Source organism: Bombina bombina, chromosome 12 (genome assembly GCF_027579735.1).
Source record: "Bombina bombina isolate aBomBom1 chromosome 12, aBomBom1.pri, whole genome shotgun sequence".
Classification (NCBI taxonomy): Eukaryota; Metazoa; Chordata; class Amphibia; order Anura; family Bombinatoridae; genus Bombina; species Bombina bombina.
In genome coordinates this window covers 109,213,681-109,357,859 of record NC_069510.1, presented here as the reverse complement: position 1 = coordinate 109,357,859, position 144,179 = coordinate 109,213,681, and the positions used below count along the sequence as shown (strand labels likewise).

Here is a 144,179-nt window from a genome sequence, read left to right as displayed (position 1 = left end):
TATGTATGATTACATGTTATATAACTATTTTCTGTATGTGGGTTACATACTATATAACTGCCCTCTGTATGTATGATTACATGTTATATAACTATTCTCTGTATGTGGGTTACATACTATATAACTGCCCTATGTATGTATGATTACATGTTATATAACAATTCTCTGTATGTGGGTTACATACTATATAACTGCCCTCTGTATGTATGATTACATGTTATATAACTATTCTCTGTATGTAGGTTACATACTATATAACTGTCCTCTGTATGTATGATTACATGTTATATAACTATTATCTGTATGTAGGTTACATACTATATAACTGTCCTCTGTATGTATGATTACATGTTATATAACTTTTCTCTGTATGTAGGTTACATACTATATAACTGCCCTATGTATGTATGATTACATGTTATATAACTATTCTCTGTATGTAGGTTACATACTATATAACTGCCCTATGTATGTATGATTACATGTTATATAACTATTCTCTGTATGTGGGTTACATACTATATAACTGCCCTATGTATGTATGATTACATGTTATATAACTATTCTCTGTATGTGGGTTACATACTATATAACTGCCCTATGTATGTATGATTACATGTTATATAACTATTTTCTGTATGTGGGTTACATACTATATAACTGCCCTCTGTATGTATGATTACATGTTATATAACTATTCTCTGTATGTGGGTTACATACTATATAACTGCCCTCTGTATGTATGATTACATGTTATATAACTATTCTCTGTATGTGGGTTACATACTATATAACTGCCCTCTGTATGTATGATTACATGTTATATAACTATTTTCTGTATGTGGGTTACATACTATATAACTGCCCTATGTATGTATGATTACATGTTATATAACTATTTTCTGTATGTGGGTTACATACTATATAACTGCCCTCTGTATGTATGATTACATGTTATATAACTATTTTCTGTATGTGGGTTACATACTATATAACTGCCCTATGTATGTATGATTACATGTTATATAACAATTCTCTGTATGTGGGTTACATACTATATAACTGCCCTCTGAATGTATGATACATGTTATATAACTATTCTCTGTATGTGGGTTACATACTATATAACTGTCCTCTGTATGTATGATTACATGTTATATAACTATTTTCTGTATGTGGGTTACATACTATATAACTGCCCTCTGTATGTATGATTACATGATATATAACTATTCTCTGTATGTGGGTTACATACTATATAACTGCCCTCTGTATGTATGATTACATGTTATATAACTATTCTCTGTATGTGGGTTACATACTATATAACTGCCCTCTGAATGTATGATACATGTTATATAACAATTCTCTGTATGTGGGTTACATACTATATAACTGCCCTCTGTATGTATGATTATATGTTATATAACTATTCTCTGTATGTGGGTTACATACTATATAACTGCCCTATGTATGTATGATTACATGTTATGTAACTATTCTCTGTATGTGGGTTACATACTATATAACTGCCCTATGTATGTATGATTACATGTTATATAACTGCCCTCTATGGGCTGGATTACAAGTGAAGTGCAATTTTAACATGCACCTGTAAATTTGCCCGTTTACGGGCGCACGTTAAATAACCATCCATTACAAGTGGCTGGTTAATGCTACCGCGAGTCGTGGTAGTACTTTGCTCTAGAATTCATTAACCAGAGATCAGATCTCTGGTTAATGGAAAAAATGTCCCCCAATTTCCCCCCAAATGAAGTGGACAGTTCATTTATGAGTATAAAACATATCAGCATCTTTATTTTTAACAATATAACTGCACAAATCAGTTTTAAAGGGGTTAAAGTGAGAGGATGTGGGGTGTTAGAAAAAAACGGCACTGAAAAGTGCCTTTACATTGAGGTCTATGGGGAATGTGTTTTTACTTTAAATATATAGGTATATGCTTATAAACATATATACAGTATCCCACAAAAGTGAGTACACCCCTCACATTTTTGTAAATATTTTATTATATCTTTTCATGTGACAACACTGAAGAAATGACACTTTGCTACAATGTAAAGTAGTGAGTGTACGGCCTGTATAACAGTGTAAATTTGCTGTCCCCTCAAAATAACTCAACACACAGCCATTAATGTCTAAACCATAGGCAACAAAAGTGAGTACACCCCTAAGTGGAAATGTCCAAATTTGGCAAAAAGTGTCAATATTTTGTGCGGCCACCATTATTTTCCAGCACTGCCTTAATTCACTTGGGTATGGAGTTCACCAGAGCTTCACAGGTTGCCACTGGAGTTCTCTTCCACTCTTTCATGACGACATCACAGAGCTGATGGATGTTAGAGACCTTGCGCTCCCCCACCTTCCGTTTGAGGATGCCCCACAGATACTCAAAAGGGTTTAGGTCTGGAGACATGATTGGCCAGTTCATCACCTTTACCCTCAGCTTCTTTAGCAGGGCAGTGGTCGTCTTGGAGGTGTGTTTGGGGTCATTATCATGTTGGAATACTGCCCTGCGGCCCAGTCTCCAAAGGGAGGAGATCATGCTCTGCTTCAGTATGTCACAGTACACGTTGGCATTAATGGTTCTTTAAATGAACTGTAGCTCCCCAGTGCCGGCAGCACTTATGCAGGCCCAGACCATGACACTCCCACCACCATGCTTGACTGTAGACAAGACACACTTGTCTTTGTACTCCTCACCTGGTTGCCGCCATACACGCTTGACCCCATCTGAACCAAATAAGTTTATCTTGGTCTCATCAGACCACAGGACATGGTTCCAGTAATTCATGTCTTTAGTCTGCTTGTCTTCAGCAAACTGCAGGCTTTCTTGTGCATCATCTTTAGAAGTGGCTTCCTTCTGGGATGACAGCCATGAAGACCAATTTGATGCAGTGTGCGGCGTATGGTCTGAGCACTAACAGGCTGACCCCCCACCCCTTCAACTCTGCAGCAATGCTGGCAGCACTCATACGTCTATTTCCCAAAGGCAACCTCTGGATATGACGCTGAGCATGTGCAATCAACTTCTTTGGTCGACCATGGTGAGGCCTGTTCTGAGTGGAACCTCTCCTGTGAAACTGCTGTATGGTCTTGCCCACCGTGCTGCAGCTCAGTTTCAGGGTTTTGGCAATCTTCTTATAGCCTAGGCCATCTTTATGTAGAGCAACAATTCTTTTTTGCCCTCTATATGTAGGATTACTTGCTATATAACTGCCCTCTATATATGGGATTACTTGCTATATAACTGCCCTATATTTGGGATTACTTGCTATATAACATGCCTTCTATATGTGGGATTACTTGCTATGTAATTGCCCTCTATATGTGGGATTACTTGCTATATAACTGCCCTATATGTGGGATGTCTTGATATATAACTGCCCTCTATATGTGGGATTACTTGCTATATAACTGCCCTCTTTATGTAGCATTACTTGCTATATAACTACCCTCTATATGTGGGATTACTTGCTATATAACTGCCCTCTATATGTGGGATTACTTGCTATGTAATTGTCCTCTTTATGTAGGATTACTTGCTATTTAACTGCCCTCTATATGTAGCATTACTTGCTTTATAACTGCCCTCTATATGTAGGATTACTTGCTATATAACTGCCCTCTATATGTAGGATTACTTGCTATATAACTGCCCTATATTTGGGATTGCTTGCTATATAACTGCCTTCTATATGTGGGATTACTTGCTATGTAATTGCCCTCTATATGTAGGATTACTTGCTATATAACTGCCCTCTATATGTGGGATCAATTGCTATATAACTGCCCGCTATATGTAGGATTACTTGTTATATAACTGCCCTCTATATGTAGCATTACTTGCTATATAACTACCCTCTATATGTGGGATTACTTGCTATATAACTGCCCTCTATATGTGGGATTACTTGCTATATAACTACCCTCTATATGTGGGATTACATGCTATATAACTGCCCTCTATATGTCAGATTATTTGCTATATAACTGCCCTCTATATGTGGGATTACTTGCTATATAACATGCCCTCTATATGTGGGATTACTTGCTATATAACATGCCCTCTATATGTGGGATTACTTGCTATATAACATGCCCTCTATATGTGAGATAACTTGCTATATAACTGCCCTCTATATGTGGGATTACTTGCTATATAACTGCCCTCTATATGTGGGATTATTTGCTATATAACATGCCCTCTATATGTGGGATTACTTGCTATATAACTGCCTCTATATGTGGGATTACTTGCTATATAACTGCCCGCTATAGGTAGGATTACTTGCTATATAACTGCCCTCTATATGTAGCATTACTTGCTATATAACTGCCCGCTATATGTAGGATTACTTGCTATATAACTGCCCTCTATATGTAGCATTACTTGCTATATAACTACCCTCTATATGTGGGATTACTTGCTATATAACTGCCCTCTATATGTGGGATTACTTGCTATATAACTACCCTCTATATGTGGGATTACTTGCTATATAACTACCCTCTATATGTGGGATTATTTGCTATATAACTGCCCTCTATATGTTGGATTATTTGCTATATAACTGCCCTCTATATGTAGCATTACTTGCTATATAACTACCCTCTATATGTGGGATTACTTGCTATATAACTGCCCTCTATATGTGGGATTACTTGCTATATAACATGCCCTCTATATGTCGGATTATTTGCTATATAACTGCCCTCTATATGTGGGATTACTTGCTATATAACATGCCCTCTATATGTGGGATTACTTGCTATATAACATGCCCTCTATATGTGGGATTACTTGCTATATAACTGCCCTATATATGGGATTACTTGCTATATAACTATCCTCTATATGTGAGATAATTTGCTATATAACTGCCCTATATGTGGGATTACTTGCTATATAACATGCCCTCTATATGTGGGATTACTTGCTATATAACTGCCCTCTATATGTGGGATTACTTGCTATATAACATGCCCTCTATATGTCGGATTATTTGCTAAATAACTGCCCTCTATATGTCGGATTATTTGCTATATAACATGCCCTCTATATGTGGGATTATTTGCTATATAACATGCCCTCTATATGTGAGATAACTTGCTATATAACTGCCCTCTATATGTGGGATGACTTGCATTATAACTGCAATCTATATGTGGGATGATTTGCTATATAACTGCCCTCTATATATGGGATTACTTGCTATATAACATGCCCTCTATATGTGGGATTACTTGCTATATAACTGCCCTCTATATGTGGGATTACTTGCTATATAACTGCCCTCTATATGTGGGATTACTTGCTATATAACTACCCTCTATATGTGGGATTACTTGCTATATAACTGCCCTCTATATGTCGGATTATTTGCTATATAACTGCCCTCTATATATGGGATTACTTGCTATATAACATGCCCTCTATATGTGGGATTACTTGCTATATAACTGCCCTCTATATGTGGGATTACTTGCTATATAACTACCCTCTATATGTGGGATTACTTGCTATATAACTACCCTCTATATGTGGGATTACTTGCTATATAACTACCCTCTATATGTGGTATTACTTGCTATATAACTACCCTCTATATGTGGGATTACATGCTATATAACTACCCTCTATATATGGGATTACTTGCTATATAACTACCCTCTATATATGGGATTACTTGCTATATAACTGCCCTCTATATATGGGATTACTTGCTATATAACTGCCCTCTATATGTGGGATGACTTGCTATATAACATGCCCTCTATATGTGAGATAACTTGCTAAATAACTGCCCTCTATATGTGGGATGACTTGCATTATAACGGCATTCTATATGTGGGATGATTTGCTATATAATTGCCCTCTATATATGGGATTACTTGTTATATAACTGCCTTCTATATATGGGATTACTTGATATATAACTGCCCTCTATATATGGGATTACTTGCTATATAACTGCCCTCTATATATGGGATTACTTGCTATATAACTGCCCTATATGTGGGATTACTTGCTATATAACTACCCTCTATATGTCGGATTACATACAATACAACTGCCCCCTGGTCACTATACTGTTATCTTTTATTATTTACCCTGTAATTTGCTAAAGAACATCCTGGCATATTGCAAAAATAGGGGAAAAGCATGTACAGTACATGTATCTTGTGTATGTACAGAGCCGTCAGAACTTGCCCTCTGATTGTATAGTCAGACGAGACGGGACTGAGAACAATCTGTTACTGATTTAAATCAACATTTTAATGCAAATTCCATGCTTTAATTGGTTTTATCCAACTGGCAGAAATGCCCACGTTCTTATAATTAAACACTTTTTTTGCTGTCATTGTAATATGCCATCAGCTGTACATTTGGCCTGGGTAAACCACAGCATCTGATCGATGGCAGGCATAGCTCATATGTCAGGCTCCAGGCTTTGGTGTATTTTTGTGCTGTTTCGAGAGGTTTGGGAGACATTAGTAGTTTGTGACTGCTCCATGCAGGAAACAGAGAGACAGATATTTTTGGGATTTGATTGTACAACCGTTTCACAATAGGAATAAATTGCAGGAGCACTTCCTGTCTATCCCCCAGTATATGGCTGGCGACAGTTAAAGGCCAGGAAGTGCCCTGTCTGCGTCCCTTATTATTTATGTGACGTGTAAACGAAGGTCCAGTGTTACTATGTCATTCAGACGGAGCATCAGAGAGTCAAAAAAGGAGACGTAGAAAATAAGAAAATAGAAAGGAAAACAAAACAGGAGATTGAAATATAACTCAGAAAGAAAAAAAACTCAGACAGGGTACAGAGCAGACATGCTGTAAAAACACTGGCCCCAGATTAGTGCTTTTATCCTAGTGGCACACACTATACATGCAATAAAGGCAGTGAATATTTACTTAAAGGGACAGGTTTGTCATTTTAAAAGCTTTTCGTAAAGAAAGTACTTTAATAAATAGTTTCTAATATATTAGCCCATAACATATAGTTTCAGGTCAGTTCCAGAGCAACAATGAACTACTGAGAGCTAGCTGGGCACATACGGTGAGACAATGACAAGAGGCATTTTTGTGCAGCCACCAATCAGCAGCTGACTCCCAGTAGTGCATTACTGCTCCTGAGCCTACCTAAGTATGCTTTTCAGCAAAGGATACCAAGAGAACATAGTAAGTTTGATGATAAAAGTACATTGAAACGTCTCTTGAAACTTCGTGCTCTGTCTGATCCTCGAAAGTTCATTTTTGTAGGTTTCCACAGAATTTATCGAAGACTGAAACTAGCGCAACTTCCGCAGTATTGGTGAAGTTAGATCGTCCACTAGGATTGTATAAGTTAGATACTGTTCTTTTAAATAGCAGCATCAGTACTCAGATCAGTGCAGGCGCTAGGGTAATTAAAATACAGGTAATATGGTGGTTCCATCACTGGTCACAAATCTACCTGTTGTAGATTAAACTTTTCCCAAAATAAAATCAGTTCCAAGCTTACCATGTGGTCCACAAGTTTGGGTGAAAAAAAGAGAGCAATGGGAAGCGGATATGCCTTTTTTGATAATCGCAGGGCAAAACAGGCTCCTCCTAAACTGTCACCCTAGGCACTGGCCTAGTTGACTAAGACCAAATGCACCATTAGCTGTAAGTATTATTGATGGAGATACCAAATAATGACCCAACTGCTGGTATCAAAAACATCTCCCAAGTCATTAAAAGAGTAAAAAGGGACTCACAGACTGCCTTATCCGCTGCCTTTGAGTCGGTGACGCAGCAATCAGCTTGTAAGCTGTTGGAGGCGGGAACGAGTGACTGTTGTGAATAAGATTATGAATTTTGATTGACTTCCGGTGTGCGGATCTAGAAGATGGCAGCAGGCTCTTGTTGCTCCGAAAAAACCCTCTTCTGATATACTTTATATCACCATCTTCTATGCCATCTGCATCTCCCTTGACAGATAAGCTGTCTGGGAAACACTAGCAGATAGAAGAAATTTATTCTCTTCTTCCACGGAGGTCATTTTACTGAACTGTAATCCACGTCGGATTTTGTATATATTGTTTCCCTTTTTTGCCTACTACATAGCAATGGAGTCGGAAAATAGCCTTACTGTGCAACTGCTTGAGGTCTTTTTGCCTGCATTTGAACGCTTATTCTCGAGCTATGAGAGCCTGCACGAAACGGTTCAGGCTGTTGGGAGATCCTATTCTACAGACACTGTTCCTGTACCCGCGCAATCCTGCTCCTCAACCCTGGGCCCGCACAACTCACCTCCAGCGCAGCTGCAGGAGTTCAACATATTAATAGATCCAGCAGCGTTCTTCTCGGATCCAGCTGAAGGACTCCTGGTAGGTAGCATGAGAGGGGTTTGGATGTCTCTGCATTCTTATACTGCGATAATTTCCGGACCTGCAGAGCTCACTGCGGACTCTCTCTTACACATCTCTTTGGTGGACGCAACTCCTACCCAGTATATGGACCCAATACAGGAGCTAGCTTCGAAGTTCAGCAGCTGCCCCTATGATGATTTGAGCCATATAATAGCCTCCTTAAAACGGATGCACTTACCTGCACGGGGGAGCGGCATATCTCCGAGCTCCCTTCAGCACTCGCAGTTTTCTCTGCTTGGTGAACTGATCTCCCCGTGGGGCCCTGTGTATCGGATGGAGGGGATGTCAGACCTGTACTGCTGACTATTAGCTCCAGATCAGGAAGGTGTTGGCTGAACCGGGAAGACTGTAAGTTGGTTTTTTAGGGCACCTGGACTACCACGCTTGTCTGGCCCTAATCTGCTCTGTTGGGCATAACGCTAAGTCTTTTAAATTAAACACATGGCCTCCACCTGTTACTTTGCTAAATAAATGAGGTGGTGTTATTGGTCTCCCGCACAGACTAACATCAGTTCTGAAACACGGAACTCTGCTTTCTTCTAGTGGGCATCAGGAGTTGTCGTGGCTACAAGGCTGGGTTAACATTTCAAACTTGAGCTCAGATCCCTCGACTGGCCTTTCTGGGACTTTAACATATTGTCAACATACAACCATCTATCATTTGGATCACTGATCTACTGTGTATCTACACCTACAGTGTGCTGTCAGGACACTCTCTATTTGTTCATGGCCATTTACACCTTTTAAAAATAATCAATGCTTATCTCTCTTGCTAGGGTCTAATGCTTATTACTACCCCACTAATGCCTTAATAATGATGTTCTTTGCTTGACAATGGCTTCTTTTTAGCTCTGATTGTCATTATATTGCGATTCCTCTACCCTGCAGCTATCCTTACTTTTCATATGTCCCCTGGAGTGAAATCAATATTATTTCCACACTCTCAGCTAGGAGACAGTTACTTAATTATTTGCCATCCCCACAAAACAATTGCTGAACCCTGTATTTTAATTGTTATACCCTAGAGTTGGGTAGCTGAGGAATATGACTGTAATAGCCTGAACCCACATATAGCTTTAACTGTAAAATGGCTAGCATATTTGGATGAACACATATATCTGTTCAGCCCTATCACGTATGTAATCATGACTTTTTACTTTTATGAAGCAACTAGGATTGTTGTCCTGTTAGGCTTTAATATCTATTACTGATCCACTGATTATTTTTATTTGAAAATTAAGTTGATGTTCTTTGTTGGCTCATGACTCCTCCTATGTTCCCACTACTAGTTGTTCATTATAATGTATATCACACAACCTTATTACATGGACGACACTGACTATCAGCACGTGGAGGTCACTCTATTCTGTGGATATCTGAATACATCCAGATGCCATATGTATTACCTTGTTTTCTTTAGTTAAGGTTTTGTTTTTGTTTTCTGTGTTTGTTAAGGTGGTTTGTTCCTCCCAGTTAATGCTAAGGCCCGTTGTAACCCTGGTATGCAAGTTTAGTGCCTCATATACACATATATAGTGGACTCACTGCCCTTTAAATCAACCCGCTTAATGTTATATCTTATCAAATGCCAGTTTGATCTTATTATTATTCTCATTGGACAGGTTATTTGGGCATCATCCTTTTATAATATTATCTTTCAACTTGTCGGCCGACTAGAAAACCATTGTTCAGTATCTCTTCCTTGTGATATATAATTTATATATTTTAAGGCATTATGAATTAATTTTTAGTTTTTTTTATTTATTACCTTTATTTTTATCGTTATATTTTTTAGGTTTTATCACTATTAATAGCAGAATATATTAACTATTTTAACTAATAATACTGTACGAATGCAATATTGTTTTATTGTTGTATTTTGACTATTTTAGGCTATTGCACTAGGTATTCTATGTACTAGGTACAACACTTAGATTAGTCCTTCAAAATCCAATCACTGTCCTATTACAAAAAAAAATTATTTCATGTAATTAGCAAGAGTCCATGAGCTAGTGACGTATGGGATATACATTCCTACCAGGAGGGGCAAAGTTTCCCAAACCTCAAAATGCCTATAAATACACCCCTCTCCACACCCACAATTCAGTTTTACAAACTTTGCCTCCTATGGAGGTGGTGAAGTAAGTTTGTGCTAGATTCTACGTTGATATGCGCTCCGCAGCAAGTTGGAGCCCGGTTTTCCTCTCAGCGTGCAGTGAATGTCAGAGGGATGTGAGGAGAGTATTGCCTATTTTGAATACAGTGATCTCCTTCTACGGGGTCTATTTCATAGGTTCTCTGTTATCGGTCGTAGAGATTCATCTCTTACCTCCCTTTTCAGATCGACGATATACTCTTATTTATATACCATTACCTCTGCTGATTTTCGTTTCAGTACTGGTTTGGCTTTCTACAAACATGTAGATGAGTGTCCTGGGGTAAGTAAATCTTATTTTCTGTGACACTCTAAGCTATGGTTGGGCACTTTTATATAAAGTTCTAAATATATGTATTCAAACATTTATTTGCCTTGACTCAGGATGTTCAACATTCCTTATTTTCACAGTTTTTTCCCTGTGGGCTGTTAGGCTCGCGGGGGCTGAAAATGCTTCATTTTATTGCGTCATTCTTGGCGCGGACTTTTTTGGCGCAAAAAATCTTTTCTGTTTCCGGCGTCATACGTGTCGCCGGAAGTTGCATCATTTTTGACGTCCTTTTGCGCCAAAAATGTCGGCGTTCCGGATGTGGCGTCATTTTTGGCGCCAAAAAGCATTTAGGCGCCAAATAATGTGGGCGTCTTATTTGGCGCAAAAAAATATGGGCGTCGCTTTTGTCTCCACATTATTTCAGTCTCATTTTTTCTTTGCTTCTGGTTACTAGAAGCTTGTTTATTGGCATTTTTTCCCATTCCTGAAACTGTCATTTAAGGAATTTGATCAATTTTGCTTTATATGTTGTTTTTTTCGCTTACATATTGCAAGATGTCTCACGTTGCATCCGAGTCAGAAGATACTTCAGGAAAATCGCTGTCTAGTGCTGGAACTACCAAAGCTAAGTGTATCTGCTGTAAACTTTTGGTAGCTATTCCTCCGGCTGTTGTTTGTATTAATTGTCATGACAAACTTGTTAATGCAGATAATATTTCCTTTAGTAATGTACCATTGCCTGTTGCAGTTCCTTCAACATCTAAGGTGCAGAATGTTCCTGATAACATAAGAGATTTTGTTTCTGAATCCATCAAGAAGGCTATGTCTGTTATTTCTCCTTCTAGTAAACATAAAAAATCTTTTAAAACTTCTCTCTCTACAGATGAATTTTTAAATGAACATCATCATTCTGATTCTGATGACTCTTCTGGTTCAGAGGATTCTGTCTCAGAGATTGATGCTGATAAATCTTCATATTTATTTTGGAATTTATTCGTTCTTTACTTAAAAAAGTACTAATTGCTTTAGAAATCGAGGATTCTGGTCCTCTTGATACTAATTCTAAACGTTTAGATAAGGTCTTTAAATCTCCTGTGGTTATTCCAGAAGTTTTTCCTGTTCCTAATGCTATTTCTGAAGTAATTTCCAGAGAATGGGATAAATTGGGTAATTCATTTACTCCTTCTAAACGTTTTAAGCAATTATATCCTGTGCCGTCTGACAGATTAGAATTTTGGGACAAGATCCCTAAGGTTGATGGGGCTATTTCTACCCTTGCTAAACCTACTACTATTCCTACGTCAGATGGTACTTCGTTTAAGGATCCTTTAGATAGGAAAATTGAATCCTTTCTAAGAAAAGCGTATCTGTGTTCAGGTAATCTTCTTAGACCTGCTATATCATTGGCTGATGTTGCTGCAGCTTCAACTTTTTGGTTGGAAACTTTAGCGCAACAAGTAACAGATCATGATTCTCATAATATTATTATTCTTCCTCAACATGCTAATAATTTTATCTGTGATGCCATTTTTGATATTATCAGAGTTGATGTCAGGTTTATGTCTCTAGCTATTTTAGCTAGAAGAGCTTTATGGCTTAAAACTTGGAATGCTGATATGGCTTCTAAATCAACTCTAATTTCCATTTCTTTCCAGGGTAACAAATTATTTGGTTCTCAGTTGGATTCTATTATCTCAACTGTTACTGGTGGGAAAGGAACTTTTTTACCACAAGATAGAAAATCTAAGGGTAAAAACAGGGCTAATAATCGTTTTCGTTCCTTTTGTTTCAACAAAGAACAAAAGCCTGATCCTTCATCCTCAGGAGCAGTTTCAGTTTGGAAACCATTTCCAGTCTGGAATAAATCCAAGCCTTCTAGAAAGGCAAAGCCAGCTTCTAAGTCCACATGAAGGTGCGGCCCTCATTCCAGCTCAGCTGGTAGGGGGCAGGTTACGTTTTTTCAAAGAAATTTGGATCAATTCTGTTCACAATCTTTGGATTCAGAACATTGTTTCAGAAGGGTACAGAATTGGTTTCAAGATGAGACCTCCTGCAAAGATATTTTTTCTTTCCCGTGTCCCAGTAAATCCAGTGAAAGCTCAAGCATTTCTGAATTGTGTTTCAGATCTAGAGTTGGCTGGAGTAATTATGCCAGTTCCAGTTCTGGAAAAGGGGATGGGGTTTTATTCAAATCTCTTCATTGTACCAAAGAAGGAGAATTCCTTCAGACCAGTTCTGGATCTAAAAATATTGAATCGTTATGTAAGGATACCAACGTTCAAAATGGTAACTATAAGGACTATCTTGCCTTTTGTTCAGCAAGGGCATTATATGTCCACAATAGATTTACAGGATGCTTATCTGCATATTCCGATTCATCCAGATCATTATCAGTTCCTGAGATTCTCTTTTCTGGACAAACATTACCAGTTTGTGGCTCTGCCGTTTGGCCTAGCTACAGCTCCAAGAATTTTTACAAAGGTTCTCGGTGCCCTTCTGTCTGTAATCAGAGAACAGGGTATTGTGGTATTTCCTTATTTGGACGATATCTTGGTACTTGCTCAGTCTTTACATTTAGCAGAATCTCATACGAACCGACTTGTGTTGTTTCTTCAAGATCATGGTTGGAGGATCAATTCACCAAAAAGTTCATTGATTCCTCAGACAAGGGTAACCTTTCTGGGTTTCCAGATAGATTCAGTGTCCATGACTCTGTCTTTAACAGACAAGAGACGTCTAAAATTGATTTCAGCTTGTCGAAACCTTCAGTCACAATCATTCCCTTCGGTAGCCTTATGCATGGAAATTCTAGGTCTTATGACTGCTGCATCGGACGCGATCCCCTTTGCACGTTTTCGCATGCGACCTCTTCAGCTCTGTATGCTGAATCAATGGTGCAAGGATTACACAAAGATATCTCAATTAATATCTTTAAAACTGATTGTACGACACTCTCTAACGTGGTGGACAGATCACCATTGTTTAATTCAGGGGGCTTCTTTTGTGCTTCCGACCTGGACTGTAATTTCAACAGATGCAAGTCTCACAGGTTGGGGAGCTGTGTGGGGATCTCTGACGGCACAAGGAGTTTGGGAATCTCAGGAGGTGAGATTACCGATCAATATTTTGGAACTCCGTGCAATTTTCAGAGCTCTTCAGTCTTGGCCTCTTCTAAAGAGAGAATCGTTCATTTGTTTTCAGACAGACAATGTCACAACTGTGGCATACATCAATCATCAAGGAGGGACTCATAGTCCTCTGGCTATGAAAGAAGTATCTCGAATTTTGGTTTGGGCGGAATCCAGCTCCTGTCTAATCTCTGCGGTTCATATCCCAGGTATAGACAATTGGGAAGCGGATTATCTCAGTCGCCAAACGTTGCATCCGGGCGAATGGTCTCTTCACCCAGAGGTATTTCTTCAGATTGTTCAAATGTGGGAGCTTCCAGAAATAGATCTGATGGCCTCTCATCTAAACAAGAAACTTCCCAGGTATCTGTCCAGATCCCGGGATCCTCAGGCGGAAGCAGTGGATGCATTATCACTTCCTTGGAAGTATCATCCTGCCTACATCTTTCCTCCTCTAGTTCTTCTTCCAAGAGTAATCTCCAAGATTCTGAAGGAATGCTCGTTTGTTCTGCTGGTAGCTCCGGCATGGCCTCACAGGTTTTGGTATGCGGATCTTGTCCGGATGGCCTCTTGCCATCCGTCGACTCTTCCGCTACGACCAGACCTTCTGTCGCAAGGTCCTTTTTTCCATCAGGATCTCAAATCCTTAAATTTAAAGGTATGGAGATTGAACGCTTGATTCTTGGTCAAAGAGGTTTCTCTAACTCTGTGATTAATACTATGTTACAGGCTCGTAAATCTGTATCCAGAGAGATATATTATAGAGTCTGGAAGACTTATATTTCTTGGTGTCTTTCTCATCATTTTTCTTGGCATTCTTTTAGAATTCCGAGAATTTTACAGTTTCTTCAGGATGGTTTAGATAAAGGTTTATCCGCAAGTTCTTTGAAAGGACAAATCTCTGCTCTTTCTGTTCTTTTTCACAGAAAGATTGCTAATCTTTCTGATATTCATTGTTTTGTACAAGCTTTGGTTCGTATAAAACCTGTCATTAAGTCAGTTTCTCCTCCTTGGAGTTTGAATTTGGTTCTGGGGGCTCTTCAAGCTCCTCCGTTTGAACCTATGCATTCTTTGGACATTAAATTACTTTCTTGGAAAGTTTTTTGTTCCTTTTGGCGATCTCTTCTGCCAGAAGAGTCTCTGAATTATCTGCTCTTTCTTGTGAGTCTCCTTTTCTGGACTTGGTCCTCTTTGCATACTTTTACTAAATTCTACCATTTTGATGTATTTTCTTCTTCTGAAGCAGTTTTTGGTAGAAAAGTACTTCAGGCAGCGGTTTCAGTTTGAATCTTCTGCTTATGTTTTTCATTAAACTTTATTTTGGGTGTGGATTATTTTCAGCAGGAATTGGCTGTCTTTATTTTATCCCTCCCTCTCTAGTGACTCTTGCGTGGAAAGATCCACATCTTGGGTAATCATTATCCCATACGTCACTAGCTCATGGACTCTTGCTAATTACATGAAAGAAAACATAATTTATGTAAGAACTTACCTGATAAATTCATTTCTTTCATATTAGCAAGAGACCATGAGGCCCGCCCTTTTTTGTGGTGGTTATGATTTTTTTTTTTTTTGTATAAAGCACAATTATTCCAATTCCTTATTTTATATGCTTTCGCACTTTTTTCTTATCACCCCACTTCTTGGCTATTCGTTAAACTGAATTGTGGGTGTGGTGAGGGGTGTATTTATAGGCATTTTGAGGTTTGGGAAACTTTGCCCCTCCTGGTAGGAATGTATATCCCATACGTCACTAGCTCATGGACTCTTGCTAATATGAAAGAAATGAATTTATCAGGTAAGTTCTTACATAAATTATGTTTTCCTACCACAAATCAAATATCTGACAAAACCTATCAAATATCTGACAGAACCTATATAGGTTCTTCCACATGCCCACCGTTTAAGGGTACAGACACATATATGTTTTAATGTATATCTATATCTGATTCTCCTTGTAACTAATAAAATATTATTTAAAAACAAAACACGTTATAAGACTGGCATTATATTTTAATCATTTTTCTAACACATTTGACAACAGACTATCAAAATTCTATAAAACTACTCTCACACAAGGGTATAAGCATTCAGTTGTGCCCCATACTCCTAAACCCACACTCTTCTATTAGAGAAAGAACAACACTTCAGCGAGTTGCTGTTAGGTATACTCACATCGCATACTCAATTCAGCAGGAGTGTGCCTCAAGTCCTAAAGTTAAAGCCCTGCATACACATAGGTTTTGAACCTTGTATCTACTAAAATAGTGACTATATTGTTCATTGGACACACATTGCTGTCTAGCGTACTCCAACTATTGGCACTCATACTGTCGCTTATTGGGGGTAACTTGTTTGATGATCTACTCTCACTGCTATTCAGGTAAACACTCCTAATATTGTCCCTGTTGGATGTATTTCATGGCTCCAACAAATAATTGTTAAGATTCTGTCAAGTGCTTGCAAGCATATATGCCTCATAATGATACGCAATAAATGTACTCACACACATTATCTATTTACCTAGATACTGGCCAATTCGGGATTCTTCCCCAAGAAGAAGATAATGGTTCACTTACTTTTGGGCCTACCCTATTCTGTTTAGTGTAGTTCTTATATGTTATGTTATGTTTTGTTTAGTATAGTTAATAAAAAATAAAAAATCTGAGAGAGTTTTAGGGCACGGAAGAGGAGAAAACTGTAAAGCCCACACATCATGCTTGTTTTATGGTTAATAACATGTAAAGTTACTTCATAATCCTATCTCTCGTCTGTCTTAGAGAATTGCTTATTGTTGGTAGCGATATTGCAATGCCCTGTGCTCTCAATAATGGGGCTTTGGAATTAATACCTATCATCTCTATACTTTGTGTAACTTGTGCTTTTTGTCAAAATATTCTCTGATTGTAACATGAACAGTACTGAATTCTCTGTATGTTCTGAATTGCTTATTGTTGCCCTGAGCTCTTTCTAATAAAAATAATTAAAAAAAAAAAAAAGAGTAAAAAGGGGGGGGGGGGGGGGCTTGCCTCAGCTAAGATGGCTGCTTAAAGGGACACTCAATAAAATTAAACTTTCATTATTCAGGTAGAATTCAGGTAGAACAGGCAATTTTAAACAACTTTCCAATTTACTTCCATTAACAAAATGTGCAGTCTTTTTATATATTAACATTTTGAGTCACCAGCTCCTACTGAGCATGTGCAAGAATAAGTGTGTATGCATTTGTGATTGGCTGATGGCTGTCACATAGTATGTGTATGCATTTATGATTGGCTGATGGCTGTCACATGGTACAGGGGGAGTAGAAAAAGACATAACTTTTAAAATTGTCAGAAAAAAAATCTACTACTAATTTGAAGTTCAGACTAAGTGCTATTGCATTGTCTTGTTATCTTACATTTGCTGATTATGCAAATCTACAGTGTTGACTGGTCCTTTAAGACCGGAGCTCCTCAATAGGGGGCTGCAATCCTTAAAAGGATCTGGTTTAGGAGTATAACTTCTAACTTTAACTCATAGCAGCACAAGCTACGATGAACCACCAGAGCCCAGCTCCTGTTCCCACAACTGCTCAGAATCCTTTTCCCAGCGATTCCTTAACACTGAATATGTCCAACGCCATATTGGCTCTGCACGGAGCACAGCATGTCTACTGTATATCTGTCACTTACCTGGCAGAGGCTGGAGGGCTGTGCTATTTCGTGAAGTGCAATGGAGACCTGCTGCGCTCACAAGAAATCAGACAGCTTACCAAGGACTGTTAGCCATGCTATTACCAGCCGGGTAGCACACAGGGAAATGGAGACCACGCTCTTCCCTCCTTAGGCTCCTGGACATAGTGTGGCCACACTAATGGGCTCCTATGATGTGTTTCACTGAGATATGTTAAGAGGTGTGCTATGTGGCTGCAGATGGAGCGCAGGCACTGATGTTCTGCCATTTATATCTATTCTTGGCTCGTTAAGTCCTGCCCGTACCCATGGACGCACGCTAATACATCATTCAGATACCTCTTCTGATCCTATAAATTCTGCTGACTTCCTTTAGTTGGTGCTTGGTTATTCAGATGCCCACTCATCAGTTACCCTCACTTCTGGTTATCCCTCTACTGTCTGGAGTCTTCTCCTTGCTCCTATCCTGCCTACCTTGTGCCTTGCTTGACTTCTGCCCACTGACATCTGCTCATATTCTGGACTGAGTATAGATTGATTCTTTGTACTAGGTTTATTTGGACTGACCTCTGGTCACGACTCTTGGGTGAAGATTATGGGATCTGAGTTTTCTTTCTCACTTATTGTTAAACTTGTTACGGACTCTGAGCACGGACCTATCTTCTTCCTCCTGCTTATGTCCGCTAATGTGCCTCCTGCATATTGGACACTCTCCCTAAACCTTCCAAGGTACATTCTACAATATCCCTGCTGAATGTCGCTGACGTGGACAATAAAGGGGACAGGCTTCACTAGTAACTCACTAACAGTGGTAGAGCTTTGTGAACTCTTACAAGCTAGCTCTTTCGAGAGGAGTTAACTTCAATGCAAGGCCTGATTGATCAACAAGCTGATTTAATCGATACCCTATCAGACAAGATGGAAGATTTAGAGAATAGAAGTTACAGAAAGAGCATTAGAATTCGGGGAGTTAGTTTCTGGTTTATTTGTCCTCTCTATTTGTTCATTTAAAAGGTGATCCATCTGCAGCTACCATTCAATCATTATAGCGTACATCTTGAACTCAGACCAAAACATTATCAACTGTTAGAATTATCCGGATACAGAGGCGCTTATGTCTATATCCCGAAAAAATCAACCAGTTAAATTTTGAAGAACAGTGATACAATTTTATGCCATCTTGTCACTGCGGACTTTGCAAAGAAGGAAAGAATTGTGGCTTTCCACTACAACTATCTTGTATCCAGAGAACTGCCTATTTCTTATGGCAGACTTTAAAAGATTACAATTTATACAATGTATGGAGATATTTTCATTGGGCATGTCGAAATTAAACCCTTTTTCTCCAATCCTACTAGGAGTTATAGCAGGATAGATTACATCTTCACAAATCAGGCAGGACTCACTCATTAAAGCCAACAGCTTGGTTGGATCTTTCAGCAGTGTCGGTCAGAGTTGCTTGGCCTAATACCCAGACTAATGACTTAATTTGGAAATTAAATAATTCACTTTTAAACAGAGTTGATCTCCGAGATCAGTTGATCACATCACTAAAATAATTAAACCCCATATATAAACCTCTCACCCTCTAGGCAACACATAAGTATTTTATGAGAGGAGAATTTATGAAACAAAAAGCGCATATTAAAAAACGAGTCCATTAGAGATATTTGGAATTTTCCAATAATTTATTAGAACAAGAATTTAGGAATAAGAAAAATCCCCTAGATCTGATTAATATAGAGGAGCTGCAGTCTGCAATAAACAAATTGAAAGAGCTCCTAGCTTCAAGCTTATAAAGCAGTAGCATTAAAAAGCAGGCCGAAATTCTTTTATGAGGGAACTAATGTGGGTAGACTATAGGTAAGAGCTCTAAAACGTACTTGATTAAAATCCATTGTTCATGAATTGAATAACCCTCAGAAGACAAAAGTATTTTCTACACCGAAGGTTCTCGATCAGTTCCATCAATATTACTCTGCCTTGTATAGTATAAAGGGACATGAATCCCGGCAAGATAATATTCAAGACCTTATTCAATATCTACATACTTCTATATTACCAACAATATCAAAGGATCAGGTGGAGGCATTAAATGCCCCTATTACCGTTATAGAGATACTAGCGGCCATTAAGGATTTAAATGTAGGAAAAAGTCCAGGCCCTGATGGGTTCACAGTTAGATATTACCAATTCTTTCTCAAAATACTTGCTCCCTATCTTGTAGAACTTTTTATCAAAATAAGAGAAGATAATCCTTTCTTGCAGAGTATGGTAGAGTTTCAAATTACAGTTATTCCTAAACCTGGTAAGACCCAAATACACCCCCTTACTTTAGGCCAATATCTCTCTTTAACATTAAAATAAAAAACTTTTTGCAAAAATGTTGGGCACGCATAGAAATAGGCTATTACCTGTTCTTATTAATGCCAATCAAGTTGGGTCCATGCCAGATAGGGAGGCAAGAGATAACTCCTGAAAATAATTTACCTCCTGGATTTTGTAGTTAAACAAACAAAATATCCCTACTATATTTTTGTCAATTGGTGCCGAGAAAGCCTTTGATAAGCTCAACTGGGCTTTTTTATGAGCAACCCTACAAATATTTGATTTTGGCGCATCCCTGGTTGAGAGATTTTTTAGCGTTTTAACTATGGTTAGATATAATGATTTTTTTGTCAGCGTATGTTGCAATTAGTAATTCTACAAGCCACGGATGTCCCTTATTCCCACTACCTTTTATATTATCAATGTATGTCCTAACTACGAACGTACGATTAAACTGAAATTAACAAGGCATTAATATTAGAGAGACCCAATACAAATTGGCATTATATGCTAACAATGTTATGCTTACCCTTACATCTCAACCTGACTAACTTAGAACACTCTCTACAGAATTTCCCTGCATATAGCATATTATCCTATTTTAAAATAATAAAAACAAACCTTAAGTTATTAGTGTATCTAATGTTCCCTCTGTTATAAGTCAAATCCAATTAGAATATTTGTTTCAGTTCAAATCTAAATCAATTAAATATTGGTATACAAGTTTCAGCAGATACATCACTACTGTATTCCCTGAACTACTATACTCTACTACAGAATATACAAACAGACCTACAAAGATCGGAGCAAAAAAAATGTCCTGGCCAAAGAGAATGCAGGCTGTTAAAATGAATGTCCTACTGTGTATATTATATATTTTTTTAAGCACTACCAATTCCTCTGCCTGAAACTTAGATATACAAATTGCAAAAAATTATAAATTACGGTCGCCTAGATTACGAGTTTTGCGTTAGAGGCTATGCGGTGCTAACGAGCAGTTTTCTCTCACCGCTCACTTACATACAGCGCTGGTATTACGAGTTTTCAGAAACCCGTCAAGACAAAAAGTGAGCGTTGAGCAAAATTTAGCTCCAAATCTCACTCCAATACCAGCGCTGCTTAAGTCAGCGGTGAGCTGGTGTAACGTGCTCGTGCACGATTTCCCCATAGGAATCAACGGGGAGAGCCGGCTGAAAAAATGACTAACACCTGCAAAAAAAGCAGCGTATAACTCACTAACGCAGCCCCATTGATTCCTATGGGGAAATAAAATTTATGTTTACATCTAACACCCTAACATGAAAACCGAGTCTAAACACCCCTAATCTTACACTTATTAACCCCTAATATGCCGCCCCTGACATCGCCGACACCTATATTATACTTATTAACCCCTAATCTGCTGCTCTGGACACCGCCACCACCTACATTATACTTATGAACCCCTAATCTGCTGCCCCCAACATCGCCGTCACCTACATTATATTTATTAACCCCTAATCTGCTGCCCCCAATGTCGGTGCCACCTACCTACACTTATTGACCCCTAATCTGCCGCCCCCAACGTCGCCACCACTATAATAAACATATTAACCCCTAAACCGCCACACTCCTGCCTCGCAAACATTAGTTAAATATTATTAACCCCTAATCTGCCGTCCCTAACATCGTCACCACCTACCTACATTTATTAACCCCTAATCTGCCGCCCCCAACGTCACCGCCACTATATTAAAGTTATTAACCCCTAAACCTAAGTCTAACCCTAAACCTAACACCCACTAACTTAAATATAATTTAAATAAATCTAAATAAATATTCCTATCATTAACTAAATTATTCCTATTTAAAACTAAATACTTACCTATAAAATAAACCCTAAGATAGCTATCTTAGGGTTTATTTTTATTTTACAGGCAAGTTTGTATTTATTTTAACTAGGTAGAATAGTTACTAAATAGTTATTAACTATTTAATAACTACCTAGCTAAAATAAATACAAATTTACCTGTAAAATAAAACCTAACCTAAGTTACACTAACACCTAACACTACAATATAATTAAATAAATTAACTAAATTAAATACAATTACCTAAATTAAATTAGCTAAAGTACAAAAAAAACAAAACACTAAATTACAGAAAATAATAAACAAATTACAGAAATTTAAACTAATTACACCTAATCTAATAGCCATATTAAAATAAAAAAGCCCCCCCCCAAAATAAAAGAAACCCCTAGCCTAAACTAAACTACCAATAGCCCTTAAAAGAGCCTTTTGCGGGGCATTGCCCCAAAGTAATCAGCTCTTTTACCTGTAAGAAGAAATACAAACAACCCCCCCAACAGTAAAACCCACCACCCACACAACCAACCCCCCAAATAAAATACTATCTAAAAAAAACTAAGCTCCCCATTGCCCTGAAAAGGGCATTTGGATGAGCATTGCCCTTAAAAGGGCAGTTAGCTCTTTTGCTGCCCAAACCCTAATCTAAAAAATAAAACCGACCCAATACACCCTTAAAAAAACACTAACCCCCTGAAGATCGACTTACCGGGAGACGTCTTCATCCAAGCCGGGTGAAGTGGTCCTCCAGATGGGCAGAAGTCTTCATCCAAGCCGGGCAGAAGTGGTCCTCCAGTGGGACTTTTAGTACTATTGATAATCGAATACCTTGTTTAACTGTTTCAGAAGCAATTGCTTATAAGCAACTCCTCTTTTTTCACTCCCGACACTTACCCTTATGCGCATGTCTGGGAAGAGGAATTCCAGGTTAAGATCTCTACAAAAGAATGGTCCACAATATTAGATTCATCCTTCTGCTCAATGGTATCTCACCCCCCCCCCCCCACCCCCCTATAGACTAGCAAAGATTTATCCAAACTCTACGGCCTTGTGCTGGAGAGGATGTGTACAGGAAGGTACATTGTCACACATTTGGTGATTCTGTCCTCACATAGTCCCATACTGAAAAATAGTTATTAGGGAAATGGAAAAGGTATTTACTTTTAGCTTACCCTTAGATCATTTAGTACGTTTTTCATCAAGACACCTAAGATCAAATGCAAATTACGCACTAAACATTTCAGTATAAAGCTTAAAGGGACACTCAAATCAAAATAAACTTTTATGATTCAGGTAGAGCGGCAGTTTTAAGACACTTTCCAATTTACCTCCATTATCAAATGTTTCTTAGTCTGGTTATATACACACTTTCTGAGGAACAAGATCCTACTGAGCATGTCCACAAGATCACGCGTTATACGTATACTAGTCTGTGATTGGCTGATGTCTGTCACATGATACAGGGGGGCAGGAAAATGGGAGAGAGAAAAAAATTGTCAGAAAAAAAATTGCTGTATAGGCTAGATGATTATCTTGCTATAACATTTGTATGGTACACATATGTAGACTCTAGATCAGGGGTTTTCAAACCTGTCCACTGGCCTCTCTAACAGGCCAGATTGTCAGGGTATCTGAACTGGAGCACAGGTGGAATGATCAACTAATTAGTAAAGATGGTTATAAACCTTCTCTCAACTAAGGTAATCTTGAAAATCTGGCCTGTTAGGGAGGCCTTGGGACAGGTTTTAAAACACCTGGTGTAGATTGATTATTAATGTGTATATATATATATATATATATATATATATATATATATATATATATATTTATATACTTAATCATATGGGACTGCACTCTCTTGTTCTCTTTCAGATCTTATATCTGTAAGTAGCAATAGATTCACATATGACTCTCTTTTTTCAAAGTTTTATTGTTTCATAATCCAACGTTTCGGCTTCCACTTTGGCCTTTGTCAAGGTAATGTTACAACAAACATATTTACACTTATATATCATAGTACTCACAGACCACTTCCACCTCCCTAGGTGCATTTTGTATACGCCATCTAGTGGTGACAAGAACATATTGCAGACTTTGCTTTATTTGTTTCTAATTGTCATACTTCTTGGCTAAAAAAACAAATCATCCAGGGGCGTGTCTAGGCAGCGACCACATATGGCCGCAATATCAGAGGCTCATTAATCATACTATATTTCACATAGAATTCACTCAACTTTATCTTCCTGTGATTAGAAAAAACATGATAGAGATAAATGTGTTAAGGCCCCTCGGGTATACTGTGTTAAGTTTATAGATCCATCTTGCCTTCCTCTGTAGTAACATTTTTTTTCTGTCCCCACCCCCCTTCAATGGTGGCATTTGGTCTATGGGGCAGCATCTTAATCTTGACACAGGATAGCCTCTTTTTAGGAAATGCTTAGCAACAGGTTGGTCTGCTTTACCATTCTCAATGACCTGTCTTACCAATGTAGACATCCCCACATTGTCGCTTAATCATATACACTACATATTTTGATTCACAATTAAGAGAATATTTAACTTGATATTTTTCCCCGTATGGCAGTGTGTAAATGTGTCCCCTAAAATGAGGTTGTCACATGTGACACAGCCGTGGCATCTATAGAACGCTGTTTTTCTATGTAAAAAATTTCTTATGTGTTTTTCATATTTCCCTATAGGGTCAGATTGTTTTAGAATATATTTTATGCTTTTCCCCTTTATATAAGAGAAAAATGGTTCTTCCTTTACATATGGGGCCAGTCTTTCATCAATTTGTAAAACCTTCCAATTTTCACTTATTGCTCTCCTCAATTTCCAACTATCTTTAGTGTAATCAGTTACAAAAAATAAGCTGTTGCTATTTCTTTCCTTTGAGGTTTTTGTCCTGACATAACCTGTTCTTTACTTTTCTTTCTCTTTAAAAATTTCTAAGTCAAGAAATTCTATCTTTTCAGGGCTCCATTTCGGTACAAATCTAATAGAGCTAGGTAGACCATTTAGTCCTTTTCCAAACTCTATCAATGTTTCTTCACTGCCATACCATACATAAAACAACATTTATGCTTACAGATAAATTCCTTTCTTTCCTGGCAGGGAGAGTCCACGACTTCATTCCTTACTGTTGGGAATATCAACACCTGGCCACCAGGAGGAGGCAAAGACACCCCAGCCAAAGGCTTAAATATCCCTACCACTTCCCTAATCCCCCAGTCATTCGGCTGAGGGAACAAGGAAAAGTAGGAGAAACATCAGGGTATAAAGGTGCCAGAAGAAAAAATGAAAAGTGATCCACCCAAAAAATCTTACGGGCATGGTCGTGGACTCCCCGTGCCAGGAAAGAAAGGAATTTATCTGGTAACCATAAATTTTGTTTTCTTTTCAATGGCAGTGAGGTCCACGACTTCATTCCTTACTGTTGGGAATCAATACCCAAGCTCCAGAGGACACTGAAGGAATTAACGGAATGGAAAATAAAGACAAATGTGGACCCTAATCTGAGGGCACCAAAGCCTGCAGAACTTTTATCCCAAAAGCTGCTTCACCCGAAGCAAACACATTCAATTTGTAAAACTTAGAAAAAGTATGCAAGGAGGACCAGGTAGCCGCCTTACAAATCTGATCCATAGAGGCTTCATTCTTATAAGCCAAGGAAGAACCAACTGCTCTAGTGGAATGAGCCGTTATCCTCTCAGGAGGCTGCTGTCCCGCTTTCTCATAAGCTAAGCAGATGATAGTCCTCAACCAAAAAGACAAGGAAGTTGCAGTGGCCTTCTGACCCTTGCGTCTACCTGCATAAAGAACAAACAAAGTTGAAGATTGTCTTAACTCCTAGATTTGAGACACCTCCCTCATCGCTAAGGAACTTCTTGTTCCTCCCTGATCGTTGATGTAAACAACTGAAGTTATATTGTCTTATTGGAATCTGATATACTGGGTCGAACTTAGTTGGGGCCTTGCCTTTAGAGCATTGAAAATTGCCCAAAGTTCCAAGATATTGATCGGAAGAGTGGATTCTTTCTGAGTCCACAACCCCTGCATCTTCCTGGAACCCCAAACAGCTCCCCAACCAGATAGACTGGTGTCCGTAGTCACAATGTCCCAGGACAGTCTCAAAAAGCACGTGCCTATAGATAGGTAATCCTGACAGAGCCACCAAGAGAGAAAGTCTCTCCACAGGCTGTCCAGGACGATCTGTTGAGACAGGTCTGAATGGTCACCGTTCCATTGTCTCAGCATGCATAGTTGTAAAGGTCTGAGATGGAATCTGGCAAAAGGAATAATGTCCATACAAGACACCATGAGCCCAATTACCTCCATGCACTGGGCCACCGAAGGTCTTAAGGAGGCCTGGAGGGCAAGACACACTGTTGCCAACTTGCAACGTCTCTGATCTTTTAGAAAGATCTTCATGGACACCAAGTCTATGACTGTACCCAGGAAAATTACCCTGGTATTCAGAGTAAGAGAACTCTTTTCCAGGTATATCTTCCATTCATGTGACCAAAGAAGACTCAGAAGAAATTCCAAGTGTTCTCTTGCCAAACAAAAAGATGGAGCCTTTACCAAGATATCATCTAGGTAAGGCGCTGCTGCAATACCCTGGGCTCTGGCCACAACTAGCAGAGGCCCCAGAACCTTTGTAAATATTTATGGAGCAGTAGCTAAGCCAAACGGAAGTGCTATGAACTGGAAGTGCTGATCTAGAAAGGCAAACCTCAGGAACTGAAAATAACCCTTGTGGATCGGGACATGAAGGTATTCATATTTCAGATCGATAGTTGTCATGAACTGTCCTTCCTGAATCAGAGGAAGGATTGATTTGATTGTTTCCATCTGGAAGGAAGGGACACTTAGCAATTTGTTTAGACACTTCAAGTCCAGGATTGGACCAAAAGTTCCCTCCTTTTTGGGAACCACAAAGAGGTTTGAATAAAACCCTAGTCCTCTTTCTGAAACAGGTACCAGGATGATTACTCCTAAGTAGGATAGGTCCCGTACACAATATAAAAAGGCTGTCCTCTTCTCTGGTCTTGTAGACAGTCTGGAGAGGAGGAACCTGCCCCTGGGTGGATGAGATGTGAATCCTATCCAGTATCCTTGAGATACAACTTCCAACACCCAAGGATCCTGAACACCCTGAAACCAGGCATCTGAGAAAAATGGCAGTCTGTCCCCTACTCGATCTGATCCTGGATCGTGGGCCGCCCCTTCATGCAGATTTATTATCTGCTGGCTTCTTTGTTTGGACTTGTTCCAGGACTGAGCAGGCTTCCAAGTACTCTTGGGCTGCTCAGGCTTGGAAGATGATTGAGAATGAAAGGAACAAAAATTAGAAGACTGCCAAACCTTAGGTCTGTTCTTCTTTTCCTGTGGTAGGAAGGCACCTTCCCCCCCCCCCCCAGTAACAGTAGAAATGATGGAGTCCAGACCTGGTCCAAATTAAATCTTCCCCTTAAATAGTAATGAAAAGAGTCTGGCTTTAGAAACCATATCCACGGACCAAGACTTCAACCAGAGAGCCCTGCTAGCTAAGACTGCAAAACCTGAAGCCTTGGCATTTAAACGGACAATCTGCATATTGACATCACAGATAAAGGAGTTTGCTATCCTCAAAACCTTAATCATATCCTGAATATCCTCAAGGGGAGATTCCACCTCAATAAGTTCTGACAGAGAGTCACACCAATAGGTGACTGCCTCCACAACGGCGGGCTTTAAAAAAAAAAAAACATATGTTGGAACATTCTTCTCAAATAACTTTCCAACTTCTTATCCATAGGCTCCCTAAAGGAAGAACTATTTTCCAAAGGGATAGTGGTACGCTTAGCTAGCATCAAAATGGCTCCATCCACCTTAGGGATAGAACATGACAGTTGCAGTTGAGAGTCAGGAACTGGTAATAGCTTCTTAAAAGTTGAAGATGGAGAAAAGGGACCAACCCTCTCATTTGTTACTGATAATGTTCGCCATGTGAACTGGAACTGGGAAAGTCTGTGGAGCCTTCTTGTCTTCATAGACTCTTCTGATTGAAAATTAGATATATCCAGATCAGTAGAGATATGTTTAACCTTTCTCTTGCGTTTCCCAGAGATAGGTAAGGCACTCAGGGCCGCGGACACAGCAGATTGTAACTGCGTAGTAAAGTCTGCTGGAAAAAGCCCCCTCCAGCTGGAGGAATAGACATGCCGCGGGGAACTGCATGTAAAATGGGTTGTGGAGTGAGGGTAGGCATCTTCTGGACAACTGAATCCTGAGAGGTGGACGGCTCAGAGTGGCTAATTATGTTAGAGGGGTTAACAGTTCTAGCTCCCTTCTTAGACTTTAGAACAGCACCCGGGCAATTGAAACAAAATTGAGTAGGAGGGCAAACCAAGGCTTCCTCATAATATAAACAAGTGATGTTAATTAATATAGATGGTACAGAACCCTCTAAAGGGTTAATTTCAGATTCATCCATAGCTGGATATGAAATCCCAAAGTAACAGGAATAAAAAACAACAAGGAGGGACAGCCCCTGCTATGTGAGAAAGCGTGTAAAGCCAGTTAGTAGATGCGCAGCATCAAAAATGAAAGTAAAAACTGTCAAATGCCCAAATGAATAAAAAGCGTTCCATTGCCGTGATTGTTACGTTTGGATTGAGCCTAACCCTAGACAAGTGCTCCTATAAGGAGCTAAGCCAGTGTTTCCCAAACCCAGTCCTCAGGACTCTTACTCAGGCCAGATATTCATTATATCTTAACAAGTGCACAGGTGAAACAATCAGCTTATCCATCAGCTGATTATTTCACCTGTGCTCTAGTTAAGATATAATGAATATCTGGCCTGAGTAAGGGTCCTGAGGACTGGGTGTGGGAACCACTGAGCTAAGCAGTACACTATGTACCCAAACTGTTCTCTAAGATTATCCCTAAAACGAAGGAGATATTAACCCCAGATCCTATAGAGGAAACAAAGTGTCACACTGTGACTCAAAGGAGTCCCTGAGAAACTTTTGGAGAAATAAACCCACTAGGTACTTTCCGCTAGGTCAATTAAAAGGACCCTCCAGGATCAATGCTGTGGAACAGACACAGCCTCTCAAGGTGTGACAGTCTCTCTGCGGTGTTCTGACAGGGAAAACAGTGTAACTCATTAACACTGGTTACCCAGGAGCTGTTAGATAGAAAGTCTAGATCAAGTCGCAGGAAAACTTCCCCTGCAACTCCAGACTCTAACTTTCATCAATATTCTCACTTAGAGGTTTACATGACTACTTCAAGCTCCAGTCCTCTCTTGAAGGGAAAATACCCATTAAAGGACTATCTGTATCTTCTGACGTTTCTCTGCCATCCTCCTCTAGTGACAAAAGGAAAAGAATGACTGGGGGGATGGGGGAAGTGGGAGGGATATTTAAGCCGTTGGCTGCAGTGTCTTTGCCTCATCCTGGTGGCCATATGTTGATATTCCCAACAGTAAGGAATGAAGTTGTTGGCTCTCCCTGCCTTTGGAAAGAAAACACGTAATCTATAAAGCGTCTGTATCCTCTGCCACTTTTTTTAAAAGCAGGATTCTCAAGTATATTCTTTTGCTCATTGAAATGCATAAATGTATTTCCATAACTAGGGGCTACCCATGAGCCCATTTCAGTCCTCATCCTCTGCAAATAAATTTCATTTTCAAATTTAAAATAATTTTTATGCGATACAAAATGCAGTAATAGAGCATAGTATTCTATAGGTGGACCTTAATATTCACTGTTTTTCATTAGACACTCCTTAACTGCCAATATCCCTTCCTCATGGGGTATATAATGTATACAAATTGGACATATCAAATGTTACAAACAGCATGTCCCCCCAAGATATTTCTCTATCTCCTAATGATTTAATAAAATCAGCTGAATCCATAATATATGATGGCAATCCCTTTACACAGCACTGTAAATGGTAATCAAGACATTTGGCTACAGGTTGGTTTAAAGATTCAAATATAATAGGTCTTCCTTGTGGGGTATTTAGGGTTTTATGGATCTTGGGAGGTACATATAAAACTGGCGTTCTAGGGTATTCACTCATCAAATAATTACTTACTTTTGATCATCTTTATAGTCTATACCTATATTCCATACATGACTACTCCTCCACACTGCAATCTGCTCAGTATACACATGCCTTAGTGGTACTGGAGTTCATGGAGGGTTCCCACCGGGAGTTGCTGCAAACCGTATGAAATACAGGTACCGAAGTATTGACTGGTAAGGTCAGAGGACGCTCTGGCAGCAGTCTACCTGTTGATGTGAACTGTTAAATGCTCTCCACTACAGCTCATGTGGATATTGCCTTTTATGATAACTGGGAAGAAGTGTTGATCAATTTTGGAACTGATCAGTCTTTTTGTGCATTCACTTTAACTATTCAATGAACAGAACATTGCCTTGATTTATTGAAAGACTATTTTTAGTGGTGCACCCCATTATCCGTAGTAGCCTGCTTTAGTTTTCACTCAGGTAGATTACGAGTTATGCGCGCTATAGGGAATTTAACGAATGCAACAAAAGTTGCGTTATTTCACCCACTATAGCGCAGCCATTACAAGTTTTCAAACAGCCGGCTTGTGCATGCGATATGGTTGCGTTGAGCTCCATACCGCACAAAACACAAGCGCTGTTTTGACGTGCTCGTGCACGCTTTCCGCATAGACAGCAATGGGGAGAAGGTGTCTGAAAAAAAAAGCTAACACCTTCGATCACGGAATGAAAAGCTCTGTAACGCAGCCTTATTGATGTCAATGGGGGAAAAAAGTAACGTTTAAACCTAACACCCTGACAAAAACCCCAAGTCTAAACACCCCTAATCTGCAACCCCCGACATCGCAGCCACCTACATAAATGTATTAACCCCTAATCTGCCGCTCCCAATATCGCCCCCACCGAAATAAATCTATTAACCTCTAATCTGCCGCTCCCGATTTCGCCGCCACTATACTAAAGTTATTAACCCCTATTCTCCTGCACCCCAACATCGCCCACACTATAATAAGTCTATTAATCCCTATTCCGCCAGCCCCCTGCAACTAAATAAAGCTATTAACCCCTAAACCCCTGGCCTCCCACATCACTACATAAATCTATTAACCCCTAAACCGCCAGCCCCCCACATTGCAACAACCTAAATTAAACTATTAACCCCTAAACCTAACCGTAACCCTGACCCTAACACCCCCTAACTTTAACATAGTTAATAATTGTAACATTAATGTAGCTCTATTTTAATTAACTACCTATTTAAAACTAAATACATACCTGTGAAATAAAACCTAAGCTAGCTACAATATAACTAATAGGTATATTGTAGCTAGCTTAGGTTTTATTTTTATTTCACAGGTAAGTTTGTATTTATTTTAACTAGGTAGACTAGTTAGTAAATAGTTATTAACTATTTAATAGCTACCTAGTTAAAATAAATACAAAATTACCTGTGAAATACAGGGAGTGCAGAATTATTAGGCAAATTAGTATTTTGACCACATCATCCTCTTTATGCATGTTGTCTTACTCCAAGCTGTATAGGCTCGAAAGCCTACTACCAATTAAGCATATTAGGTGATGTGCATCTCTGTAATGAGAAGGGGTGTGGTCTAATGACATCAACACCCTATATCAGGTGTGCATAATTATTAGGCAACTTCCTTTCCTTTGGCAAAATGGGTCAAAAGAAGGACTTGACAGGCTCAGAAAAGTCAAAAATAGTGAGATATCTTGCAGAGGGATGCAGCACTCTTAAAATTGCAAAGCTTCTGAAGCGTGATCATTGAACAATCAAGCGTTTCATTCAAAATAGTCAACAGGGTCGCAAGAAGCGTGTGGAAAAACCAAGGCGCAAAATAACTGCCCATGAACTGAGAAAAGTCAAGCGTGCAGCTGCCAAGATGCCACTTGCCACCAGTTTGGCCATATTTCAGAGCTGCAACATCACTGGAGTGCCCAAAAGCACAAGGTGTGCAATACTCAGAGACATGGCCAAGGTAAGAAAGACTGAAAGACGACCACCACTGAACAAGACACACAAGCTGAAACGTCAAGACTGGGCCAAGAAATATCTCAAGACTGATTTTTCTAAGGTTTTATGGACTGATGAAATGAGAGTGAGTCTTGATGGGCCAGATGGATGGGCCCGTGGCTGGATTGGTAAAGGGCAGAGAGCTCCAGTCCGACTCAGACGCCAGCAAGGTGGAGGTGGAGTACTGGTTTGGGCTGGTATCATCAAAGATGAGCTTGTGGGGCCTTTTCGGGTTGAGGATGGAGTCAAGCTCAACTCCCAGTCCTACTGCCAGTTTCTGGAAGACACCTTCTTCAAGAAGTGGTACAGGAAGAAGTCTGCATCCATCAAGAAAAACATGATTTTCATGCAGGACAATGCTCCATCACACGCGTCCAAGTACTCCACAGCGTGGCTGGCAAGAAAGGGTATAAAAGAAGTAAATCTAATGACATGGCCTCCTTGTTCACCTGATCTGAACCCTATTGAGAACCTGTGGTCCATCATCAAATGTGAGATTTACAAGGAGGGAAAACAGTACACCTCTCTGAACAGTGTCTGGGAGGCTGTGGTTGCTGCTGCACGCAATGTTGATGGTGAACAGATCAAAACACTGACAGAATCCATGGATGGCAGGCTTTTGAGTGTCCTTGCAAAGAAAGGTGGCTATATTGGTCACTGATTTGTTTTTGTTTTGTTTTTGAATGTCAGAAATGTATATTTGTGAATGTTGAGATGTTATATTGGTTTCACTGGTAAAAATAAATAATTGAAATGGGTATATATTTGTTTTTTGTTACGTTGCCTAATAATTATGCACAGTAATAGTCACCTGCACACACAGATATCCCCCTAAAATAGCTATAACTAAAAACAAACTAAAAACTACTTCCAAAACTATTCAGCTTTGATATTAATGAGTTTTTTGGGTTCATTGAGAACATGGTTGTTGTTCAATAATAAAATTAATCCTCAAAAATACAACTTGCCTAATAATTCTGCACTCCCTGTAAAACCTAAGCTACCTTACACTAAAACCTACCATTACAAAAATGAAAAAACTACCATTACAAAAAATAAAAAAAACTACCATTACAAAAAATAACAAACTAAATTATCCAAAATAATAAAAATTATTCCTATTCTAATACTCTTTTAAAAGAAATAAAAAAACCACCCCAAAATAAAAAGCCTAATCTATAATAAACTACCAAGGGCCCTTAAAAAGGCCTTTTTGTGGGCCCTTAAAAGGGCCTCTTGTAGGGCATTGCCCTAAAGTTAACAGCTCTTTTGCTACAAAACAAAACCCCCCACCCCCCAAACCCACAAAATAAAAATAAAGTAAAACCTAATCTACCCATTGCCCTGAAAAGGGCATTTGTATGGGCATTGCCCTTAAAACGGCATTCAGCTCTTTTTACTGCCCTTAAAAGGGCATTCAGCTCTTTTATGAAATGCCCAACCCCGAATCTAAAAATAAAAATGTACCTCAAAACGAAAAAAAAAAAAACATTACACAAAATAACAAACAAATTATCCAAAATAATAACAATTATTCCTATTCTAATACCCATTTAAAAAAAAAAAACACCCCAAAATAAAAAACCTAATCTATAATAAAATACCAATAGCCCTTAAAAGGGCCTTTTGTAGGACATTGCCCTAAGTTAAACAGCTCTTTTACCTGAAAAAAAAAACAAAGTCACACTAACATTACAAACCCCCACCCCCCCCAAACCCACAAAATAAAAAAAAAATATCTAAAAAAAAACTAAGCTAACCATTGCCCTGAAAAGGGCATTTGTATGGGCATTGCCCTTAAAAGGGCATTTAGCTCTTTTGCATTGCCCTGAAAAGGGCATTTAGTTCTTTTACGAAAAGCCCAAACCCTAAACTAAAAAAAAACACCCAAAAAAGTTTAAAAAATCCTAACACTAACCCCCAAAGATCCACTTACAGTTGTTGAAGTCCCGCTTGAAGGATCTTCCTCCTGGCGGCTCCATCTTCATCCAGGCTGCATCTTCTATCTTCATCCCAGCGGCATCTTCTATCGTCATCCCGGCGGAGCGGGTCCATCCTGAAGACATCCGGCACAGAGCGTCCTCTTCATACTGAAACTTCAATGCAAGGTACGCGATTCAAAATGGCGTCCCTTGCATTCCTATTGGCTGATTTGATTCTGGAATTTCAAATCAGCCAATAGGATGAGAGCTACTGAAATCCTATTGGCTGTTCAAATCAGCCAATAGGATGAGAGCTACTGAAATTCTATTGGCTATTCAAATCAGCCAATAGAATTTCAGTAGCTCTCATCCTATTGGCTGATTTGAATTTCCAAAATCAAATCAGCCAATAGGAATGCAATGGACGTCATTTTGAATCGCGTACCTGGCATTGAAGATTCAGTGTACGGTGACAACCGTATAAAGAGGATGCTCCATGCCGGATGTCTTCAGGATGGACCCGCACCGCCGGGATAAAGATAGAAGACACAGCTGGGATGAAGATAGAAGATGCCGCCTGGATGAAGATAGAGCCGCCGGGATGAAGATCCTTCAACAACTGTTAGTGGATCTTTGGGGGTTAGTGGTAGGATTTTTTAAACTTTTTTGGGTGTTTTTTTTTAGTTTAGGCTTTTCATAAAAGAGCTAAATGCTATTTTAAAGGCAATGTCCATACAAATGCCCTTTTCAGGGCAATGGATTTTGGGGGCTTTGGTTGGGTGGTGTTTTTTTTTATTCTTGATTAGAGTTTGAACACTGCTGATTCACATTCTCAATTCCTTGGATATCTTTTTATATCCCTTTCCTGTTTTATACATTTCTACTACCCTTTTCCCACAGATCCTTTGACAATTCTTTTTCTTTCCCCAATGACTCAGAATCCAGAAACATCAGTGCAGCACTGGATGAAAGATGCAAGGGTCTGTCAGGAGTCCAGAAACTCATTGACCTTTTATACACACACACTAATTACAAGCAAACAGATCACAGGTGAGGATGGTTACCTTTAATAGCCATTCAACCCCCTTGGTGTCAACTTGTGTGCATTTTATCAGGCCAAAATCACCAGGGTATGTAAACTTTTGATCAGGGTCATTTGGGTAATTTCTGTTGTCATTATGATTTTAAAAGAGTAAACACAGTTGATTGATAATAAATGGCTTCAGCCAAACACTAACCATGAGTGAAAGAAAAGTTTTTGTGTTCTCATTCATATTCTCTTAAAAATGGCCAAGAAATCATAAATTCTGCCAGGGTATGTAAACTTATGAGCACAACTGTATATATGTACTCTGTTTAATATAGTAAATATTTTTATGCTTTAGCTGACTAATGTCCCTGTTTTGATTTAACTTTTAACAGTATGAGTGCACCCCAGTCTATTGAATGTACCTTATTTTGAACATTTCACTCTCTTTTCTCTTTATATTAAATACAATTTTAACCCCTTAATGACCAGCAACGTATACTGTACGTCGCTGGTCTTTCTATGGGGATTATTTTCTTAATAGCGCGGTCTCGCTAATAAGGGAAGCCTGCAGGAGGGAGGGAGCGTCTAATAGCTATTATTAGCAGGCAAGCCCTTAATGACCATGGTATGTCATGGTTGATAAAGGGTTAAAATGTTTCTCATTTATTTCCATTATCAAATTTGCTTCATTCTCATAATATTCTTTGTTAAATAGCATTTCCTAGGTAGGCAGTGTGCATATGTCTGGAACACTCTATGACATAAGTTTGTGAAAACATTGCTGCCACCTAGTGTTCTTGCAAATGCGTAACACTGCAAAACCGCTGCCATAGTGCTCCTGAGCCTACCTACCTTTCAATAAAGTATACAAAGAAAAAGAAGTACATTTGATAATTGAAATCAATTGAAAAGTTGTTTTTTTACACTCTATCTAAATCACGTCCATTTAAAGGCTGGTAGTGCCACGTAAAACATTTACAAAGGGATAGTTCAGAAACCACAATAGCAAACTGCCAGGATGCATATTGCTAATCCTAATCTGAAGTCTTGCAACACAGTGGGTATATGACCCCAAACAAGCTAGTTTAGGGGAGCAGAATTCTTGTGTCTGGTTGACAATGTGGCACCCTGTTTATTTCATACATGGGTACATGTCAAAAGACTGTGCAAAATCCATTCTACTGTATCTTCCTCCAATCAGTGTGTCCTTCATATCAAGGTCAGAGGTGAATCAACAGCTGCTCCCAAGGAGATTGGTTAGGACCAAGAGGAAATATTCTTGTAAAATCAGCTCAACAAATATTTCCTGATCTAAAGCTTTTTGTCAAGTCCACAGGAGCAGATAGACAGATCATGTTTGACCTTTGAGGATGCTTCTTTAACCTTCCTCCCATCTACAAGAAAATGTCTATTGCTACAAAGCGTGAGTAAGAACAGAAGGAAAGTCAGTTGCCAAAGCATATAACTTGCATGTTTTCTTCAAGTCATCAACCGTTCATGAAAACAGGATGAGTGTCAGGCTATCAATGCTCTGGGGACAAACAGATCAAGATTGCAGAACCTTCCTAGAGGAAGGACGGCAAATTCTTCAACTCCCTTGGTGGATGAAGTGACGTTTATAAGCAATGGTGACATTGCAGCTACCAGATTAGAGTAGAAGCCTTGTGCGCCAAATCAAATTGATTTTAAAGCACTAGTGTAGATTATATTCCCATTGCAAATCTTATAAACAGTATACTACTAAATGTTTCATTAAAGGGACAGTCTATCCAAAATTAAAGGGACACTGAACCCAAAGTTTTTCTTTCGTGATTCAGATAGAGCATGCCATTTTAAACAACTTTCCAATTTACTTTTATCATCAAATTTGCCTTGTTCTCTTGATATTCTTTCTTGAAAGCTAAACCTAGGTAGGCTCATATGTTAATTTATAATCTCTTGAAGGCCACCTCTTATCTCAGTGCAATTTGACAGTTTTTTACAGCTAGACAGCGCTATTTCATGCGTGCCATGTACATAGCATTGTGCTCACGCACGTGGAGTTACCTAGGAGTCAGCACTGGTTGGCTAAAATGCATGTCTGTCAAAAGAACTGAGATAAGGGGGCCAGTCTGCATAGGCTTAGATACAAGGTAATCACAAAGGTAAAATGTATATCAATATAACCGTGTTGTTTTTGCAAAACTGGGGAATGGGTAATAAAGGGATTCTCTATCTTTTTAAACAACACAAATTCTGGTGTAAACTGTCCCTTTAATCTTGTGGTTACCAAGCTGTTAAAGGGGTATGAAACACTTTTTAGTTATAAGACATTTGTATAATGTAGAAAATTGACATACCAGACAAATTTACATACTGGTCAAGTGTTAAAGCCTTCTGAATACATTAACACCCAGTCAAGATTTGCCTTTTTTTAAATAAATGAATTGATTGTGTAGCATGTAGCAGGGAACTGAAAGACCCATAATTTAATTACAGTAAAAGGGGGCAAATAAATAATGAAAACACATAGCAAGGTTGTTTTTTTTTATGACACATAAACATTGTTATTATCTCCACTTGTATCAGGTCCATTTACAGTCAACAAGGATTCTACAGAGAATTCACATGGGTTATAAATTGCCCCAAGTATAGGGCCCTAGGCTGTTGTATGTGTTTGATTCTTATAGAGCATACAATTTAACCCCTTCATGACTGGGGCAAATGTTTGCGATTAGAACAAAGTTCCTTTGTAAACATTTACAGGAATCAGGAAGTCAGGTGATCATGGCATGATCATGTGACTTCAACACTGAGATCGGATCCTGGGGGACTGCCTACTATGCTACACACTTCCCCCAGTTCGATAACGCTTTTTGTTAAAGCAGGAGGCTGCAGGACACTAATTAACATAGGACGTTCCATGCCGTCCTAACGGTGTTAAGTGGTTAAAAAAACAACACATTTTTTCCCACTTTACTTCTATTGTCCATTTAACTTTGTTCTCTTGATATGCTTTATTGAAAAGCAGGTAAGTAGGCTCAAAGGTGTGCACGTGTCTGGAGCATTATATGGCAGCAGTTTTGCAAGAGCACTAGATTGCAGCTGTGTTTGCTGCTATGCAGTACTCCATTCACGTGCACACTACCTACCTAGGTATCCCTTCAACAAAAACTACAATGAGAACAAAGCAAATTTGATAGTATAAGTAAAATTATTATTATCATTTTAAACGTATGCTTTGTCTGAATCATGGATGAAAAAATGTGCTCTTCATATCTCTTTAACATGATTATTATATCTATTTTACCTCTGTATGGCCCTTATATAGTAACATAGTAGATGAGGTTAAAAAAAAGAGTTCAACCTATACAAATCTTAATATACTTATAAGGGGACCCATTTACCACGAGCAATCATATCCCTGAATTCTGTTTCTAACCAGAAATGTATCTAAACCATTTTTAAATGTATTTAAGGTATTGGCATTTACTTCCTCCTTAGGTAATGAGTTTTACAATTTTATTGCTCTTACAGGGGAGAAATGTTTACATTGCAGGAGAATTAATGAGGTAATATACTGAGGTCAGTTCTGTTATTTTATTAAAGGGACATGGTACTGTAAAATGTTATATTCTTGGGAAACAAAACCCAAAATGTTTCTTTCATGATTCAGACAGAGTATACATTTCTTTCATGTAATTAGCAAGAGTCCATGAGCTAGTGACGTATGGGATATACATTCCTACCAGGAGGGGCAAAGTTTCCCAAACCTCAAAATGCCTATAAATACACCCCTCACCACACCCACAATTCAGTTTTACAAACTTTGCCTCCGATGGAGGTGGTGAAGTAAGTTTGTGCTAGATTCTACGTTGATATGCGCTCTGCAGCAAGTTGGAGCCCGGTTTTCCTCTCAGCGTGCAGTGAATGTCAGAGGGATGTGAGGAGAGTATTGCCTATTTGAATGCAGTGATCTCCTTCTACGGGGTCTATTTCATAGGTTCTCTGTTATCGGTCGTAGAGATTCATCTCTTACCTCCCTTTTCAGATCGACGATATACTCTTATATATACCATTACCTCTGCTGATTCTCGTTTCAGTACTGGTTTGGCTATCTGCTATATGTAGATGAGTGTCCTGGGGTAAGTAAATCTTATTTTCTGTGACACTCCAAGCTATGGTTGGGCACTTTGTTTATAAACTTCTAAATATATGTATTCAAACATTTATTTGCCTTGACTCAGAATGTTCACTTTCCTTATTTTCAGACAGTCAGTTTCATATTTGGGATAATGCATTTTTGATTTAATCATTTTTTCTTACCTTCAAAAATTTGACTCTTCCCGGTGGGCTATTAGGCTCGCGGGGGCTGAAAATGCTTCATTTTATTGCGTCATTCTTGGCGCGGACTTTTTTGGCGCAAAAATTCTATTTCCGTTTCCGGCGTCATACGTGTCGCCGGAAGTTACGTCATTTTTTGACGTTATTTCGCGCCAAAAATGTCGGCGTTCCGGATGTGGCGTCATTTTGGCGCCAAAAGTATTTAGGCGCCAAATAATATGGGCGTCGCTTTAGTCTCCTCATTATTTAAGTCTCATTTTTTATTGCTTCTGGTTGCTAGAAGCTTGTTCTTTGGCATTTTTTCCCATTCCTGAAACTGTCATTTAAGGAATTTGATCAATTTTGCTTTATATATATGTTGTTTTTTCTCTTACATATTGCAAGATGTCTCACGTTGCATCTGAGTCAGAAGATACTACAGGAAAATCGCTGTCAAGTGCTGAATCTACCAAAGCTAAGTGTATCTGCTGTAAACTTTTGGTAGCTATTTCTCCAGCTGTTGTTTGTATTGATTGTCATGACAAACTTGTTAAAGCAGATAATATTTCCTTTAGTAAAGTACCATTGCCTGTTGCAGTTCCTTCAACATCTAAGGTGCAGAATGTTCCTGATAATATCAGAGATTTTGTTTCTGAATCCATTAAGAAGGCTATGTCTGTTATTTCTCCTTCTAGTAAACGTAAAAAATCTTTTAAAACTTCTCTCCCTACAGATGAATTTTTAAATGAACATCATCATTCTGATTCTGATGACTCCTCTGGTTCAGAAGATTCTGTCTCTGAGGTTGATGCTGATAAATCATCATATTTATTTAAAATGGAATTTATTCGTTCTTTACTTAAAGAAGTACTAATTGCTTTAGAAATAGAGGATTCTGGTCCTCTTGATACTAATTCTAAACGTTTGGATAAGGTATTTAAAGCTCCTGTGGTTATTCCAGAAGTTTTTCCTGTTCCTAATGCTATTTCTGCAGTAATTTCCAAAGAATGGGATAAATTGGGTAATTCATTTACTCCTTCTAAACGTTTTAAGCATTTATATCCTGTGCCGTCTGACAGATTGGAATTTTGGGACAAAATCCCTAAAGTTGATGGGGCTATTTCTACCCTTGCTAAACGTACTACTATTCCTACGTCAGATGGTACTTCGTTTAAGGATCCTCTAGATAGGAAAATTGAGTCCTTTCTAAGAAAAGCTTATCTGTGTTCAGGTAATCTTCTTAGACCTGCTATATCTTTGGCTGATGTTGCTGCAGCTTCAACTTTTTGGTTGGAAACTTTAGCGCAACAAGTAACACATCGTGATTCTCATGATATTATTATTCTTCTTCAGCATGCTAATAATTTTATCTGTGATGCCATTTTTGATATTATCAGAGTTGATGTCAGGTTTATGTCTCTAGCTATTTTAGCTAGAAGAGCTTTATGGCTTAAAACTTGGAATGCTGATATGGCTTCTAAATCAACTTTACTTTCTATTTCTTTCCAGGGTAACAAATTATTTGGTTCTCAGTTGGATTCCATAATTTCAACTGTTACTGGTGGGAAAGGAACTTTTTTACCACAGGATAAAAAATCTAAAGGTAAAAGTAGGGCTAATAATCGTTTTCGTTCCTTTCGTTTCAACAAAGAACAAAAGCCTGATCCTTCATCCTCAGGAGCAGTTTCAGTTTGGAAACCTTCTCCAGTCTGGAATCCAAGCCAGCTAGAAAAGCAAAGCCTGCTTCTAAGTCCACATGAAGGTGCGGCCCTCATTCCAGCTCAGATGGCAGGTTACGTTTTTTCAAGGAAATTTGGATCAATTCTGTTCACAATCTTTGGATTCAGAACATTGTTTCAGAAGGGTACAGAATTGGTTTCAAGATGAGACCTCCTGCAAAGAGATTTTTTCTTTCCCGTGTCCCAGTAAATCCAGTAAAAGCTCAAGCGTTTCTGAAATGTGTTTCAGATCTAGAGTTGACTGGAGTAATTATGCCAGTTCCAGTTCCGGAACAGGGGATGGGGTTTTATTCAAATCTCTTCATTGTACCAAAGAAGGAGAACTCCTTCAGACCAGTTCTGGATCTAAAAATATTGAATCGTTATGTACGGATACCAACGTTCAAAATGGTAACTGTAAGGACTATCTTGCCTTTTGTTCAGCAAGGGAATTATATGTCCACAATAGATTTACAGGATGCATATCTGCATATTCCGATTCATCCAGATCATTTTCAGTTCCTGAGATTCTCTTTTCTGGACAAGCATTACCAGTTTGTGGCTCTGCCGTTTGGCCTAGCTACAGCTCCAAGAATTTTTACAAAGGTTCTCGGTGCCCTTCTGTCTGTAATCAGAGAACAGGGTATTGTGGTATTTCCTTATTTGGACGATATCTTGGTACTTGCTCAGTCTTTACATTTAGCAGAATCTCATACGAATCGACTTGTGTTGTTTCTTCAAGATCATGGTTGGAGGATCAATTTACCAAAAAGTTCTTTGATTCCTCAGACAAGGGTAACCTTTCTGGGTTTCCAGATGGATTCAGTGTCCATGACTCTGTCTTTAACAGACAAGAGACGTCTAAAATTGATTGCAGCTTGTCGAAACCTTCAGTCACAATCATTCCCTTCGGTAGCCTTATGCATGGAAATTCTAGGTCTTATGACTGCTGCATCGGACGCGATCCCCTTTGCTCGTTTTCACATGCGACCTCTTCAGCTCTGTATGCTGAAGCAATGGTGCAAGGATTACACGAAGATATCTCAAACAATATCTTTAAAACCGATTGTTCGACACTCTCTAACATGGTGGACAGATCACCATCGTTTAATTCAGGGGGCTTCTTTTGTGCTTCCGACCTGGACTGTAATTTCAACAGATGCAAGTCTCACGGGTTGGGGAGCTGTGTGGGGATCTCTGACGGCACAAGGAGTTTGGGAATCTCAGGAGGTGAGATTACCGATCAATATTTTGGAACTCCGTGCAATTTTCAGAGCTCTTCAGTTTTGGCCTCTTCTGAAGAGAGAATCGTTCATTTGTTTTCAGACAGACAATGTCACAACTGTGGCATACATCAATCATCAAGGAGGGACTCACAGTCCTCTGGCTATGAAAGAAGTATCTCGAATTTTGGTTTGGGCGGAATCCAGCTCCTGTCTAATCTCTGCGGTTCATATCCCAGGTATAGACAATTGGGAAGCGGATTATCTCAGTCGCCAAACGTTGCATCCGGGCGAATGGTCTCTTCACCCAGAGGTATTTCTTCAGATTGTTCAAATGTGGGAACTTCCAGAAATAGATCTGATGGCGTCCCATCTAAACAAGAAACTTCCCAGGTATCTGTCCAGATCCCGGGATCCTCAGGCGGAGGCAGTGGATGCATTATCACTTCCTTGGAAGTATCATCCTGCCTATATCTTTCCGCCTCTAGTTCTTCTTCCAAGAGTAATCTCCAAGATTCTGAAGGAATGCTCGTTTGTTCTGCTGGTAGCTCCGGCATGGCCTCACAGGTTTTGGTATGCGGATCTTGTCCGGATGGCCTCTTGCCAACCATGGACTCTTCCGTTAAGACCAGACCTTCTGTCACAAGGTCCCTTTTTCCATCAGGATCTGAAATCCTTAAATTTAAAGGTATGGAGATTGAACGCTTGATTCTTGGTCAAAGAGGTTTCTCTGACTCTGTCATTAATACTATGTTACAGGCTCGTAAATCTGTATCTCGAGAGATATATTATAGAGTCTGGAAGACTTATATTTCTTGGTGTCTTTCTCATCATTTTTCTTGGCATTCTTTTAGAATACCGAGAATTTTACAATTTCTTCAGGATGGTTTAGATAAGGGTTTGTCTGCAAGTTCTTTGAAAGGACAAATCTCTGCTCTTTCTGTTCTTTTTCACAGGAAGATTGCTATTCTTCCTGATATTCATTGTTTTGTACAAGCTTTGGTTCGTATAAAACCTGTCATTAAGTCAATTTCTCCTCCTTGGAGTTTGAATTTGGTTCTGGGAGCTCTTCAAGCTTCTCTGTTTGAACCTATGCATTCATTGGACATTAAATTACTTTCTTGGAAAGTTTTGTTCCTTTTGGCCATCTCTTCTGCCAGAAGAGTTTCTGAATTATCTGCTCTTTCTTGTGAGTCTCCTTTTCTGATTTTTCATCAGGATAAGGCGGTGTTGCGAACTTCTTTTGAATTTTTACCTAAGGTTGTGAATTCCAACAACATTAGTAGAGAAATTGTGGTTCCTTCATTATGTCCTAATCCTAAGAATTCTAAGGAGAAATCGTTGCATTCTTTGGATGTTGTTAGAGCTTTGAAATATTATGTTGAAGCTACTAAATCTTTCCGAAAGACTTCTAGTCTATTTGTTATCTTTTCCGGTTCTAGAAAAGGCCAGAAAGCTTCTGCCATTTCTTTGGCATCTTGGTTGAAATCTTTAATTCATCTTGCCTATGTTGAGTCGGGTAAAACTCCGCCTCAGAGAATTACAGCTCATTCTACTAGGTCAGTTTCTACTTCCTGGGCGTTTAGGAATGAAGCTTCGGTTGATCAGATTTGCAAAGCAGCAACTTGGTCCTCTTTGCATACTTTTACTAAATTCTACCATTTTGATGTATTTTCTTCTTCTGAAGCAGTTTTTGGTAGAAAAGTACTTCAGGCAGCGGTTTCAGTTTGAATCTTCTGCTTATGTTTTTCGTTAAACTTTATTTTGGGTGTGGATTATTTTCAGCAGGAATTGGCTGTCTTTATTTTATCCCTCCCTCTCTAGTGACTCTTGTGTGGAAAGATCCACATCTTGGGTAGTCATTATCCCATACGTCACTAGCTCATGGACTCTTGCTAATTACATGAAAGAAAACATAATTTATGTAAGAACTTACCTGATAAATTCATTTCTTTCATATTAGCAAGAGTCCATGAGGCCCGCCCTTTTTTTGTGGTGGTTATGATTTTGTATAAAGCACAATTATTCCAATTCCTTATTTTATATGTTTTCGCACTTTTTTATCACCCCACTTCTTGGCTATTCGTTAAACTGAATTGTGGGTGTGGTGAGGGGTGTATTTATAGGCATTTTGAGGTTTGGGAAACTTTGCCCCTCCTGGTAGGAATGTATATCCCATACGTCACTAGCTCATGGACTCTTGCTAATATGAAAGAAATTAATTTATCAGGTAAGTTCTTACATAAATTATGTTTTTTATAGAACTTTCTTACTTTAATTACTAATTTCATCTTTCTCATAGTATCCTTTGTTGAAAACTATACTTGGGTATGCAGCAGTATGTGTCAATGTTCCTAACAATGTTATACATAGTTGCAGACCCTGCTGACATATAGCACTATAGACACAGTCACACACTTGAGCCTAGCTACATTTACTCTTCAGCAAAGGATACCAAGAGAATTAATCACATTTGATAATATAAGTAAATTGGAAAGATCATATAAAAATCCAAATAAATAGTCAGTGGTAAAATATTCCAAGAAGTAGCGTCATTCACAAGTGTGGCTTATGATAGGGAATGGGTCCCACACCAATGAACTAAGACAAAAGGTCACTGCATATTTAAAGGGACAGTCTACACTAAAATTGTTATTGTTTAAAAAGATAGATTACGCCTTTACTACCCATTCCCCAGCTTTGAACAACAAACATTGTTATATTAATGGGCAATAAATGGGTAATAAAAGGATCATCTATCTTTTAAAAAAAATACAAAAATTATATTGTAGTTAAGACTGTAGATAAAATCTTCATTTAGGGCTGTAAATTTACTACTATTCCCAGATTAAAAAGAAAATTGGTCTAAAAGACTTTCCTACAAAACAATTATTGGGACTTTTTAAGAGTGTGCATTTGTGGTATAGCTACTGTATTTTGTGATGGTAATGTATTACATTATTTAAGGTATAATATTTTTGTATGCATAGGTATTGCTTAGAGGCAGCTTATTTTATGTATTTTATATGAGGCTGTAAGTATTACAATCCAGCCACTAAAACTGGAGGTGTGGAGGGAATCCTACTTATAGACATTGCTTGTTAAATGCATTCTCAGTGCAGAAAACAGAAGCTATATCAAAACCTATCAATGTCTCCAATCATAACAATATTTCCTTACTAATCTTAAAGTGATATGGAACCCAAACTTTTTCATTCAAGATTCAGATAGAAACTATACAAGGTGAGAGACCGTCTGATGTAGCTGGTAGTGAGTTGTACAGAGTAGGAACAGCACATGTAACTATACAAGGTGAGAGACAGTCTGATGTAGCTGGTAGTGAGTTGTACAGAGTAGGAACAGCACATGACACTATACAAGGTGAGAGACAGTCTGATGTAGCTGGTAGTGAGTTGTACATAGTAGGAACAGCACATGTAACTATACAAGGTGAGAGACAGTCTCATGTAGCTGGAAGTGAGTTGCACAGAGTAGGAACAGCACATGTAACTATACAAGGTTAGAGGCAGGCTGATGTAGCTGGTAGTGAGTTGTACAGAGTAGGAACAGCACATGTAACTATACAAGGTTAGAGGCAGGCTGATGTAGCTGGTAGTGAGTTGTACAGAGTAGGAACAGCACATGTAATTATGCAAGGTGAGAGACAGTCTGATGTAGCTGGAAGTGAGTTGTACAGAGTAGGAACAACACGTGTAACTATACAAGGTGAGAGACAGTCTGATGTAGCTGATAGTAAGTTGTAAAGAGTAGGAACAGCACATGTAACTATACAAGGTGAGAGACAGTCTGATGTAGCTGGTAGTGAGTTGTTGTACAGAGTAGCACATGTAACTATACAAGGTGAGAGACAGTCTGATGTAGCTGGTAGTGAGTTGTAAAGAGTAGGAACAGCACATGACACTATACAAGGTGAGAGACAGTCTGATGTAGCTGGTAGTGAGTTGTACATAGTAGGAACAGCACATGACACTATACAAGGTGAGAGACTGGCTGATGTAGCTGGTAGTGAGTTGCACGGAGTAGGAACAGCACATGACACTATACAAGGTGAGAGACAGTCTGATGTAGCTGGTAGTGAGTTGTACAGAGTAGGAACAGCACGTGTAACTATACAAGGTGAGAGACAGTCTGATGTAGCTGGACGTGAGTTGTACAGAGTAGGAACAGCACGTGTAACTATACAAGGTGAGAGACAGTCTGATGTAGCTGGAAGTGAGTTGTACAGAGTAGGAACAGCACGTGTAACTATACAAGGTGAGAGACAGTCTGATGTAGCTGGACGTGAGTTGTACAGAGTAGGAACAGCACGTGTAACTATACAAGGTGAGAGACAGTCTGGTGTAGCTGGTAGTGAGTTGTACATAGTAGGAACAGCACATGACACTATACAAGGTGAGAGACTGGCTGATGTAGCTGGTAGGGAGTTGTACAGAGTAGAAACAGCACATGTAACTATACAAGGTGAGAGACAGTCTGATTTAGCTGGTAGTGAGTTGTACATAGTAGGAACAGCACATGTAACTATACAAGGTGAGAGACAGTCTGATGTAGCTGGACGTGAGTTGTACAGAGTAGGAACAGCACGTGTAACTATACAAGGTGAGAGACAGTCTGATGTAGCTGGAAGTGAGTTGTACAGAGTAGGAACAGCACATGTAACTATACAAGGTGAGAGACAGTCTGATGTAGCTGGACGTGAGTTGTACAGAGTAGGAACAGCACGTGTAACTATACAAGGTGGGAGACAGTCTGATGTAGCTGGAAGTGAGTTGTACAGAGTAGGAACAGCACGTGTAACTATACAAGATGAGAGACAGTCTGATGTAGCTGGTAGTAAGTTGTAAAGAGTAGGAACAGCACATGACACTATACAAGGTAAGAGACAGTCTGGTGTAGCTGGTAGTGAGTTGTACATAGTAGGAACAGCACATGACACTATACAAGGTGAGAGACTGGCTGATGTAGCTGGTAGTGAGTTTTACAGAGTAGGAACAGCACATGTAAATATACAAGGTGAGAGACAGTCTGATTTAGCTGGTAGTCAGTTGTACAGAGTAGGAACAGCACATGTAACTATACAAGGGGAGAGACAGACTGATGTAGCTGGTAGTGAGTTGTACGGAGTAGGAACAGCACGTGTAACTATACAAGGTGGGAGACAGTCTGATGTAGCTGGAAGTGAGTTGTACAGAGTAGGAACAGCACGTGTAACTATACAAGATGAGAGACAGTCTGATGTAGCTGGTAGTAAGTTGTAAAGAGTAGGAACAGCACATGACACTATACAAGGTAAGAGACAGTCTGGTGTAGCTGGTAGTGAGTTGTACATAGTAGGAACAGCACATGACACTATACAAGGTGAGAGACTGGCTGATGTAGCTGGTAGTGAGTTTTACAGAGTAGGAACAGCACATGTAAATATACAAGGTGAGAGACAGTCTGATTTAGCTGGTAGTCAGTTGTACAGAGTAGGAACAGCACATGTAACTATACAAGGGGAGAGACAGACTGATGTAGCTGGTAGTGAGTTGTACGGAGTAGGAACAGCACATGACACTATACAAGGTGAGAGACAGGCTGATGTAGCTGGTAGTGAGTTGTACAGAGTAGGAACAGTACATGACACTATACAAGGTGAGAGACAGTCTGATGTAGCTGGTAGTGAGTTGCGAACAGCACATGACACTATACAAGGTGAGAGACAGGCTGATGTAGCTGGTAGTGAGTTGTACGGAGTAGGAACAGTACATGACACTATACAAGGTGAGAGACAGGCTGATGTAGCTGGTATTGAGTTTTACAGAGTAGGAACAGCACATGTAACTATACAAGGTGAGAGACAGTCTGATGTAGCTGGTAGTGAGTTGCACATAGTAGGAACAGCACATGTAACTATACAAGGTGAGAGACAGTCTGATGTAGCTGGTAGTGAGTTGCACATAGTAGGAACAGCACATGACACTATACAAGGTGTGAGACAGTCTGATGTAGCTGGTAGTGAGTTGTACGGAGTAGGAACAGCACATGTGACTATACAAGGTGAGAGACAGTCTGATGTAGCTGATAGTGAGTTGTACAGAGTAGGAACAGCACATGTAACTATACAAGGTGAGAGACAGTCTGATGTAGCTGGTAGTGAGTTGTACACAGTAGGAACAGCACATGTAACTATACAAGGTGAGAGACAAGCTGATGTAGCTGGTAGTGATTTGTACGGAGTAGGAACAGCACATGTAACTATACAAGGTCAGAGATAGTCTGATGTAGCTGGTAGTGAGCTGTACATAGTAGGAACAGCACATGTAAATATACAAGGTGAGAGACAGGCTGATGTAACTGGTAGTGAGTTGCACATAGTAGGAACAGCACATGTAACTATACAAGGTGAGAGACCGTCTGATGTAGCTGGTAGTGAGTTGTACAGAGTAGGAACAGCACATGACACTATACAAGGTGAGAGACAGGCTGATGTAGCTGGTAGTGAGTTGTACAGAGTAGGAACAGCACATGTAACTATACAAGGTGAGAGACAGTCTGATGTAGCTGGAAGTGAGTTGTACAGAGTAGGAACAGCACATGTAACTATACAAGGTTAGAGGCAGGCGGATGTAGCTGGTAGTGAGTTGTACATATTAGGAACAGCACATGACACTATACAAGGTGAGAGACAGTCTGATGTAGCTGGTAGTGAGTTGTACGGAGTAGGAACAGCACATGTAACTATACAAGGTGAGAGACTGGCTGATGTAGCTGGTAGTGAGTTGTACAGAGTAGGAACAGCACATGTAAGTATGCAAGGTTAGAGACAAGCTGATGTAGCTGGTAGTGAGTTGTACAGAGTAGGAACAGCACATGTAACTATACAAGGTTAGAGACATGCTGATGTAGCTGGTAGTGAGTTGTACAGAGTAGGGACAGCACATGTAACTATACAAGGTGAGAGACAGTTGGATGTAGCTGGTAGTGAGTTGCATATAGAAGGAACAGCACATGTAACTATACAAGGTGAGAGACAGTCTGATGTAGCTAGTAGTGAGTTGTACAGAGTAGGAACAGCACCTTTAACTATACAAGGGGAGAGACAGTCTGATGTAGCTGGTAGTGAGTTGCACATAGTAGGAACAGCACATGTAACTATACAAGGGGAGAGGCAAGCTGGTGTAGCTGGTAGTGAGTTGCATATAGTAGGAACAGCACATGTAACTATACAAGGTGAGAGACAGTCTGATGTAGCTGGTAGTGAGTTGTACGGAGTAGGAACAGCACATGTAACTATACAAGGTGTGAGACAGTCTGATGTAGCTGGTAGTGAGTTGCACATAGTAGGAACAGCACATGTAACTATACAAGGTGAGAGACAGTCTGATGTAGCTGGTAGTGAGTTGCACATAGTAGGAACAGCACATGACACTATACAAGGTGTGAGACAGTCTGATGTAGCTGGTAGTGAGTTGTACGGAGTAGGAACAGCACATGTAACTATACAAGGTGAGAGACAGTCTGATGTAGCTGGTAGTGAGTTGTACGGAGTAGGAACAGCACATGTAACTATACAAGGTGAGAGACAGTCTGATGTAGCTGGTAGTGAGTTGTACGGAGTAGGAACAGCACATGACACTATACAAGGTGAGAGACAGTCTGATGTATCTGGTAATGAGTTGTACGGAGTAGGAACAGCACATGACACTATACAAGGTGAGAGACAGTCTGATGTAGCTTGTAGTGAGTTGTACATAGTAGGAACAGCACATGACACTATACAAGGTGAGAGACTCTCTGATGTATCTGGTAATGAGTTGTACAGAGTAGGAACAGCACATGTAACTATACAAGGTGTGAGACAATCTGATGTAGCTGGTAGTGACTTGCACATAGTAGGAACAGCACATGTAAAAATACAAGGGGAGAGACAGTCTGATGTAGCTGGTAGTGAGTTGTACGGAGTAGGAACAGCACATGACACTTTACAAGGTGAGAGACAGGCTGATGTAGCTGGTAGTGAGGCAAACATATGAAAACGGTAGAATCTGGTAAGGGTATAAAAAGTAGCTGCCTTGCACAACTATTGAATGAGCTCTCACTTTGTACAAACGAGATCCGAGAACCTTTTGAGAAGATTCTTGGTGCTGATGCCAGACCAAATGGGAGTAGCACCCATTGGTAATAAATGTTTAGAAAGGCAAATCTGAGATTTTTTTATGATCCCTGTGAATATTGGCACAATGTAAGACTTAAGTCCCTGTGAGGTAAATTTAAAAAATGGGTACTGTCTCTTTAAGAGAACAAATTGTACATTCAAATTATAAAAATGACAGTTTGAGTCAATGAAGGGTTAAACAAATATAAATGTATGGAAAACTCTAGTTATTAAGGGTGCTTACCACTCTAAGGCTCTGAGGAGAAATGTCAGTATATCATTAAAGATGGCCACCGTCTATGAGGAAAAAGAGAGACAGAACACAGTTTTGGTGGGGGGAAAATGTACTCCCTGAGGTCTGCATGGATGGAAGCTCAAAAACTGCTGAAAATGAGCTCCAGAGGTTGAGAAATCATCTGAGAACTTGCTGAGAATGAGGAGCATAGTACCAAATACCAGAAATAAATGTAAAGAAACAGTACCTTGATGTTACTGTAAATGTGTAAAAGTGCTTCAAATGTAACTGTCCCCAGGCTATGTGAATCATGTGTACATGTTCATGCTAATAGCCTTTGAGCTATGTTTTGCCTCCCCCTGTAGGACTGGACTTTAATCCCACAATTGATAGCTTGTGAACTCTCACCATCTTATGACAAGAAAAGCTTTGATCTCTAGGACATAATCAAAATGGGTTTTCAAGCACTCACTGTTGACTTAATTAGAAAAAAATAAAAAGCGTGATAAAAAAAACAAACCATGGATGAATTCTGTGATGGATTGGAATATTACTGGTTATTTCTCTCAATGCAAAGTGTTGGTGAAGTTACTGTAGCCCATAGGGAATATAAATCTGTAAGATAACCATGTTTTTGTCACAGAATGAAATCTGAAAACCCATGAAAAGATCATTTGCGTTGCTCTCCTGAAAATATTCATTGCTGATTTTCAAGTTTAAAAAGTTATTTTACATGGCATGATATTAAAGGGACATGAAACTCAATTTTGTACTTTTATGATTCATATAGAACATACCATTTAAACAACTTTCTTATTACTTTTATGATTTAATTTGCTTCATTATCTTAGTATCCTTTGTTGAAAAACAGCAATGCGCATTGGGTGAGACAATAACATGAGGCATGTATGTGCAGCCACCAATCAGCAGCTCCTGAGTCTACCTAGGTATTCTTTTCAACAAAGGATATCATGAGATCAAAACCAATTAGATCATGGAAAACGATTGGAAAGTTGTTTAAAAATGTATGTTTTATCTGAATCATGAAAAAAAAATGTGTTTCATGACCCTTTAAGTTTCCAAGCTTCTTGTTTTGTGTCCTCTGTACACCACCATTGTATATCTCTCAGTTTGTCTTTTGCTGCACTTTTTCATGATCCTTGTGACATTTTAGCCCACTCTGTACCTAAAATGTAATATGATGTAGTGTGTGTGTGTATCTGTATGTATAAGTGTGTGTGTGTATCTGTATGTATAAGTGTGTGTATCTGTATGTAGTGCATGTAGTGTGTGTGTATCTGTATGTATAAGTGTGTGTGTGTGTGTGTGTGTGTGTATCTGCATGTAGTGTGTGTGTATCTGTATGTATGTGTGTGTGTGTATCTGTATGTATAAGTGTGTGTGTGTATCTGCATGTATTGTGTGTGTATCTGTATGTATAAGTGTGTGTGTGTGTATCTGCATGTATAAGTGTGTGTGTGTATCTGCATGTAGTGTGCGTGTATCTGTATATATAAGTGTGTGTGTGTGTATCTGCATGTAGTGTGTGTGTGTGTATCTGTATGTATAAGTGTGTGTGTTTGTATCTGCATGTAGTGTGTGTGTATCTGTATGTATAAGTGTGTGTGTGTGTGTATCTGCATGTAGTGTGCGTGTATCTGTATGTATAAGTGTGTGTGTATATGCATGTATAAATGTAAGCTATGTAGTGAAAGTGTATCTGTATGTATAAGTGTGTGTGTGTATCTGCATGTAGTGTGTGTGTATCTGTATGTATAAGTGTGTGTGTGTGTGTGTGTATCTGCATGTAGTGTGTGTGTATCTGTATGTATAAGTGTGTGTGTGTATCTGTATGTATAAGTGTGTGTATCTGTATGTATAAGTGTGTGTGTGTATCTGCATGTAGTGTGTGTGTATCTGTATGTATAAGTGTGTGTGTGTGTATCTGCATGTATAAGTGTGTGTGTATCTGCATGTAGTGTGTGTGTATCTGTATGTATAAGTGTGTTTGTGTGTATCTGCATGTAGTGTGTGTGTGTATCTGTATGTATAAGTGTGTGTGTTTGTATCTGCATGTAGTGTGTGTGTATCTGTATGTATAAGTGTGTGTGTGTGTATCTGCATGTAGTGTGTGTGTATCTGTATGTATAAGTGTGTGTGTGTGTGTGTGTGTGTGTGTATCTGCATGTATAAGTGTATGCTATGCAGTGTGTTTATCTGCATGTATAAGTGTATGCTATGTAGTGTGTGTGTGTGTGTGTATTTGTATGTATAAGTGTGTGTGTGTGTGTGTGTGTGTATCTGCATATATAAGTGTATGCTATGTAGTGTGTGTGTGTGTGTGTGTGTGTATCTGCATATATAGTGTATGCTATGTAGTGTGTGTGTGTCTGTATCTGCATATATAAATGTAAGTTATGTAGTGTGTGTGTGTATCTGTATGTATAAGTGTGTGTGTATATGCATGTATAAATGTAAGCTATGTAGTGAAAGTGTATCTGTATGTATAAGTGTGTGTGTGTATCTGCATGTATAAATGTAAGCTATGTAGTGTGTGTGTATCTGTATGTATAAGTGTGCATGTGTATCTGCATGTATAAGTGTATGCTATGTAGTGTGTGTGTATCTGCATGTATAAGTGTAAGCTATGTAGTGTGTGTGTGTGTGTATCTGGATGTTTAAGTGTAACCTATGTAGTGTGTGTGTGTGTGTGTGTGTGTAACTGCATGTGTAAGTGTATGCTGTGTAGTGTGTGTGTGTATCTGCATGTATAAGTGTAAGCTATATAGTGTGTGTGTGTGTGTCTGTGTATCTGTATGTATAAGTGTAAGATATGTAGTGTGTGTATCTGCATTTATAAGTGTAAGCTATGTAATGTGTTTGTGTATCTGCATGTATAAGTGTATGCTGTGTAGTGTGTGTGTGTATCTGTATGTATAAGTGTATGCTCTGTAGTGTTTGTGTGTATCTGCATGTATAAGTGTAAGCTATGTAGTGTGTGCGTGTGTGTATATGCATGTATAAGTGTAAGCTATATAGTGTGTGTGTCTGTGTATTTGTATGTATAAGTGTAAGCTATATAGTGTGTGTGTGTGTGTGTGTATCTGTATGTATAAGTGTAAGATATGTAGTGTGTGTGTGTATCTGCATTTATAAGTGTATGCTATGTTATGTGTTTGTGTAGCTGCATGTATAAGTGTGTGCTGTGTAGTGTGTGTGTGTATCTGCATGTATAAGTGTATGCTGTGTAGTGTGTGTGTGTATCTGCATGTATAAGTGTAAGCTATGTAGTGTGTGTGTATCTGCATGTGTAAGTGTATGCTATGTAGTGTGTGTATCTGCATGTATAGGTATATACTATGTAGTGTGTGTGTATCTGCATGTGTAAGTGTATGCTATCTAGTGTGTGTGTATCTGCATTTATAAGTGTAAGCTATGTAGTTTGTGTGTGTGTATCTGCATGTATAAGTATAAGCTATGTAGTTTGTGTGTGTATCTGCATGTATAAGTGTAAGCTATCTAATGTGTGTGTGTATCTGCATATGTAAGTATATGCTTTGTAGTGTGTGTGTATCTGCATGTATAAGTGTAACTGCCCAGTCGCAGTTGCGACCTCTCCGCCCCTGTAGGTATGTCATATTACCCTACACGGTTACATGTTTCTCATTCCAGTCTAGAGAAACAATCAGCCATTTCTGCACTTTTTCCCATACCCACTCACTACAGCAAAATACCAGTCTTCCATTTATTTTGTATGCTGATTCTTTCAGGTGCAGCCCTTAAAGGACCATGAAAATAATTGCATGATCAACAAATGAATAAAAGACAAGGAAAACGCACTTTGTTTACATTTCAAATGAGTAGTAGATTTTTGTCTGACAAATTTCAAAGCTAGTTCAATTTTCCTTCCCCATGTATCATGTGACAGCATTCAAGACAATCACAAAATGCATATACTTATATTCTGAGAATTCTTGTACATGCTCAGTAGGAGCTGGTGTCTCAAAGTGTGTATATAATGAAGATTGTACAATTTTAGATAATAGAAGTGAATTTAAAAGTTGTTTAAATTTGTGTGCTCTATCTGATTCATGAAAGTTTAAATTTGACTTTAGTGTCCCTTAACGACCAACGACTTACCAGGCACGTCATGCAAAAAGTGTCAGTTAAGGACGTGCCTGGTACCTGGCGCGCGCGCCCCACCCACGAGGACTGGGCGGGCGCGGAGGTCTATCGAGGACACTAGCGATCGTGATTGCTTCCAGTTGCTTTCAGGGTATTGCAGCGATGCCTCAATATATAGGCATCGTGCAATACCCTTTTTTCAGCAAACCGATGCAGAGAGAGCCAGTGATGGTGCCGATCGTTGGTGGAGTGGCAGGGATCCGAGGGAGGCGGGTGTGCTGCCCATCACTGGTAAACTTCCTGCAAGCGTGGATCTGGATCCTGTAGTGCGCGAGGGCGCGTGTGCGCTTCATTAACTAACATGGTGAAGGAAGGAGAGGAGGAGGGAAGGGGAAAGAGTAATGTTGGGAAAGTGATATTGGAGGGGGAGGGGGGAAGAGTATCGAGGGGGGCAGCTACACTACAGAAAAATAGTTTTTTTATTTTTTTGTATAAAAATTGCATTTTTTTAGGAAACTGGGTACTGGCAGACTGGCAGATGGAGGCAAATAGGGAGAGGGGGATGGTTAGAGAGCTGTTTGGCAGGAATCAGGAAGGTTGGGGGCTAAGGGGGGATCTAACAGTGCAGGATATTTATATATATATATATTTAAAAAAAAAAGCTTTTTATTTTAGTACTGGCGGACTTTCTGACAGTACTTAAGATGGCGGTGACAATTGTGAGGTGAGGGAGGGAAGAAAGCTGTTTGAGAGGGGTCAGGGAGGGATCAAAGGGTGGGATGTGTCAGGTGGGAGGCTGATCTCTACACTTAAGCTAAAATCAACCCCACAAGCTACCTAATTAACCCCTTAACTGCTGGGAAAAATACAAGTGTGGTGCGCAGCAGCATTTAGCGGCCTTCTAATTACCAAAAAGCAATGCCAAAGCCATATATGTCTGCTATTTCTCCAACATAGGTGTGTCCGGTCCACGGCGTCATCCTTACTTGTGGGATATTCTCTTCCCCAACAGGAAATGGCAAAGAGCCCAGCAAAGCTGGTCACATGATCCCTCCTAGGCTCCGCCTTCCCCAGTCATTCTCTTTGCCGTTGTACAGGCAACATCTCCACGGAGATGGCTTAGAGTTTTTTGGTGTTTAAATGTAGTTTTTATTCTTCAATCAAGAGTTTGTTATTTTAAAATAGTGCTGGTATGTACTATTTACTCTGAAACAGGAAAGAGATGAAGATTTCTGTTTGTAAGAGGAAAATGATTTTAGCAACCGTTACTAAAATCGATGGCTGTTTCCACACAGGACTGTTGAGAGGAATTAACTTCAGTTGGGGGAAACAGTGAGCAGACTTTTGCTGCTTGAGGTATGACACATTTCTAACAAGACTCGGTAATGCTGGAAGCTGTCATTTTCCCTATGGGAACCGGTAAGCCATTTTCTTAGTTTAAGTAAAAGAATAAAGGGCTTCATTAGGGCTTAAAAAACTGGTAGACATTTTTCTGGGCTAAAACGATTACTTTACTAAGTATATTTGGCAGATTATTACTTTTAATAGTTGTTAAATCTTGGGGATTGTTTTAATAAAAACGGCAGGCACTGTATTGGACACCTTTTTCAGATGGGGGCCTTTCTAGTCATAGACAGAGCCTCATTTTCGCGCCTCTAATGCGCAGTTGTTTTTGGAGAGCAAGGCATGCAGATGCATGTGTGAGGAGCTAAGAACCACTGAAAAAGCTTATAGAAGGCATCATTTGGTATCGTATTCCCCTCTGGGCTTGGTTGGGTCTCAGGAAAGCAGATACCTGGGACTGTATAGGGGTTAAATGTAAAAACGGCTCCGGTTCCGTTATTTTAAGGGTTAAAGCTTTCAAATTTGGTGTGCAATACTTTTAAGGCTTTAAGTTACTGTGGTGAAATTTTGGTGAAATTTGAACAATTCCTTCATACTTTTTCACATATTCAGTAATAAAGTGTGTTCAGTTTGAAATTTAAAGGGACAGTAACGGTTTTATTGTAAAACGTTTTTTGTGCTTTGTTGACAAGTTTAAGCCTGTTTAACATGTCTGAACCATCAGATAACGATGTTCTATATGTATGAAAGCCAATGTGTCTCCCCATTTAAATATATGTGATATATTTGTGTCATAATGTCCAAACAAAGTAGGGATAATAATGCCATAGATATGATATTGCCCAAGATGATTCCTCTAATGAGGGGAGTAAGCATGGTACTGCATCATCCCCTTCTGTGTCTACACCAGTTTTGCCCACACAAGAGGCCCCTAGTACATCTAGTGCGCCAATACTTATTACCATACAACAATTAATGGCTGTAATGGATAATTCTATTGCATGCATTTTTTCCAAAATGCCTACTTATCAGAGAAAGCGTGATTGCTCTGTTTTAAACACTGAAGAGCAAGAGGACGCTGATGATATCTGTTCTGACATACCCTCACACCTATCTGAAGGGGCCAGGAGGGAGGTTTTGTCTGAGGGAGAAATTTCAGATTCAGGGAAAATTTCTCAACAAGCAGAACCTGATATTGTAACTTTTAAATTTAAATTTCAACATCTCCACGCACTACTTAAGGAGGTATTATCTACTCTGGATGATTGTGACAATTTGGTCATTCCAGAGAAATTAGGTAAGATGGACAAGTTCCTAGAGGTTCCGGTGCCCCCCGATGTTTTTCCTATACCCAAGCGGGTGGCGGACATAGTAAATAAGGAGTGGGAAAGGCCCGGCATACCTTTTGTCCTCCCCCTATATTTAAGAAATTAGTTCCTATAGTCGACCCCAGAAAGGACTTATAGCATACAGTCCCCAAGGTCGAGGGGGCGGTTTCTACTCTAAACAAACGCACTTCTATTCCTATAGAAGATAGTTGTGCTTTCAAGATCCTATGGATTAAAGGTTAGAGGGTTTGCTTAAAAAGATGTTTGTTCAGCAAGGTTACCTTCTACAACCAATTTCATGCATTGTTCCTGTCACTACAGCTGCGTGTTTCTGGTTCGAAGAACTAGAAAAGTCGCTCAATAAAGAATCTTCGTACGAGGAGGTTTTGGACAGAGTTCAAGCTCTTAAATTGGCTAACTCTTTTTTATTTTAGATGCCGCTTTGCAATTAGCTAGATTAGCGGCGAATAATTCAGGGTTTGCTATCGTGGCGCGCAGAGCGCTTTTGCTTAACATCCCTTTCAAGGGTAAAACACTGTTTGGCCCTGACTTGAAAGAGATTATTTCAGACATCACTGGGGGAAAGGGCCACGCCCTTCCTCTGGATAGGTCTTTTAAGGCTAAAAAGAAGCCAAATTTTCGTCCCTTTCGCAGAAACGGACCAGCCTCAAATTCTACACCCTCTAAGCAAGAGGGTAATACTTCTCAAACCAAGCCAGCCTGGAGGCCGATGCAAGGCTGGAACAAGGGTAAGCAGGCCAAGTCACCTGCCACTGCTACCAAAACAGCATGAAGTGTTGGCCCCCGATCTGGGAAGGATCTGGTGGGGGGCAGACTTTCTCTCTTTGCTCAGGCTGGGGCAAGAGATGTTCAGGATCCTTGGGCGCTAGAAATAGTTTCTCAAGGTTATCTCCTGGAATTCAGGGAACTACCCCCAAGGGGAAGGTTCCACGGGTCTCAATTATCTTCGAACAGGCATTCTTACACTGTGTAGAAGACCTGTTAAGCATGGGAGTGATTCATCCTGTTCCATTAGGAGAACAAGGGATGGGTTTTTACTCCAACCTGTTCATAATTCCCAAAAAAGAGGGAACATTCAGACCTATTTTAGATCTCAAGATTCTAAACAAGTTTCTAAGGGTTTCATCATTCAAAATGGAAACCATTCGAACGATCCTTCCTACCATCCAGGAAGGTCAATTCATGACCACGGTGGACTTAAAGGATGCGTACCTACGTATTCCTATCCACAAGGAACATTTTCGGTTCCTAAGGTTCGCCTTTCTGGACAAGCATTACCTGTGGCACTTCCATTCGGATTAGCCACTGCTCCAAGGATTTTCACAAGGGTACTAGGGTCCCTTCTAGCGGTGCTAAGACCAAGGGGCATTGCAGTAGTACCTTACTTGGACGACATCCTGATTCAAGTGTCGTCTCTGTCAAAAGCAAGGGCTCATATGGACATTGTCCTAGCCTTTCTCAGATCTCACAGGTGGAAAGTGAACATAGAAAAAAGTTCTCTGTCCCCGTCAACAAGAGTTCCCTTCTTGGGAACAATAATAGTTTCCTTAGAAATGAAGGTTTTTCTGACAGAGGCCAGAAAATCAAAACTTCTAAGCTCTTGTCAGGTACTTCATTCTGTTCTTCTTCCTTCCATAGCGCAGTCCATGGAAGTAATAGGTTTGATGGTTGCGGCAATGGACATAGTTCCTTTTGCACGAATTCATCTAAGACCATTGCACCTGTGCATGCTCAGACAGTGGAATGGGGATTATACAGACTTGTCTCCGACGATACAAGTAGATCAAATAACCAGAGATTCACTCCGTTGGTGGCTGACCCTGGACAACCTGTCACAGGGAATGAGCTTCCGCAGACCAGAATAGGTCATTGTCACGACCGACGCCAGTCTGGTGGGCTGGGGCGCGGTCTGGGAACCCCTGAAAACTCAGGGTCTATGGTTTCGGGAAGACTCTCTTCTCCCGATAAACATAATGGAACTGAGAGCGATATTCAATGCTCTCAAGGCTTGGCCTCGACTAGCAAAGGCCAAATTCATAAGGTTTCAATCAGACATCATGACGACTGTTACATATATCAACCATCAGGGGGTAACAAGGAGTTCCCTGGCGATGGAGGAGCATCCAGGGGAGTGGGAACTCCATCTGGAAATCTTTGCCCAAATAACTCAATTATGGGGCATTCCAGACATGGTTCTGATGGCCTCTCGTCAGAACTTCATGGTCCCTTGTTACGGGTCCAAATCCAGGGATCCCAAGGCGACTCTATTGGATACAATAGTAGCACCTTGGATCTTCAACCTAGCTTATGTATTCCCACCGTTTCCTCTCATTTCCAGGCTGGTAGCCAGGATCAATCTGGAGAGGGCTTCGGTGACCTTGATAGTTCCTGTGTGGCCACGCAGGACTTGGTATGCAGACCTGGTGAATGTGTCATCGGCTCCACCATGGAAGCTACCTTTGAGACAGGACCTTCTTATTCAGGGTCCATTCGAACATCCGAATCTGGTTTTCCTCCAACTGACTGCTTGGAGTTTGAACGCTTGATTTTATCAAAGCGTGGGTTTTCAGATTCTGTAATAGATACTCTTATTCAGGCTAGAAAGTCTGTAACTAGAAAAATTTACCATAATATATGGAAAAAATATATCTGTTGGTGTGAATCTAAAGGATTCCCATGGAACAAGATAAAAATTCCTAAGATTCTTTCCTTTCTACAAGAAGGTTTGGAGAAAGGATTTTCTGCGAGTTCTCTGAAGGGACAGATCTCTGCTTTATCTGTTTTACTTCACAAAAGGCTGGCAGCTGTGCCAGACGTTTAAGCGTTTGTTCAGGCTCTGGTTAGAATCAAGCCTGTTTACAGACCTTTGACTCTTCCCTGGAGTCTTAATCTAGTTCTTTCAGTTCTTCAAGGGGTTCCGTTTGAACCCTTACATTCCGTAGATATTAAGTTATTATCTTGGAAAGTTTTGTTTTAGGTTGCAATTTCTTCCGCTAGAAGAGTTTCTGAGTTATCTGCTCTGCAGTGTTCTCCGCCCTATCTGGTCCATGCAGATAAGGTGGTTTTACGTACTGAGCCTGGTTTTCTTCCGAAGGTTGTTTCCAACGAAAATATTAACCAGGAGATAGTTGTACCTTCTTTGTGTCCGAATCCAGTTTCATAGAAGGAACGTTTGTTACACAATTTGGACGTTGTCCGTGCTCTAAAATTCTATTTAGATGCTACAAAGGATTTCAGACAAACATCTTCCTTGTTTGTTGTTTATTCTGGTAAAAGGAGAGGTCAAAAAGCAACTTCTACCTCTCTATCTTTTTGGCTTAAAAGCATCATCAGATTGGCTTATGAGACTGCCGGACGGCAGCCTCCTGAAAGAATCACAGCTCATTCCACTAGGGCCGTGGCTTCCACATGGGCCTTTAAGAACGAGGCTTCTGTTGATCAGATATGTAAGGCAGCGACTTGGTCTTCACTGCACATTTTTACCAAATTTTACAAATTTGATACTTTTGCTTCTTCTGAGGCTATTTTTGGGAGAAAGGTTTTGCAAACCGTGGTGCCTTCCATCTAGGTGACCTGATTTGCTCCCTCCCATCATCCGTGTCCTAAAGCTTTGGTATTGGTTCCCACAAGTAAGGATGACGCCGTGGACCGGACACACCTATGTTGGAGAAAACAGAATTTATGTTTACCTGATAAATTACTTTCTCCAACGGTGTGTCCGGTCCACGGCCCGCCCTGGTTTTTTAATCAGGTCTGATGATTTATTTTCTTTAACTACAGTCACCACGGTATCATATGATTTCTCCTATGCAAATATTCCTCCTTTACGTCGGTCGAATGACTGGGGAAGGCGGAGCCTAGGAGGGATCATGTGACAAGCTTTGCTGGGCTCTTTGCCATTTCCTGTTGGGGAAGAGAATATCCCACAAGTAAGGATGACGCCGTGGACCGGACACACCGTTGGAGAAAGTAATTTATCAGGTAAACATAAATTCTGTTTTCTGAACAAAGGGGATCCCAGAGAAGCATTTACAACCATTTGTGCCATAAATGCACAAGTTGTTTGCAAATAATTTCAGTGAGAATCCTAAAGTTAGTGAAAAAGTTAACGATTTATTTTATTTGATCGCATTGGGCGGTGAAATGGTGGCATGAAATATACCGAAATGGGCCTAGATCAATACTTTGGGTTTTCTACTACACTAAAGCTAAAATTAACCCTACAAGCTTCCTACAAGCTACCTAATTAACTCCGCCACTGCTGGGCATAATACAAGTGTGGTGCGCAGCGGCATTTAGCGGCCTTTTAAATACCAAAAAGCAATGCCAAAAACATAAATGTCTGCTATTTCTGAACAAAGGGGATCCCAGGGAAGCATTTACAACCATTTGTGCCATATATATATATATATATATATATATATATATATATATATATATGTATATATATATATATATATACACACACATATACATGTGAATGGTTATTCAGGGATTCCTGACAGATATCAGTGTTACAATGTAATTATCGCTAATTTTGAAAAAAATGGTTTGGAAATAGAAAAGTGCTACTTGTACTTATTGCCCTATAACTTGCAAAAAAAACAATGAACATGTAAACATTGGGTATTTCTAAACTCAGGACAAAATTTAGATACTATTTAACATGGGTGTTTTTTGATGGTTGTAGATGTGTAACAGATTTTGGGGGTCAAAGTTAGAAAAAGTGAGTGTTTTTTTAATTTTATAGTAAATGATAAGATATGATGAAAATAATGGTATCTTTAGAAAGTCATTTATTGGCCAGAACAACTGTATATAATATGTGTGGGTACAGGAAATGAGTAAGAGGTAAATTACAGCTAAACACAAACACTGCAGAAATTTAAAATTAGCCCTGGTCCCTAACGGTAAGAACATTGAAATGTGCTGTGGTCACTAAGGGGTTAAATTACTGATATTAAATATATATATATACACTAAGCATATGTAAAACCTTTACTCTGTATGCAGACGTTTTGCAATGCGCTCTTAACTGCTGATATGTACAGTGCAATATATAAAATGATTTATTGTACAGTGGGTATTGAAAAAAAAAAATATCACCCCCTTGAAAATAATCACATTTTGTTGCTTTGCAGCCTGAAATAAAGAGAGACACAGTTTTTGTTTATCCAGTTGTAATTATAACATCCAAGTGAAAGATATAACACCAACATGTCAGACAAAAATAAAGACAATTCAAAAACAGAATCACTGAGTTGGAAAAAGGATCACCCCCTTGTGTCAGTATTTTGTTGAACCACCTTTTGCTTTAATTACAGCCTTTAGTCTGTTGGGATATTTCTGTCTCTACTAACTTTGCACATCTAGACTGTGCTATATTTGCCCACTCTTCTTTGCAGAACTGCTCCAGTTCCGTTACATTTGATGGTGACCGTTTGTGGACTGCAGTCTTCAAGTCATGCCTCAGACATTCAATGGGGTTTAAGTCTGGGCTCTGACGAGGTCATGCAAGGACATTCACCTTTTTCTCCTTCAACCACTGTGTGGTCATTTTTGCTGTGTGCTTTGGGTCATTGTCATGTTAAAAGGTAAACTTTCTTCCCATTGACAACTTCCTAGGAGAGGGCAGCAGATTTTCCTCAAGATTTTGACGGTATTTTGCCCCATCCATTATTCCTTCTATCCTGACAAGTGCTCTAGTGCCTGCTGCATAGAAACACCCCCATAACAGGATATTACCACCTCCATGATTTACTGTAGGTATGGTGTTATTTGGATGGTGAGCTGTATGGGATTTCCTACAGACATATTGTTTGGTGTTGAGGCCAAATAATTACATTTTAGTCTTATCTGATAATGGCACCTTTTTCCATGTGGCCTCAGCATCTCCTAGGTATGTTATAGCAAAGCTCAGTCGTGACTGCATGTGGCCTTAGAATCTCCTAGGTGTGTTATGGCAAAGCTTAGTCATGACTGCATGTGGCCTGTCTTGAGCAGTGGCTTTTTTTTGCAACCCTCCTATACAAGCCACATTTGTGGAGAATTTGTGATATTGTTGTCACATGCACACAATGACCACTCATAAATTCCTGCAACTGCTTCAGAGTTGCTGTGGGCCTCTTGGTAGCCTCTCTGACCAGTTTCTTCCTGGCTCTTTCCTCCAGTTAGGAGTGACGTCCTGATCCAGAGAGGGTCTGTGTTGTACCAAATACCTTCCACTTCATAATAATAGACTTCTCTGTGCTTCTAGGCGTTGATAAAGCCTTTGATATTTTCTTGTATCCATCTCCTGACTTGTGCCTGTCCACGACTTTATCCCGGAGATCTTTTGACAGTGCCTTGCCACCCATAGTTGATTGTTTGCTTCAGTTGCACTACCAGGGACTGAGATGCTCCAGGAAAGCTCTTTTCTTGCTGAGCTAATCAATATGACCACAGCTGATCACAGTTGAAGGTCAAATGGCTTTGTGTGTGCCGTTAAGAAGGTGATTAGCTACACCTGATTGAGTTTACAAGTAATTTTATGAGGGGGTGATCCTTTTTACCAACTCATTGATTCTGTTTTTGAATTGTCTTTATTTTTGTCTGACATGTTGATGTTATAGCTTTCACTTGGATGTTATAAGTTGCACTGTGTAATTACAACTGGATAAACAAAAACTGTGTCTGTCTTTATTTCAGGCTGCAAAGCAACAAAATGTGATTATTTTTAAGGGGGGTGATTATTTTCAAGGGGGGGTGATTCTTTGCAATACTCGTATATGCAGATCTTATGCGCTGCATCACTATATACTGTGCATATATAAACATTTAGAGCCAGATTACAAGTGGAGCACTAAATGACACTCCCACACGAGCATTAATTGCGCTAGAAGTAAACTTTTTGTGTTCGTCAGGTTGTGCTTGTATTATGAGTTGAAAGTAAACTGTTTTCGCTCATGTGCTAACCTGAAGATCACATAAAGCCAAACTTAAAATATTGCACGTTCACATGTTACCCCATAGAGGTCAATGAGGAAAAAAGAGTGTGGAAGAAAAACCTAACACCCCACTCGCGCACAAACCCGATCGTATATTCTCATGTGCGCTAACCCGAAATGAAAATATAAATATCTCACATTCCAAAGTTCTTCACATAACAGAATATGTTCTATTTAGTCATAAATAAATATTTTTATATATATATATATATATATATATATATATATATATATATATATGATTTTTTGGTACACTATATATTTATACCTATATATAGATGATTATTTATAGGTATAAATATATACAGCTATATATAGGAATATCTATTTATAAATACTTAGAACATATTCTGCTGTGTGCAGAACATTGGGATGTGAAATACTTACAGTAAATACACAGTATAACACTTTATTAAATATGAATATTGTATAAATATGATTTTACATGTTTTTATCTACTCAACTGCAAAGGGCTCCAACAAACTTATATATATGTCTATATATGTGTACATTTGTATGTGTTTATATGTGTATATATGTGTACATTTGTATGTGTTTATATGTGTATATATGTGTACATTTGTATGTGTTTATATGTGTATATATGTGTACATTTGTATGTGTTTATATGTGTATATATGTGTACATTTGTATGTGTTTATATGTGTATATATGTATACATTTGTATGTGTTTATATGTGTACATTTGTATGTGTTTATATGTGTATATATGTGTACATTTGTATGTGTTTATATGTGTATATATGTGTACATTTGTATGTGTTTATATGTCTATATATCTGTACATTTGTTTGTGTTTATATGTGTATATATGTGTACATTTGTATGTGTTTATATGTCTATATATGTGTACATTTGTATGTGTTTATATGTGTATATATGTGTACATTTGTATGTGTTTATATGTGTATATATGTGTACATTTGTATGTGTATATATGTGCACATTTGTATGTGTTTATATGTGTATATATGTGTACATTTGTATGTGTTTATATGTGTATATATGTGTACATTTGTATGTGTTTATATGTGTATATATGTGTACATTTGTATGTGTTTATATGTCTATATATGTGTACATTTGTATGTGTTTATATGTGTATATATGTGTACATTTGTATGTGTTTATATGTGTATATATGTCTGTAAATACATAAATGCATATGTATACATATAAAGACATTTGTATATATATTATATATGTTGTGGGTAAAGTCAGATATTGGGTAATCCTAGCATTACCGGGGTAAAACGGACATTACCCAAGAGGCTGTGGGGTAAAGCCCGATGTAACATCTTAAATCTTCTCAGAGTGCATTGAGTCACTGCATCAAATATTTATACTATGGACTGCAATTCCCTCATCTTCACTATCTTTTTTGCCTTTACTGGCCTACGTTCACTTGGGGTGGATGCCAGAGAATTAACGCGTCCCTTCCTTGAACCCCTCAGGTGGAGGCAAAAGAAAAAAGTGTAGATGGGGGAATTACATTACTTTCGGTTTTATCCACAGCTGCTTGGGTAATGTCCGTTTTACCCAGGTAATCCTAGGATTACCCAGATATCTTACCTTACGTAACATATACATAAATATTCATTTTTTTTAAAGATGTATTTGTGTCTATGGTAAAGCCCTTTGTCTGCCTTTTTTTTCCCTTAAATCTGAGACATATCTTTGAGTCCTTATAACTTTGGTATGCAATATTTTTTTTTAAATAATTATTATTAGATGGTGTTATTATGAGTGTAACTGTAATTTGTAATGTATTTTTGATGCGTTTTGTGCAACGTTTTAGTTTCGCGAAACAGTTAAACAGAGCTCTAAAGTCGCGGTAATCATTACCACTTGTAACCTAGCCCTTATTGTGTATGCAGGCGCTTTTTAATGCAACTCTTAATTGCTGGTATATGATGTGTATATAAAAATAATTAAAATGATTAAAGTATCTGAGTAGCTCTTGCCTAAGGGTGCCAACCAAACTGATAACTCGTAGTATCGCCAATACTTTTTTTCTCTTCATTTTGTGTCATACGTTGGAAAATAGCTTGTGACTTTACATCCATTCGGTATGATTGCACATCGTAAGGTACAATGTAGTAGGAACTAATATTTAATATATATTAGTTACGTGTCCTCTAATGCTCCAAACATGGTTGTATTTACTCTTGTACTGTATAGAAAAGAAAAGCTCTGTAAACAGGGACATTAACACTATTGAGGGCAAATGGAATCATAATCTCATGATGGATGTGCAAACAAGTTAGATTTATTGTAGAAATAAGTGACAGCATATGAAGATACTCTCAACCTAAATGCCAATACTGCCAACAAAAAAAATAGTAATTTAGGGCAATTTCTTCAGTTTCATGTATTTTTTTAATAATAGTGCAGTAATATAATATTATTTTATGCACAAAAAATATGGTGTCTGCCTCATTTGGTTTTGAAAACATCCCAAACAATTTTTTGTTTTTGCGAAAACCCATTCTCCCTGCATCTTCCTTCCACTAGTGTTGTCCTTCATATTAAGGTCAGAGGTGTCCCAGCATCTGTCTCGAAGGAGCTAAATGGGAGCCAAGAGGAAATACCTCTCTTTGAACTTTCTATTTAACTCTTCGGCTGCCAGAGAACGTTGCAGATCTTTCTGGCAATCAAAGGGGTTAATCGACTGGAGAGTCGGTACAAAGCTCTTAAAAACCACTGACTTTTTGTCAAGTCCACAGAAATATCTAAATTCTTGTCCTCTTAAGGAAACATTCTTCAAAGGAGGTTTTCCTGTTCTGGAAGAAAATGTCTCCAGCCAGGAGAAAGCAACAGATAGAGAAAGAACAGACCAAGAAAATAAATAAAAAACATGAAGCCAATTCAAATAGCTTTGCATGTTTTCTCGAAGTTGTTTACCGCTTAAAAAAACAGGATGGAGCGTGAGGATAGCACTCTGGGGAAGCACAAACGGATCAAGTGTGCAGAACCTTCCTACAGGAAGGACGACAAATTCCTTCAAGTCTCCTGATGGTTGGAGAGTTGTGCAAAAGCAGCGATGGCGAAGTATGGTCAGATGGGGTAAAGCCGCGAGTGCACAGGTTCCATGGGGCATTTAGGGAGGGGAATAAGGCGTTATTTTTCCATTGATTTTTCCTCTTTATTTCAGTGCATCTAGTGCAGCGCTAACTTGAGTGAAGACATCGTCTACGCTTCCTTCTGCGTTCATCTGTAAACCAGAAAAATAATTTGGTTATTACTTGCAAAAGCTCTAGATTTTCCCAAAGCATCAGCCAACGTGGCCTAAAACTGATTCTTAACCTCCCCTTTAAGCATTTAAAGGGATATGGAAGTCAAAATGAAACTTTTATCATTCAGATACAGAGTATAATTTAAAAAAGAAAATCCAGTTTACTTCTATTTTCAAATGTACCTCTTATTTCTTGGTCTCTTTTGTTGAAACTTAGTGTTTTTCCATGAGAGCATACTGAGGTATGCTAAGGAGCGTGCACATGATTTGTGAACTATATGGTAGCAGTGTTTACAACAATATTATACATATACTGGTCAAGGTACTTGCCTGCTCCTCAGCATACCATAGAATTCTCTCATGGACATAAAAGTGCAAATAATATGTTTAAAGGGGCAGTCTTGTCCAAAATAAACTTTCATGATTCAGATAGAGCATGTAATTTTAAACAATTTTCCAATTTACTTTTATCACCAATTTTACTTTGTTCTCTTGGTATTCTTAGTTGAAAGCTTAACCTAAGAGGTTCATATGCTAATTTCTTAGACCTTGAAGGCCGCCTCTTAAGAATGCATTTTAACAGGTTTTTCACCACTAGAGGGTGTTAGTTCATGTTTTTCATATAGATAACACTGTGCTCATGCACGTGAAGTTACCTGGGAGCCATCACTGATTGGCTAAACTGCAAGTCTGTCAAAAGAACTGAAATAAAGGGGCAGTCTGCAGAGGCTCAGATACAAGATAATCACAGAGGTAAAAAAATATATAAATATAACTGTTGTTTATGCAAAACTGAGGAATGGGTAAAAAAGGGATTATCTATCTTTTAAAACAATAACAATTCTGGTGTAGACTGTCCCTTTAAGCATATTATTAGAAAAAAGAAAAAGAGAAAACAAGGCGCAACACCTCTAAGTGCAATATGTCAGATAATACACAATATTTATTGGTTTACACTCACAAATAAAAACTCACAAAGTATAACCTCAACCGAAATGAGGTATGATATGGGCACCTGAGAACCGTTATGGTCTCTCAAACAATCTCCATCAAGATACTGTTTCAGCAGCAGGTCTTTAAAATATGAAAATGTCTCCGACTTTCACAGGCTGTGTTCACATGCACTTGTGGAATCAGGATCTCCAAAACATTCCCATATGGTGAGGTCCAAACAGTTAAAAACAGATAAAATCCATATAAAAACCGCCACTCAAAGGATCAGCTGTATGCAAGCAAATATGCCGGCAGCTTGCATCAGCTGACTACGGTAGCGTGTAGACGGTGGGCGTGGCCTTACGCATTTCGTAGGGGTTCTCCCTACTTCGTCAGAGGCCTGATTCCACGAGTGCATGTGAACACAGCCTGTGAAAGTCGGATACATTTTCATATTTTAAAGACCTGCTGCTGAAACAGTATCTTGATGGAGATCGTTTGAGAGACCATAACGGTTCTCAGGTGCCCATCTCATACCTCATTTCGGTTGAGGTTATACTTTGTGAGTTTTTATTTGTGAGTGTAAACCAATAAATATTGTGTATTATCTGACATACTGCACTTAGAGGTGTTGCGCCTTTTTTTCTCTTTTTCTTTTTTCTATTTAGCTTTCTCCCGGTCTCCAGTGCCGTGACATTTAAGAGGCAGCAACCCTGTTTTAACCAACAGCGGTAATCATTTATCAGCTATATATCCTTTCAACATATAAGTGTGCATATATACTTTTTTGAATATTATTATAAGTGGGCGCTTCTATTTTGTATGTTAAGCATATTATTATTGTTGTTTGCATAGAGCTATGTGTTTAATCCCAGAGCAGCAATACCTACTAGGAGCTAGGTGGTGATTGGTGGTTATACACATATGCCTCTTGTCATTGGCTCACCAGATGTGCACAGTAAGTTCCCAGTACTACATTACTGCCCTGAAGCTGACTTTACATATGTGTTTAACTCCATTTGCAGGGGGTTAAACACATAGTTATAAGCAAACAACAATAATTAATATTCATATATCCTTTTTCTTTGCACCTTTGAACAAAGGAGACCAAGATAAAGATGTAAACTTGATAACAAAGCTATTTATGTATAGATTTTTTTTTTTTAATTGTGTGAGTCATGAACGTTGATTTCCATATCCCTTTAAAATGACCTTAAAGGGGCATGAAACCCAAAAAATTTCATTCAGGATTCAGATAGAGAATACAATTGTAAACAACTTTCTAATTTACTTCTATTATCTAATCTGTTTAATTCTCTTTGTATCATTTGTTGAAGGAGCAGCAATGCACTAATGATTTCTAACTGAACAAAGGGGTGAGCCAATCACAATCAATATATATATGCAGCCACCAATCAACAGCTAGAACCTAGGTTCTCTGCTGTCCCAAGCTTGTCTAGATAAACCTTTCAGCAAAGGATAACCAGAGAAGGAGGCAAATTAAATAATAGAAATAAATTGGAAAGTTGTTTAAAATTGTATTCTCTATCTGAATCATGAAAGAAATGCTTTGGGCTTCATGTCCCTATAACAGAAAAAGGGTCATGGCCTTATTTGTCACACAAAGAATATTCTTTTAGTAGATTGTTATATCTTTTAATGGAACAACAAAATCTTGTTTTTTACTCCATAAAATCACCCAGTCGGCTATTTCCACACGTTCATCCCTGCCTACTACATCTGAAGATATAATTTATGGGTAACTATTGATCCGGACTGACTTTGTGCTAATCCAATTACCTGGAAACTGACTTTTTTTTATTTACACACAAAATATATAAGAATATATCATCTTCAGACAGCTTGTATCTACATCTGAAGAAGAGACCTGTTAGGTCTTGAAAGCTTAAGGAATAAAAAAAACATTGATTTTGTTGGCTCATTAAAAGGTATTACAATTTACTAAAGGAACTATCTGAATCATGAAAGAAAGAAAAAATATATATTTCATATCTCTTTAATTGCTGTAAAGGCACTAAATGTCATCAAAATTCTGGCTTTTAGTCATGTGGTGACACCTAGTGGTAGAAAAATAGAATGCAATTCACTGTTTGAAAAATTACACTAATGCGACGGTATTTGTAAACGTACTACAATTATTTTATTTTCAAAATACAGATCTTTTTTTGTTTTGTGGAGGTGCGTGTCTGTTCACCAATAGAGCAGTCTGTCCCTGGGGATGTGTTGTAGACAAGAACACATTACATGGTAGTTTCAAAATCAGTTTCAACAAATTTAACCCTATCATGTATAAATATTTGAATAAGTCTAAAAAGAGCACTTTCTTATGCATGACATAAGGTTTCTTGTTTCTTTGTTTGTTTTTGTATTTCATTAACTTTTTTGTCATTAATAAAATTAAAATTATCAGCCAATTATTTTCCTAACCTCAGTTTTTTTGCCTGTAGGACTGATCACTTGGATGTTTTTACCATATTGTCAGAAGCAGTCTTACTGTGCAGAGAGCATCATGTGAAATTTGGTGCAACAGAGATCTAACTGGATAATGACTGTACAATTATTTTAAAAATCCAGTGAAAGACAGGCTGCTTTGTTCTTGGGGAAAAAAAATTATATTTATATATATATATATATATATACAAAAATATTGCATAAGGACAAGACCTGGTGATGATCCCTGTAGTCCCCCGCAAAGAAAGCCAGCACACGAGATTTAGACAAAACACCTTCCTTTAATGCCAAAGTAGCATGACGTTTCAGCTCCCACTGGAGCCTTGGTCACATGCAGCAATTCACAGAAAGAAATCAGGCATAAGATAACACACACAGGTAAACCCTTAAATACCTCCACCCACCAATCAGATACACATAACAAAAACCGCCAAACACAAAAGTAATTGACACAGCTGTGTGCCGTATTATCGCGCTTGGACCGCAAGCATAAGTGCGTGTCCATGGAGACACTATCAGACCCAATAGCGTGTATCTCGCAAACTGCGCATGCGTAAGTAACGTAATAGCGCATGCGTGCGCGGTGACGTCATAACGTCAGTAATGATTGTCACGGTAACCATACACAACAGTTAAGATCAGCGGAAACTCACCGCAACAGAAACAAACTGCTAGTAGCAACTATATTTGTGAATGGGTACCAGGGCAACTTTGCGCATTAAACGTATAACTTGCGAAATATAACATACGCTTATATTTGGGATATATATGTAAATGAATAAACCCATACATTGTGAATGGGGGAGAAACAAACGAGCAACCTAAATACAAGTTGCACAGCAATATACTGTATCTGATTATCAAGTGAAACTTATTGATTAAACATTAAAAACACAAGTAGTTGTAATTTGCAAGCCACTATGACATTTGAGAGTAAAATATCTATTACTGAAAGAGCCAAATTAGGCTCATATTATGGTCCAATCAGGACTCCAGTGCAAATGTAATGATCACTCAGTGCCAAAAATAATAGCTAGCAAAAAACAGCTAAACTATATACAAAATTTTTGCAGCGTGTGTCAAGGGTATGGTAAAAATTCATAGCAAGATGAAAGGAAACCCACAGTCATTTATAGAAGCAGCTGTAGTCGATAGACATATTCAAGCCTTTAGGTGCTACAGTGTCAAGTCGGTAGATCCAACGAGATTCCATTTTTAACAGGGCTTTAGCTCGATCACCCCCACGTCTAGACTTAGGTACGTGGTCAATTAGAATAGTCCTCAGTGAGGAAATAGGATGTCCAGCTTGTACAAAGTGGCGTGTCACCGGCTGATCAGAGGTGCCCTTGTCCAAAGTCAATCGGATGGCTGTCTTGTGGTTTGCTAACCTCTCTCTGAAAGATGTAATGGTTTTCCCCACATAATACAATGAACAGGGGCAAATGATCACGTAGATCACATGGTCTGAAGTGCACGTAAGCCGATGTCGTATACTGAAGGTTTTATTCGTATGTGGATGGTGAAACCTGTTGCCAACGATCATACCGTTGCATGTGATGCAATTTCCACATCTATAACACCCCTTCTTCCTAGGGGGTAACCAAGTTTGGTTTTGGTAACTTGCAATGGGATCAGTCTTCATCGGGAGATCACGCAGATTTTGTGCCCTCTTGTAGACCAATCTCGGTGGTGGTATCTCTCCAAACGGTAATGTAGTGCCTGTTGACACAATCGGCCAGTGCTGCTTGATCACATCTTGTACTTTGCGTGATGCAGGTGTGTATGTGGTAATGAAATTCATGCGTTGTTCAACCGGCTTGAGTGGTTTTGTCAACAGTGATTGTTGGCTGAGTGCTATTGCTTTATCACTTTGTTCTGTGATCAACGGTTCTGGATAACCTCTGTCAATAAACTTCTGTGCCATTGCTTCTAGTCTTCTTGTGGGTCTGCTCGGTGTTATTGCGTACAACACGCAGGAGTTGAGACGAGCTTACCCCCTTTTTTTGGAAAGATAGATGGAAACTGTTATAGTAGAGGATTGAATTTTTGTCTGTAGGTTTATTATACAGTGTTGTATAGAGTCTAAGGCCAGACGGTGTATCTTTTTTGTATATCTCTAGATCTAAAAAGTGTATACAATTATCATTAATGTCCATCTTGAACCGTACAGTAGAATTTAGACCATTAAGGTTATTAAACCATGAGGTCAAAGACTCTTTGTCACCCCTCCATACCATAAAGACATCATCAATGTAGCGCTTGAAGAACCTAATGGAGCCCTGTTCAGCCAAAAAAATATGTTCCTGTTCATACATGGACATATAGATATTTGCATAGGATGGGGCCATATTAGACCCCATAGCAGTTCCAAGTATTTGTAAGTAAAATGTGTTTTCAAATCGAAAATAATTTTTGGCCAAACAGAGCTCCAGAAGCTCCAACAAGAACTCGACTGGTGGACCACAATAATAAGGGTTACCTGATAGGATTCTCCTGACCATCTCTATCCCATGTGAATGCGGGATAATTGTATACAAGTTAACAACATCTAATGTGACTAAAATGTCACCAATTTGGATGTCATTCATCTGTGATAGAAGATGTATAAGTTCTGAAGAATCCCTCAAGTAAGACCCAGTCGATTGGACCACGGGTTGCAGGAAGTAGTCAATGTATTCAGCGAGAGGCTGAAATAACGAGCCTCTCGCTGACACTATTGGACGACCTGGTGGGTTGACCATGCTCCTGTGTATTTTGGGCAAGAGGTACAAAATGGGACTAATAGGGTTCTCAACCGTCAAATAACCAAAAGAGTCCTCATCAATAAACCCTACATCCAAAGACATAAACAAGAGTTTGTTCACCTGTTCTTTAAATTTAGTGGTTGGGTTGAATGTTAACTTGCAGTAAGTTACACCATCCTCCAGAGCTTCTGGAGCTCTGTTTGGCCAAAAATTATTTTCGATTTGAAAACACATTTTACTTACAAATACTTGGAACTGCTATGGGGTCTAATATGGCCCCATCCTATGCAAATATCTATATGTCCATGTATGAACAGGAACATATTTTTTTGGCTGAACAGGGCTCCATTAGGTTCTTCAAGCGCTACATTGATGATGTCTTTATGGTATGGAGGGGTGACAAAGAGTCTTTGACCTCATGGTTTAATAACCTTAATGGTCTAAATTCTACTGTACGGTTCAAGATGGACATTAATGATAATTGTATACACTTTTTAGATCTAGAGATATACAAAAAAGATACACCGTCTGGCCTTAGACTCTATACAACACTGTATAATAAACCTACAGACAAAAATTCAATCCTCCACTATAACAGTTTCCATCCATCTTTCCAAAAAAAGGGGGTAAGCTCGTCTCAACTCCTGCGTGTTGTACGCAATAACACCGAGCAGACCCACAAGAAGACTCAACTAGAAGCAATGGCACAGAAGTTTATTGACAGAGGCTATCCAGAACCGTTGATCACAGAACAAAGTGATAAAGCAATAGCACTCAGTCAACAATCACTGTTGACAAAACCACTCAAGCCGGTTGAACAACGCATGAATTTCATTACCACATACACACTTGCATCACGCAAAGTACAAGATGTGATCAAGCAGCACTGGCCGATTGTGTCAACAGACACTACATTACCATTTGGAGAGATACCACCACCGAGATTGGTCTACAAGAGGGCATAAAATCTGCGTGATCTCCTGATGAAGACTGATCCCATTGCAAGTTACCAAAACCAAACTTGGTTACCCCCTAGGAAGAAGGGGTGTTATAGATGTGGAAATTGCATCACATGCAATGGTATGATCGTTGGCAACAGGTTTCACCATCCACATACGAATAAAACCTTCAGTATACGACATCGGCTTATGTGCACTTCAGACCATGTGATCTATGTGATCATTTGCCCCTGTTCATTGTATTATGTGGGGAAAACCATTACATCTTTCAGAGAGAGGTTAGCAAACCACAAGACAGCCATCCGATTGGCTTTGGACAAGGGCACCTCTGATCAGCCGGTGGCACGCCACTTTGTACAAGCTGGACATCCTATTTCCTCACTGAGGACAATTCTAATTGACCACGTACCTAAGTCTAGACGTGGGGGTGATCGAGCTAAAGCCCTGTTAAAAATGGAATCTCGTTGGATCTACCAACTTGACACTGTAGCACCTAAAGGCTTGAATATGTCTATCGACTACAGCTGCTTCTATAAATGACTGTGGGTTTCCTTTCATCTTGCTATGAATTTTTACCATACCCTTGACACACGCTGCAAAATTTTGTATATAGTTTAGTTGTTTTTGCTAGCTATTATTTTTGGCACTGAGTGATCATTACATTTGCACTGGAGTCCTGATTGGACCATAATATGAGCCTAATTTGGCTCTTTCAGTAATAGATATTTTACTCTCAAATGTCATAGTGGCTTGCAAATTACAACTACTTGTGTTTTTAATGTTTAATCAATAAGTTTCACTTGATAATCAGATACAGTATATTGCTGTGCAACTTGTATTTAGGTTGCTCGTTTGTTTCTCCGCCATTCACAATGTATGGGTTTATTCATTTACATATATATCCCAAATATAAGCGTATGTTATATTTCGCAAGTTATACGTTTAATGCGCAAAGTTGCCCTGGTACCCATTCACAAATATAGTTGTTACTAGCAGTTTGTTTCTGTTGCGGTGAGTTTCCGCTGATCTTAACTGTTGTGTATGGTTACCGTGACAACCATTACTGACGTTATGACGTCACCGCGCACGCATGCGCTATTATATTACTTACGCATGCGCAGTTTGCGAGATACACGCTATTGGGTCTGATAGTGTCTCCATGAACACGCACTTATGCTTGAGGTCCAAGCGCGATAATACGGCACACAGCTGTGTCAATTACTTTTGTGTTTGGCGGTTTTTGTTATGTGTATCTGATTGGTGGGTGGAGGTATTTAAGGGTTTACCTGTGTGTGTTATCTTATGCCTGATTTCTTTCTTTGAATTGCTGCATGTGACCAAGGCTCCAGTGGGAGCTGAAACGTCATGCTACTTTGGCATTAAAGGAAGGTGTTTTGTCTAAATCTCGTGTGCTGGCTTTCTTTGCGGGGGACTACAGGGATCATCACCAGGTCTTGTCCTTATGCAATATTTTTGTATTTATTCACTAGCCGTGCACTGAGTGGTTACAACGTTGGTGAGTGCTGATCTTTCTTGTTATTATTATATATATATATATATATAAATTTCATCAAATAGCCTATTTATCTATTGCTCTAAAATAATTAAATGGATAAAAAAAAAAGATTTTGCAAGAACCCCCCCCCCCCATTAAAGCTGTTTATATGGTACTGAGTGCACAACTCCTAGCTAGGGACCAATTGCTCACAGCTCCCACATTTCTGTTGGGGTACGCCTGGCCTAACAAGCATGAAAATAACAAAAAGTCATTTTTTATAGAAAAGGAACATTTGTTTTTCAGAAAACATTGTTTAAAAATATGTTTTAAAATCCTCTCTTTTATATGCAACAAAATAATCAAATGGAAAAGCAGTAGCTGTTTTTTTATGAGAGCATATTGAGATATGCTCAGGAGTGTGCACGTGACTTAAGCATTATATGTATTACATTCTTTTAAACACTGCTGAAGACACATGCAGACAGTGTGTTGTGATGTATATACCTATACATCACATTGCAGCCCTTTCTGTGTCTTGTGCCATTATATTTCTGACCGTATCAAAGATCGCGTTTCGCACCTTCCAGTCCTGACTTGGGCATCTTAAGAGCCAGAAGAAATTTCCATACGTACCTTTCTGACAATCCCTCTTCCTTCATATAGAGCAATAACGGGTTCAGTGGCTTTGTAGTAAGTTTCCAGTCTCTTTTTTATGGTCTCTTCATTGTCATCTGCGCGGCCGCTGGTTTCACCGCGTTTCAGTAATCGCTTCACCATTGTCTCTGACCCGGCATCAATATAAAGCAGAAGAGATGGTGCAGCAATCTATTGTTAGAAAGCAAAGTAAAGGTTAAAAAACGAAATTTAATTATATTTATTTATGTATAATATTAATGTATAATATTAATGTATAATATTAATCCAGGAGTGACAAATGAGTAATTCATTTTATGAAATAAAAATAGCTAAAAACAGCTATTCTGTCAATAAACTGGTATGTGTTTGCAGGGTATTTCTTTATTAAAGGTGCAGTATACTGTAAAATTGGTTTCCAATGACTTGTAATACTAGTTGCAGAATATAAAATGCATGCGGCTAGATTTAGAGTTTTGTCGGTATTGACCCGCGTAGCTAACGCCGGCTTTTTTCTGGCCGCACCATAAAAATAACTCTGGTATTGAGAGTTCACAGAATGGCTGCGTTAGGCTCCAAAAAAGGAGCGTAGAGCATTTTTAACGCATCTGCAACTCTCGATACCAGAGTTGCTTACCGACGCGGCCAGCCTCAAAAACGTGCTCGTGCACGATTCCCCCATAGGAAACAATGGGGCTGTTTGAGCTGAAAAAAAACCTAACACCTGCAAAAAAGCAGCGTTCAGCTCCTAACGCGGCCCCATTGTTTTCTATGGGGAAACACTTCCTACGTCTGCACCTAACACCCTAACATGTACCCCGAGTCTAAACACCCCTACCCTTACACTTATTAACCCCTAATCTGCCGCCCCCTGCATATTATTTTTAACCCCTAATCTGCCGCTCCGTAAACCGCCGCTACTTACATTATCCCTATGTACCCCTAATCTGCTGCCCCTAACACCGCCGACCCCTATATTATATTTATTAACCCCTAATCTGCCCCCCACAACGTCGCCTCCACCTGCCTACACTTATTAACCCCTAATCTGCCGACCGGACCGCACCGCTACTATAATAAAGTTATTAACCCCTAATCCGCCTCACTAACCCTATAATAAATAGTATTAACCCCTAATCTGCCCTCCCTAACATCGCCGACACCTAACTTCAATTATTAACCCCTAATCTGCCGACCGGAGCTCACCGCTATTCTAATAAATGTATTAACCCCTAAAGCTAAGTCTAACCCTAACACTAACACCCCCCTAAATTAAATATAATTTACATCTAACGAAATTAATGAACTCTTATTAAATAAATTATTCCTATTTAAAGCTAAATACTTACCTGTAAAAGAAATCCTAATATAGCTACAATATAAATTATAATTATATTGTAGCTATTTTAGGATTAATATTTATTTTACAGGCAACTTTGTAATTATTTTAACCAGGTACAATAGCTATTAAATAGTTAAGAACTATTTAATAGTTACCTAGTTCAAATAAATACAAAATTACCTGTAAAATAAATCCTAACCTAAGTTACAATTAAACCTAACACTATACTATCATTAAATTAATTAAATAAAATACCTACAATTACCTACAATAAAACCTAACACTACACTATCAATAAATAAATTAAATACAATTCCTACAAATAACTACAATGAAATAAACTAACTAAAGTACAAAAAATAAAAAAGAACTAAGTAACAAAAAATAAAAAAATATTTACAAACATAAGAAAAATCTTACAACAATTTTAAACTAATTACACCTACTCTAAGCCCCCTAATAAAATAACAAAGACCCCCAAAATAACAAAATGCCCTACCCTATTCTAAATTACTACATTTCAAAGCTCTTTTACCTTACCAGCCCTGAACAGGGCCCTTTGCGGGGCATGCCCCAAGAATTTCAGCTCTTTTGCCTGTAAAAAAAAACATACAATACCCCCCCCCAACATTACAACCCACCACCCACATACCCCTAATCTAACCCAAACCCCCCTTAAATAAACCTAACACTAAGCCCCTGAAGATCTTCCTACCTTGTCTTCACCTCACCAGGTATCACCGATCCGTCCTGGCTCCAAAATCTTCATCCAACCCAAGCGGGGGCTAGACATCCATCATCCGACGGCTGAAGCGGTCCAGAAGAGGGTCCAAAGTCTTCATCCTATCCGGGAAGAAGAGTAGATCCGGACCGGCAACCATCTTCTTCCAAGCGGCATCTTCAGAATCAAGTTCAATCCGATTGGCTGATCCAATCAGCCAATCAGATTGAGCTTGCATTCTATTGGCTGATCGGAACAGCCAATAGAATGCGAGCTCAATCTGATTGGCTGATTGGATCAGCCAATCGGATTGAACTTGATTCTGATTGGCTGATTCCATCAGCCAATCAGAATATTCCTACCTTAATTCCGATTGGCTGATAGAATCCTATCAGCCAATCGGAATTCGAGGGACGCCATCTTGGATGACGTCCCTTAAAGGAACCATCATTCTTCAGTTGGACGTCGCCGGAAGAAGATGGGTCCGCGCTGGAGGTCTTCAGGATGGAGCCGGTCGTCATCGGATGAAGATAGAAGATGCCGCTTGGAAGAAGATGGTTGCCGGTCCGGATCTACTCTTCTTCCCGGATAGGATGAAGACTTTAGACCCTCTTCTGGACCGCTTCAGCCGTCGGATGATGGATGTCTAGCCCCCGCTTGGGTTGGATGAAGATTTTGGAGCCAGGACGGATCGGTGATACCTGGTGAGGTGAAGACAAGGTAGGAAGATCTTCAGGGGCTTAGTGTTAGGTTTATTTAAGGGGGGTTTGGGTTAGATTAGGGGTATGTGGGTGGTGGGTTGTAATGTTGGGGGGGGGTATTGTATGTTTTTTTTACAGGCAAAAGAGCTGAAATTCTTGGGGCATGCCCCGCAAAGGGCCCTGTTCAGGGCTGGTAAGGTAAAAGAGCTTTGAAATGTAGTAATTTAGAATAGGGTAGGGCATTTTGTTATTTTGGGGGTCTTTGTTATTTTATTAGGGGGCTTAGAGTAGGTGTAATTAGTTTAAAATTGTTGTAAGATTTTTCTTATGTTTGTAAATATTTTTTTATTTTTTGTAACTTAGTTGTTTTTTATTTTTTGTACTTTAGTTAGTTTATTTCATTGTAGTTATTTGTAGGAATTGTATTTAATTTATTTATTGATAGTGTAGTGTTAGGTTTTATTGTAGGTAATTGTAGGTATTTTATTTAATTAATTTAATGATAGTATAGTGTTAGGTTTAATTGTAACTTAGGTTAGGATTTATTTTACAGGTAATTTTGTATTTATTTGAACTAGGTAACTATTAAATAGTTCTTAACTATTTAATAGCTATTGTACCTGGTTAAAATAATTACAAAGTTGCCTGTAAAATAAATATTATCCTAAAATAGCTACAATGTAATTATAATTTATATTGTAGCTATATTAGGATTTCTTTTACAGGTAAGTATTTAGCTTTAAATAGGAATAATTTATTTAATAAGAGATAATTAATTTCGTTAGATGTAAATTATATTTAATTTAGGGGGGTGTTAGTGTTAGGGTTAGACTTAGCTTTAGGGGTTAATACATTTATTTGAATAGCGGTGAGCTCCGGTCGGCAGATTAGGGGTTAATGTTTGAAGTTAGGTGTCGGCGATGTTAGGGAGGGCAGATTAGGGGTTAATACTATTTATTATAGGGTTAGTGATGCGGATTAGGGGTTAATAACTTTATTATAGTAGCGGTGCGGTCCGCTCGGCAGATTAGGGGTTAATAGGTGTAGGCAGGTGGAGGCAACGTTGAGGGGGGCAGATTAGGGGTTAATAAATATAATATAGGGGTCGGCGGTGTTAGGGGCAGCAGATTAGGGGTACATAAGGATAACTTAAGTAGCGGCGCTTTGCGGTCGGCAGATTAGGGGTTAATTATTGTAGGTATCTGGCGGCGACGTTGTGGGGGGCAGGTTAGGGGTTAATAAATATAATACAGGGGTCGGCGGTGTTAGGGGCAGCAGATTAGGGGTACATAAGTATAACGTAGGTGGCGGTCGGCAGATTAGGGGTTAAAAAAATGTAATCGAGTGGCGGCGATGTGGGGGGACCTCGGTTTAGGGGTACATAGGTAATTTATGGGTGTTAGTGTACTTTAGGGCACAGTAGTTAAGAGCTTTATGAACCGGCGTTAGCCCAAAAAGCTCTTAACTCCTGTTTTTTTTCTGCGGCTGGAGTTTTGTCGTTAGAATTCTAACGCTCACTTCAGACACGACTCTAAATACCGGCGTTAGAAAGATCCCATTGAAAAGATAGGATACGCAATTTACGTAATGGGATCTGCGGTATGGAAAAGTCGCGGCTGAAAAGTGAGCGTTAGACCCTTTTTTCAGTGACTCCAAATACCTGAGGGCGGTAAAAACCAGCGTTAGTAGCCTCTAACGCTGGTTTTCCCGGCTACCGCCCAACTCTAAATCTAGGCCATGGGAAATCGATCCTTTAAGTTCATTTTTGTTTGGTTCAATGAAATCACAAACAATTCAAATGGACTGAGCTGGTAGGCAGAGCAAAGGTCATTATCACTCTCTATAACAGGGATACACAAATGTGTTCAAAATCTAGGCGCCAGTCCATAAATCTAGGAGCCAGAAACCTTTGACCATATAATATATAATATGTCTATACCTATCTATAGACATTATATAATAACCCAATAAAATATGGATTTTTATTTCACAGCTGCAACTCCTAGAAAGGATCCAGCCTCACCAAGCTAAATTTTAGGTACCACGGGGGTGTCTTGAGGATTTCTAAACCAAAACAAATTTTAAGGAGCCGGTGACTCCCTGGAGTCTGGGGTTGTTGAGCCCTGCTCTATAAACACTAAAATCAATACTTAAGTATTAGATTGTTCATTTCAATTACTCTCTCTATCTCTCCCCCCCCCCCCTACTAGAAGTGTGATTACAACTGTAGCCTCTTGTTTACATACTGTAGCTCTTATACAGCAAATACTGCGGTATTGACATTTTTTCAACAGGCAAAACAGCTATTTTAAATAACAAAGTAAATGTAAAGGAGATTGTTTTAAACAATTCAATACACTCCAGCAGGTAAAATGGATCTTTGAGAACACATTATAGGGGGGTCATTTTATACACTGTTCCTTTAATTACACTTTTGTAAAAATGTATGCGCAAATGAAGTCGTCACAACCTCCCTTGATAATAAATTCCATAACTTGACTGACTACAGTTTAAATAACAGTTTCCTGATGAAAAAAACCCTTTCCTTAGATCTAAAAGGAGGATCATAATTTGTATTGTCTTTGGCATGAAAAAAATAACTTTGATAAGTTGTAGGAACCTTTTATCTAATGTATACATTAGAACTAACGTAAACGCACATCTTGTCTAACGTAAACATTAAGACAGAGTCACCAATTGTTATTGTCTCTGGCGGTTTTCTTCCTATACATGTGAAGGTTTATCTATACCGTCCAACGTTTAAAAAAACAAACCAAAAAAAGTGAAAAATATGTGAAATATGGCACACTTTTTGTATGGCGTAAATATCAAGCTGGAAGCTAACAGAACAAAGGGTCTCTGTATTGCATACTAAAATAATAATAATAAACATTTTTTTTCTTGAGGACGCACAGAAAATTAAAAAAAAGGCATTTGCTGCGTCAAATTAATTAACCCCTACACGGTATGTCAGCTGTCATTTTCACATTAAAGACAGAGACAAGACAGTAATATTGAGCGTAGTAAGAGTGCACCTTGCTGCTTTCAGTGAGTCATGCGCTATTACCAGGATTAAAAAAAACCTTGAGGACACGCGAAGTGCAGAGTACAGACATAAAACACTCTTTTTTTTCTTTCATGATTCTGATAGAGCATACAATTTTTCATTCTCTATGTATCCTTTGTTAAAGGAGCATGGATACACTACTGGGAGCTAGCTGAACAGATAAGCAAATGACAAGAGGTTTATATGTGCAGCCATCTATCAGCAGTTAGTTCCCAGTAGTGCATTGCTGCTCCTAAGACTACCAAGGTATGTTTTTTTAACAAAAGGATACCAAGACAACAAAGCAAACTAGAGAATAGAATGGTACACTTTATCTGAATCATTAAAGAATATTTTTGGGTTTCATGTCCCTTTAAACAGCAGGTCCAATTGTAAATTTTTCTTTACTCTCAGGTTTGATGAATGCATTTTTAGAAATGTTATTAATCAAAAACTAAAATATATTTGTCCACATATTAAAAAAAAATCAAAAAGGCAATGAAACTACTGATAAAGGGATGAAGGGTTCTGCACTTTCTGATATATATAAACTATATATACACAATTCTTTATAGATACGGTTAGTAAAAAGGCACTGTGTGTGGTACATGAGATGATTTCTGATATATATAAACTATATATACACAATTCTTTATAGATACGGTTAGTAAAAAGGCACTGTGTGTGGTACATGAGATGATTTCTGATATAAATAAACTATATATACACAATTCTTTATAGATACGAATAGTAAAAAGGCACTGTGTGTGGTACATGAGATGATTTCTGATATATATAAACTATATATACACAATTCTTTATAGATACGGTTAGTAAAAAGGCACTGTGTGTGGTACATGAGATGATTTCTGATATATATAAACTATATATACACAATTCTTTATAGATACGGTTAGTAAAAAAGCACTGTGTGTGGTACATGAGATGATTTCTGATATAAATAAACTATATATACACAATTCTTTATAGATACGAATAGTAAAAAGGCACTGTGTGTGGTACATGAGATGATTTCTGATATATAAACTATATATACACAATTCTTTATAGATACGGTTAGTAAGAAGGCACTGTGTGTGGTACATGAGATGATTTCTGATATATATAAACTATATATACACAATTCTTTATAGATACGGTTAGTAAAAAGGCACTGTGTGTGGTACATGAGATGATTTCTGATATATATAAACTATATATACACAATTCTTTATAGATACGGTTAGTAAAAAGGCACTGTGTGCGGTACATGAGATGATTTCTGATATATATATATATATATATATATATATATATATAAAGTATAAATACACACAAAGAAAACGAAGATAAATTGATAATAGGAGTTAATTAGAAAGCTGCTTAAAATTGCATGTTCTATCTGAAGCTGTCCCTTTAAGGCGAGATTATGTTTGAATTGTACTGAACATTGCGTTCCTCATCTTTTGTTGATACAGGCTAACTGCGCTTGCGCTTGTTTAATGGACTTCGGCTGCAAAGACTGCTCTCACGGGGTGGGGGGGGCACTTTGTTTGAGTAAACTGGTAAAAAAAAACGGCTTTAAAACTAAAATAAAATAATGAATTGATGTAATACATTTGATGATCAGTGTCTTTATGTTACACACACTTATAACAGTTATTAAAATAAATACAGCCAATCCTATCACACTGTCTTCCTTCCACGAATAACAGTTCTAGCAAGGCAGTAGGTACAATGCATATATAGAGGCCTATTTATCATATGTCTGTCGGACCTGAATCGACAGTGCGGATCAGGTCCGACAGACATCGCTGAATGCAGAGAGCAATACGCTCTCCGTATTCAGCATTGCATCAGCAACTCACAAGAGCTGCTGGTGCAATGCCGCCCCCTGCAGACTCGCGGCCAATCGGCCGCCAGCAGGGGGTGTCAATCAACCCGATCATACTCGATCAGGTTGAATTCCGGCAATGTCTGTCCGCCTGCTCAGAGCAGGCGGACAGGGTTTTGGAGCAGCAGTCTTTAGACCGTTGCTTCATAACTACTGTTCCTGGCGAGCCTGCAGGCTCGCCAGAAACACGGGGCGTCAAGCTCCATTCGGAGCTTGATAGATAGGCCAATTAGTCACAAATAGTGCATGAGCAAAGCTATGTTAGCGCATTCCACAGATGTTTCAGGACCATTTGTGGAATGCGCTGACATAGTTTGCGCATGCGCAGTATCTCCAGTAGCAAAATCTGACGCGGTAGCAAAAATATGACAGAACTTGACAGTGGAACTAATTTTATACAGCAACAAGTTTTCAGTTGCAAGAAACATTCAACTGCACTGATTTTAAAGAGATATGAAACCCAATTTTTTTTCTCACATGATTTAGATAGAACATACAGTTTTAAATAACTCTCTAATTTATTTCTATGATCTAATTTGCTTAATTCTCCTGATATTCTTTCCTGAAAAACATATCTAGATAAGCTCAGTAGATGCTGATTCGTGGCTGCACATAAATGCCTTGTTATATTGGCTCACCCATGTGCATTGTTATTTCTTCCACAAAGGATATCTGAAGAATGAAGCAAAATAGATAATAGAAGTAAATTGGAATGTTGTTTAAAATTGTATTCTCTATCTGAATCATGAAAGAAAAAAAATTGGGTTTAGTGTCCCTTTAATAGAGCTGAATTCGCCACTTTCGTGTTCAAATATTTATGAATTCCAAAATGTTGTGATTTTAGTTTTGTGAATACGTTTTATTTAAACTATGCCATTAAGTCAGTAAAAGTGTAACATTCATGAGAAAAAAAACGCGTCCGCTAATATAAATTTGGCACAAGCTCGGCACTGGCTAGAGACACAGACAGAATTTTTAGGAAGCAGGAAGCACGAACGTTCTCTCTCACCTTCTTTTCAAATTCCTCTCCCTGTTTGACCTCACGGGGGTAACCGTCAATGAGGTAGCCCTTGGACTTGTCTGCTTTGGCGATCATTGCATCTTTCAACATGTCTAAAACAGTGTCCTGGGAAAAAGAGGAAGGAACAGACACTTTTCATAATTTTCCAAAATGACACACACAAAAAAACATTCTCTGCTTATAAACAATGCGTTTTTTATTATAATACTGGTGTTTATATTTAACGGAAAGTGAGACTCACAAACCGCCACGTACTTTATAAAGCAAAGTTGGGAGCTGTAAATAAGTGTCTTGTATTTAAAAACAAAATACATCACTTCTGATAATGGCTTTTATAAAATGTGTTTATAAAAAGGAATAAACAAACTGTATCATCAAATATTCCGTATCCATTCTGAGTAACTGGGTATTGAAGAAAAGCCAATTTTTTTTTCATAGATATGAAAAAGAATTGATTGAAAGTGTCAAAAAGTATTTGTGCTTATAAAGTAAAAGTTACATTTATATTAAAACTGGTTTCAGGTACAAGTTTGAACACCACTGATACTGCAGTATTCATTCTTATTGGCTGATATAGAGAAACTCCCATGGCTGTATTTCTAAACCAGGACAGACATCCACAAGCAAAAAAAGTAGTTTTGCTCAGGTATTTTCCACACATACACAAAAATAAAGAAAGAAAACAAAAACAACAAACTTAAATACATATATATATACCCTCTGAAATGCCACAAAGAAAAACAATATTTCCATATCCCTTTAAATTAATCTACACTGAAGTTTATGCTGTTTCATTAAAGGGATATTCTAATGCAGAGATTAAATGCTCTGATTCATAAAGGGTTAAACACAAGGCTGAAGTCCCACTTGAGAGCTGCAACATATTGGAGTTACTGAGCAGGACACAGCCGGTGAGCCAATAGGAAACCGCATACGCAAGTGACCACCAATAAATGGCCACTTCCTGCTTACAAGTTGCAATGCAATGTTTTGCAGCTCCTGAGCAAGATTTTACCTTTGTGTTTCTCTATGTGAAGCGTAGCCCCTTTCCAGGAGTGTGCATGTTTTTTACACTATATGCCATTGCCAGCATTGTTTGCTACAATGTTATTCTTATAGCGCTTAAGACATGCACACTCCTGAGCATACCTCAGTATGCTCTTATGGAAATGGTGTAAGTGGTACATTTAATTACAGAGGTAATTTGTGCATATATAAAGAAATTACTTTACCCAGGTAATGCCCAATAATTTGTAATTTCTTGTAACGCTCTATAATTAGTCATCTTTATTGTTAATATCTATCAGCTTCACACAACAGTAAATGTCTAGACCTCCCAACTGTCCCCAATGCTGAGCGCTGTCCCTCTAAAACAGCTATTTGTTCTGATTTTCAGAATTTCCCTTAGCCCCACCCACAGACTGCCAAGACACACCCACAAACCACCTAGACATGTTCACTGACCAACCAAAAACACCCATGATCCTGCCCATTACCCACACATGACCACGCCCCTCCCAACACAGACCCACTCATAAAACAGCAACAGCCACCTCAACCTCCTGAGTCCCTAATACCTAGGTAGAAATATTAAAGGTATGAATGGGTAAATACAATTACCCCCAGGACAGAAGTGACAATCTGTACTACACATGGTGTCAGTGTTTAAACTCACCAGAGGCACTAACTCTCCTCTCTCCATGATGGCTGACAAGGTCTTCCCTCGCTCAGTTCCAGAGGACACCTCTGCTCTCAGTAGGTCTCCGGTAGACAGATGGGTGTAGCCATATTTCTCTACTATCCTCTCACACTGTGTCCCCTTACCAGATCCTGGCCCACCTAAGGATTTACAACACAATTACAGTGAGATTAGACTGCTGAGCTTTTATATCCACCTAATACATAACAGCAAAAATGCACAAGTGTGTTAGTAGTATTACTTATGGCCAAGAATACAACATTGTAAATGTTTACTAGTTTGAAATAAGAAAATAAAATGAAAACAGGCCACTAAATAGACTGTTATGATTTAAAAACTTTTAAAATATTACAATAAAAAAAAAAAAAATTCAGTGTGGAACAAAGATATCACTTGTGTCTGTTTTAAAAAAATAATAATAAAAAATATATATATATATCTACGGCATGGGGATTTGGCACAATACAATTTTGCATAGGGGAAGGCTACTATACAATTTGTCACAGGGATAGAATATTTTACAATATGGTATAGGAATAGGGTACTACAGAATTTGGCATAGGAATAGGGTATTTTACAATATGACACAGGGATAGGGTATTTTATGATATGGCTCAGGGATAGGGTACTATACAATATGGCACAGGGATAGGGTACTATACAATTTGGCACAGGGATAGGGTACTATATAATATGGCACAGGTTTAGGGTACTACACAATTTGGCACAGGGATAGGGTACTATACAATATGGCACAGAGTTAGGGTACTACACAAAGTGGCACAGGGATAGAGTATTATACAATTTGGCACAAGGTTAGGGTACTACACAATGTGGCACAGGGATAGGGTATTATACAATTTGGCACAAGGTTAGGGTACTACACAATTTGGCACAGGGATAAGGTACTATACAATATTGGCACAGGGTTAGGGTACTACACAATATGGATGTTTGGTAGGTTTAGACTGTCTAGCTGGTGGGGAATCTAGCACACCTGAAGTAAACTTTATCCCAAAGTTTAAAGAGTTATAGTTAGTTGTAGTAGGTGGCGCAAAACAAGTTGCTATTCCCAATGTGTCTTACTGTAAATATGTGTGATAATATGTGGGCTCAATATATGTTAATGTTTTGATGAGTCCTAATTTTATATTCTCTTTTGGAAAAAAATGGATGTCGAAACTATTTAAGAAATAAATATGATCCTTTATTTGATTAAGGTAAATTTACCCAATAGTAGTGATGCTAAAAGTACAGTTAAACAAAAACTATTACAATTCCTTCAAAGTTTAAAAAATGACACCGGTGTCTCTATGTATAAAAATGTACATAATATATAAAAAATAAATTAAATTAAAATAATAACGTTGAAATCTTATAATTTATACAGTTTTGGGTTTATCACAAGTTGTAATTTCTAACAGAATGTTTGTAGATACAATTTTATAGTGGATAAAACAATAGTTGCTGTATAGTTCATATAGGATACTTTGTTTCAGCTATGCAATTGAGATCTTATCTTAGGCAACTATATATCAAATGTAGAGGTATGTTGGTGCGATTTTTATCACACTATAATATAAGTATACAAATTAGTACCTTGAAGTGTATCTGTTTGATATCACTTTTGTGAGATAATTGCGGTTAAATAAACGCCGCTATGCCAGTGTTTTGATTAAGTTTCAAGATCAAGCTGGTGGCAGTTCTATATGAGCTGCTGGCGGTTAAATAAATGCCGCTTTGGTTTCCTCTTATTAGGTGGGCTTATCTGTTTGCTGCGAGAAAATTCACTTTTATATAAGTGTTTGGGTAGTTGTCGTGGCCGCTCAGTTACCTTATCCTTTGTCGGTCAGTGACCGATCGCGCTCTTAAGGGTTTCTTGGTGGGATCTTCGTTGCGGTTAAGTGCTAACCGTTTGCTGATGTTTTTTAAGTATCTCCGGTTTTTCTATTCTGTGGCTTGTCTGTCGGTCAGTGACCGATCACGATGGTATGGTTGTTGGATAACCTCCTGATGTGGAATTTTTGCGTGCCTTTCCGGTCTGTTGTTCCCAGGTTTCTTAGATGTCGGTCAGTGACCGATCTGGGTGCTGAAATGTGGTTGTTGGGATAAGTAGAAAGTTTGTAGGATAAGTAGAAAAAGGATTTCTAGTTATCAATGTGATCTTTGCGGTTAAATATATCCTGCTCAGTGGGAACTTGAATATTTCAACTGGGTATAGCTGGTATTCACTTTGTCTTCTTAAATCCTGTGCAGGTGTGCTCTGGTATAAACATGTTTCGGCTGGACAGCCTTTTTCAACCACATTTCAGCACCCAGATCGGTCACTGACCGACATCTAAGAAACCTGGGAACAACAGACCGGAAAGGCACGCAAAAATTCCACATCAGGAGGTTATCCAACAACCATACCATCGTGATCGGTCACTGACCGACAGACAAGCCACAGAATAGAAAAACCGGAGATACTTAAAAAACATCAGCAAACGGTTAGCACTTAACCGCAACGAAGATCCCACCAAGAAACCCTTAAGAGCGCGATCGGTCACTGACCGACAAAGGATAAGGTAACTGAGCGGCCACGACAACTACCCAAACACTTATATAAAAGTGAATTTTCTCGCAGCAAACAGATAAGCCCACCTAATAAGAGGAAACCAAAGCGGCATTTATTTAACCGCCAGCAGCTCATATAGAACTGCCACCAGCTTGATCTTGAAACTTAATCAAAACACTGGCATAGCGGCGTTTATTTAACCGCAATTATCTCACAAAAGTGATATCAAACAGATACACTTCAAGGTACTAATTTGTATACTTATATTATAGTGTGATAAAAATCGCACCAACATACCTCTACATTTGATATATAGTTGCCTAAGATAAGATCTCAATTGCATAGCTGAAACAAAGTATCCTATATGAACTATACAGCAACTATTGTTTTATCCACTATAAAATTGTATCTACAAACATTCTGTTAGAAATTACAACTTGTGATAAACCCAAAACTGTATAAATTATAAGATTTCAACGTTATTATTTTAATTTAATTTATTTTTTATATATTATGTACATTTTTATACATAGAGACACCGGTGTCATTTTTTAAACTTTGAAGGAATTGTAATAATTTTTGTTTAACTGTACTTTTAGCATCACTACTATTGGGTAAATTTACCATAATCAAATAAAGGATCATATTTATTTCTTAAATAGTTTCGACATCCATTTTTTTCCAAAAGAGAATATAAAATTAGGACTCATCAAAACATTAACATATATTGAGCCCACATATTATCACACATATTTACAGTAAGACACATTGGGAATAGCAACTTGTTTTGCGCCACCTACTACAACTAACTACTACACAATATGGCACAGGGATATGGTACTATATAATATGGCACAAGAATAGGGTACTATACATATGGCACAGGGTTAGGGTACTACACAATGTGGCACAGGGATAGGGTATTATACAATTTGGCACAAGGTTAGGGTACTACACAATTTGGCACAGGGATAGGGTACTATACAATATTGGCACAGGGTTAGGGTACTACACAATGTGGCACAGGGATAGGGTACTATACAATATTGGCACAGGGTTAGGGTACTACACAATGTGGCACAGGGTTAGGGTACTACACAAATTGGCACAGAGTTAGAATACTACACTATTTGGCACAGGGATAGGGTATTATACAATTTGGCAAAGGGATAAAGGATGATAAAAAAATGGCACTTAGATAGGATGTGATTTAGTACAGGGAATAGGTATGATATGATATAGTAAGGGGATAGGAAGCTACATGATATAACACACATTTATTTAGATACAGTGATAAGGTACAGTATGATTTGAGAGGGAGCTAGATTACTATGCATTACAGCCAGGGCCGGATTTATAATTGGACCAGGTGAGACCATGGAACCCAGACAGCATTTAGCACATAGGAAGAATACATTCCAGCTAATATTGCTTTTTAGATAAATGTATCTCATATGGGCTCTACAAGCTGAGTATCTGCAGCTTTCAGGTAAAATTTGCTAAACTTAGAGACAACTGACTATGGGTAGATTTAGACTGTAGTGGATAGAGAGTTCAGCAGCACAATGTCTTAAGCTTACAGCACAGGGAGAGCATAAATATGATACGGGGATGGGGTATGAGAGGACACAGCATGGGGAAATGGTAGGATACAATACAGCATAGGTGTAGGGTACAATATGGTAATGCACAGGGATAGGTACATTACTGCTTGTAATGTAACAGAAACCCTTAAAGACATAGACTTGAACGCATTACTTCTGGTGTATGGTGCAGCATCCTCCATATGTAAAAAAAATTAAATAAACACATTTAATTTTTGTATAATTTTAATATAAAGATACTAGTTTGGTATCCCGAAGGTCAGCCCTTTTTATCTGTCTCCTTTTTGTCCTATAGGAGGCTGGTGAAGCTTCAGCCAATCAGACTCTGCGTCACCTGAGCCATGATGAAGGTTTTTGGAGCCGCTTGTAGTCCTGTCAGCTAAGAGAACTATAGTGCACGTAAGGTAGAGCCACAATAATCATCAATGTGAACTAGAGCTGTAATTTCTGAATAAAGTGCTATACACTTCTCTTACAACTGCAAGAAACCTTAAAGGGGTATGAAAGTAAAAATTGAACCTTTATGGATCTGATAGAGCAAGCAATTTTAAGACTTTTCATTAGTTTATTTATGTTATCAAATTTATTTTTCTCTATTGGTATCCTTTGTTGAAAAGCATACCTAGGTAGGCTAAGGAGCAGCAATGCACTACTGGGAGCTAGCTAGTAATTGGTGGCTACACACATATGCTCCTTGTGATTGGCTCACCAACTATTAACTATCACCTAGATTACAAGTTTTGCGTTAGAGGCTGTGCAGTGCTAACGAGCAGTTTATGCTCACCGCTCACTTACAGACAGTGCTGGTATTACAGGTTTTTACAAACCAGACAAGAAGTGAGCGTTGAGCAAAATTCTGCTCCTTACCGCACTCCAATACCCGCGCTGCTTACGTAAGCGGTGAGCTGGTGTAACGTGCACGATTTCCCCATAGGAATCAACGGGGAGAGCCGGCTGAAAAAAAGTCTAACACCTGCAAAAAAGCAGCGTAAAACTCAGAAACGCAGCCCCATTGATTCCTATGGGGAAATAAAAGTTATGTTTACACCTAACACCCTAACATGAACCCCGAGTCTAAACACCCCTAACCTTACACTTATTAACCCCTAATCTGCCGCCCCCGACATCTCCACAACCTACATTATATTATTAACTCCTAATCTGCCGCTCCGGACACCGCCGCCACCTACATTATACTTATGAACCCCTAATCTGATGCCCCCAACATCGCCGATACCTACATTATATTTATTAACCCCTAATCTGCCTTCCCCAATGTCGCCGCAACCTACCTACACTTCTTAACCCCTAATCTCCCGCCCCCACGTCGCCGCCACTATAATAAACATATTAACCCCTAAACCGCCGCACTCCCGCATTGCAAACATTAGTTAAAGATTATTAACCCCTAATCTGCTGTCCCTAACATCGACGCCACCTACCTACATTTATTAACCCCTAATCTGCCGCCCCCAACGTCACCGCCACTATTCTAAATTTATTAACCCCTAAACCTAAGTCTAACCCTAACACCCCCTAACTTAAATATAATTTAAATAAATATAAATAAAATTACTATAATTAACTAAATTATTCCTATTTAAAACTAAATACTTACCTGTAAAATAAACTGTAAAATATTAATTTAATTATAGTGTAGTGTTAGGTGTAATTGTAACTTAGGTTAAGTTTCATTTTACAGGTCAATTTGTCTTTATTTTAGCTAGGTAGTTTATTAAATAGTTAATAACTATTTAATAACTATTCTACCTAGTTAAAATAAATACAAACTTGCCTGTAAAATAAAAATAAACCCTAAGCTAGATACAATGTAACTATTAGTTATATTGTAGCTAGCTTAGGGTTTATTTTACAAGTAAGTATTTAGTTTTAAATAGGAATAATTTAGTTAATTATAGTAATTTTATTTAGATTTATTTAAATTATATTTAAGTTAGGGGGGTTAAGGTTAAGGTTAGACTTAGATTTAGGGGTTAATAACTTTAGTATAGTGGCGGCGACGTTGGGGGCGGCAGATTAAGGGTCAATAATATTTAACTAATGTTTGCGAGGCGGGAGTGCGGCGGTTTAGGGGTTAATATATTTATTATAGTGGCGGCGATGTCCGGTTCGGCAGATTAGGGTTTAAAAATTTTCTTTTAGTGTTTGCAATGTGGGAGGACCTCGGTTTAGGGGTTAATAGGTAGTTTATGGGTGTTAGTGTACTTTTTAGCATTTTAGTTAAAAGTTTTATGCTAGGGCGTTGACTTTAAAATGTGGTACCAGTCTTGACAGGAGAGGGTCTACCGCTCACTTTTTGTCAGACTCGTAATACCGGCGCTATGCAAGTCTCATTGAAAAAAGAGGATACGCAATTTGCGTAAGTGGATTTGTGGTATTTCAAAGTCTGGACAAAAAAGTGAGCGGTACACCTGTACCTGCAAGACTCGTAATACCAGTGGGCGTTAAAAAGCAGCGTTGGGTAATATCGCTGGAAGAAAACCACTACTTACAACATAATACCATGCACATATTTGCAGAAATAACCTCACTATGGGAACACTATATTTCCACGACAAAATAAAGATAGGAATAGAGCCCTTTAGATATAAATATTTGGTTGACAGGGAATATCAAGATACCATCACTCCAACAGATAAATAAACAAAACAAGTGTTCACCAATAATCCGCATCTACCGATTGTATGTTTATCCACTATTATTAAGGTTGTTGTTATTATTATAGAATATTTATTCTTTATAAATCATCTGGTTAGCTCACCACATATACTGGATCATTTTACGGACATTTACAATTAGACATGTGGTGTACGTAAGAATTGTTTTATGTTTTATGTTTTTTAAAAATGAATCAGCCTTTGTACATTGTAGAGGAGCTGCGTCTCCAATGCTTGTAAATCGATCTTTATAGAAATAAAGCTGATTTTCAAAAAAAAAAGCAGCGTTGGGACTGGCCAATGCTGCTTTTTAAGCCTAAAGCAAGACTCGTAATCTAGCCATATATGTTTAATCCCTATGCAGGAGTTAAACACATAGTTAAATGTTTGCAAGCATTAGTGCAATAACAAAATGCTCAATCACAGAGCTTTTTATTTATTTATAATGATTCATAATGACTCGGATGATGCAGGTGTTGATTGGCTGTATCACAAGGTGGAACAGAGAAGGAGGCTGTAAACAGATATCTTTATTTTAAAATTATGCAGAATCTAAACAAACATAATTAAACATTGTTATGCAAAGACCAGAAGTAAATACATTTAAGGTTAAGCATCATTTGCATGTCCTTCTATGGACAGATAAAAAGTAAACTTTGAGGTTGGGTTATTACACAGAAGATTTGCACAACTTAATGTTGAACTCCCTGTCATATTGTGAGAATGCTTATCCATAGTGTGATCTAGAGAAGAGACTTTAAATACTGTGTCATACTATAGTAGGTTAATTGAACTGATTTCCAGTAGAGGTGGTAAAAAAATAAAAATTAAACAGGATTCAAATACCAGCAGACTGAATGTTTGCAGCTATGACTGCTGGTCAGATGATGCGCCTGCGCCCTTAAACAGGAAGGCGATAAATATAATACTTACCAACAACAAAGATGATTTTTTTGTTCTTTAGTGCATCTGAGGAAATAAAATAGAACAAGCAATTAATGTAAATATTACATCATTTTGTATAGCACATCCATATACAGCACACAAAATAGTGTAAACGAAAAACCGCTACGAGAAATGAGCAAATCCATATAAAAGTGTACAAACAGTTAACCTTTGTCCTCAGTGATTTAAATGTGGTATAATATAGTGAATATATAATATGTAGGTGTATGTAAAGGGAAAAAATAAACCTGTAGAGAAACACGAAATTGTTAGTTGTGACGTAAACAGATTTGTTGAAAATATTTCCATGGAAGATAGGAAAAATCTCACAGCTGGAATCAGGGAAAGATTAGGAATTTGGCGCAGAATACATGTGAATAGTTGTGAAGATATGGAGAATTTCCAGGGATGTGGTGAGCCAAGATGGGATGCGATTTTGTACGAGGGGGGGGGGGGGGCTACGCGATGAATAGGAACTATGATTAAAGGGATATAAAACCCACATTTTCAGAAAGAGCAGCAATTTTAAGCAACGTTTTAATTTTCTCCTATTATTAAATGTTCTTCATTCTCTTGGTATCATTTGTTGAATGAGCAGCAATGCACTACTGGTTTCTAACTGAACACATGGTGAGCCAATGACAATCGGTATATATATGCAGCCACCAATCAGCAGCTAGAACCTAGGTTCTTTGCTACTCCTGAGCTTCCCTAGCTAAACCTTTCAGCAAACGATAACAAGAGAAGGAAGCAAATTAAATAATAGAAGTAAATTGGAAAGTTGTTTAAAATTGTATTCTCTATCTGAATCATGAAAGAATTTTGGGTTTCATGTCCCTTTAAGATTAAAGTGATATTAAACTTCCCCCTTTGTATTATCAGATCCGGAATGTTACTGATATTTTAGATAGAGTTTAATTCATCAGTTGTAATGAAGATGCGCTATAATTTACTTTTTAACCCCTTAATGGTACGACACTGGTCGTTATGCCCTTAAGGACCAGCAAAGTACTCTGTACGTCGCTGCAGTCCTGGGCTTCTCTCTGCCGTGATCTCGCTCAAAATAGCAAGATTGCGCTATTTCTGCATGCCCTACGAGTGGGGCACTGCAGAAATAGATTTGCAGAGTTACTGATGCAGAGAGGGCCACTCTGTGGCCCACTCTGCATTGGACAGCAGTGGTGCCGATCGTTGGGGGTGGGAGCGTAAAGAGGGAGGCGGTGGGCGGCCCATCGCTGGAGGGGACGGGAGGAGGCGGAAGGAGGACAGGACCACTACGCAGCAGGGGGGGGGGGGGGAATAAGAGCCGAGAAGTGAGGTGGAAGGAGAGTTGAGGGAGGAAGGGCAATAAGGGGGAGCCTATGTGGGATCCATTGAGGGAAAGGGATCTGGGAGGGGGTAGGGTAATGAAGGGGGGCATCTACACTACAGAAAAAAGGGTATTTTATTTTTTTTTTTTACAAAAATCTGCCTAATTTGCAACAAACTGGGTACTGGCAGACAGCTGCCAGTACCTAAGATGGTGTCAAACAGGTAGAGGGGGAGGGTTAGAGAGCTATTTGGGGTGATCAGGGAGGTTGGGGGGTAAAAGGGGATCCTACACTGCAGAAAATATATTATATATATATATATATATATATATATATATATATATATATATATATATATATATATATATATAAAAAGCTGCCTTTTATTTTAGTACTGGCAGACTTTCTGCCAGTACTTAAGATGGGGGTGACAATTGTGGGGTGGGGGAGGGAAGAGAGCTGTTTGAGAGGGGTCAGGGAGGGATCACGGGGTGGGATGTGTCAGATGGGAGGGCTGATCTCTACACTAAAAAATTAACCATACAAGCTACCTAATTAACCCCTTCACTGCTTGGCATAATACAAGTGAGGTGTGCAACGGCATTTAGCAGCCTTCTAATTACCAAAAAGCATTGCCAAAGCCATATATGTCTGCTATTTCTGAACAAAGGGGATCCCAGAGAAGCATTTACAACCATTTGTGCCATGATTGCACAAGCTGTTTGTAAATCATTTCAGTAAGAAACCTAAAATTGTGAAAAAGTTTAACCAAAATGGGCCTAGATCAATACTTTGGGTTGTCTACTAAAAAAAATATGTAGTTTTGATAGGTAAATATAAAAAAATAGCTCTATTTCTGAAATGCTAATACCCCCCGTTAAGGCTACCCACTACAAAACTATTTTTTACTGGTGAGCTACAGGTTTGAACTGTTCTCCAATCAGTGCTTTAGCTACTAAAAAATTGTGTGAGTGAGATGGAGCACAGATTGGAGAACAGTTCAAACCGATAGCTCACAACAACAACAAAAAATATGAGTGCCCGGAGCATGGGGTATTTGTATTTCAGCTCTGCATTAAAAAGTAAGTTAAAGGGACATAAAAAAAAAACCAAAAAATGTTATGATTTTCAGATAGAAAATACAATTTTAAACAAGTTTCTAATTTACTTCTATTATCTAATTTGTTTCATTCTCTTGGTATCATTTGTTGAAGAAGCAGCAATGCACTACTGGTTTCTAACTGAACACATGGGTGAGCCAATGACAATCAGTTTATATATGCAGCCACCAATCAGCAACTAGAACCTAGGTTCTTTGCTGCTCCTGAGCTTACCTAGATAAACCTTTCAGCAAAGGATAACAAGAGAAGGAAGCAAATTAAACAATATAAGTAAATTGGAAAGTTGTTTAAAATTGTATTCTCTATCTGAATCATGAAAGCAAAATTTTGGGTTTAATGTCCCTTTAAGTACCTTTTTTATTATCCCAATAATTAAATAAACATACAGCAACTGTAAAGTGCAGTTAGCAGTAACCCTTAGGCTGCCAAATGCAATGTGGTCCTGCCTCATCTGGTGGCCAATGGGTTAAAGAAAATACAATTTTTAACACTTTTGCTGCTAAATACAATTGTGCCAGGACTCATCAACTGTTTGCGAAAAAGTGCACCGTAAAAAAATAAATGTCCTGCACTGGCAACACATAGAAGCAAGGGAGGAAGGAATTAAACAGACAATATAGTGCAAAAATAAAACACTCATTTTATTTTTAAACATATTTGTGTGTTTAAATACATAGTTAAAGTTGTGCTCACGAGGACACAACTGGTGAGCCAATCAGCAGCAGGCATACATATGTATGCTCTAAATTTAAGCTGTTTATTTTTACCCTAGAATGTGCTTTGTATACAATGCTAAATGGTTTACTTTTTGCAACACTTCAGCTGGGATAGAGCAAGATTTTTCTTCAGCCTTAAACAACCAATACCTAAAAAGTTCTGATTAAAAGCGCACAGGTGTACTATGTGATCCATTCACCACGGTGTGCGCATGCGCCTACTGCAACCTTAATTAGGCCCAAAACTGGCTAAAATAGCCGGCCTGGAGATAGTCTTGTATTCTCCACATGCAAGTTTGTTGCAAAATCATCCTTTATAACTGACTAACATATCCCAAGTCCATTCAAGAGGGTTATAAAAAAAATCTCACTTGTTATTAGAAATACAGGAAGTTAGCTACAGGGACATAATGTAGCAATAATCAAACACAATTCTTAGATAATAGGGCCCCATATACTAATATATCTAGAGTGTTTGACAAGAGTAGAAGGGAGCGGAACCGGATGCTGCCTCGCAAGCCCTGAAAACTGATAGACAGGTTCCCTGACTGGGAACTTTGTAAGTCCACAATGTTTTTAATTATTGAAAACAATATTATTTAAATACATTTTTAGTAAGTATAGTTTTAAAAATTAAATACATATATATTTTAAACACTTCAACTAATATACATTTTAGTTAGGACTGTAAATAAAATGTTTAAAAAGCTTTTAAACTGTACAAGACGACTTTTTTCAAGCTTACTGTTTGTTTTAAAGTGTGCGGGGCAGTTGGAGGTTACTGAATTGTCCCCACAATATCTTTATCCAACCATATTGTTGCAGGGTTAGTATTGCTGACAGAAATATAGTGGCTGGGATGTTGTGGGCTGAGAGCCCAAAAAACATATCTTAATGCTGCATTATCACCATGGCAACAGTGTAGCATAGCAATATCTCAATAGCTTTAATAATATGGGAGCTGCAATATTCCCATGGTGGCGAAATTCAAATAGTGAACTTTATACATCCCAGACAGCAAATGCCAACAATTCTCAAGTATCAAAGTAAAAACATAAGATTCTAATGTCACTTGCCCAACCAGATCCAAAACAGTAAACACAGAAAGGGGGAGGGAACTATGTCTATCACTGGTCTGTGACTGTCGCCCCTAGCAGTGGGCGTCAGTATTTATTCACCCTGGCTAGAGTTACCTAGGTCCTTTTTGGGGTTCACTCTGGTTGACTTTGATCCGCTGAACCCTGAACAACCGGCTCCCATGTTTGTGTGTAGTTCCAGCTGTCTGTGGTTTTTAGATCCAGTGACTGCTCACTCACTCAGTGCCAGACTCACGAGTGAATCCCTCTGTCTCGCTCTCTTCTGCGCTTATATATTACACAGTGTCTCTCTGATACACTTGCATTAGTGTGAGGTCTGCAACGTGTAGTCTGTCAGTATTTGTCTCTCTGCCTCCCCCCTTTGGGCTGGTTCTTGTGGTCGGTGGCACTTAGCCTATTGCTATAGAGACATGAACTAACATTTTAAAGTAACCTGTGACCAGTATACAACACAGGGAGAGACAGACATCCTGTTACCTGGGACACCAGCAAACACTGTCCCATATCACAGCAGCCACGTGTTGTAACAACCTCATTACCAAAAACTCACACACTATCATCACAGCACAGTACTGTGTATATGATCACATAAGACCGTCAGTCTCTTACGATTGTGTTCATTTCCTGATAAACACATTATAAAACAGGGACAGGTCAGGAACATGGGAAACTTACTTTTTTTACTTTTTTTTTTAAAGGTACTTAATATCATTATGATTCAGATTCATCTTTCCACTTTGCTTCTATAATGAAATTTACTTTGTTGTCTTTTTTTGTTGATGAGCATACCTAGATAGGCACCGAGGTGTGCATGTGTCTGGAGCAATATTTGGCAGCAGTGTTTGCAAAATATGTACCATTGTTAAAAGCACTGTAGTAAGACTGTAGTGCACCAGGCATAATTCTTTCTGAATTATGAAAGAAAAAAATGTATTTTATTGGTTTATTTTGAGATTAATTTTTCTTCAGTTACTTTCTGCAAATAAATATTTTAATAATCTAGCTAAATAAACACAATAAAGCATTTAATTCCAGATACTGTCTCTTTAAATGGACATGATTCAGATAGGGCGCTGGCTTTCAAACCTGTCCTCAGTCCTCCCTAAGAGGCCAGATTTTCAGGATTACCTTGGGTGAGAGCAGGTAAAATAACCGTGTTTACTAATCAGCTGATTATTTCACCCGTGCTCTAGTTCAGATATCCTGAAAATGTGGCCTGTTAGGGAGACTGAGGACAGGTTTGATAAACCAATGAGATAGAGTGTAAGAAAACATACATTGTGCAAATACTACTGCCATCTAGTGTTCAAAAGTGTATAACAAAGTTAAAAGCTATATAGGGCTTGATTTATCGACTGCAGTCCGTATTTATGAAGCAGCGGTCATCATTCCTATCCTCTTTTCCACCTCTTGGGTTGAGAATTTCAATCTCCCTGGTCTCGTCCGACCAGGGAGATTGACAGCTCTTGCCTGCGCTTGATTGGCTGTGCACGGGCAGTGGGCGGCATTGTATGCGCAAAATAGCAAGAGGCGAACTGCGGCGGACAGGGGCGTAGATTTGCTGGATAAATCAAGCCCATAGTGTTCTAGACGTGTTCACATTTACCTACCTGGCTATGCTTTTCAACAAACAAAGTAAATGAGACACATTTTTACAATGACAAGCTCTATCTGAATAGTGAAAGTTTAATTTGAACTTTCCTGTCTCTTTTTGGTTACCAAAGTGAGTTGCAAGATTTTGTGCAGGAATATACTGCAGCCCAGTTGAGCAGCTATGGGGTTAAGCAGTGTTTGTGTGCCTGAGGTCAGGCGATGTGTAGCGAATGGTAACATTTAGTGAGGGAGGGACTATAAATATGGCTGTGTTAGGCTCTTGTGGTCAGTTCTATTTATAATGATCCAAATAGACATGTCATAAAATATGCAGAATGTCCTAATGGAGATGAGAATTACAAACAGTATAAAAAAACAGAGGGAATATGAAGAAGCTGTATGTTTATTCTTAAATGTGCTCACTTACGTCAAAGCTCAGTATAGTATAGAGACTTTTTGTGATTGTATCAAGACAATGGGGGGTAGTTATCAAGCCGTCTACTTTTCTGGCTTCGCCGGCCCAATACGCCCGCCTAAGCTCGCCTACCTTCGCCGCCGCGGACCTGAAAAAATACGCCTAAGTTATCAAATAAAGCTGTCAAAAAGCCGCGGGGCGATGAGCAGCGGACTGTGACAGTTATCACTCATCCGATCTCGCTGCCCTTCGGCTTTTTCCCAGCTTTATTGCTAGCCTGTCACTAAGCACTCACACTAAACTACACTGTTCTATCCCTATACCGGCGCCCCCGGAGCCCCCCGCAACTCAATAAAGTTACTAACCCCTAAACCGCCGCTCCTAGACCCTGCCGCAACTCTTATAAATGTATTAACCCCTAAACTGCCGCTCCCGGACACCGCTGCCACCTACAGTATACCTAGTAACCCCTATCCTGCCCCCCCTACACCGTCGCCCTCTATTATAAAGTTATTAACCCCTATCCTGCTGATCCCGCACCTCTCCGCAACTAAATAAATAGTTTAACCCCTAAACCGCCGCTCCCTGAACACGCCGCAACCTATATTAAACCTATTAACCCCTATCCTGCCCCCCCTACACCGTCGTCACCTATAATAAATTTATTAACCCCTAATCTGCCTCCCCTACACCGTCGCCCCCTATAATAAATTTATTAACCCCTATCCTGCCCCCCACTACGCCACCGCCACTGTAATAAAATTATTAACCCCTAAACCTAAGTCTAACCCTAACCCTAACGCCCCCTAACTTAAATATTAATTAAATAAATCTAAATAATATTTCTATTATTAACTAAGTTAATCCTATTTAAAACTAAATACTTACCTATAAAATAAACCCTAATATAGCTACAATATAAATAATAATTATATTCTAGCTATCTTAGGATTTATTTTTATTTTACAGGTACCTTTCAATTTATTTTAACTAGGTACAATAGCTATTAAATAGTAATTAACTATTTAATAGCTTACCTAGCTAAAATAAACTGAAATTTACCTGTAAAATAAATCCTAACCTAAGTTACAATTAAACCTAATACTACACTATCATTAAATTAATTAAATAAACTACCTACAAATAACTACAATTAAATACAATTACATAAACTAACTAAAGTACAAAAAATAAAAAAAGCTAAGTTACAAAAAATAAAAAAATAAGTTACAAACATTTAAAAACATATTACAACAATTTTAAGATACTTACACCTAATCTAAGCCCCCTAATAAAATAACAAACCCCCCCAAAATAAAAAAATGCCCTACCCTATTATAAATTAAATAAAGTTCAAAGCTCTTTTACCTTACCAGCCCTTAAAAGGGCCATTTGTGGGGGCATGCCCCAAAGAAAACAGCTCTTTTGCCTGTAAAAGAAAAATACAACCCCCCCCAACATTAAAACCCACCACCCACATACCCCTAATCTAACCCAAACCCCCCTTACAAAAACCTAACACTAATCCCCTGAAGATCATCCTACCTTGTCTTCACTCAGCCGAGCAGCGATGGAACCGAAGTGGACATCCGAAGTTAATCCTCCAAGCGGCGCTGAAGAAATCTTCCATCCGATGAAGTCATCATCCAGGCGGCGCTGAAGAAAAGTCTTCGATCCGGCCGATGTCATCTTCAAAGAGGCGCTGAAGAGGTCTTCTATCCGGGCGAAGTCATCTTCCAAGCCGGGTCTTGAATCTTCCTTCCGCCGACGCGGAACCTCCTACTTCACCGACGGACTACGACGAATGAAGGCTCCTTTAAGGGACGTCATCCAAGATGGCGTCCCCTCAATTCCGATTGGCTGATAGGATTCTATCAGCCAATCGGAATTAAGGTAGGAAAAATCTGATTGGCTGATGGAATCAGCCAATCAGATTGAGCTCGCATTCTATTGGCTGTTCCGATCAGCCAATAGAATGCGAGCTCAATCTGATTGGCTGATTGGATCAGCCAATCGGATTGAACTTGAATCTGATTGGCTGATTCCATCAGCCAATCAGAATTTTCCTACCTTAATTCCGATTGGCTGATAGAATCCTATCAGCCAATCGGAATTGAGGGGACGCCATCTTGGATGACGTCCCTTAAAGGAGCCTTCATTCGTCGTAGTCCGTCGGTGATGAAGGAGGTTCCGCGTCGGCGGAAGGAAGATTCAAGACCCGGCTTGGAAGATGACTTCGCCCGGATAGAAGACCTCTTCAGCACCTCTTTGAAGATGACATCGGCCGGATCGAAGACTTTTCTTCAGCGCCGCCTGGATGATGACTTCATCGGATGGAAGATTTCTTCAGCGCCGCTTGGAGGATTAACTTCTTCCGCTCCGGATGTCCACTTCGGTTCCATCGGTGGCTCGGCTGAGTGAAGACGACTAAAGGTAGGATGATCTTCAGGGGATTAGTGTTAGGTTTTTGTAAGGGGGGTTTGGGTTAGATTAGGGGTATGTGGGTGGTGGGTTTTAATGTTGGGGGGGGGTTGTATTTTTCTTTTACAGGCAAAAGAGCTGTTTTCTTTGGGGCATGCCCCCACAAATGGCCCTTTTAAGGGCTGGTAAGGTAAAAGAGCTTTGAACTTTATTTAATTTAGAATAGGGTAGGGCATTTTTTTATTTTGGGGGGGTTTGTTATTGTATTAGGGGGCTTAGATTAGGTGTAAGTAGCTTAAAATTGTTGTAATATTTTTAACATGTTTGTAACTTATTTTTTTATTTTTTGTAACTTAGCTTTTTTTATTTTTTGTACTTTAGTTAGTTTATGTAATTGTATTTAATTGTAGTTATTTGTATGTAGTTTATTTAGTTAATTTAATAATAGTGTAGTATTAGGTTTAATTGTAACTTAGGTTAGGATTTATTTTACAGGTAATTTTGTATTTCTTTTAGCTAGGTAGTTATTAAATAGTTAATAACTATTTAATAACTATTCTAACTAGCTAAAATAAATACAAAGTTACCTGTAAAATAAATATAAATCCTAAGATAGCTACAATATAATTAGTAATTATATTGTAGCTATCTTAGGGTTTATTTTACAGGTAAGTATTTATTTTTAAATAGGAATAATTTATTAAAGTATAGTGTAGTGTTAGGTGTAATTGTAACTTAGGTTAGGATTTATTTTACAGGTAAATTTCAGTTTATTTTAGCTAGGTAAGCTATTAAATAGTTAATAACTATTTAATAGCTATTGTACCTAGTTAAAATAAATTGAAATTTGCCTGTAAAATAAAAATAAATCCTAAAATAGCTAGAATATAATTATTATTTATATTGTAGCTATATTAGGGTTTATTTTATAGGTAAGTATTTAGTTTTAAATAGGATTCATTTAGTTAATAAGAGTTAATTTATTTAGATTTATTTAATTAATATTTAAGTTAGGGGGGCGTTAGGGTTAGACTTAGGTTTAGGGGTTAATAATTTTATTACAGTGGCGGCGGCGTAGTGGGGGGCAGGATAGGGGTTAATAAATTTATTATAGGTGGCGACGGTGTAGGGGGGGCAGATTAGGGGTTAATAAATTTATTATAGGTGGCGACGGTGTAGGGGGGGCAGGATAGGGGTTAATACATTTAATATAGGTTGCGGCGGGTTCAGGGAGCGGCGGTTTAGGGGTTAATACATTTATTATAGTTGCGGTGGGCTCCGGGAGCGGCGGTTTAGGGGTTAATATGTATAGAGTAGCTTGCGGTGGGCTCCGGGAGCGGCGGTTTAGGGGGTAATAACTTTATTTAGTTGCGGCGGTGTAGGGGGGACAGATTAGTGGTGTTTAGACTCGGGGTACATGTTAGGGTGTTAGGTGTAGACAGCTCCCATAGGAATGAATGGGATGTCTGTCAGCAGCGAACTTGTACTTTCGCTATGGTCAGACTCCCATTGATTCCTATGGGATCCGCCGCCTCCAGGGGTGGCGGTTTGAAAACCAGGTACGCTGGGCCGTAAAAGTGCCGAGCGTACCTGCTAGTTTTTTGATAACTAGCAAAAGTAGTGAGAATGTGCCGCACTTGTGTGCGGAACATCTGGAGTGACGTAAGAATCGATCTGTGTCGGACTGAGTCCGGCGGATCGAAGCTTACGTCACAAAATTCTACTTTTGCCGGTCTCGAGCCTTTGATAACTAAGGCGTATCAGCCTCGCCACAAATACGCTGCGGAATTCCAGCGTATTTGAGGTTGACGGCTTGATAACTAGGCCCCAATGTCACCAACACCGGGGGAACTGTAAGCACTGAATTCCATATTACGAAGAGTAATCAGTTGCAGTTTGTGGGGGGGGGAAAGTGAATGCTATTGTGTTTGTAATTAAAGGGACATTAAACACTAAATACATGCTAGATAGAATGATGCATTCAAACAAAAGTTTAGTCTGAGTATAACACGTAGATGTATTTTTTAAAGTTTTATTACTTGTTTAAATATTGACAAAATAAGTGTAAAGTTTTAGTGTTTATAAAACAATGGGAGCTGCCATGTTGTAACTTAGGTTACCTTCTCTGTTGTGGTCAATTAGAGACAGTTATAAATAGGTCACTAGAGTGTGCAGCCAATGGCTGTGTGGGATGTAAAAGTGTTCTGCACTTCAATTTCTAACAGGAACTGAAAAGCTCACAGTTTCCAAATGAAATTACAGGTAAAGGGGTCAAAATAAATAACGAAAGAGTTTTTTGTATAGCACATCTGCATTGAAAAATGTCTGCATACACTACAGATGTTTTATATATTCCTTTTGCAATGCAGCTCTTAATTGTTGATATAAACTGTGCACATAAAAAAAAACATTTATTGTGTACACAGACCTTTCACAATGCATCACTTAATGGCTGATACATACTGTGCATATATATAAACATGTATTGTGTATGCAGACCTCTTGCAAGAAGTAACACTTAGTTGCTGATATATATTGTCCATATAAAAAACATTTTTTGTGTACAAAGAAAAATAGATAATAGGAGGAAATTAGAAAGTTACTTAAAATTGTATGCTCTATCTGAATCATGAAAGAAAAAATGGGGTTTAGTGTCCCTTTAATTGCTGATATGTAAGGTGGCAGGTTCATATAAACCATTTATTGTGTATGTAGACCTTTTTGCAATGCATCACCTAATTAATTGACGGTACATATGCTGAGCCTTGTTTGCAAATCTTTTGCATTGCAACTCTACACTTCTAATATATACTGTTAGTATCTGAATTTTTTTTTACTTTGTTAAATAACAGCCACTGAATTAGATTTCTAAAAATCACAAGGTAAAGGATTAATAAGGGAGATCCAGGATGACTTTTCTGTACCCCTAAAACAATATTCAAATCAGCCAATGAAAAAAGGACACATAACAAACTGATTAATTGCTTAAAAGACCAATTCCAGATGTCAACTCAACAGGCGCATAAATATATGATGTCCAATAACCATTTGAGGCTGCATGACAATAGGTTAAAGTATTTTCTAAAGGTTGGATATGGTAATAAAAATTAAATTAAAAAAGGGCGTAAAAGGGCCCTAAAATCATATGTTAAAGGGACATGAAACCCAAAAATGATACCTAGGTAGGCTCAGAAGTTGCTGATTGGTGGCACATATATGCCTCATGTTATTGGCTTACCCAATGCATTCAGCTAGCTCCCAGTGGTGCATTGCTGCTGCTTCTTCAACAAAGAATATCAAGAGAATGAAGCAAATTAGATAGCATGAGCAAATTGGAAATTTCTTTAAAATTGTATGTTCTATCTGAATTATGAAAGAAAAAGGATGGGTTTCATATCCCTTTAAGGCCTTTCAGTTGGCTGAAAATAAAGTTTTTTTTATCAGTCATACACTGAATGTCAGGCTGAGGCATTGCTATTCATTAATTGTGTAAGTAGGTGTGTGTGGCTATGTAGAGGTATTAGGTAAGTAGAGGTGTGTAGGTAGGTGTGTGTAGCTAGGTAGAGGTGAGAAGATAGGTTAGTGTGTAGTTAGCTGGGTGGAACTATGTAGAAGTGTGTAGGTAGGTGTGTGTAGCTAGGTAGAGGTGTGTAGGTAGATGTGTGTTTAACTATGTAGAAGTGTGTAGGTAGGTGTGTGTAGCCAGGTAGAGGTGTGTAGGTAGGTGTGTGTGTGTACCTATATAGAGGTGTGTAAGTAGGTGTGTGTAGCTAGGTAGGTGTGTGTATAGCTATGTAGAGGTGTGTAGGTAGGTGTGTGTAGCTATGAAAAGGTGTGTAGGTAGGTATGTGTAGCTAGGTATAAGTGTGTAGGTAGGTGTGTGTGGCTAAGTAGAGGTGTTTAGGTAGGTGTGTGTAGCTACTATGTAGCTACTAGCTAGGTAGAGGTGTGTAGGTAGGTATGTGTAGCTAGGTAGAGGTGTAGGTAGGTGTGTGTAGCTATGTAGAGCTGTGTAGGTAGGTGTGTGTAGCTAGGTAGAAGTTTGTAGGTAGGTGTGTGTAGCTATGTACAGGTGTGTAGGTAGGTGTGTGTAGCTACTATGTAGCTACTAGCTAGGTAGAGGTGTGTAGGTAGGTATGTGTAGCTAGGTAGAGGTGTAGGTAGGTGTGTGTAGCTATGTAGAGCTGTGTAGGTAGGTGTGTGTAGCTAGGTAGAAGTTTGTAGGTAGGTGTGTGTAGCTATGTACAGGTGTGTAGGTAGGTGTGTGTGTGTGTAGGTAGGTGTGTGTAGCTAGGTAGAAGTGTGTAGGTAGGTGTGTGTGTAGCTAGGTAGAGGTGTGTAGGTAGGTATGTGTAGCTAGATAGAGGTGTGTAGGTAGGTGTGTGTAGCTACTAGCTAGGTAGAGGTGTGTAGGTAGGTATATGTAGCTAGATAGAGGTGTGTAGGTAGGTGTGTGTAGCTACTAGCTTGGTAGAGGTGTGTAGGTAGGTAAGTGTAGCTAGGTAGAGGTGTGTAGGTAGGTGTGTGTAGGTAGGTAGGTGTGTAGCTAGGTATGTGTAGCTAGGTAGAGGTGTGTAGGTAGGTGTGTGTAGCTAGGTAGAGGTGTGTAGGTAGGTATGTGTGGCTAGGTAGAAGTGTGTAGGTAAGTGTGTGTAGCTAAATAGAGGTGTGTAGGTAGGTGTGTGTAGCTACTAGCTTGGTAGAGGTGTGTAGGTAGGTGTGTGTAGCTAGATAGAGGTGTGTAGGTAGGTATGTGTAGCTAGATAGAGGTTTGTAGGTAGGTGTGTGTAGCTATTAGCTTGGTAGAAGTGTAGCTAGATAGAGGTGTGTAGGTAGGTATGTGTAGCTAGATAGAGGTGTGTAGGTAGGTGTGTGTAGCTAGGTAGAGGTGTGTAGGTAGGTGTGTGTAGCTAGATAGAGGTGTGTAGGTAGGTATGTGTAGCTAGATAGAGGTGTGTAGGTAGGTGTGTGTAGCTACTAGCTTGGTAGAGGTGTGTAGGTAGGTGTGTGTAGCTAGATAGAGGTGTGTAGGTAGGTATGTGTAGCTAGATAGAGGTGTGTAGGTATGTGTGTGCAGCTAGATATAGGTGTGTAGGTAGGTATCTGTAGCTAGGAAGAGGTGTGTAGGTAGGTCTGTGTTTGTACCTATGTAGAGGTGTGTAGGTAGGTTTGTGTAGCTAGCTAGAGGTGTGTAGGTAGGTGTGTGTAACTAGCTAGAGGTGTGTGGGTAGGTGTGTGTGTGTACCTACAGTATGTAGAGGTGTGTAGGTAGGTGTGTGGGGCTATGTAGAGGTGTGTAGGTAGGTGTATGTAGCTAGCTAGAGGTGTGTAGGTAGGTGTGTGTCGCTAGGTAGAGGTGTGTAGGTAGGTGTGTGTGGCTAAGTATGTGTTTCTAGCTAGAGGTGTGTAGGTAGGTGTGTGTGGCTAGGTAGAGGTGTGTAGGTAGGTGTGTGTGGCTAGGTAGAGAGGTGTAGGTAGGTGTGTGTACATAGGTAGAGGTGTGTAGGTAGGTATGTGTGTACCTATGTAGAAGTGTGTAGGTAGGTGTGTGTGTAACTATGTAGATGTATGTAGTTAGGTGTGTGTAGCTAGCTAGAGGTGTGTAGGTAGGTGTGTTTACCTATGTAGAGGTGTGTAGGTAGGTGCATAGCTATGTAGAAATATGTAAGTAGGTATGTGTCGCTATGTAGAGGTGTGAAGAAAAGTTGGTGTGTGTACCTATATAGAGATATGTAGGTAGGTAGGTGTGGCTCTGTAGAGATATGTAAATAGGTGTATGTCACTATATAAAGGTGTGAAGATAAGTTGGTGTGTGTTGCTATGTAGAGATATGTAGGTAGGTGTGTGTAGGTATATAAAGGTGTGCAGATAAGTAGGTGTGTAGGTAGGTGTGTAGGAATGTAGAGATATGTAAGCAGGTATTTTCACCATGTAAGCAAACTTCACCTTGTGCTACAAGGTCACTTGTCTTCCCATTTAAATTGTTTGGAGAACTGATAGTGGCGTTGGCTGAGTGAGGTGCGGCCCACATAACCATAAAGCCACAGACACATAGTCAGAAGGTGGGAGAACTGGGGGGAGTTACGACCTTACCTGCCATCTTTGTGGGTTCAGCTGTTGAGGCAACCTCTGTCTGCAAGAGAGAATGAGAGAAGAAGACACCTGGTCATTATGGTCGTACACATGTATGGCTAGCGCTCTGCAGATAAGGGGACAGCTGGTCTATATTTACACCTATTACAGCAAAACAGTTGTGAGAAACAAAATATCAAGAGACAAATAGGAGAAAATGAGTTATCATCACTTTGTCTGAGCTAACAGCACTGACGTTTCCTGTTACACTGAACCTCCAGCCCTGCAGGCCCTGTCCACTGGATCGGTGCTGAAGATTTGCTGGAGATCCCTGCGGTAAACTGGTCCTTTTCAGTACTGACTGCAGAACTGATGGCTTCTCCCTCCATCTACCTCTGGCAACACCCACCCACTGATTTCACCAAAACACTGAAATATTTACTATAATCATTAATTGATGGCGGAAATACACAGTTAAAGTAATGCTCAGGAGCTGCAGAACATTGCTGTTCCCATTGGATTCCGCCTTTGAGCCAATCAGCAGCAGCCGTCACACAGCAGGGTCATGTGACTATTGCTGCTGATTGGGTCAGTAGCAGTTTTTGCTCAGAACCAGGGGTCCTCTGCAGCTCCAGATTGGTACTTTAAAGGGGTAGGGAATCCAGATTGAGCATGCAATGTTAAGCAACTTTCTAATTTACTCCTATTATCAACATTTAGCCATCAATCAGCAATCACTACCCAGGTGCTGAACCAAAAATGGGCCGGCTCCTAAGCTTACATTCTTTCTTTTCAAATAAAGATAGCAAGAGAATGAAGAAACTGATAATAGGAGTAAATTAAAAAGTTGAGTAAAATTGCTGCTCTATATGAATCATGAAAGAAACAAATTAGGTTTCATATCCCTTTAACTATATATGTATCTGTGTATATATATATATATATACTTTTGATTATCTCTTTATTTTATTTTCCTGGTCAACGTTTCAGTCCGTGCAAGGACTTTTTTCAAGATCATTTTTTTTCTCACTTAGAATGAATTCCTCTGCTGGGAATTCTAAGAGATAATACGTTTGAAAAGTCAAAAGTCCTGAGAGTGCCTCTTCATGATGCAGACTATTTAGAGAGCACCCTGGAAATATACCCAACAGAGAGTGTTTGGATCAACCCATTTGAAATATATATGTGTGTGTGTGTGTTCTACCTCTTCACCCCCGCTCTCTCTCCTGTCCTTTCTCATGTCAGTGACTGCTAATCTGGTATTTCGTTCTGGATGGCCTCTCACCACCTAAAGATTAACATGTCAAGACTGTGCTCCTTCTAATCCCCCCCCCCCCCTCAAGGTCTATGCCGACTTCTGACTGCTCTATCCCTGTGAACGGCATCACTATCTCCCCATCGCCCCAAGTCCGCTGCCTCGGAGTTACACTTGACTCCAATCTATCCTTCATCCCCCACATCCAATCGCTTTCTTCATCCTGCAGCAACCACCTACGCAATATTTCACCCTATTCTGAACGCTAACACCACAAAGCAAATACTCCACTCCCTTGTTATTTCCAGACTTGGCTACTGCAATAACCTACTTACTGGCCTTCCTCTTTCCCACCTCTCCCCCCTTCAATCCATCCTAAATGCCTCTGCCAGGCTGATCCACCTTTCCCGTCGCTCTGTATCTGCTGCACCTCTCTGCGAGTTCCTTCATTGGCTCCCCATTCACAGCAGAATTAAGTTTAAAATTCTCGCCCTTACATACAAAGCTCTCACCAACGCCGCTCCCCACTACCTATCCTCTCTAATAAACAAGTATACTCCAGCCCGCCCACTAAGATCCAACAATGACCTGCTCCTTGCATCCGCGACTATCACCTCCTCTCATGCTAGACTGCAGGACCTTTGTCGTGCAGCACCTACCCTCTGGAACCCTCTCCCTCGTGCTGTCAGGCTTTCCCCTAATCTTTCTTCTTTTAAATGCTCCCTGAAGACTTTTTTATTCAGAGAAGTCTACCACCCAACTCGGTCATAAATTAATTTCACTTACCTAACATTTCCCTCATCTAACTCTGCATTAACATCTTGCTCAATCTTGTAGTCTTCACCTCCTGTTTCTCAACCTCCTACCCTTCTAGATTGTAAGTTCCCACGGGAATAGGGCCCTCAATTCCTCCTGTATGTGTTTGTAAAATGTTGTCCTGTATCTTACAAGTTTGATATCTTTGTTTTATTTGAATAAATTGTACCCATGGACAGCGCTGCAGAATATGTTGGCGCTTCATAAATAAGGTATAATAATAATAATAATAATATATGTATGTGTGTATATATATATATATATATATATATATATATATATATATATATATATATATATATATACATAAAACAGTTATTGTGTACGCAGACCTTGTGCAATACAGTACTTAATTGCTAATATACTGTGTACTGCGTAATTACATTACTTTAATGTCTATTTAATACTGTATTTAGAGAAACAACTTGTTGTTAGGTGAATGGGATTAATGTAATAGCTAAGTACAAAAGGAGCTGAGTTATAAATAACTTGAGTCCTCTAATTAAAAATCATTCTAGTTAAGGGCAAATGAGATGCCTTAAAGATTTTTTCTTGATGCGCTTTTTACTGTTTCAGTTAAATTAGTCTAATCTCTATATTACTCTAAGGAAATAATAAGGATATATATATATATATATATATATATAAAACACGGAAGGGAACTGCACTCTAAGACCGGACCGGGTACAGATCCCATGACCCTGCAACATGCACAACTCTGGGTGCACAATAGCACTCTCAGGAAGCTGCACTGTCCCCAGAGTCACAGGCAGTTAACCCCAGACAGGTCTGCGTGCAAGGCACATAGGGAAAAATACAAAACAAATTAATACAGCACACAGAGAAAGTCCAGCACTCACTTACAAGCTCTCAGCTAAGATTAAAAGCAAAAATGGAAGAGTTCAGGGGTGTATTAAGGCATAGGCCAATGAGGCCGGTGCCTAGGGCAGCAGATTTTTAAGGGGCAGCAGAATTTTGAGTCCCTAGGGCCACTCTACTGAACTCAGGGCCGGGTGGCTAAATCAACCAATTACAAATTACTTAAATGGCCTTTCTCCCGTCAATACATCTTCATTAGGCATTAAAACACTTAAACGGATTAGTCACTAAATACTTGTACATTTACTGTTTGTCTATCTGTCATACATGCAAAGAATAAGTATTTATTGCTGAATCTATACAACTATGTGACTTAAAACACAACTGAAAATATGTTGTATGCATTTAATACATTCAGAAACAATACAAGTATATACTTTATTATGATTGTATCATGTGACTTTATCCCCTAGGATACAATTCCTAAACCTATCATAACTACTGTTGTATTTTTTAAGTACTTTTAAAGGCCAGTTTGTATATTCATTACATATTTATCCAAGCAGATATTTTGCTTAAATAACTGTCAATCACAAAAAAAGATGTTTAAGGTTGAACAACTACCTACTGACAAACTATCATACAGTGAAGGATATTTTTTTCTGATAAAAAGACACTTTAATCATCTGACTTGCAAAATAATGTCTTTATATATATATATATATATATATATATGTGTGTGTGTGTGTGTGTGTGTGTGTGTGTGTGTGTGTGTGTGTGTGTGTGTGTGTGTGTGTGACCAGAGTGAATGCAAGCCCTGGGGAACATCTACTTAAAAAGACATGAGTGCCTAGGGCAGCACAAAACCTAAATACGCCCCTGGAAGAGTTCTGGCCAAATGGGATAAGCGCAGGTACCACGTCAAGGTCCTTTCCAAAACCTAAACAGCCACACAATGCAAGCTCTCAATATATATATATACAAAACACGGAAGGGAACTGCACTCTCAGACCGGACCGGGTACACATCCCATGACCCTGCAACATGCACAGCTCTGGGTGCACAATAGCACTCTCAGGAAGCTGCACTGTCCCCAGAGTCACAGGCAGTTAACCCCAGACAGGTCTGGGTGCAAGGCACATAGGGAAAAATACTAAACAAATTAATACAGCACACAGAGAAAGTCCAGCACTCACTTACAAGCTCTCAGCTAAGATTAAAAGCAAAAATGGAAGAGTTAGTTACCGCATCTGGCCAAATGGGATAAGCGCAGGTACCACGTCAAGGTCCTTTCCAAAACCTAAACAGCCACACAATGCAAGCTCTCAATCCAACAAACTGGGAACAAGTGAAGGGTGCACAGGCTTATGCATGCATAGCCCTGCTATTGTGCACCCAGGGCTGTGCATGTTACAGGGTCATGGGATGTGTACCCGGTCCGGTCTGAGAAAACAGTCCCCTTCTGTGTTTTGTCTAGGGTGATTACATAAGCCTGTGCACCCTTCACTTTTTCCCAGTTTGTTGGATTGAGAGCTTGCATTGTGTGGCTGTTTAGGATTTTAGGTTTTGGAAAGGACCTTGACGAGGTACCTGGGCTTATCCCATTTGGCCAGATGTGGTAACTTGTTTGCTTTTAATCTTAGCTGAGAGCTTGTAAGTGAGTGCTGGACTTTCTCTGTGTGCTATGCAAAAGGTCTGCATATATGTCAGCAAAATATGCATTGTTTTGCAGCTCAGGGACATACCTCTTGAAAACCCCTCTTGAGTGCATTATTTATTTGTCAGAATTTTCTGTTATACAGGATCTAGTCCAGCCATAATTGGAGGAATAGGAAATGCATAATTTTCAGATTTAAAGGGACAGTATACTATAAAATTGTTTTTCCCTTAATGTGTTTCCAATTACTTTACTTACCAGCTGAAGAGTATAAAATGTATGAGATTTGCTTTTTAAGGTTTAATTGTGTAGATTAATTAGCTATTTTGTGTTTTGAAGCCACAACCTAATAATATGGGTTGAGCTTGTAGATATAATCAGATCTCATTACTTTATCACATTGTGTACATATACCTGCTTCTTTATCTTATATCTGACCATAAACCAAAGACCAATACTTGGAGAGAACAATGGAAAATTAACATTTTATTACCTTATCTCTTCTATACCCCACAGGGAGTGTAATTTCTTCTACTGGCTGTGTTTACATAGCTTGGCCTTAAAGGCCAAAAACTTTCAGGATAATTGGGGATACCACGGGCTAAATTAACTATTTCAAATGCCCATGTAAGGGTAATGGAAATACTTGTAAACAATCTAATACACTCCAGCAGGTAAAGCGGATCATTAGGAACAAATTAAAAGGGAGGCAAATTTTGAGTAAACTGTCCCTCTAAAGTACAGGACAATTATTTTACTATGCAGTTAACATTTTATCTGCAATAAATTAATTTTATATTTTAATATATATCCATATCAATGACTAATAAACACACAGGTTTAGGCAGACGCTCACACATACCCACTGAGGCGAGGAGCCTAAACACATCTCGCAGGGCACCTACTTACTGCTCCTAACCAGCAGGTGTGACACAAATAAAGGACTCTGTGACACTTTCTGTAAACACATTAGGTGAAATAGTGATAAATATGCACGGAGGGAGGAGCAGAGTGACGCACAGAAAGATGGAGAGGGAACAATTATCAACTCCTTGGGCACCAGTTAAATAGTCAGTGAATTGAATGTTAATTCCCTGTGACATCCCTCTGCGGTGAATTTAAAAGAAATTAAAAAAAATATATTAAACAAACAAACACTGATAATTATTTTACATCCATCGTAGACATTATTCACCACTTTACGTGAACTTATTACAGTAATTAACGCTTTCCATACCATACAACTCAGCAGACAAACAGCCTATTCTCTGATACTGATGTGTACAAAACAGTGATTAACCCCTTTCATACCATACATTTTAGCAGATAAATTACCTTTTCTCATATACTTATGCTTCCAGAGCAATGATTAACCCCTTCCATACACCTCAGCAGGCAAATTGCCTTTTCTCTCATAGTGATGCTTCCAGAGCAGTGATTAACTCCTTCCATACCATAACCTCAGCAAATTAATAGCCTATTCTCAGATACTGATGCCTCCAGAGCAGTAATTAACCTCTTCCATTGCATACACTTCAGAAGACAAATGACCTACTATATAATACTGATGCTAACAGAGCAGTGATTAACCTCTTCCATTGCATACACTTTAGAAGACAAATGACCTACTATATAATACTGATGCCAACAGAGCAGTGATTAACCCCTCTTATTGCATACACCTCAGCAGACAAATGACCTAATATCTAATACTGATGCCTCTAGAGCAGTGATTAACCTCTTCCATTGCATACACTTCAGCAGACAAATGGCCTACTATCTAATACTAATGCTAAAAGAGCAGTGATTAACCCGTTATTGCTTACACCTCAGCAGACAAATGGCTTACTATCTAATACTAATGCTAACAGAGCAGTGATTAACCCCTCGTATTGCATAAACCTTAGCAGACAAATTACCTACTAATACTGATGCTAACAGAGCAGTGATTAACCCCTCTTATTGCATACACCTTGGCAGACAAATGGCTTACTATCTAATACTAATGCTAAGAGAGCAGTGATTAACCCCTCTTATTGCATACACCTCAGCAGACAAATGGCTTACTATCTAATACTGATGCTAAAAGAGCAGTGATTAACCCCTCTTATTGCATACACCTCAGCAGATAAATTACCTACTATCTAATACTGATGCTAACAGAGCAGTGATTAACCCCTCTTATTGCATACACCTCAGCAGACAAATGGCTTACTATCTAATACTAATGCTAACAGAGCAGTGATTAACCCCTCTTATTGCATAAACCTCAGCAGACAAATTACCTACTATCTAATACTGATGCTAACAGAGCAGTGATTAACCCCTCTTATTGCATACACCTCAGCAGACAAATTACCTATATCTAATACAGATGCTAACAGAGCAGTGATTAACCCCTCTTATTGCATACACCTCAGCAGACAAATGGCTTACTATCTAATACTGATGCTAAAAGAGCAGTGATTAACCCCTCTTATTGCATACACCTCACCAGACAAATTACCTACTATCTAATACTGATGCTAAAAGAGCAGTGATTAACCCCTCTTATTGCATACACCTCAGCAGACAAATGGCTTACTATCTAATACTAATGCTAACAGAGCAGTGATTAACCCCTCTTATTGCATAAACCTCAGCAGACAAATGGCTTACTATCTAATACTGATGCTAAAAGAGCAGTGATTAACCCCTCTTATTGCATACACCTCAGCAGACAAATTACCTACTATCTAATACTGATGCTAAAAGAGCAGTGATTAACCCCTTTTATTGCATACACCTCAGCAGACAAATGGCTTACTATCTAATACTAATGCTAACAGAGCAGTGATTAACCCCTCGTATTGCATAAACCTCAGCAGACAAATTACCTACTATCTAATACTGATGCTAACAGAGCAGTGATTAACCCCTGTTATTGCTTACACCTCAGCAGACAAATGGCTATTCTCTTATGCTGATAGTTCCAGTATGTAACTGATACAAACAAAACAAAAAACTCTCACTTCAGTATTATTCTGCAGATCATTTTATAAATATCTAAGATATCTAAAACTTTTTAAAGAAATTCCATACTATAACATAGCCATTAGGAGAGATATTGCTTTCTGGGCGCATAGAACAAAAGTGCGAGAGTGACAAATAGCTAATACAGAGTCCTGGGGAACAGAGCATGCATCTAGTAGGCGACAGAGTTTAGAGAAAAAAGATAAAATCAAGACTATATGTGATCATTGTACAAGGAAAGGTAAAACATAGGAGACAAGGAGACCGTGGCTTGGTCTCTAGTGCATGGGCAACTTGGGCTTTTGCCTAGGGCTCAGAACTGTTGAGTGTCCTTGTCGGAATACATCTAAGAGAAATGAACATCTCATTATGCTGTGAGATAGAACAACCTCCTCTGTCTAGCACATAGTGTGTCTACCCTGTTCTGCACTTACTAATACAGACCACACCTCCTTACTCACAACTATACCCTGCACAAATAAATACTCATCCATATCACCCCAAATACACATAGGTCCTCTCCCCTTCACTTATACAAACACGTCTGCCCTTCAACACTTGCTAAGACCTGAATCTCACGTTCTCTCTCTCCCAAATCCACAGTGCAATGTGGGTGGGTGCTCCCTTGCGAGTGTGTATGGCTGCCCAGTGCCCTGTCTTGTTCTGAGCGGTTCCTGATAACACAGCCAAGCACTAATGTTCTTTTTATCTATTTTTAATGAGGTGCAAGAAAACCATATTTATTGTCATTGTGGCTCTGCTCTTCCTAGCACACCCTCCTTATTTGGTTTGTTTTTTTGTCACTTTACACCAATAGGAAATTTGTAAAAGGAACGCGTTATTACAGACCCCAACATTAGGTGGCACTGTTCATTTGTACTCAGTGTGCTAATATGCCGGTGAGGTAGCTCAGTTGGTAAATGCTCTAACTACAAAAAAAGCCTGCTTAAAAGATCCAAGGTCACACGTTCAAATCCTGGCAGGGCCGACTTCATCCTTCATCCTTCCGAAGTTGATAAGATGAGTACCATTAAATTGGGTAATAATAACAACTATTACTATTCAGCTGCCGATTTGGTTAATTCCGAGAGCGAGTGCTGAAAAAAGCGTTTTGAGTCCCACTGGGAGAAAGGCGCTATATAAATACTAGTTATTATTATTCTGCTCTCTCTAGCATACTCTCCTTGAGTTTTTATCACATTACACCAATAGGAAATCCATAAAAGGAACACGTTATTACAGACCCCAACACTAGGGGGCACTGGCTATTTGTGTTCATTTTGGCTCTGCTCTCCCTCAAACACTACCTGAGTTTTCATCACAGACCCCAACACTAGGGGACTCATTGCCACAAGGTGTGAGGCCCTTCTGAACAGGGTCAGAACTAGAGACCACTGGGCTATTGAAATAAATTAGAGGCCGGGTTACCCTCTACCTCCAAATCCCCAAATATTTGTATTTATTCATAGACACATCCATGGACAAAACAATGTTAGTACAATATTATTATTATTATTATTATCATTATTAAATCATTAATGTTATTCATCATTTGTATGTTACAGAAAATTCATTTCTACACTACACATCAACTAGATTTCTTTCCTTACACATTTCTTTGTCCTTTTCTGATGAATAAGACACATAAATAAATTTGTCTTTTTTTTTTTTTTTTTTTTTACATTTGCCCCAAAACAAATTCAAATGTCAAATTATCCATACGTACGTACTGTATATATAGTCTGGGTAGGTAGTTGCAATTTTAGGTTGGTGTAGTTAGATATCTCGTACACTCGGCTGTCAATCACTGATGTTTTGGCTTAAATGATATATATTTAATAATATTTTTTTATTTTTGTCTATTGCTATTAAAATGTACATCCTATTTTCTTTAAAAATAACAAAAAAATGGAACAAATGCAGCGTGCGCCCTACAAAAGGGTTAAATACTTAATCTCCTTTTGCTAAATCAATAGAACACACAGAGATAACACTCGTAAATCTATAATCTCAGAAAACGCCTCACAAAAATAATCTTTCTCCTTCAATGCAGAACAAAGATGAATCTAATCACGCGGTGGCTCTAGTTCACTGGTTTTCAAATCTGCCCTCAGACCTCCCTAACAGGCAAGATTTTAAAGATACCTGAACTGGAGCACAGGTGAAATATTCAGATTAGTAAACACGGTTATTTTAATAAGATAATAGCATGTATTATAAGAGGCATTGATTCAAGGGGTGAAAGCATAATTCTATCACTATATAAATCCCTGGTAAGACCTCACCTTGAGTATGGAGTGCAGTTCTGGGGACAAATCTAAAAAACAAAGACATTGCAAACCTTGAAAAAGTTCAGAGAAGCTAATAAGGGGAATGGAGAATTTAAGCTATGAGGCAAGGTTATCCAAACTGGGTCTGTTTTTTTCTAGAAAAAAGGTGCTTGAGAGGTGACATAATTACTTTATGTAAATATATTCTAGGCCCATATACAAAAATGACAGAAGCTCTGTTTATTCCAAGAAAAATGTTTGTGACAAGAGGTCACAATTTAAGGCTGGAGGGAAGAAGATTTAATATCCAGCAACGTAAACATTTTTTCACTGTAAGAGCAATACAATTGGGGAACTCATTACCAAAGGAGGTAGTGAATGCCAATACCTTAGATACATTTAAAAATGGTTTGGATACATTTCCGACTAGAAACAGAATTCAGGGATATGATTTCTTTTATTAAATAGGTCACCTTTTAGTGGGATTAATTTAAACTCAACTGGAGCCTTTTTGTAAGTATATTAGATTTGTATAGGTTGAACTCAATGGACTTCGGTCTTTTTTTCAACCTCATCTACTATGTTACCTCCCCTCATTCAAGGTAATCCTGAAAATCTGGTCTGTTGAGGAGGCCTGAGGACAGATTTGAAAACCAGTGGTCTAGTTGCAATTAAACCACTGCTACTGGGAAATGTCCGATTTGATTGCATTATTTATAACTCACATTTAAATGGGATAGTACAATTAATATTCAGATAGAGCATGTAAATTTTAAATAACTTTCAAATTTACTTCTAGTATCTATTTTTCTATGTTCTCTTGGTATCCTTTGTTGAAGAGCATACCTAGGTAGGCTCATGGGCAGCAAAACACTACTGGGAGCTAATTACTGATTGGTAGCTGCACAAATATTCATATTTAGCTCCTTTGTTGCTACTCAAACAAATGATACCAAGAGAATGTTGGAAAATTGTTTGATATTGTATGCTTTTTTGGTATCATTAAAGAAAAATAATTTGTGCTTCATGTTCCTTTGATTGTGTTTTAACTGTATTGTTTTCTACTTTTAATGTATTTAACCCCTTAATGACCACAATGTACCCTGTATGTCACTGGTCATTAAGGTTTTTTTCAGGACATGATAGCACAAGCCTAGCAGGAACATGCTATTAATGCCCTCCCTCCAGCAGGCTTTGTGGAATAGAGCAGTCTCAACGCTGGTGGCAAGACCGCGCTATAAAACAATCAAGTCCCAAAAAAGACCAGTGACATACCGGGTACGTCGCTGGTCCTTAAGGGGTTAATTATATTTCTATAAAGTGAATAAAGAGTGGTTTACTTGTTTTCAATGGTTTGAAAAAGTTACAGTATTATTTATCTATACTGTATATCAGGGCTCGACAAACCCAGGAACCAGGGAACTACTGCCTTCTAGAATTTTACACCTGGCTCCTAACTTTTTGGTTTCTTCTCCATATATCTATATACATATACCACTGCCTGGCTCCTAAAAGTATGTCTGGCTACTAAATATTCTTACTGGCTCCAAAATTTTTAAACAGATTTGTCGACCCCTTCTGTATATTAATCCAAGGCTTTCATAAGCACCCATTTGTAGTCTGGTGCCTGAGCAGAACACATATTTAAGAGAACAACATAATTTTATTTTTGACTTCTCCTTCACGCTGTAAAAATAGTAATTCATGGCGTGATCTGGAGAAGACACTTAAAATAGTGTGTCAGACTATCTCATAGTGAGACTTGAACACTCAAAAAGGTGATAGGTTACGACCTCTGACCTCTAATGACAAGGAAATAGCTGTGTGTGTGGCACTGACATTTAGCGTCACACTTGCTCTTTTCCAGCATACAAGTGACATTCAATCTCTCACACACCCTACAATAAATCACTGGAGTTCTGCAGAGCGAGCAGACACAGCAACTACAGATCTAAATATTATTATTTAAATAATAAAAAAGCAGCTCTCCCAAATAAGATAATGTATCAGTATTATTCTGCAAAAAATCCCTTAATTGCTAAACTATCCTATCTCCCAGTATCTCCTGCAAAGGTTTAATATATATACTGTATAATTGCAAATGTACTACAAAGTAGCGACTTCAATTCCCATAAATGGTTAAAACATAACTTGTTTGTGTTTTTATTTAAAAAAAAAAATACAAATTTAAAAACAAAAACACAATTATAAAACTGATTAATTTGAGTTTATAGTTTTGTCAGAAACAAAAAAGCTAAGTGGTACATTGGGAAATTAGTTCTCCATATGCCAACACATTAAACGTTCATCCCATTTACAGATATTATGTAATTAACAAATTTTTTTTTTTGTTATAACTTAATATCTATATAAAATATTAAATTCACTTTTTACCTTAAAGGGACACTAAACCCAAGTGTGTTTCTTTCATGATTCAGATAGAACATGCAATTTTAAGCAACTTTCTCATTTATTCCTATTATCAATTCTCTTGGTATCTTTATTTAAAAAAAAATTAATATAAAGCTTAGGAGCCATCCAATTTTTGGTTAAGAACCTGGGTTATGCTTGCTTATTAGTGGCTAAATGTAGCCACCAATAAGCAAGCGCTATCCAGGGTGCTGCACCTTAAATGGGCTGACTCCTTAGCTTTACATTCCTGCTTTGTAAATAAAGATAGCAAGAGAATGAAAAAAAATTGATAATAGGAGTAAATTAAAAAGTTGATTAAAATTGCATGTTCTATCTGAATCATTAAAGAAAAGTTTTTGGGTTTAGTATCCCTTTAAATATTTTTGCATGAAAATAGGCTACAGAGAATCCCATTTAAAATATTTTGTAGCATGCACTAATTTGTATACCTGGTAATATCACACAAATAAATAGATTATAATATACAAAATAAATTCCTCCCTCTTCGTTTGTATTTAAATTACGAAGGAAAATCTAAATAAATCAACCCTTGGTACCTGCAACAAAGTTTTTGTCTTTAAAACTGTATAGTTTACTATTTTCACTTAAAAAAAATATTGAACGGTCCAATGATTTATTGTAATAATTGAAATTAATTTGAGTAGTCATTAAACTAATAATTTGATTGTTTTATTGTGACAATTTATTTTGAAAGTTTTCTGATTTTAGAAAATATACTCATTTTGTATAAAAAAAAACCTTGTATATATTATACAAAATCTATTTAATTTTTTGTAATTTTTTTAACTAATCCAATAAAATGTCAGTCATTTTAATGTGACAGAAATACAATAGGTGTTAGATAAAATATGTTACAGAATTCAGAGCCTGGTTGATCATAAAGAAATATATCTGCATTTTATTTTTCATTTAATACTGCAATTTTGCATATCGATAATTTGATACCTAGGTATGCTGTAATAGAAAATAGCTACTTTTCAACAAAAGATAAAAAGGTAAATTTTGCTAACAGAAATTAAAAAAAAAACTTTTACATTTATACTTACATGTTCCATTAAATACAAGAACATCAAGTAATAAAATATACCACCTATTAAAATAGTAATAATACAAATACTTTCATGTCATCGAAAACGCAAAAAATGCTTGTCTGATCCCCAATTAAGTCATTTTTGTCTATGCAATTCTATTTTTATAATCCTCTGGAGAGCAGAGAGTGCTAGCAAAGGGTTAATTTACTTCTATTTACATTCGCGTCGTTCTCTTTGTTGAAGCAGTAGCAATGTCTGTCAAACAGCTGATCACATCAGGTGAGCCAACGACAAGAGGCATATATGTGCAGCCACCAATCAGCAGCTAGCTCACAGTAGTGCATTGCTGCACCTGAGCAAACCTAGGTGTGCTTTTCAACAAAGGATAACAAGGGAACAAAGCAAATTAGATACTAGAAGCAAATTGGAAAGTTATATAAAATTCTATTCTCTGTGTGAATCATGAAAGTTTATTTTTTCTATAGTGTCCCTTTAACTTAAAAATGGTATTTGCTTAAATCGTACATTTAATATTTCAGACGTCTTCCACTTAACCCCTTAATGACCGGACCATTTTTCAATTTTCTTACCCTTAATGACAATGGCTATTTTTACATTTCTGCGGTGTTTGTGTTTAGCTGTAATTTCCCTCTTACTCATTTACTGTACCCACACATATTATATACCTTTTTTCTCGCCATTAAATGGACTTTCTAAGGATACCATTATTTTCATCATATCTTATAATTTCCTATAAAAAAAATATAAAATATGAGGAAAAAATTGAAAAAAACACACTTTTTCTAACTTTGACCCCCAAAATCTGTTACACATCTACAACCACCAAAAAACACCTATGCTAAATAGTTTCTAAATTTTGTCCTGAGTTTAGAAATACACAATGTTTACATGTTCTTTGCTTTTTTTGTAAGTTATAGGGCCATAAATACAAGTAGCACTTCGCTATTTCCAAACCACTTTTTTCAAAATTAGCGCTAGTTACATTGGAACCCTGATATCTGTCAGGAATACCTGAATATCCCTTGACATGTATATATATTTTTTTTAGAAGACAACCCAAAGTATTGATCTAGGCCCATTTTGGTATATTTCATGCCACCATTTCACCGCCAAATGTCATCAAATAAAAAAAAAAGTTCACTTTTTCACAAATTTTGTCACAAACTTTAGGTTTCCCACTGAAATTATTTACAAACAGCTTCTGCAATTAAGGCACAAATGGTTGTAAATGCTTCTTTGGGATCCCCTTTGTTCAGAAATAGCAGACATATATGGCTTTGGCATTGCTTTTTGGTAATTAGAAGGCCACTAAATGCTGCTGCGCACCACACGTAAATTATGCCCAGCAGTGAAGGGGTTAATTAGGTAGGTTGTAGGGAGCTTGCAGGGTTAATTTTAGCTTTAGGGTAGAGATCAGCCTCCCACCTGACACATCCCACCCCCTGATCCCTCCCAAACAGTTCTCTTCCCTCCCCCACCCCACAATTGTCCCCGCCATCTTAAGTACTGGCAGAAAGTCTGCCAGTACTAAATAAAAGGAGTTTTTCTTTTTTTTAATAAAAAAAAATAAAATGTTTTAGCTGTGATGGACCCCTGCCTTAGCCCCAACCTCCATGATCCCCCCCCCAGCTCTCTAACCCTCTCCCCTACCTAATTGCCGCCATCTTGGGTACTGGCAGCTGTCTGCCAGTACCCAATTTGCCCCAAAAACAAGTGTTTTTTTTGCAATTTTTTGCAATTTTTAATGTTTTCTGTAGTGTAGCAGCCCCCCACAATACCCCAACCCCCTCCCCCTCCCAGATCCTTATATATTTATTTATTTTTAATTCATTTTTCCCCCCTCTTCCTTTCTCATTGGTGTCAGTGGCCAGCTAATCGCGCACGCACGCGCGCCCCCGTGCGCACCCGCGCGCTCCCGGTACCCGGCGTTCACATAGCACTTACAGGAACCGAATGCCGGGTAGCGATGGGCCGCCCACCCGCCTCCCTGATATGCTCCCACCCACCAACGAACCGGCACCATCGCTACCGGTGCAGAGAGGGCCACAGAGTGGCTCTCTCTGCATCGGAGTCTTCTAAATGGTATTGCAGGATGCCTCCATGTGGAGGCATCACTGCAATACCCTGAGAGCTGCTGGAAGCGATTGCGATCGCTTCCAGCACTCTCTTAGACAACTGACGTACCAGGTACGTCTATTGTCATTAACTGTTAGTTAATGCATGACGTACCTGGTACGTCAGTTGTCATTAAGGGGTTAAAGATACACGTAAGTACGTTCCTTTCTTTTATCTGACAAGGGGCTTTTTAAATTGTAGTCTTTGTTTTTCGATAAATGAATGTTTCTATGCTAAATTGATTTTTGTATTTTTTTCAACCAATAGAGCTGTTGGAGCTGCCATACTCAGCCAATCAGCGCTCAGTCCTCAGGGAGGAATTGTGCATAGATGTGCACATAAACTTTACACAAGCAATAATGTTTTAAAGGGATACAAAACCCAAAGGGGCCTATTTATGAAAGGCCTGTCGGACAGACCTCGCTGAATGCGGAGAGCAATACGCTCTCCGCACTCAGCATTGCACCAGCAGCTCTTGTGAACTGCTGGTGCAACGCCACCCCCTGCAGATTTGTGGCCAATCGGCCGCTAGCAGGGGAGTGTCAATCAACCCGATCGTACTCGATCGGGTTGAATTGCAGCAATGTCTGTCCGCCTCTTCAGAGCAGACGAACAGGTTATGGAGCAGCGTCTTTAGACCGCTGCTTCATAACTGGTGTTTCTGGCGAGCCATCACGGGGCTTCAAACTCCATACGGGGCTTGATAGATGTGCCCCAAAATGTTTTTTTCACGATTCAGATAGAGCAAGCAATTTTAAACAACTTTCTAATTTATTTTTGCTTGAAATTTTCTTTGTTCTCTTGTTATCTTTTGTTGAAAATCAGGGACGTAAGCTCAGGAGCCGGACAATTTCTAGAGAATTATATGGCAGCAGTTTTGCAAGAATGTTATCCATTTGCAAGAGCAGTAGAGGGCAGCGCTATTTCCTGTCATGTAGTGCTCCAGGGGCCCGATCCGATATAGAGTGTCGCCTGCAAAAGCCGGCGACGCCGAAATTTGCGCTGGTTTGGTATCCTATATACGGCGTAACCTAGAAGTTACGCGCGTATATTTCTGCCGTCGCCCGTAGTTTTTTGGGCCATAGGCAGGTATACCAAACCAGCGCAGTTTGGTATCCAATATACAGCGTAAGGACTTACGTGGCGAAAATGGAGAAATCTTACTCCATTTTCACCTCGCCACAAAAAGCAGCCGTAAAAAGCCTTACGCTGTCTATTGGAGCCCCGTAACTCCCTAAACTACCTGCTAAATTAAACCTAACACCTAACGCATGCGCAATGTCTATCTACCTGTCAACCGCGATCCCCCGCCGCAATCCCTAATAAAGTATTTAACCCCTAAACCGCCGCTCCCGGACCCCGCTGCCATCTACATAAACTAACCCCCTACTGTGAGCCCCTAAAACCGCCGCCATCTACCTGATCTATCCCCTAATGTGAACCCCTTACACCGCCGCCATCTACCTTATCTATCCCCTAATGTGAACCCTTACACCGCCGCCACCTATATAAAAATTATTAACCCCTAATCTAATCCCCCTATACCGCCGCCAGCTATATTAATATTATTAACCCCTAATCTAATATCCCTAAATTAATAAACTCTATTACCAGCCCTTAAAAGGGCCTTTTGCGGGGCTTTGCCCCAAAGTAAACAGCTCTTTTGCCCTATAACCTGCCCTCCCTACACCGCCGCCACCTATATTAATATTATTAACCCCTAATATAATCCCCCTAAAATAATTATCTCTATTACCAGCCATTAAAAGGGCCTTTTGCGGGGCTTTGCCCCAAAGTAAACAGCTCTTTTGCCCTATAACCTGCCCTCCCTACACCGCCGCCACCTATATTAATAGTATTAACCCCTAATGTAAGCCCCTTACACCGCCGCCATCTATATTAAAATTATTTACCCCTAATTTAATCTACCTACCCCGCCGCCAGCTATATTATCTATATTAACCCTAAGTATATTATAGTTAATATAGTTATTATATTATATATATTAACTATATTAACCCTAATTATATTAGGGTTAATATAGTTAATATAGTTACTATAGTATTTATATTAACTATATTAACTCTATCTAACCCTAACACCCCTAACTAAATTCTTATTAAATAAATCTAATTCATATTATAAACTAAAATATTCCTATTTAAATCTAAATACTTACCTATAAAATAAACCCTAAGATAGCTACAATATAATTAATAATTACATTGCAGCTATGTTAGGGTTTATATTTATTTTACAGGTAAATTGTTAATTATTTTAACTAGGTATAATAGCTATTAAATAGTTATTAACTATTTAATATCTACCTAGTTAAAATAATTTCCCAATTTACCGGTAAAATAAATCCTAACCTAAGTTACAAATACACCTACACTATCAATAAATTAAATAAACTACAAATATCTATCTAAAAATACAATTAAATAAACTAAACTAAATTACAAAAACAAACACTAAATTACAAACAAAAAAAAGATTACAGCAATTTTAAGCTAATTACACCTATTCTAAGCCCCCTAATAAAATAATAAAGCCCCCCAAAATAAAAAATTCCCTACCCTATTCTAAATTATAAAATACCCAGCTCTGTACCAGCCCTTAAAAGAGCTTTTTGCGGGGTATTTACCACAAGTTAACAGCTCTTTTGCCTGTAAAAAAAAAGAACACAACACCCCCCCCCCAACATTACAACCCACCACCCACATACCCCTATTCTAAACCCACCCAAACCCCCCTTAAAAAAACCTAACACTACCCCCCTGAAGATCTCCCTACCTTGTCTTCACCCAACCGGGCCGAACTCCTCATCCGATCCGGGCGATGTCTTTATCCAAGCGGCAAAGAAGAAGTCTTCATCCCGGCGATGTCTTTATCCAAGCGGCAGCAAAGTCTTCTTCCATCCGGCGGCATCTTCCATTAAGCGGCATCTTCAATCTTCTTTCTTCGCTCCTCCGATGCGGAGCATCCATCCCGGCCGACGACTGAACGACGAATGAGGTACCTTTAAATGACATCATCCAAGATGGCGTCCGTCGAATTCCGAATTGGCTGATAGGATTCTATCAGCCAATCGGAATTAAGGTAGGAAAAATCTGATTGGCTGATTGAATCAGCCAATCAGATTCAAGTTAAATCCGATTGGCTGATTGGTTCAGCCAATCGGATTGAACTTGAATCTGATTGGCTGATTCAATCAACCAATCAGATTTTTCTACCTTAATTCGATTGGCTGATAGAATCCTATCAGCCAATCGGAATTCGACGGACGCCATCTTGGATGACGTCATTTAAAGGTGCCTCATTCGTCGGGAAGTCGTCGTGCCAGATGGATGCTCTGCTGCAGAGGAGCGAAGAAAGAAGATTGAAGATGATGCTTTGCTTGAAGACATCAGCGGATGGAAGAAGACTCTCTGCCGCTTGCTTGAAGACATCACCGGATGGAAGAAGACTCTCTGCCGCTTGCTTGAAGACATCACCGGATGGAAGAAGACTCTCTGCCGCTTGCTTGAAGACATCACCGGATGAAAGAAGACTCTCTGCCGCTTGCTTGAAGATATCGCCGGATGGAAGAAGACTTCACTGCAGCTTGCTTGAAGACATCGCCCGGATTGGATGAAGAGTTCTGCCCGGCGGGGTGAATACAAGGTAGGGAGATCTTCAGGGGGGTAGTGTTAGGTTTTTTTAAGGGGGGTTTGGGTGGGTTTAGAATATAGGTATGTGGGTGGTGGGTTGTAATGTTGGGGGGGGGTATTGTATATTTATTTCAATGCAAAAGAGCTGAATTCTTTGGGGCATGCCCCGCAAAAGGCCCTTTTAAGGGCTGGTAAGGTAAAGATCTTCGAACTTTTTTTAATTTAGAATAGGGCAGGGAATTTTTTTTATTTTGGGGGGCTTTATTATTTTATTAGGGGGCTTAGAATAGGTGTAATTAGCTTAAAATTGCTGTAATCTTTTTTTTTGTTTGTAATTTAGTGGGGTTTTTTGTAATTTAGTTTAGTTTATTTAATTGTATTTTTAGATAGATATTTGTAGTTTATTTAATTTATTGATAGTGTAGGTGTATTTGTAACTTAGGTTAGGATTTATTTTACAGGTAAATTGGGTAATTATTTTAACTAGGTAGCTATTAAATAGTTAATCACTATTTAATAGCTATTATACCTAGTTAAAATAATTAACAATTTACCTGTAAAATAAATATAAACCCTAACATAGCTACAATGTAATTATTAATTATATTGTAGCTATCTTAGGGTTTATTTTATAGGTAAGTATTTAGATTTAAATAGGAATATTTTAGTTTATAATATGAATTAGATTTATTTAATAAGAATTTAGTTAGGGGTGTTAGGGTTAGATAGAGTTAATATAGTTAATATAAATACTATAGTAACTATATTAACTATATTAATCCTAATATAATTAGGGTTAATATAGTTAATATATATAATATAATAACTATATTAACTATAATATACTTAGGGTTAATATAGATAATATAGCTGGCGGCGGGGTAGGTAGATTAAATTAGGGGTAAATAATTTTAATATAGATGGCGGCGGTGTAAGGGGCTTACATTAGGGGTTAATACTATTAATATAGGTGGCGGCGGTGTAGGGAGGGCAGGTTATAGGGCAAAAGAGCTGTTTACTTTGGTGCAAAGCCCCGCAAAAGGCCCTTTTAAGGGCTGGTAATAGAGCTTATTACTTTAGGGATATTAGATTAGGGGTTAATAATATTAATATAGGTGGCGGCGGTATAGGGGGATTAGATTAGGGGTTAATAATTTTTATATAGGTGGCGGCGGTGTAAGGGGTCAGATTAGGGGATAGATAAGGTAGATGGCGGCGGTGTAAGGGGTTCACATTAGGGGATAGATAAGGTAGATGGCGGCGGTTTTAGGGGTTCACATTAGGGGATAGATCAGTTAGATGGTGGCAGTTTTAGGGGCTCACAGTAGGGGGTTAGTTTATGTAGATGGCGGCGGGGTCCGGGAGCGGCGGTTTAGGGGTTAAATACTTTATTAGGGATTGCAGCGGGGGATCGCGGTTGACAGTTAGATAGAGACATTGCGCATGCGTTAGGTGTTAGGTTTTATTTTGTAGGTAGTTTAGGGAGTTACGGGGCTCCAATAGTCAGCGTAAGGCTTCTTACGGCTGCTTTTTGTGGCGAGGTGAAAATGGAGTAAGATTTCTCCATTTTCGCCACGTAAGTCCTTATGCTGTATATTGGATACCAAACTGCGCTGGTTTGGTATACCTGCCTATGGCCCAAAAAACTATGGGCGACGGCAGAAATATACTGGCGTAACTTCTAGGTTACGCCGTATATAGGATACCAAACCAGCGCAAATTTCGGCGTCGCCGGCTTTTGCAGGCGACACTCTATATCGGATCGGGCCCCAGATGCTTAGCTAGGGATCTACAACACAGAATATCATGGGAACGAAGCAAGTTTGATAAAAGAAGTAAATTGGAAACTTTTTTATAAATTTTGGGGGGTTTTGTGTCCCTTTAAGCGTGGTTGACTAGAGCTTATTTATATATATGAAAGAAATTAATTGAGATTAATGTCCCTTTTATTTGAAGCCTATTCATTGCTTTTTTACTCTGCAGTTTCTAGACTGTATAAGGGGCTCCGGACAGCTGTTTCCAAGGCACCAAACTCCCGTCACCCATCCAGGCTCTCAGAGAGGTCACATTACACCGTGTCCCCAGCAAAACCTATTAAGGCAGTGTAGATTGTCACGTTGCGCCTTACAGTTCTAAGTATGGATCCATCATGGTTTGCTCTGCACAGCTGAACACACAGCCCTCATCAATATCATGTGTGAAATTGTAGCAAACCCAACTCATATACCCTTATGCACATATACTGATTTACTGCCTGTGTGATCCATAGAGCTAACACTCACACGTGCACTTACTTATATATACTAATTTACTGCCTGTCTGATCCATAGAGCTAACACTCACACGTGTGCTTACCTATATATACTGATTTACTGCCTGTGTGATCCATAGAGCTAACACTCACACGTGCACTTACCTATATATACTGATTTACTGCCTGTGTGATCCATAGAGCTAACACTCACACGTGCACTTACCTATATATACTGATTTACTGCCTGTGTGATCCATAGAGCTAACACTCACACATGTGCTTACCTATATATACTGATTTACTGCCTGTGTGATCCATAGAGCTAACACTCACACGTGCACTTACCTATATATACTGATTTACTGCCTGTGTGATCCATAGAGCTAACACTCACACATGCGCGTGGGGGGGGTCAGGACTTCCTCAGGGTGGGGGGGTCATTTTGATCTTAGACCTAGGCAGCACAATGTCTTGAGTCAGCCCTGATTATACCCAAGTGTGCCACAGTAATCGTAACCAGATAAACTATGTATAAAACAAAGTTAGATATAGAAAGGTGGTAACAGAAATATTACTTTGTCATTTATTTTAAAGTAAATTCCTGAAAAACAGAAATCAGTGATTTGGTGTCTGTATATTTTCTCTGGTTAATAGATCTGATACAAGTTTGTGAAATCATGTGATTACATATGACTCCCATTTTTGCTAACATGAGAGATTGAGATAAAGTTATTTATGTTTTCCAGTTAGGGTACATAAGAAACATTTGTCCGCTTGCAGGGGACTTGCAACAAAAAAGGCTGAGAAACATTATCCTACTTCTCCTATTAATAGGATTTCCCTTGCCTCATTTTGTTATATTCTACCCAAATATCATAGCTCCCTAAAAACTTATTTGTTCAGTGATTCTTACAGCCTAAATATGTTACCAATATCTCTGCCCACTTCTTAGCTAAAAGGTCCATCTGATTTGCAAAATACTTTGCAATGGTTAATAAATTGTGATACAGGTTCACTAATATTGGAGAGGCATCTAATGCCCATCTTATTCTTTGCAGTCTATTTACTAAAGTGTAACAAATGACCTGGTCATATTTTAGACCAAAAGCAAGGTTAGAATGCATTGGTAACAGTTGTGCACTTGCCTGGGTGTTAGCTTCTTCCTGGGTCTAAAATGAGGAATCAGGCTTCCTCCAATCACAGTATTGAATCAGACACTGATTCCCCCAGGGGGGAAGCCGTGATTGGAGGATGACCTATCCATCATTTCTGACATCAGAAATGGCTTGCGACAACCGGAGGAAGCTGGAGCTGCTGTCAAGTATAAAAGGTAAGTATTTTTTCACAACACAAGTGAAATGTAAATGTTTATGAATTAAAGTGCCCCTCTTTTTAATAAAATTTTTAAAAACCGGGCACTTTATCATCAAAATGTATATTCACTTTAAAGGGAAATGCTGCACATGTTGCTTCTAACGCATTTTGCGACAAGTGGTTTTCACTCTTGCGTTTATATAAGAATGTTTATATATTTTTGTACAAAAACTTAGACATATATTCTCTACAGTTAGATTATTAAAGGTCACTATTTTTTTTAATGTACAAATTTTTTTAGTGATTTGTAAAACATTCTCTATTTAACACCTTATGTGTCAGAGAGATAGACAAGGGGTTAATGCATCCAATAAATATAGAAGCTTTAAATATTTCAAGGTGGATGTCACAAGATACGCGTTATCAGGGGCTGAAATGTCACATTGGAAAGTTAGACACTGTATCATGTATCGTGTCACATTATCAGCCGGTGGATACCTTTGCTTGGCATCATAAACTTAGCTGCGCCAATGCATGTGGTACAGGGAGCTACGCTTACAGGGATCCGTGCTACCACACAGATTACATAGCTACAATGGGGGCAAACACACAGTTTGTGTTGCTGCCCACTGTGACACTCTGTGAATAGTAGGAGACTTAGCCAGGTATCCACTGGCACCAGAGCAAGTCCACAACTTCAGCGCCAGAGAAATTCAAGAGAGTATTTTCCTTGGACAGTGACAATCATAATCATTTGTTTTGCCCAACCTTGCACCTGTGTCTGCACACATTAAAAAGGTGCGCTCCGTATAATGAGCTAAATTACATACTATTTGTTAACTTAACAACTGGTAGTGGCAGCAAGAATCTCCCTTAAAGGGATACTGAACCCAAATTTTTTCTTTCATGATTCAGATAGAGCAAGTAATTGTAAGCTACATTTAGACACCAATCAGCAAGTGCTACACAGGTGCAGAACCAAAGAAGGGCCAGTTCCTAAGCTTTACATTCCTGCCGTTTCAAATAAAGATAGCAAGAGAACGAAGATAAGTTGATAAAAGGAGTAAATTAGAAAGTTGCTTAAAATTGCCTGTTCTATCTGAATCATTGAAGAACAAAAAATTGGGTTCAGTATCCCTTTAAAGTGCATTCAGAGGGGCTGATTTATCAAGTGTCTGGTGGACATGATCCGCTGTAGCGAATCATGTCCGCCAGAGATCGATAAATGTCGACAGCATACGCTGTCAGCATTTATAATTGCACAAGCAGTTCTGGTGAACTGCTTGTGCAATGCGACCCCCTGCAGATTTGCGGCCAGGGGGTGTCAATCAACCCAATCGTATGAGATTGGGCAGATTGATGTCCGCTGCCTCATAGGAGGCGTACGAGTTAAGGAGCAATGGTCTTAAGACCGCACTTGCTTGCACGGAAACAAGGGTGTACGGTCCCATTCGGGCTGTGATAAATCGGCCCCAGAGTTTTGACGCCACTTGCATCATTAGAGTGATGGACAATGGAATATCTGGATGCTACATAAATATTATATAACAAGAGGTCATGTTAATGTAGCAGATGATGTTCTACGTAACTAAAAGGGTTATAGATACACAATACCTCCCAGCAGAGTTAGTACTGTTTAATGCAGTGAGGGAATACTCATAAAGTAAGCTGTGCAGTGTAAAACCTATACAGCAAAACCTATTTTTTCCTAACTAAAAGTAAAGTCTAAAAATAATTTTGGCAGATCTCAGGGTGATCCGCAGATGCTCTTCAGATACTGAGCTCCTCTCTATCCTGACACTAAGAACTCACAGCCAGACTCTCATTCGTTTTGTATTTTTTTTAACAAATTCTCATCTCTCAGTTTGTATTTACACTTACTGTCTTACTCGCCTGCAGCTTTATACAAGGATACAGCTGGTGATTGGAGGATATGTATATATGCTTCCTTTGATTGGTTGACCATCTTAAATCATTATCCTCTCAGTTTTTGTGTTGTTTGTTTGTTAAGTTATTCTATGAGCTGCTGATACTGTCCCATGCACAGAAGGTAGGGCACTGTGAGAATAGCCTACATTTCCAGAATGTGTATTCTTATCAAGAGCTATCTCCTGCATTAGTACCAGTACTGTTAGGCAGTTCTATATCTTAAAGGGACATTCCAGCAAAAATTGAAATCCACATGGATGCATTTCAGTTTTGAGTAGAAGCATTTTTGTCATATACATGTATTAACAAAATGCTTCTAATAAAAGCTATAGCGGTTTTAAAAGAGTATTTAAGTATGCACTGTGCACTAGTATTTTAATCACAGCAGTTTGTTAATTGCTGACATGATACAAGCCCCACTGGTGTTCTGAGCAGCTGCAGTATTTAAAATGCTGGTGCACTGAGAATATCTAGGTATGCTTCACATGCACGTGCAGAGATAAATGCTAACACTAAATCAGTGATAACTTTTACTAGGAGCATTTTTGCCAATATGTGTATATTGCAAATATGTTTCTATTCAAAGATGTAATTCATCTAATCTATGGGCACTTAAATGTTGACCGGAGTGTCCCTTTAAGATTATCACAAAAAAAGCGATCTGCCAGGATGCCAACATGGGCGGGTGGAAGATGGTTTTATATATGAAAAAAATTGTTCTGCTGAAAAAGTGACAGATGGGGATATAATAATGTAATACCATTTGTTAGAGCATTTATTGCAATAAACCTATCTGTTAAGAAAAAATGTAAACACATAGGTGCAGCAATGCTTTATAGTTCTTGAACAGAAGTTTAACCAATTTATAGGAGTTAAATACATAGGGCTAGATTACAAGTGAGGCGCAAACGGTTTTGCGCTAGCGCAATTATGTTTTTGCGAGCCATTTTTATTCCGCTGATATTACAAGTGGAGCGCAATGGCATTTACGCTTCAATCCTTGCCGCGATCTCAGAGCTGGGGTTAACTGGTTTCCGAAATAAAAAAGTTGCACAAAACACTTCAAAAATACATTACAAAGTACAGTTACATTTTTTTAACACTGTCTAATAAAAATTATTTTAAAAAAAATATACTGTATATATATATATATATATATATATATAGTGTGTGTGTGTTTATATATGTGTACATATATATTAATGTATATATGTGTATGTATATATTTACAGTCATATATACACATATAAAAACTTAGACATATATTCTCTACAGTTAGATTATTAAAGGTCACTATTTTTTTTAATGTACAATTTTTTTTAGTGATTTGTAAAACATTCTATATTTAACACCTTATGTGTCAGAGAGATAGACAAGGGGTTAATGCATCCAATAAATATAGAAGCTTTAAATATTTCAAGGTGGATGTCACAAGATACGCGTTATCAGGGGCTGAAATGTCACATTGGAAAGTTAGACACTGTATCACGTATCGTGTCACATTATCAGCCGGTGGATACCTTTGCTTGGCATCATAAACTTAGCTGCGCCAATGCATGTGGTACAGGGAGCTACGCTTACAGGGATCCGTGCTACCACACAGATTACATAGCTACAATGGGGGCAAACACACAGTTTGTGTTGCTGCCCACTGTGACACTCTGTGAATAGTAGGAGACTTAGCCAGGTATCCACTGGCACCAGAGCAAGTCCACAACTTCAGCGCCAGAGAAATTCAAGAGAGTATTTTCCTTGGACAGTGACAATCATAATCATTTGTTTTGCCCAACCTTGCACCTGTGTCTGCACACATTAAAAAGGTGCGCTCCGTATAATGAGCTAAATTACATACTATTTGTTAACTTAACAACTGGTAGTGGCAGCAAGAATCTCCCTTAAAGGGATACTGAACCCAAATTTTTTCTTTCATGATTCAGATAGAGCAAGTAATTGTAAGCTACATTTAGACACCAATCAGCAAGTGCTACACAGGTGCAGAACCAAAGAAGGGCCAGTTCCTAAGCTTTACATTCCTGCCGTTTCAAATAAAGATAGCAAGAGAACGAAGATAAGTTGATAAAAGGAGTAAATTAGAAAGTTGCTTAAAATTGCCTGTTCTATCTGAATCATTGAAGAACAAAAAATTGGGTTCAGTATCCCTTTAAAGTGCATTCAGAGGGGCTGATTTATCAAGTGTCTGGTGGACATGATCCGCTGTAGCGAATCATGTCCGCCAGAGATCGATAAATGTCGACAGCATACGCTGTCAGCATTTATAATTGCACAAGCAGTTCTGGTGAACTGCTTGTGCAATGCGACCCCCTGCAGATTTGCGGCCAGGGGGTGTCAATCAACCCAATCGTATGAGATTGGGCAGATTGATGTCCGCTGCCTCATAGGAGGCGTACGAGTTAAGGAGCAATGGTCTTAAGACCGCACTTGCTTGCACGGAAACAAGGGTGTACGGTCCCATTCGGGCTGTGATAAATCGGCCCCAGAGTTTTGACGCCACTTGCATCATTAGACTGATGGACAATGGAATATCTGGATGCTACATAAATATTATATAACAAGAGGTCATGTTAATGTAGCAGATGATGTTCTACGTAACTAAAAGGGTTATAGATACACAATACCTCCCAGCAGAGTTAGTACTGTTTAATGCAGTGAGGGAATACTCATAAAGTAAGCTTTGCAGTGTAAAACCTATACAGCAAAACCTATTTTTTCCTAACTAAAAGTAAAGTCTAAAAATAATTTTGGCAGATCTCAGGGTGATCCGCAGATGCTCTTCAGATACTGAGCTCCTCTCTATCCTGACACTAAGAACTCACAGCCAGACTCTCATTCGTTTTGTATTTTTTTTAACAAATTCTCATCTCTCAGTTTGTATTTACACTTACTGTCTTACTCGCCTGCAGCTTTATACAAGGATACAGCTGGTGATTGGAGGATATGTATATATGCTTCCTTTGATTGGTTGACCATCTTAAATCATTATCTTCTCAGTTTTTGTGTTTGTTTGTTAAGTTATTCTATGAGCTGCTGATACTGTCCCATGCACAGAAGGTAGGGCACTGTGAGAATAGCCTACATTTCCAGAATGTGTATTCTTATCAAGAGCTATCTCCTGCATTAGTACCAGTACTGTTAGGCAGTTCTATATCTTAAAGGGACATTCCAGCAAAAATTGAAATCCACATGGATGCATTTCAGTTTTGAGTAGAAGCATTTTTGTCATATACATGTATTAACAAAATGCTTCTAATAAAAGCTATAGCTGTTTTAAAAGAGTATTTAAGTATGCACCGTGCACTAGTATTTTAATCACAGCAGTTTGTTAATTGCTGACATGATACAAGCCCCACTGGTGTTCTGAGCAGCTGCAGTATTTAACATACTGGTGCACTGAGAATATCTAGGTATGCTTCACATGCACGTGCAGAGATAAATGCTAACACTAAATCAGTGATAACTTTTACTAGGAGCATTTTTGCCAATATGTGTATATTGCAAATATGTTTCTATTCAAAGATGTAATTCATCTAATCTATGGGCACTTAAATGTTGACCGGAGTGTCCCTTTAAGATTATCACAAAAAAAGCGATCTGCCAGGATGCCAACATGGGCGGGTGGAAGATGGTTTTATATATGAAAAAAATTGTTCTGCTGAAAAAGTGACAGATGGGGATATAGTAATGTAATACCATTTGTTAGAGCATTTATTGCAATAAACCTATCTGTTAAGAAAAAATGTAAACACATAGGTGCAGCAATGCTTTATAGCTCTTGAACAGAAGTTTAACCAATTTATAGGAGTTAAATACATAGGGCTAGATTACAAGTGAGGCGCAAACGGTTTTGCGCTAGCGCAATTATGTTTTTGCGAGCCATTTTTATTCCGCTGATATTACAAGTGGAGCGCAATGGCATTTACGCTTCAATCCTTGCCGCGATCTCAGAGCTGGGGTTAACTGGTTTCCGAAATAAAAAAGATGCACAAAACACTTCAAAAATACATTACAAAGTACAGTTACATTTTTTTAACACTGTCTAATAAAAATTATTTTAAAAAAAATATACTGTATATATATATATATATATATATATATATATAGTGTGTGTGTGTTTATATATGTGTACATATATATTAATGTATATATGTGTATGTATATATTTACAGTCATATATACACATATAAAAACATTAATATATATGTACACATATATAAACATATATACAAGTGCATTAGAGCCATTTGCCATTAAGCAGATAAAAACATAAATATTCATATTTAATAAGGATTCTAACTATGTATTTACTGTATATATTTCACGTTTGCTAATGTAAATATGCTATGTTGTTTGCGCAATTGGTGTTTTTTTTTATCAAGTATTATTTTTTTTACTGACCTTTATGGGGAATGCAGAAAGGTTTGCGAGATCTCGGGTGTTACGTTTTTTTCCACTTTTTTCCCCCCATTGATCTCTATGGGGGAAGTTAGGTTTTTCGCATACAATACTTTTTTTGGAACTTGTAATAGGAAAGCAACCTGAAAAAATTAAAATCCTAGCAGAGTTTTAGCTTACGCAAAAAAATAATAATACAGCGACACTTGTAATCTAGCCCATAGAGTCTAATGGACATTTATTATTGCATTAGGATTTCTCTTTAAGAAAGTGATTGTGTCTCTATGAGAGTGACAGGTGAGCACAGCGCACATAGTGATACCAATGAGTGCACTATAATTCACCTCTTATATATACAGTATATAATGACAGTATAGGGTGCGAGCAGGAGGTCCTGTATTCCCTAACAGGCATACAGCAGTACTATATGTGGTGTGGCTATATGTGCCCTGGGACTGCTCCACTAACCTGTTCGTGCCTACTGCAGGCTAGGCAGGCGAAGATGAGCAGGCTGGGGATCTTCAGACAGCTGCCCAGCTATCTGTGCCGCTATATATAGCTGTGTGTGTGTTGCAGTGCATGCTGGGAGCAGTTTTCCCCATGTAAAGGACAGCAGGCTTGTGAGATGTGACCTGCATATTAATGTGGGCGAGAAAAGGCAGGGAGGGGACAGAGGAGGAGAGAAAGTGACACTGAGAGGGTTAGCTAAGTGACGTATGCAGCATGTAGTACATTAGATCATCTATTCTGCTGTCTGCGTGTGTGTGTGTGTGTATATATATATATATATATATATATATATATATACTACGTGTGTGTGAGTGTGTGTGTATGTATGTGTATATATATATATATATATATATATATATACTATGTGTGTGTGAGTGTATGTATGGATGTACTGTATATACAGTATCTCACAAAGTTAGTAAATATTTTATTATATCTTTTCATGTGACAACACTGAAGAAATGACACTTTGCTACAATGTAAAGTAGTGAGTGTACAGCCTGTATAACAGTGTAAATTTGCTGTCCCCTCAAAATAACGCAACACACAGCCATTAATGTCTAAACCGTTGGCAACAAAAGTGAGTACTCCCCTAAGTGGAAATGCCCAAATTGGGCCCAAAGTGTCAATATTTTGTGTGGCCACCATTATTTTACAGCACTGCCTTAACCCTCTTGGGCATGGAGTTCACCAGAGCTTCACAGGTTGCCACTGGAGTCCTCTTCCACTACTCTATGACGACATCACGGAGCTGGTGGATGTTAGAGACCTTGCGCTCCCCCACCTTCCATTTGAGGATGCCCCACAGATGCTCAATAGAGTTTAGGTCTAGAGACATGCTTGGCCAGTCCATCACCTTTACCCTCAGCTTTTTTAGCAAGGCAGTGGTCATCTTGGAGGTGTGTTTGATGTTGGAAAACTGCCCTGGGACATAGTCTCCGAAGGGAGGGGATCATGCGCTGTTTCAGTATGTCACAGTACACGTTGGCATTCATGGTTCCCTCAATGAACTGTAGCTCCCCAGTGCCAGCAGCACTCATGCAGGCCCAGACCATGACACTCCCACCACCATGCTTGACTGTAGGCAAGACACACTTGTCTTTGTACTCCTCACCTGGTTGCCACCACACACGCTTGACACCATCTGAACCAAATCAGTTTATCTTGGTCTCATCGGACCACAGGACATGGTTCCAGTAATCCATGTCCTTAATCTGCTTGTTTTCAGCAAACTGTTTGCAGGCTTTCTTGTGCATCATCTTTAGAAGAGGCTTCCTTCTGTGACGACAGCCATGCAGACCAATTTAACGCAGTGTGCGGCGTATGATCTGAGCACTGACAGGCTGACCCGCCAGCCCTTTATCCTCTGCAGCAATGCTGGCAGCATTCATACATCTATTTCCCAAAGACAACCTCTGTATATGATGCTGAGCATGTGCACTCAACTTCTTTGGTTGAGCATGCGAGGCCTGTTCTGAGTGGATCCTATCCTGTGAAACAGCTGTATGGTCTTGCCCACCGTGCTCCAGCTCAGTTTCAGGGTCTTGGCAATCTTCTTATAGCCTAGGCCATATTTCTGTAGAGCAACAATTCTTTTTTTTCAGATCCTCAGAGAGTTATTTGCCATGAGATGCCATGTTGAACTTCCAGTGACCAGTATGAGAGAGTGTGAGAGCGAGAACACCAAATTTAACACACCTGCTCCCCAATCACACCTGAGACCTTGTAACACTAACAATTCACATGACAGTGGAGGGAAAATGGTTAATTGGGCCTAATTTGGACACTTCCACTTAGGGGTGTACTCACTTTTGTTGCCAACGGTTTAGACATTAATGGCTGTGCGTTGAGTTATTTTGAGGAGACAGCAAATTTACACTGCTATACAGGCTATACACTCACTACTTTACATTGTAGCAAAGTGTCATTTCTTCAGTGTTGTCACATGAAAAGATATAATAAAATATTTACAAAAATGTGAGAGGTGTACTCACTTTTGTGAGATATTGTATATATATATATACTATGGGGTCGATTTATCAAAGGCTTCGCAAGCCTTTCAACCAGCTACGGCTACAGGTTCTCACAAGAGAACCTGCATGCTGTATTTAAAGTGAATGTAAATTTTGATGCTTAAGTGCACGGTTTTTAAAAATTTGGTCGTCGCAAGCCATTTCTGATGTCAGAAATGATGGATAGGTCATCCTCCAATCACGGCTTCCCCCCCCGGGGGGATCAGTGTCTGATTCAATGCCGTGATTGGAGGAAGCCGGATTCATCATTTTAGACCCAGGAAGAGGCTTTGCGACGGGTGGAGGAAGCTGGAGCTGCTGTCAAGATTAAAAGGTAAGTTTTTTTTTCACAGCACGAGTGAAATGTAAATTTTGATGAATTAAAGCGCCCCTGTTTTTAATCAAATTTTTAAAAACCGGGCACTTTAGCATCAAAATTTACATTCACTTTAACAAGCAGCGGTCATCAGACCGCTGCTTCCCTAATCTTTCGCCACCTCTAAATTGGCGAAATTCAATCTCTGCGGTCTAGTCCGATCGGGTGTGTGAGTGTGTGTATATATTTTGTGATGACTTCACTAGCACAATATTTATATATATATATATATATATACACCTTCAGAAAGAATTTGCGATCCACGCCAAAAGTAAAACTTGACTTTTATTCACTTATTAAAAAGAAAACATACAGATGGAAACCTCCGCAGCTTTGCACAGTAAGCGCAGCACTGGGCTATATATATATTTATATATATATATATATATATATATATATATATATATATATATATATATATATATATATAGTGCATAAATAAAACATTTATTGTGTATCCAGATCTTTAACAATGCAGTGTTTAATTGCCCACTGTTGATTTTTTTCTGAAGGTCACTTCTTGGACCCATCTGACTTTACAATATTTATCTTAGCCAATGACAAAAAAAAAAATAGGATACAGGTGGTGATGCCAAACATAGTACAACTTGTTTTCTCTTGCTTGTGTGTGCCTGTATGTTGTCAATCTTGTGCCTTGTGCATATGTTTTTCTTTTAATATGTAGCAGCAACTGGAAGTAGCGCAGGTCAGTGATTAATACTACAGTCAGCATGCTAACTAATGCATTGGTGCTGTGTCATATGAAAAAATCCAAAGACCAACAAGTAGGATTAATTAATGCCATCATTGACCTACTTTCCTCTCAAAGAGCTTAGTCCTTATTGAAATATAATAACACTAGTCCTAAAGCCCGTTCACACGGGGCATTTTTTGCAGTACAGCGGTCCCACCCCTTGCTCTCTCTCTTCTCCTCTCTTTTGTGCTCTCTCCCCCTCTCTTTTGCGCTTTCTACCCCTCTCTTTTGCGCTCTCTCTCGCTCCACCTCTCTTTTGCTCTCTCTCTCCCCCCTCTCTTTTGCTCTCTCTCCCCTTCTCTTTTGTGCTCTCTACCCCTCTCTTTTGCGCTCTCTCCCCCTCACTTTTGCACTCTCTCTCGCTCCACCTCTCTCTTGCTCTCTCTCTCCCATCTCTCTTTTGCTCCCTCTCTCCCCCTCTCTTTTGCTCTCTCTCCCCCTCTCTTTTGCTCTCTCTCCCCCTCTCTTTTACTCTCTCTCCCCCTCTCTTTTGCGCTCTCTCTCCCCCTCTCTTTTACGCTCTCTCTCTCCCCCTCTCTTTTGCGTTATCTCTTTCCCCCACTCTTTTGTGCACGCTCTCTTCCCCTCTTTTGCGCTCTCTCTCTCCCCCTCTCTTTTGTGCTCTCTCTCTCCCTCCTCTTTTGCGCTCTCTCTTTCTCCCCCACTCTCTTTTGCTCTCTCTCTCCCCCCTCTCTTTTGCTCTGTCTCTCTCCCCTCTCTTTTGCTCTGTCTCTCTCCACTCTCTTTTGCTCTCTCTCTCTCCATCCCTCTCTTTCGCTCGTGCTCTCCCCCCTCTCTTTTGCTCTCTCTCCCCCCTCTCTCCCCCTTCTCTTTTGCTCTCTTTCTCCCCCCTCTCTTTTGCTCTGTTTCTCTCCCCTCTCTTTTGCTCTCTCTCTCCATCCCTTTCTTTTGCTCTCTCTCTCCCCTCTCTCTATTTCTCTCTCTCCCCTCTCTCTATTTCTCTCTCTCCCCCTCTCTCTTTTTCTCTCTCTCCCCCTCTCTATTGCTCTCTCTCCCCCTCTCTTTTTCTCTCTCCCCCTCTCTTTTTCTCTCTCTCCCCTCCCTATTGCTCTCTCTCCCCCTCTCTTTTTCTCTCTCTCCCCCTCTCTATTGCTCTCTCTCCCCCCTCTCTTTTTCTCTCTCTCCCCCTCTCTATTGCTCTCTCTCCCCCTCTCTTTTTCTCTCTCTCCCCCTCTCTCTTTTTCTCTCTCTCCCCCTCTCTATTGCTCTCTCTCCCCCTCTCTTTTTCTCTCTCCCCCCTCTTTTTTTCTCTCTCTCCCCCTTTCTATTGCTCTCTCTCCCCCTCTCTTTTGCTCTCTCTCCCCCTCTCTTTTTCTCTCTCTCCCCCTCTCTATTGCTCTCTCTCCCCCCTCTCTTTTTCTCTCTCCTCCTCTCTTTTTCTCTCTCTCCCCCTCCCTATTGCTCTCTCTCCCCCCTCTCTTTCTCTCTCTCTCTCTCTCTCTCTCTCTCTCTCTCTCCCCTCTCTTTTTCTCTCTCTTCCCTCTATTCTGCTCTTTCCCCTCTATTTTGCTCTCTCTCCCCCCTCTCTTCTGTACAGTCCCCTTTCTTCTGCTCTTCCCCCTCTCTTTAGCTCTTTCCTATCTCTTTTTGTCTCTCCCCCTCTCTTTCTATTTCTCTCCCCTCTCTGTCGAGCCGACCATGCCTGGCCATGCCCCTGCCACACCCGACCACGCCCATGCTCTCGTCCAGCCACGCCCATGCCCCACATGACCACGCCCACTTTTGCCGCAAACAGCATGGATTGTCAGGTAAGGCCAGGTGTGTTTGTCCTCGTGCTGTCTCTAGTGCGCATGA

General features: G+C 38.9%; 1 protein-coding gene across 1 annotated transcript; it reads right to left on the bottom strand.

Annotated features, from left to right (window-relative positions):
- Positions 1-66,543: 66,543 nt before the first annotated feature.
- AK1 (adenylate kinase 1) lies at positions 66,544-139,261 on the bottom strand. Its single transcript, XM_053696050.1, has 7 exons — positions 139,181-139,261; positions 109,745-109,784; positions 94,967-95,002; positions 87,171-87,334; positions 85,484-85,600; positions 76,771-76,962; positions 66,544-67,510 (listed from the first exon to the last, which is right to left on the bottom strand). The coding sequence occupies exons 2-7, from the start codon at positions 109,749-109,751 to the stop codon at positions 67,442-67,444; spliced, it is 585 nt and encodes a 194-aa protein (XP_053552025.1). The 5' UTR covers positions 109,752-109,784; positions 139,181-139,261; the 3' UTR covers positions 66,544-67,441.
- Between the last annotated feature and the right edge of the window lie 4,918 nt (positions 139,262-144,179).

Coding starts and splice junctions, on each gene's coding strand:
- AK1 (XM_053696050.1), bottom strand. Junction 87,335..94,966: donor AAAAATCATCTTTGTTGTTG/GTAAGTATTATA, acceptor GTAAATCCTTAG/GTGGGCCAGGATCTGGTAAG. Junction 67,511..76,770: donor GAAGAGGGATTGTCAGAAAG/GTACGTATGGAA, acceptor TCTGGTTTACAG/ATGAACGCAGAAGGAAGCGT.